This window comes from Physella acuta, unplaced genomic scaffold (assembly GCF_028476545.2).
Source record: "Physella acuta isolate Inbredline_101_S28 unplaced genomic scaffold, ASM2847654v3 ptg000890l, whole genome shotgun sequence".
Lineage (NCBI taxonomy): Eukaryota > Metazoa > Mollusca > Gastropoda > Physidae > Physella > Physella acuta.
The window spans coordinates 1,347,634-1,463,202 of record NW_026732407.1 but is presented as its reverse complement, the minus strand read 5'-3'; the positions used below and the strand labels follow the sequence as shown (position 1 = coordinate 1,463,202).

The following is a 115,569-nucleotide window of genomic DNA, read 5'->3' as shown; positions in this document are numbered from 1 at the left end:
TCCGTATCAACTTTTGAGCGATTTCCGATAACCGGAAGTGGTACTTTTCCTACTTTGAATTTTTCAAAAGCCTATAACTTGAGTACTATTTCAGATAGATAAATGAAATTTCACATGTAAGTAAAAGATCTAATTCTCTACCTTCTGTAAAATTTTGAGTAATTTCCGTTGACTGGAAGTAGTAATTTACGCTACTTCCGATTTCTCAAAAAACGAATGTAAATTTTAAAAGTACTAATAATATTGCGCACTATTATGCGCTTTTTTATTTGGCGTTCACTTGGTGTGCAATTAATTTGTCTACGAGATTTTATTCTATTTTAAAAACTTTAAGTATTTAAAATGGATTAAAAATCATGTCTATAGCCCGAGTTCCCATCCCCTGTTATTTTATATAAGAATATTCGAGAAAGTTTAGGGGAGATCACTCCCGGTTTATTTTATTTAAAGATTGGTTCAATTTTGTAAAATAAATTTTATTAAATTGTTAAAGTTTTTTTGTGTGTTTCTTATCTAGTCTAAGGTTAAGATTTGACCACCGTGGGTTTTACCACGGTTGCACTGACGGGACAGTTAATTAGATAAGCCTAGGGACATAGTATAGTTATCCCCCCCCCCCAGCAGGGATTACACTAAGGATAAATAAGTGGCTTTCTACTTGGAACCTGGAATTAATAACAATTAAAAAAGTCAAGTCGCTTATATATCAGTGTTTCTTCCAGACTTTTTTCTCCGGGGGGGGGGGGGGCACTTGAAATTTTCGGGGGTGGGGGGTGGGTGGTAAACTTTCTTCGGGCGGACGGACACTGTTAAAAGTATAAATTTTCTATATAAATTATATAAATTTCATTTCGTTCGGGGGAGGGGGGGGGGGGGGGGGAATTTTCGGGGGGGGGGGGGGCTTTCAACCCCTCCCCCCCCCCCCCCCCCCCACCGAAAAGATGCCTGGAAGAAACTCTGTTATATATGATTAAAAAAATAATACTACCAACTACTAACATAGCCGCTCTGGAACCGCGACGCCCATTAGAAATTTGTTTTTTCGCACATATCTTCCCAGGAATATCAAAGTTTCAGGTCACTCGGATAAACTGTGTCGAACAGCATCCGAATTTTATTTTTTATATACCGTATGTAGAGAAAAATCAAACACTACCGGGGCGCTGCGCTTGCGAAATTTAAAAAAATATTTTTTGCAGAAACCTCCCCTGGACCCTGGAGTGTACTCATCAACTCCCTAAAGTTTCATGGCGATTGAATGAACGGTGTCAAACAGCAATCGACTTTTAATTTTATAAACCATATGTAGAAAAGGATCGAATCGCGCCCTGCCGGGGCGTCTTGGCGCCAACCCTGCAAATTTGAAACAGGGTATTTTCAACAACTTTATAAAGTTTCATGGCGATCGGATTAATGGTGTAGTAATTCAGAAAAGACAGACAGACAGACAGACAGACAGACACACACACACATATATATTGCTTTATTATATATATATATATATATATATATATATATATATATATATATATATATATATATATATATATATATATATATATATATACAGGGGCGTAGCGAGGGGGGGGGGGCGGGGGTTGCGGACCGCACCGGGTGACACCATTTAGGGGGGTGACAACAAGGCAAAAAATAGCAAAATATATAAAGAAAAACTTGAGGGGGGGGGGGTGCAAATCGAAAGTTTGAGGGGGGGGGGTGCAAATCGAAAACTTGAAGGTTTGTCCCCGGGAAGGGTCGCAACGTCTCTGGGGGGGGGGGTGACACCATTACGTGCCGCACCGGGTGACACCCGACCTCGCTACGCCACTGTATATATATATATATATATATATATATATATATATATATATATATATATATATATATATACATATATATATATATACATATATATATATATATATATATATATATATATATATATATATTACAAAAATAATGCCAATTTACAAATTAAAGTCAAATTACGTGAGGTGTTTGCAAATACTTGAAAGAGACGATATTTCAATATTAATACAGAGTACTGACATCAGGAAAGTGAATAAATAGGAAACGTGCATGTTGTGGGTGTTTAATTAAAAGCACATGAACGAGAGCCACCTGTCTCTGTTGTTATGGATGAATAATGAATACTTGGTGTTTACTGATTTATGAGGAAGTAATGTTAACCCATCCAACCTCCATCAATAGGCCTGCTGGACTCTTGGATACAATTATACCATTTTGTTTTTAACACATTCCAGAGATGTTTTAAAGATCTAAAATAGTTCTACTTTCGTTTCGTTTGTTTTCAGAATATTGCTGTCGCCATTGAAAGATCAGCTCACGATAGAGTGATGGCATTCGTTGTTTCTAAGCTAGCAGAAGTCAACTGGACTCAGTTGGGCGTAGTTGTTGGCACTTTTCTAATCGCGATTCCAATCTCGGTCCCGTGGTTTTACGGGAACTTGTCAGCGTACATAGACTCGTATTACATCAGCAAACTCGGGCCAGACGGGCATAGTGTCGGATCACTATGGATGCTGGCTATTTACGGCTTCGGCATGAACTTAGCCGTCGTGTTTTCTGGGATGTTGGCTAAAAGAATCGGCCCATGGCTAACATCAGCGGTTGCCATGGTAGCGTACAACTTATCTTTATTCATGTCGTTTTTCACCATCCAGCACAGTTTCTGGCTGCTGCACGTGACGCTGGGTGTTCTCAGTGGACTAAGTACCGGAGCCTGCTACTCTATGATACTCTACTTCCCAGTGATTTGGGTACCAAAGAAAGTGGCACTTGTCAGTTCTATAGTTCTCGCCGCATTCGGCGGTGGCAGCATCATATTCAACCAAGTCATAACTTTATACATCAATCCGGAGAACGATGAACCGAACTTGAGTCTGGGACAGAGCCATTACTTTAATCAGGATTACATCATTGAGAGGGTGCCTTATGTTTTTTTAGTCATCGGGGGCTTGTCTTCAGCTTTCCACGTCATATCGTTGTTGTTGCTAAGAAACCCAGTCTCTCCCAACACAACAACAGCCAAACTAAAGGAAGCAAATCTGGACGAGAAGACGACATGTGAAGTAAATTTGAGCAACTACTCGTCTATATCACAGGACCAAAGCAAGCCAGACCAGCAGGGTAGTGATCTGCTTCAGGTAAAACAAGAACCTCACATATTTCCATGGAAGACTCTGAAATCTGTTAATTTTTACCTAATCACATTTTCCACAACTTTGATGATAGGTGCTTTTCTCACAGAAAGCAACTATTATAAACAGTTTGGATTTTTATACATACCAGACGACTACTTCCTTACAAACTTAGGTGTCGCTGTAAGCGTTGTTGTAACGGTGTGTCGCATCTGTGTGTTTAGTTACGTGCTAGAGAAGTTTAGCTACAACTCCGTGACCATCTTTGTCACTGCCTCTCAAGCTATTGTAGTGGTGTTCTGGTATTTTACTCCCACAATCGACAAGTGGTTGTACTTTTTTACCTACATTCTCATTCAATCGATTCAGAGTGGAACTCTGATATTATTTCCATTAATAACTCTTCGAGTTTTTGGTCCTGAAGATTATGTGGTCAACTTTGGTCTAGTCCTGCTCATGGGCAGCGTCATTCTGTTACTGACGCCATTCTTGATGCAGCTGATTCTCCTCAAGTTCGGCTGGTTCTGGGTCTTCTTTTCTATTTCCTTGACAAGCGTGGCAGCACTGGTCATGTGTATGTTTCTGCCACAAGATAAGGCACATGCTAAGTGGCATTCATAAGGTCACAGAAGCTTTTTACCAGTCTTTAGTTTTTGCTTTGGTGTCCCACTTTGACTACATATAATTCAATACTCCAGCTTATGATAAGCTCTTAATTTTTTTCCTCTTTTGGCGCTCCCTTTGGCACGCCACTGTCCAAGCATTAAACGTAGGATTTTCAATATTTACATTAAATAGACTTTTTCCACACAGAAGACATGTAAAGTACGAATTTTAAAAATAAAGCACAATAAAATTTGCAATGAAAATATGCACTCTCTAAAGGCGTCTCTGTTTGTGTTAAAATAGTTAATTTTACATTATTTAAGTACAATTTATATTTATCTAAAGTAAAGAAAAAAATTGTGCACTTAACTTCAGGATCACACTAAATTTATTATTAGGATATGTAGTAAATAATAATTAAAAGTTTCATATGACTCAACTTTATAAGTAGACCAGGGGTCTCCAAACTACGGCCCGCGGGCCGGATGCGGCCCGCGATGTCCTTTCATCCGGCCCACGGAAATCTTTTTGTCCACGGAAAAAAACGTTTGTTGATGATGGCTTAGGAACTTTGCCCAGAGAAATCAAAGACATGCCTGGAAGTAACTGGCCCCCGAACTGAAATTTGATATTTAATGCGGCCCTCTGACTGAAAAGTTTGGAGACCCCTGAAGGAGACCAATCAGCAGCAACAAAAGGACTACGTAGCTGTGAAAGTTTATTTCCATCTAGAATCTATCAATGAGGCTGTCTAGTCCAGGGAGGGTAAGGCCTGCTTCACCATCTTTGTCCACTCAGACTTGTCCACTCTCTTCTTTTTCCAAGCCTTGACTCCAAGCTGCCTTAGGTCTGTCTCCTTGTCATCAATCCCCCTCAGCATAATCCTGCCTTTTAGTCTTTTCCCTTTGGAGTTTGTGTTATAGAGTCTATATGGCTGGTAAGTAGGTCACCAACCAGTTCTATGGCTCATGCAGGTTTTATTGAGCCGTAGAACTGGTTGGTGACCTACTTACCAGCCCTATTGCTCTGTCGTTTTTCTAGATGACCTAACCATTGGTATCTGCCCTTATTTATTTTATTTCTGCCACTATTGTACTTGTAGTGTCTTGTACTTTTTATAGATCTCATGGTTGGTTGGAATTCTCCACCAATTCTTATCTTGAGTTTGTTCATATATTTTCCAGGTTTTGCTGGCATACATTGTTAAATTTTTCTCCGATGGGGGGAGGGGAGGGGGAGAGCTCAGATATTTGAATTGTTTTATTTTCTCTTAATTGTGATTTCTAATCGGTAATTGCGAGTGATTATTTTATCTGTCCTTCACTTAATATTAGATTATCATGTAGTAAGAGCTGTAAGGAGCAATTTCACCCCCCCCCCCCCAATCCCTTAGTGTTACAAAAGCATTTACTTTTGTACAATCGTATTCTAATGAAAACAGAACAAACCCTCGATTTTTTGGAAACCAACATGGAATGCACTAAAAAAAAAAATTGTTTATTTTAACATTTGATAAATTGCACATTTAAAAAAATACTTCTGTATGTTTTCACTGCACTTGATTATGGCCTCCATATATAACAGAGTTTGATATACATCAACATGTTCAGCCACCACACACACCAGGTAAATACCTTCAGGAGACAATTATGTTAATCTAGGAGCAAAATAACCAATGTTCACATCCTTGAAAATTAATCCTACACAACAACATATCAGTCCCAGAAATCCAGTTCTAAAAACATTGGTATTAAAAAAAAAACAATGAAACCAGTTTGAGGAAGTCACATGTTTTTAATCAGAATAAATCACACAATAAGAAAGGAAAACAGGATAGTTTATTTCCCTTTTGCCAGGACCTGTTTACCTCACCCACAAGAACATGTTTGCCCTAAAGTACTACACACCAAAACAAATTGTCACATTGAAGAAAAACTTTATCTTCAAATAAAGCGCAGTCAGTGTCTAAATAAGTACAGTAATCTATTTTACTGAATCATTTGTATACAAAATAAATAGTACTATAAACAATGCAACAGTCTTATGTGATGGAGTAAAATCTTAACAAATTGTTAATGTGAGTAGAAGATTGTACTGAAAAAACAATAAAATTATGCCAACTTTAATCTCAGCAAATCAAACTAACCTAAATCACATCAAGCAAGCATCAATCTGTGAAACATCAACAACCATTGTAGGATCAATCATGGGGTCACAGCAAATTTTGCAGCAAGAGATAGCTGATCTGCTGTTTTTCTGTGCAACTTCACAAGCAGGTAGCTTACTTGTATGATGAATTGAAACAAGGTGCATACAATAAAAATCTACAGCTCCATGTTTCAATAAATAACAGAATTATATGGACCTATTAGTAAAATATGGCTGTCTGCCTTCAATATGTTATTTATATGCTAGCTACTAGCATAGACACTCAATAAACAATTTAGAACTCTCAACTGCACCATTAGCAAGAACCAAATTTACTGAATTAAATTCATTAATATTCATAAGTCATAATTTGTTTTAACAAGAAAAAATTTAAAAATGCAAATGCAACAATAAAATAGTTGAATAAAAAAAGTGTATGAATACAATTAGAACAAAAAAGGAAGTACAAGTAGACACGCCCATTGAAACTTGTAAAGCATTGTTTATTTGCACTACTTTAAACAATCAGCTGCATACAGACTTGGGCAGACTTATCACAGGATTATTTTAGGTTTTATGTACAAAAAGTTAGATTTGACACATTTCTTCGTTAATATATATCATTTTATTTGGTTAGAATTCTGTAAAATTTTAGCATTTTTACAAAAAATATAAATTCAGTTCTCCAATTTTGTTGGAAAACAGAAAATGTCAGGATGTATATTTATTATTAAAAATATTGATAACCTGCACAAAATAATTAAAATAGAAACCTTAATGAGGATAAAATCACATGAACACCAGGCATACTTCTATAATTTGACACAATTCTATTGATTCCTATGTTGTAGCCAAATATATGACCATGACCATATTTAGTATTTATAGACTGATATATTTTTATAGTTATATTTTAGGTTTTAAAGGCTATGTTATTAACAAAACTGGACAAAGCCAGTATTCCTAAGGTGAGTGATAAAACAACTGTACAGATGAGAAACTGAAGAGTAGTCTCCAGCAGTTTAAAACTGGATGAGGCCAGTATTACCATGTGAGTGTTAAAAAAAAATGTCTATGAGAGGAACTGAGGTAAAACAAGCAGCAGAATGTGAACAAATGAAAGACTTGTATATGATACAGGGGGAGGGGGGTCACTTCCTGAGGCTGGGGGTCAGGCCCCTACAGCTGATCTTTGTGCCAGATCCAACGTTTGCAGGCATGGTCAAAGCTGTGAGATAACCATTGGCTTTCCAGAAGATTGTACCGCGCCATGCTTAAGTACAGAGGTTTGCCTCGCCTGAAAGAAAATATTGTCATAAAGTGTTAACATAGAAAGTACACAAGTTTCATTTTGTCTGAACAAAACATTTCTTTAGATAAGATGTAATAAAAAAAGGATCTAACTACTATCTATACTGCAATAGAAAACAACTAAAAGATATTGGTGGAGACAAAAACTATGAATTTTTTTAAAGCCAATGTTGGGTTGACAAATGTATTAATGAGAAAAAAAGAACTAAAAATTTAGGTAGGAGCGATCTTACTGTAGATGTGAGTAATCTTACTTTAGATGCTTACTTTTGATGGGAGTATTCTACTTTAGGTGAGATAATCATTAGATGAGAGTGATCTTACTTAAGATGAAAGTAAGCTTACTTGAGGTGATATAATCTTACTTAAGATGAAAGTAATCTTACTTGAGGTGAGATAATCTTACTTAAGATGAAAGTAATCTTAGTTTGGGTGAGATAATCTTACTTAAGATGAAAGTAATCTTACTTAAGGTCTCTGTCCTCCTCTCCGTGTTCATCCAGGTAGACAGAGCCCCACAGTGTGGCCCTGGCTCCTCTGATGACAACAACCAGACTGGAGTTGACCAACAAGTACATGCTTGTACCAGCACCACACTGGACTGAATGCTGGACAAAACAAGTTCTAATTAGGCCATATGCAGTAACTAAATTTATGATAATTTAGGTTTGCCAATCAATCAAAATAGATATTATTTGGTTTGAGCATTACCATGAAGTAAGATGGTAAAGATCGTTAAAAAAATTTAAGACTTAACTCTTCTAAGTGAAATTTCAGTTTAAAGGATAGAAACCTATGGTCAACTCAAAGTAAATAATTCAAGTTATCTAGACTTATAAAACAACTTCTTACTACACTCAGAAGTTATGCTGACCATACAAAACAACTTCTTACTACCCTCAGAAGTTATGCTGACATATAAAACAACTTCTTACTACCCTCAGAAGTAATGCTGACATATAGCTAATGCTGACTTACTGCAACACTCTCGTAAACACTTTCTGTGACACAGCATCCTTCCCTAAAACACAAAAATTGTCCACAAACAAGACAGATGGCTGGATCCTTAGGGACTTGGTTGCATTCATTGCACTTGGCAGTCCTGAACATCTGAAAGATCTGGTAGTAGCTCTCAGGCAGCTTGATCAGGCCAGGCTTTTGCCAGTTGGGATTTATTTGGAAAAGTGTCTGGTTGGTAGAAAAAACAATGAGAGCCTAAACTTTTAAAAGTTTTTTTTTTTTAAATGTCTGGTTGAAATTAAATTTTAACAAAGAAAAAATGAATTAAACAACCAAAGATTTTGGTAAAAACAATAACCAAATTTTATAGATAAAAAAACAATAAAATCTGTAATAAAAAGTATCAAACCAATGGTCCACCTCAGAATACACCAAAAATATAATTAACAGATATGCTCAGATTTTTAAAAAATTTTTATGCCAAATTTGTTTTCTAAATCACCTCCCCAAAAAATAATTTTGAAAACCGATCATGAATGATGGAGGATATTTTTGTCATTTTTTCAGTCGATCAATCAATCAGATGACATTTTATTGAATATAACACTTAAGGGTATTACAGTAATTTAACTGTATGAAAAAAGGCAGAAACTAGAAAATATAAAGATAGAGATACCTTAGCCTCTTGTGGCGCAGCATTTATAAAGTCAGTCACATGAACACACCAGGCCCTGATCAATGCATGTGGTTCTTCCACCACCCACCTCAAGCAGGCTAGGCTCGAGGCTGTGCCAGATACACCATCTACTGGACCATCTGCCTGGTTGTACAGTTGTAAGTAGGTGGACAGTTGTTGAAACTCACTTTGTCCAGGCTATGAAAATAAACAAAATATTAGCATTACTGCAATGAATATGGAGCATAATAGTTTATTGAAATAAAATTGACCTGTGATGACAAAGGAAGCCTAATTTGTTACCTGAGGTAAGTGTAATTTCCTACCTGAGCTGGTGTAATTTCCTACCATAGTTGAAGTAATTTCCTATCTGAGCTGAAGTAATTTCCTACCTGAGCTTAAGTAAATTCTTACCTGAGCTGGTATAAACTTCTACCTAAGCTGGTATAATTTCCTACCTGAGCTGGTGTAATTTCCTACCTGAGCTGGTATAGTTTCCTACCTGAGCTTAAGTAAATTCCTACCTGAGCTGGTGTACTTTCCAACCATTGTTGAAGTAATTTCCTACCTGAGCTGAAGTAATTTTCTACCTGAGCTTAAGTAAATTCCTACCTGAGCTGGTGTAATTTCAATACTAAAAATATGACTTTTAAGGAGGGCTGAGATGCGCATGAAAGGTAAACAGTATTCTTCAACCATCTGCTGGACGCTCTGTGGTGACCAGACATTCTGACATATCTGAGGACGTTACACAAAATACTTCAGTCTGTTTATTCAAAATAATAATTGACCGATGGATTACTCCATTCAAAAATACAATAAATACACTGACATTTTTACTTAAAATTAATTATTTCTTATCGCAAGTGGTGTTTTGTTTGCATTTAGAATGAAAGTAAACAAGAATAATAAAGATGTTCTATTGCAAGCACAGCAGTCTAAAAATGACTTTATCTAACAATAGTACTATTACAATATTAGTGCATAGGTGAACATGGCAATGTGGAAAAAGTGTTTAACAGAGGAGTGTCATGAAATAACAGCTGGCAGCGTGTAGCAGTTGTCATGTAAGAACTTACAGCAGGCAGCATATGAGAGTTGTCAATCTCCTCATACAGAGTACTGCGAGACAGTCCACTGATCACATGACCTAGGAGTCCCTCAATGGTGGCAGTCTGGCTCTGGGTTAAATAATTAAACTTTTTATCATGAGCTGTAAGTTTTAACATTTTAAAAAAATCATGAGCTGTAACAGTTTTAACATTTAAGAAAAAATACTGACTGGTTTTTTAAATATTAACCATTTTAAAATCTATTTCTTGAGGCATAACTTTCACATTTATTAATAATTTTTTTGTGTAAGTTAAAATACTTGCAAGCTCCTGATGTATTAAAGATAAGAAACTAAAAGCTTTCCAACTGAAATCTTAACAAGTGTAAGACTTTTATAAGCTCATCCAGGACAGGATTATGGAGAGAGGGGCTCACTCACAGGTAGTTAAAACCTGGCTTACAATACACACCTGTCTCCCCTTCCTATGCCATGCATCTCGTTCATCACTGGAAAACTTGCAGCTGACAAAAGCCAAAGCTTGTATAAAGACCAGGTTGTACAGCATCTGTATCACAAAGTCTAGGTGTTCTGTGGAGAAATGTGGGACATGTATGGACTGTTGATCAACTTTTATCAACACCAGTCTACATACACAATCAATGTTTTGAATAGAAATCTAAAATATCTGAATACAATGGCATGCGTTTGTCACACATTGCTAGTATGTTTAGCATTACCATACTTGTTTCTATGCTCACTGTTACAAAAATAGATTTAAAATAATAATATAAGCAATATAAAATCCCTTTTGTTGTTACATTTAACATTTTCCTTCTAGATTTTTTTTGAAAATTTTCTTTTTCCTTGGGGATAATTATAGATTGGAAAAAAGGGGCTGAATAAGGGTGTAAGAAAGGTATTTCTGTGGTTTTTTTTGCAGAATTATATCAAGAGAATAAAAGAAAAGGCTTACGTTTAGACCTCATCAAGAATTTTCTAATTTTAAAAACTTACCAGACTCTATGGCAAAAGATAATGTAAGCACAAATTGTATGAGGAGGCTGAGAGGATCTTTCAGTAGAACAGGGACTTGTCTCTCATACACTGACACACTACTGAAGGCAGAAACACAACAAAATTAAAACAAAACTGATAAAAGAAATGCAGAAATTTACACAGCACTGATAAAATAAATATGAAAATTCAACACTGATATAATTAACACAGAACAAAAAGGAAATTAGACACAGTAGTCTGAAATAAACAGAGATAGAAAATTGTATATTAAAATTTAGTTTTCAAAAATTCTATTGTAGCTCATGATTTCAAAGTTTTAAAAATTGGCAATACAATGGTATGACTACTTATGTAGTGTAGACATTCTATTTGACAAATTGACAATAATATGAGTCAAAAACTCAGTAAACATTTGAAATTGGAAAACACAAAAGCAAAATATTATAGAATCAACATTGAGGACTTAAGGATCAAGTAGGCTCATGAGCTACATTTAGTCGAATCTTTTTAGAGATGGCTCCTGGAAATTTCAGCTTAATTCTCTTCTCCTCCACCTTTACAATGTATCAGAAGTCTTCCCCCCCCCCCCTTCACAATGCAACAACTTACCTGGAGGTCTGGTCCCACAGGTTCCTGCCAGTTATGTGGGCCCACAGGTCTGGGTATGGGGAGCTGGAAACTAGAATCTTGCTGTGGAGACTCAGGACATGGATGAGAGGCACTGGGGGAAAATACAACGGCTACAATTACAAGGGCAATAACTACAAGGGCTACAATTACAAGGGCTACAGCTACTACAAGGGCTACAATTACAAGGGCAATAACTACAAGGGCTACATTAATTACACTGACATGGGACGTTAAAAGTCAGAACATTTGTTTGATGGACAGACACATAGCATAAAAAGTAAATGCAATATTTTACTGGATCAGTACACTTGATTATTAGACTATTACACTTAGTGATACAATATTTGACTCTATAATGACTAATTGTGGCCAGCACTATTTTAAAGCGCTGATGTTTACTTACAGAAACTGTTTTGTTTTTTGGCTGCACTAGTGGACTGAGATTCTAACAGGCTACCTCCTTTCTGTAAGAGTTCCATTTCTAGATTTACCCTGCCATCAAACACAATACACAAGTCAAATCAACATGAAAAAAAACTTCTACAAACTCCTTTTTAAATTAATATCTTAAAACTGATGCCACTGTTTACAGTATTTATAGATCTACATGCTTTCATTTTGTTAAAAATCTCTACTCTGTTCTAACCAGCTAGGTTCACTTTTAATTAAACAAAACGTTGTCTCTTTAAATGTAAAGACATGTATGAAGAATGGAAAAACCTGGCAACTGAAGAGATAAAAAGCAATAAAGTCTCAGTGTTGCGTGTAGAAGAGAATGACAGGTAGCTGGGGTAAGTTATTTTGGTGAGATCCTCCATCACAGTTCCCATAGCACGGGTCAGGGTTGGGTGTTCCTGGAACATAAACATTATAAAAACTTATAAAAACTTATAAAAACAAGTAAAGCAGCTGATTTATTACATACATGATTTAGCTTGACTAAAGTGAAGTAGGTCTAACCTGGCCTATCCGTCTGTTGACCATCATTTCAGCTATATCAAGCACCATTTGCTTGTAGTCTCTAGACACTGGCTTCACTAACATGGTGCGGCTTTCTTCTGGCACCATTGGGATCACAGAGTTGGACAGCTGGCGACACAGGGGGCACCAGTACTCTCGCTTGTTCACTGCCAGAATCTCTGAGTGGTTTTGTGTCTGCAGTAGTAAAACATAATGATACTAATCAAATACTGGTTGTGTTGCAGTATAAAAATGGTAACTACAATACAACAATCATAACTTTGTTAAAGAGGAAGGAAGTTTTAATACAGTAAAGAGTAAGCTGCAACAAATTTTCAAGTAAGGTTGTTATATTACGTCAATAAAGTCAAATGCTTGACTTACCCGTAGAGAATCAAGGTATGACTTATGACAGTCAAGGTGGAGATAATGTCCGCACGTCTGGGCAACCACGCCCCCTTCCCAGCCAATGTTGACAGACAGCTCACAAGACTTCTGGGAAAATTTATTTCCGTCATTTAAATATTCATGGGGTGTTCAGTCAAAATACAAGCTTTTACAGACATGCTACATGGGAAGGTATAAAATAAAGCTTACCTCTTCAAAGTTTTTCTGTAGGATCTCAAGCTTTTTCTTGATAACTTTTCCACAGGAGGATTTACGGAACTTCTGAACATACGAGTCAGAGATATTCAAAGAATTTTCCTGATTATTCTGTTGGCGATGACCAAGAACTGAAACAAATGCACTAGTTATCAAAATACTTGACAATGGTTTGCCAATATTTTTTTAACACAAGGTAACAAACTAACACAAGCCAGAAAGTGATCTGATGTGTAAAATAACATGAGACTTGCAAGAGAGAAGTTGTTACTTTGTTCTGACACAAAGCTACACAGAGTGAACTACACTAGTGTGCTGAAACAAAGCTAGACAGAATGAACTACACAAGTGTTCTGATACAAAGCTATACAGAATGAACTACACACTTGTGTGACACAGAATGAAGTACACACTTGTGTGACACAGAATGAAGTACACACTTGTGTGACACAGAATGAAGTACACATTTGTGTGACACAGAATGAAGTACACACTTGTGTGACACAGAATGCACTACACACTTGTGTGACAGGATAAAGTACACACCACTAGAGGCCTGCAGGAAGACAACCAGTCCAATGGGTCTGTCACCAGTTGAAGGGGTGGACTGGCTACAGATGACGCAGTCGTATTGCTTGGCTTCACTCAAATCTTTCTCTTGTTCTAAGTTTGCTGAGGATGGACTGGACTCACTTCTCTCTATCAACACGCAAGAAACACCAATATCAATAGACGGCACCCAGATGACAACTTAACCAGTGCATTATTCTAGGTAAATTGGTTGGAAACTATACTAGTAAATGATATATAAAATTTTAAAATAAAAAAAAAAAAACTGTTGCTCTTTAACCTGATTCTTCCTCCATGGCTTGCTCCATAAAAGCTTTTTGTTTTGATGCAAACTCTGCCATTAGCTTTTGTTGTCTATTCCAAGCCTTTCTTCTCCTGTCACAAAAAAAGTACTCACAGATAGTAGCTGTCATTTTAAAAAAATGTAACTGTGTCATTAAAAACTATGAATGTAAGTTTAGTGATACTAGAACACATCCATACTTGCTATCTTTTTCAGTCTCGGATGGTCCAGCCTTGACCTTTGTCATATTGAGAGAGCGGCAAGTATCGTCAATGACTCTGGAAGCATTAGTGCTGGCTGTATATAGATGGTCCAGGAAGCGCTCTATGTACACCTGCCCATCACCCCCTTCTACAACACTTGAGGATACAGATGGGGACTGGGTTTTTGGCTTGTAGCTGGTGGGAAAAACAAATCATTTAATGTTTAAAAAATTTCAAAATGTAATTCTAAGTCCAAAATTGTTATATCATCTAGTTTGGACTGACTCACAGAGTACTCTTGTTACATCACTTGGCTGATCCATTCATCAGCATGAGATTTGTATCTTATTTAACCAATCATACAAACTAGAGTAGATAAATAATTGTTTTAAAATAATGTTTAAATGTGGCAATTTACCTGGCTGCCCCACCCATCTTGGTGTGAAGTTTAATCAACACAGAGATCAGACTTTCTTTAATGGTTATCCTCTTGGTGATGAACTGAGCTGTGGCCACGCCCCTACTCTCATATCTTTTCACTAGTGGTTTGGGGGGGTTGGGTGGTGGGTGGGGTATTGCTATCCCTAGAGCAAACTCAGACTCTGGCCCTGACCCCAGTCCTGTAGCAACGGATGGTAGAGAGACCATCGCAAGGGATGGAATCTGTCCTAACTGGGCGGAGGTCACAGGGCCACTGGATGCTGGGGATAAATTTCTTTGTTACAAGACACAAAATTTTAAAAAAAAAGTTAATTTTATCAAAGAAGTAACACAACATTTGAATAGCCCAGTGCACTTAAAACAACATGATAAGATGATTGGGCCGGGAGAAAACAAGGTACATTTTTAGCTTGTTTATCATAATATTTTATAATGACACATTTCATAAACGTTGTATGTATAACTAGAATTTTGAGGAAAATTTGTTTTAAATCCAGAATTTCCTGGAAAATTTGTTTTAAATCTAGAATTTCCTGGAAATTTTGTTTTAAATCTAGAATTTCCTGGAAAATTTTAAATCTAGAATTCTCAGGAATTTTTTTTTTTTACATCTAGAATTCTTAGGGGAAATTATTTTAAATCTAGTTCTCAGGTAAATTTGTTTTAAATCTAAAATTCTCAGGTGAAATTTGTTTTAAATCTAAAATTCTCAGGTGAAATTATTTTAAATCTAGTTCTCAGGTAAATTTGTTTTAAATCTAAAATTTTAAATCTAGAATTCTCAGGAATTTTTTTTTTTTACATCTAGAATTCTCAGGTGAAATTTGTTTTAAATCTAAAATTCTCAGGTGAAATTATTTTAAATCTAGTTCTCAGGTAAATTTGTTTTAAATCTAAAATTCTCAGGTGAAATTATTTTAAATCTAGTTCTCAGGTAAATTTGTTTTAAATCTAAAATTCTCAGGTGAAATTATTTTAAATCTAGTTCTCAGGTAAATTTGTTTTAAATCTAAAATTCTCAGGTGAAATTATTTTAAATCTAGTTCTCAGGTAAATTTGTTTTAAATCTAAAATTCTCAGGTGAAATTATTTTAAATCTAGTTCTCAGGTAAATTTGTTTTAAATCTAAAATTCTCAGGTGAAATTATTTTAAATCTAGTTCTCAGGTAAATTTATTTTAAATCTAGAATTCTCAGGTGAAATTATTATAATCTAGTTCTCAGGTTAAAAAAATACAAACAAGCAAAGTACCAGAAATAGCTGAGGGCTGGAGCTGGAACATTTCTTCCAGCGTGGATGTGTCCATGTCATCATCTGCTGAGCCACTGGCTCGAACCTCTTCTTCTGTCACTGGAACTGGCACAATGACCTCACTGATGATGTCACAAGCATTGGCCTTGATATCTGAGGTCCCATACCACCTGTCTAACTGTCCATCCTGGACGTGTAAGGAGAGGCCAGGGACCTGTTGTACACACACAGGTGTATTAGAGTCAATCACTAAACATATACGTATACAAGTCAGAGGTATAAATCTTAAAATAATGAAAACAAGAAGCCAAAATTAGCCATGTTAAAATAAAGTACCCTGTTAGGAAAGGTTTTGGGAGCGTAGTGTAAGCACATCTCTAGCAAGTGGGTGCTGTGAAACAATATGGCTTCAGGCAGGTTCTTGTCTCGACTCAGAGCCTGTCAATAAAACAACATAACTGAAACATATCCTTTCAAATATGAATTAAGGGGATAACATTTTAAATTACATTTTTGATGAGCTCATTCAGAGTTAGTTAAACACTAGATTAAAACAGTGTGGTCCAGGCTACCTTGTGTAGAACTGTGAACAAGAAAGCATGCATTGCTTTACAGTTGAGCAGTCTATAAATGCCTGTGTACTCGTGGTGAATATTGGCGTCCATCTTGAAAGGTGGCCATGGAGTTGTCTTTTTCTTGTAGTTTTTATGTGTACGTAAGCTGGGAGGAACAAAATATGTGTCAGACTGAGAGAAAATCTGAGTTAAAAACACTGTATTCATAACCAAAGTAATATTTACTAATCAGCATTTAGAGAAAGAAAATCTTTGAGTTAAAAACACAGTATTCATAACCAAAGCAACATTTACTTATCAGCATTTAGGGAAAGAAAATCTTTGAACGATATGAAACCACAAGAAAAGCAACATTTACTATTCAGTGTAACGATCCATCGCTGACTGCATGTCCCTCCTGTATATTGCTCTCTGTGATACATGAACTGGATCAAAATCTTTTTCCCAAACTTCAGCTGGAGTGATATCAAGGAAACAACATACATGAGGTTATGGCTGATGGAAAATTGACATTCAGTTGCATTCACTCATCAAAACAGCCATGATAATGCTCCATAAACTAACCTTTAGGAACATAAGTTCCCTGCTGGAGGCCTCCGCCTGCTTCAAAGTTGGGTGCTTTATAATCTGCAAGCTGGAATAGATAACAGTGTTTTTAATGTACTCACCCAACTCAAGGAAATGTAGAAACACCTTTTCATTCAGTCAAAAAAATCACAATTAATCAATTAGATATAGATCTATATATACATTCATATTTCTTGTTAAGTTTTTTTTTTTAAATGATCAGGAAATACAGCTCTTACAAGACTACTAAAAAAACTGAGTTTTTTAATCTGTGTACCTTTTGCAGTGTTGGCTCAAAGAGTTCTTTAGCAAGCCCATTCACCCCTGTCTTTTCTGGCATCAAGTCCATTAGATTACTGTGTTGTCTGTCATTCATACACAACAGAGAGGCCATTTCTTTCCTTATCAGTTCTTCATCGCTGATACCTGTGTAGCATTTTATACACACTATAAATCTAATCAGCTTACAAATTTGGCTCTCTCATTCTCAACTAATTCATGCTTATTGCTTCATTCATAAACTTTTTTTTTTAAAATATTGGATTTTATGTAAAAACTGGTTGAAACATAGCAGCATATTCTAAGTAGCTGCAATAATTAGCATAAAATTGTATTAATTGCTAAAAAGATACGTTAGAAAAGCATCCAGACCTAGATATGTATGCATTCCCATAAGAGCAGAGAGTAGACTTAGTGCTCCTTCCACCATGGCCAACTCCTGATCTGGTTCCAAAGATATTCCTAAATGGATGGGGTCTGGAGAGTAGGACAGCCAGTTCAAGATGTGAAACCTGTTGGAATTACACACAAGAGATGTCAAACTTACACATATAGGCTATAGCAGTTGAATAAAAATTAACAAGTAAAAAAGCAAAAATTTAAATGGATGCAGATTTTACAAGTAAAAAAATATATTATTCCACAAAAATCAGACTGCCTAATATCTGTTATTTAATAAAAGCACAAAAGTTTTTCAAAAACCATCAATAAATACCTTTCTAGTACTGTGAAGATAAAACAATCAGGATCCAATTTTGTAGCACATAACTGAAAAGAGAGATGATGTATTTTGCTCACCAAAATTTTGACAAACACAAACAATTTACAAAATGTACAACCTTGGCCTAAAATTTTAAAATTGTTTGAAAAAATAAATGTAAAAAAATATAATAAATCACCACTATTTCTATTACATAGAAAATGTTTGTTTTTATTAGGTGGTGGGACTAGTGATCTCAGACCAAATATCCCAGACATGATATCTCAGGACAAATGATATGGAAAAAAATGTGTCAGATAACAATTTTTATATACTTTTTTTTACATTTTAGTATTAAGAAAATCTCATGACTAAAAAACATGCCACCAGTTAATACACAGAATAGGTGTGTATCATGCAATACTATAAGTACTTTATACAGATATCATCAATTAAATTTTGTAAATTAATTTTGATCTAAGAATTAAGTTAAAGTTCATGCCACATTGTACTGTAATAAGTGCTTAACATGTTTCAAATTTGAAGCACAATTAGTTAAACCAAGTGAAATTTGTTTCACAAGTTTCCAACCATGACAAAGCAGGACAGAGTAATCAATTGAACTAAAAGCTTGTAAAAAGGCACACAATGTGAGAAAACATGTAAAACCTTAACATAAAATAATTTAAAAAGTAGTACCTGTAGAAGATACAGATCTGCATCTGCCATGGAGTAACAAAAATGGCATTGTATGTAGGTCATAGCTTGACCCTTGATCTGTATACCATTCCTCACCCACATTCCAGTATATATTTGGGCTAAGCAAACCTATAAAATATATGGTATATATATATATTAATCTAAACAGAATCTAAACTAACCGTACTACGAATAAGAAACATTTTTTTTTAAAAGCTGAAATTAAAATAGCTAGACATTATGAGGCTAAAAATAACCATAGTTTAGTTATCAAAATATATTTCCGCCAAAGTTTAACTAAGAAATGTATTTTCCACTGAGCAGAGTTGTGAGTCTAGAATAAGTGTGAACGAACCTGAACTTGTAAAGTGTGCATCATAACTTTCTTTAACAGTGAGTCACTTGGGAGAATGGACTGCAAGTCACAATTGTGATATTTGACAGCTGTCATAATGAAAGTTGCCAGATATCTGTGCAGTGGAAGGTGGAATGTCAGCTGATAAGGATTGGGCTGAAAAATAAATTTATTTTAATTAGAAAATAAACAGTAGGTGAGAATAGGACTAAAAAATAAATGTATCTCCATTAGACTATGGCATGACAGTAAGGATTAGGCTGAAAATAAATGTATCCACAATGAGAGAATGAAGGTTTGGATTGGGCATACACACTCAATCCCCAGTAAGTGTTAATAAACTGCTTTATCTTGTTTCAGTTACTGTTAGCATTGCTGAGCTAAAATACATACTTTATAAATAAAGGAACTTTAGTTAGTACTTTATCTAGTTTGTGAAAAGATGTCACAAAGTGAAAATAATCAACCTATAGTGGGCAAACATCATGGTTAACCATTGCAAATCTCTGCACCCATGTGTGTGAATGGACTTAAAGTGGATTAATGTGAAAAGATTTTGAAAGTTCACAATGAAACAAGCTGCAATGGAATCTTATTCTCACACTTGTTTGTATTGTAACTAACATTCTATCTAAAAAAGAAATTTGACAAAATAAAAATTACAGTTTGGACTCAAACAATTTCATAAGAAATCCATATGATACTCTAGTTTACCTTCATTGTATCTTTAAAATTGATAGCATCAAACCAGTCTTCCAGAGCAACTGATGCAGATTTGATCATGTCCAAAACAAAATCTTTTGTTTCCTAAACACAGGAAATAGAAAAAAATTGATTATACAGTGTTAAAGAAAATAATAAATTAGAAGCTATATGAACAAAATGTGACATCGACTTTAATATCAAGCAACTTTCTGGTCTGACTGAGGCTGTAATAGCAAGCAACTTACTAGTCTAACTGAGGCTGTAATAGCAAGCAACTTTCTAGTACTAGTCTGACTGAGGCTGTAATAGGAAGCAACTTTCTAGTACTAGTCTGACTGAGGCTGTAATAGCAAGCAACTTACTGGTGTTTGACAGGGGCTGTAATAGCAAGCAACTTACTGGTGTCTGACAGGGGCTGTAATAGCAAGCAACTTACTGGTGTTTGACAGTGCATAAGAAGAGACCACATTGGTGAGGCTGAGATCTCAAGCTCTGCAGAAAAAGCTGCATAATATGTGTCAGGCTCAAACTCAACATGTTGACTTAACTCACGGGTGTTCAAGTTCATTCCTGGATAAAACAGGACAAGTTTTAGTATGCTAGAAATGTGAATGAAGCTTAATATGACCTAAAATATCTGACTAGAAATTACCTTGCATATCATTTAGAAGATCTAGCCAAAGCTCAACTAGCTGTGGATCACCAAGAAACTTGTGGGCAATCCTGCGGTGTGAGAGCACATTGATCAGGTCACTTACTACTGGCCAGTAGCAGTGGTCTTTCATGATTTCATGCTCACAGTTGACCACACAATGAAATCTTGACTTCAGGTCAGGATCTAGACAAAAAAAATTATATGTTGATAGAAAAACAATTTATTTAATTTTAAGGGAAATTAAAGACCACCTAATTAAATAACTCAATATCAAGGGCACTGACAACCCATCTAGTCTATCATGTTGTGTTAAGTGAGAACTGACCTTCAAGGGCACTGACAACCCATCTACTCTATCATGTTGTGTTAAGTGAGAACTGACCTTCAAGGGCACTGACAACCTACCTACTCTATCATGTTGTGTTAAGTGAGAACTGACCTTCAAGGGCACTGACAACCCATCTACTCTATCATGTTGTGTTAAGTGAGAACTGACCTTCAAGGGCACTGACAACCTACCTACTTTATCATGTTGTGTTAAGTGAGAACTGACCTTCTAGGGCACTGACCCCCATCTACTCTATCATGTTGTGTTTAGTGAGAACTGACCTTCTAGGACACTGACCCCCATCTACTCTATCATGTTGTGTTGAGAACTGACTTTCAAGGGCACGGACAACCCATCTAGTCTATCATGTTGTGTTAATTAAGTGAGAACTGACCTTCAAGGGCACTGACCACCCACCTACTCTATCGTGTTGTGTTAATTAAGTGAGAACTGACCTTCAAGGGCACTGACCACCCATCTACTCTATCATGTTGTGTTAAGTGAGAACTGACCTTCAAGGGCACTGACCACCCATCTACTCTATCATGTTGTGTTAAGTGAGAACTGACCTTCAAGGGCACTGACCACCCACCTACTCTATCGTGTTGTGTTAATTAAGTGAGAACTGACCTTCAAGGGCACTGACCACCCATCTACTCTATCATGTTGTGTTAAGTGAGAACTGACCTTCAAGGGCACTGACCACCCATCTACTCTATCATGTTGTGTTAAGTGAGAACTGACCTTCAAGGGCACTGACAACCTACCTACTCTATCATGTTGTGTTAAGTGAGAACTGACCTTCAAGGGCACTGACCACCCATCTACTCGTTGTGTTAATTAAGTGAGAACTGACCTTCAAGGACACTGACCACCCATCTACTCTATAATGTGTTAATTAAGTGAGAACTGACCTTCAAGGGCACTGACCACCCATCTACTCTATCGTGTTGTGTTAATTAAGTGAGAACTGACCTTCAAGGGCACTGACCACCCATCTACTCTATCATGTTGTGTTAATTAAGTGAGAACTGACCTTCAAGGGCACTGACCACCCGTATACCCTGTATCATGTTGGCAAGGGAGAGAATGATGGTGAGAAGAAGGTTATGGTTTTCAGTGAGGTACACAGCCAGCTGCTCATTGCTGAAGAGCTGAACACTGATGTGAACTATCCTGTTGGCCACTGTGGACCTGTCAGTAGCCTCACTCAGCACCACAGATATGCGGGAGTAATGCTTCACAAACGCCTTGGCAAAAGATTCCTGCATCACATGAAATGGTTTGGTTATGTTAGTCAATACATATCACAATCTGCTTGATTTTATAAAATAGGACTTCAACAATTTTTGTCATTTTTATAACATGGAATGGGAAGACTTTGCATAGCGGTAGAGTGTTAGAATGCTAACCCGAAAGCCTTGAGTTCAGATCCCAGGCTCGAGTCTGTAAGATGTCCCTGAGTTCATCCAACTTGGATCCGTACATGACTTACATTAGGGAAACAAAGGCAACTGGGCATAGTGCTGACCACACTATCCCCTTGTATGCACAGGTCATTGAAACAGATGAACTCTACTTCATCTACCCCATGTGTCAAAGACACAAACAGGAAAAGATCATGTATCATGGGATGTCGTGGCCAGGCTGTAGAGCATGATTACTGAACTAAAAGCCCCCAGTTTGGATCCTAAACTCAAGTTAACAGAACGTTCCTGAGTCCACCCAGCTTTGATGGGTATTTTGATTTATGTTAGGTAAAGGGGAATGGACACTATCCCCTTACATGCAGTGGTCACAAAGACAGGTAAACTCTACTTCATCTGCCCGACAGGCCAAGTCTGAAAGGGTAACTTTACTAACGGCACTTATAACATCATATGTTACAATATTATTTATAGTCAAACATGATGTGCCAAAGTGTAAAACTGCATGAGGGTAGGAAAATGCTACTCTAAATACTGTACTCTAAAGTTGTCTGCCCTAGCGGTGTACAGAAGCTGAACAGAAATGTAATCTCACCTTGTACAAGTCATCAGGTAACAGACCAAGTAAAAAGGTAACTAATCGCTGGGGAAATTCAAACCTCATCACCCAAAACACCAGTTCTTCAATGATTGTGGTGTACTCTAACTTCTGAGACATGCCTGGCTTTGCTGAGGAATCATTGCAATTGTACAATATTTCAGCTACTCTACTTAAAACTGTTTATTGTGTTCAGGGGTATTTTAGCATAGTAAATGATATTTCTATTAAAGTTCATTATAACTAGTGAATTAAAGTAGACTAAGGTAAATTCTTATTGAAAAAACTTTAAAAAACTTACATTTGTATCTATCAAAGTTGACTGGGTATCGCAAGTTAGCAAGATGTTTTTTAAATACTGCATAGTTTAGGTTCCTGCTGTCTGTAGGTGGATCAACTTGGACTGAACAAAAATATAAATGAAAACAATATTTTAGACATCCAAACAATTATTGAGAGTATTTCTGAAAGATATTTGTACAAATTAAACAGATGTATTTTATTTTTTATCAATACAAAAATACTACAAGATTTAGAAAAAAAATAATGTGATATGTTGACAAAGAAAAAGAAAACTGTACCTGTAGATTTTAAATAATGCTCTTCGTTTGTTAATGCCTGTGCCATAACTTGCCTCATGGCTGCCCCCATGTCACTCAATGATTGCATAAAACTCAGAAAGTGATCCAGATCCATTATGTTGAGTTGAAAGGAACTTTTACCTGTACTATCTGTAACAAACAATATGCTTAATTTTAACTAGCTGAATGTGAAACTATTTAAAACTACACGAATTAGATATGAATTTATCTGTGATAATTTTATGTCCTTATTTAATGTTTCACATTCAGCTAGTTAAAATCTTGGAATATAATTATTTAAAACTACATGAATTAGATATGAATTTATCTGTGATAATTTTATGTCCTTATTTAATATTATATTCCATGATTTATTGCTTTAAAAATGGTTTTGTCAAGACTAGAATTTGTCAAGACTAGATTTTGTCAAGACTAGAATTTGTCAAGACTAGATTTTGTCAAGACTAGATTTTGTCAAGACTAGATTTTGTCAAGACTAGATTTTGTCAAGACTAGATTTTGTCAAGACTAGATTTTGTCAAGACTAGATTTTAGACATTTTTATACACAAATTTTAAAAGGTCAGAATTTTACTCACGAGTAACAATTTAATTTGGGTGTCTAAATATTCAAAGTAAATTGTACAAGTAGGCAGCCCTGATATAAATCAACAGATTTGAACTGATGAACTGTTCTCTCAAATGATACAACAAAGCATACCCTGAGAGTTGAACTGTTCTCTTAAATGATACAACAAACAAAGCATACCCTGAGAGTTGAACTGTTCTCGCAAATGATATAGTAATCTCAAAAAGAGTTGTGGCACCATTTCTCTAGCCACTGCCATTAGCTCTGTTGGAGCCTCCGGGTCAGATTTGCTGTCTCTATGCTCACCATGACGTGGACAAAACCTACAGTTTAAATCAAAAGAGATATTTTTATACATTTTTTACAGAAACAAAATGTGACTGAGCTTAAAATGATGAGAATCAAAGTTGTTTGTTTATTGTGATCAACATAACACTATAAAAATGATACCAATAATTCATAGAAGGATACATTTTTAAAATAATTTTAAACTATAATATTTTGGCTCTTGAAAAATATACCTTTAAAAATCAAACTACTTTATGACCCAACAGCCATGATAGTTAGTATTTAGGAAAGGTAATTATTAGTGCTATGCAACTTCTTTACCTTAATCAAAATAAAACTATTATTAATAGATAATTAGATTTACTGAGATCCAACTCAAGTAATAATCTGCCATTTCAACTGATTTCTGTATCCTAGAAAACTGTTATTTTTTTTAAACCACTTGAAAGGAACGAATAAACCAATGGTCAGGAGTTAAGATGTGTTACAGTTATTTGAAAATTGGGTTTAAAAAATGTCAAAAGTTAACTTAAATTACTAACAATTTTTTTTCTTCAAGGCAAATAAAATACTAATTTTTGTCATGGATTGACAAATATTTCATTTGACAATATAATACTCTTTTAACATAATCTTTTTGGCTTTTAACTGAGAAGAAATTTTAAGTCTTAAAAAAAATCAATTTGTTTTATTAGATATGCTTAGATCTGTATAAAGAGTTTGAATTTTTTACTTAAAATGTGTGCCATTCAAAAAGATTTTTCTGTATTAAAACAACCCTCACACACTGATTCCACATTAAAGTTGGAGACATTGGATAAAAACAAATATTTTTGCTTACCTGTAAATAACTGATAATGAGAACAGAAACAATTTTTTTTTAAAGTATATCCACAAAAATGAAGTTTTTATGACTATAATTAATAAATGGAGTAATACAATGAACTTCTCAAATAAACACCTAAATAATAAAATGTTCAGCAGAAGTAACTGACAATGTTTAATAACAAACATTTGGGAATCTGCGCTAAATACCATGCAGTGGGGCTTTACTCTTACTGTTCAAGATTTTAAAATACAACCTTAAAAAACATAGAGGATATACAACCAAACAATGTGATGATAATAGTTACCAAATATTGTTCACAGTAAAGATAATATTAACCTACCCTTCAGGCCTCATAACACTAGCATCTCCACAATCACAAGCACCCCCCGCTTGGCTACGAAACATATTGTAGTCGTGACCCTCGTGGTTGCCAGCATGGAAGCAATCAGAACAGATGGACATGCAAGGTGAAATACCACAAGTGCGGCAGCGGTATGCTACAAAATTTGCAGTCCACACAAGGCCACACATAACAGAGCTGTCATATTCTCTGACTGAAAAAAACAAAAAACTGTAGTATGAGATGAGAGTGTCAGAATATTTATGAAAGATGTGGCTTCTTGTCTATATAATAAATATACACTTTACTCAATCAGATTTTATAAAATAATTAGAATAAGCACAGCTGGTGTAGTGACTTTATAATACATGTATTCATAGAGTCTACAGTCCCATTAAACGAAAAATACTTTTTAGAGAAAACATATTTTTACCTGTGTCCGCCACCTTCCACAAAATTTAGTCCACCGACACCCCCGAAAATTTCAAGAACCCCCCCCCCCCCCCGATCGCATTTGTAGCTCATACAAACTAAAGTTAGAGTCTACTTCTATAATATAGACCTGTTTCTTACTTTTGACCGATAAATTTTACTCACGCAGACAGTGTTCTTTTCAGGCTTTTTTTCTGGGGGTGGGGCACTTGAATTTTTGCAGGGGCCAATAAATTTTGACGGGTCGGGGGAGGACGACACTGGTAAATGTATAAATCTTCTCTATAACTAAATTAGGCATTCTACCTTCGGGGAAGGGGGGGGGGGGGGGAATAAAGGGGCTTTGCCCCTACCAGAAGAGAAACTCTTCACGCAAAACTTATTATAACATTAGACACATAATTTAGGCCGTAATGTCAGTATTTTTATTATGGAGTATCGATGACGTCATTTCTTTAAGGGGGGGGGGGGGCGGCTTAAACGTTCTTTGGAGGGGGGGGGGGCCTAACCGAATAATTGCATGAAAGAAACTCTGCAAGCAAACCACTTTTAAGATTAGACAAAATTGGCTTTTTAATCTAATGTTTACTCGAGAATCAATGACATCATTGTGTGCACTGTCCGGCTTGAGACTATTTTCTACTATTATCCATGTGACGTCACGTTTTGTTTTTCGAATTACTATGCATGTTTTTATTCTGCTTATGTTTTCTCTATAGCGTTCTTGACAGATAGATAGATTAAAGTTTGATAGATACACAGACAGACATCGAAGCTATTATTATAGATCTTCGAAGCAAGTTTTTCAAAACTAATTTAAGTTTTTTAAGTAGACCTAGATCTACTAAATATTTTTTAAATGGCCACATTTTTATGAAAAAGCTAAAACCAGACCTACATCTAGAACTAGATCTAGTCTTTTTCTGTGAACATTACATACATACATTTACATTAGCCATTAGCAAAGTAATAAATCATGTTTGCCTCAAATAAATCAGTGATATACTATACATTTCATCCTGGATTTATAATAACAATAAGGATGCATCTATTCAGACCCGGGTCCCAACAGCCACGGCCGCTATTGGAACCCGGGTCCTAATAGCCTCTGCCGCTATTGGGACCAGCCAATAGAATTGTTAAGATTTAGTTATACAAAAATTCTTTTAAGATGCAGTATATATCTTTTCTGTTGTGATTTTTATCCCTTGTAATTCTAAATGATATACTGAGATCTTGCTTTAAATAACCGATATCATTACTGACAAATGTTATGATGAGCGGGTGTTGTTAGGTCTATAACTATAATATAATTATGGCCTATGGTATGAACTTCTATGGCCGAGCAAATGTTGAGCGTGCATGTAAAAATGTGTTTTATTTATTTTTTCTTCTGTTAAACATAATTTGATTTCATAAGTCTATCCCTCCAAATATATATATATATATATATATATATATATATATATATATATATATATATATATATATATATATATATATATATATATATATATATATATATATATATATAAAATTGTATAAGATAGCTCATAGAGGCTGCAGACTACAGCTCCTGGACCCGTTTTCTTGAACACGAATATCTCGCATGCGTTGTAGTACGCTTTAATAGAAGCAATATGTAACATTTGAACTCAGAATGACCCCAAATCCATTTTTCCCTCTTGCTGGGTTGGGAGGGGGGGGGGGGCGGGGGGAGACTACGACGATGACAAATCTCGACAAGCTCATATATCTATGGTCTTGCTATGACATATGCTATAAGCCATAAGCCTACACTGTTCACATCTAACTAAACCAAAGTGAACTCACAGTGACCCTGGCTACACCGTGTCGGTATTTTTATTGTGCTGACCAGAAAACGCGAGCAGTCGATCTATGGATATTTTTTATAATTGGTGTGTTTAAAACCTAAATCTTGAAAAGAAAATCAATTGAAAAAAAGACACCTATGCAAACAACTCAATCGAATGTTAAACTTCGATAAATACACTTTTGATAGGTTCCGATCCCGCAACTGATCAAGGTACTGCGTTCTCCACTCGACCACAACGACTTCCAATAATTACTCAGTATTTAATGATTATCTATAGGCCTATACAGCTAAATATAGGGTATTTAGAAATAGCAACACAAGAACTAACGCTAGATAATCCGCATAACTAATTAGAATAAAAGACAACAAAATATTGGGACCCGGATCCGAATAGCCACTTCCTAACAATAAAGTTTAGTTTAAAACGAACTAAAAACTCCAAAGTTAGTGCCTAATGGATTAATAATTTAATATGGATGTCTATTATTCAGTGGTCATGTTTAAATTGATAATTGCGTAAATTCTAGATTTAGTGAGAAAAACTACTAATTACAATTAGAGATTTAAAATAACATTGCCTTTTTTCCCAAATTCTTCAAAAGTTAGTCCTCCTGCGATAAACCATTTGCATGAATCCAAACTTTCAAAGTCATCTATTGGTTTGTGAGGATCAAGAATGTAATCTAAATGATCGATGAGTGGTTTTAAATTGTTTGCTTTTGAGCTCTCTTCTTTTAAATACACAGCCACAGTACGTTTATCTCTCTTCATTAAACCTCCTATGTTGGATCCCGAGTTGGTATTAAATACACTAGCTGATCCAAGTCTGGTTTGAGAGTGAGATTTTTTGGCAGATGAAGAATTATCTGGTGATTTCCCAGGAGATGCCATTTTTAGTAGGCTTTCTCTAGGGAAGTCAAACTTAAATTATTAGATGTATGTTTTTTAAACTGCTACATTTTTATGTCTACACGATGAATACTCAATTTATGCTACTTTGATAGTGTCTAATTTACTATCTATCATTCACACAGTCTATTTTGTTTGCTGTCAATAACAAGCCTTTATAACACCGGAAGTTATAGATTCTTCAGTAAAAAAGATGTAAACACTGAGCGCGCGAGCGCTTGAGATAACTACACCGCGGTTGTATAACTAGCCTACTCATAGTGTCTATTTGTAGTCATTAAGATATCTAAGATCTCGATAGTTAAAATAATGTAATGTATGAATACTGTTCTAAAATTATGAGTGGATCAAGTTTTACCATGAAGAATAAAGTTTAAAGTATTGTGGTAATATCTAGACTTTACAATACTCTAGATCTAGACCATGGAAGAAACTTTTCGAAACATCATAACGCAAATCCAAAAGAACCTCGAGTGTTCCATTTGGTAAAACGTTTTTTTTTTTTTGTTGTCTGTTCTTAACAAATTAACAAATGGTCTAAATTCTAGATAGATCTAGATCTATTTACAGATTCTAGATTTAGATCGACAATTCAGGTTTAGAAGACACACTATACACGTACTAGTACTACTAGATATAGGCTACTAGTACTAGGAATACAATTATTACATAAGGCGATGACTTCACACTTTGGGGGGGGGGGGGGGGTCTGTAATTTTGTGAAGGTGTGTGATGAGGGTGGGGTTCAGATTGTGTGACACCATTACACTTCTGCATTATAAAAACTGCAATTTTGAGGGGGTTGTAGGCTGAGGTGTGATGTCATTTTAGGGGGTGGGTCTGGTTTTTTTGTGAAGATGTGTGATGGAAGGGGGTGAGGGGTAAAATCATCAAAAAAAGTGTGGCATTGTTTAAGGATGACCACTAATTCGCATTTAGTAGTGCCCACCCCCTCCAAATAATTCAATCATTAATTAGGCATAGAAGATCTATAAACTTGTGTAAAGAGAAAAGAGGGTCTGGATTTTTAAAGGGGGGGGGGAGGTGTAAAAACCTAGATAGGACTTAAATCTTGCCATTTATATTTTGCATAATCCCTGGTTGTAAATTTAAATGAAAATGAAATAGGGCCTAGGCCTATATTTACGCCTAGTTCTAAGTTATAATATTAACTTAAGAATAGAATATTATTAGGCCTAGGTATAGCTTACTTGTACTAGTAGATCTAGTACCACTTAGGCCTATTGCTAGTAAAATCTAATAAGGCCTACTAATATAAATATATAGTGAATTGTATAGGCTATTCTATACAAATGTCTAATATTTCTAAAACTTTATTTTGTAGCCTTGAACTTCTCTCATGTCCTGTCTCAACAAAATGTGATCACCAGTTTTGCAGGTAATAGATCTACTTATATTTTTAAACAATATATCTCATCTGCTAAGTGCGTATGGTTTTACTCTTTGAAAAATCCTAAAATTGTGATTAAGATGATGTTTACAGTTGTTTTATAGTTATACAATAATATATTATCTAAAAAAAAGCAATCTTTTCATTAGATTTTGTATCACCAAGTTTCTTCTAAACAAGCGATCAGTACCATGCCCATTATGCAAGGCCCCTGTAACCAAAAGGTATAAAATAATTTTGCACTAATATTTGCTTTTAAGTTTTAAAAAATAAGTTTTAAAATGTCCCAAGTTTTCCACATTGGTAGCTAGTATTGTGCAAACTTCATGTTAGCTGTTAAGCTAAAAAACTTTTTGAAAGAACTTCATATTTTCACTATATATTGTAAATATTTTAAAAGATTAAACTGATTTTTGTATTTTTAGAAATCTGTATAAACATTTATTCTCCTCAGAGGACTTCAAGAAAGAACTGACTTAAACAATATCATTACTAATGTAAAGGAGCTCATTATTGCTTTTGAGACTGACACTGGAGAAAAATGTATGTTTATACATGTTTTGATTTTGTGGGGAAAAATATAACTATATATCAGTAGGTTTTAATAAAGATGTTACATTTTAATTTGATTTATAAAGCCATTGTTTCAGATACAGTAACTAAAAAAAGTTGCCTTGATGACGCTTCAGGCACAATTAATAGCAGTAAGAAATCAAAAAGAAATAGCAGAGATCTTACAGTAAGTCTGCTTAGTGAAGTTCTTACTATTTAATTATAAATTAAGTTAATTATCTTGTTTTGTGTCTTGTAAATGTAGTCTTGTTCCGCATTGTAAAAGTAAAGTGTGAGTGCTTAAGTGACCTCCCTTGGCTTATTTACATGCTGGGATCAACCTGACTTCTATTATGATATATAGATGATTCTTTTCTACATTCTGCAATTCCTATTTTTTTTTAAAATAATAGATAAATGATTAAGGATGGAGATAGTAAAAGAACTTCTTGAGACTTTTCAAACAATATTGTGACATTTTATTTTGGTGGGGGGAGAACAAGAGCATAAGTTGTGAGATAGAGCTTACTGTCCTGTTTTAACTAATATAGATGAACATTGAATAGTTCCATTGTATTTGATTTATGGCTCAAGCAGTGAAGTACACATATTTGTTGCCCTTGATCCATTGTATTTTGCATATAATTTGCTTTAATATTGTAAATTAAGTCTCTTTTGTTAATAATCAATTAGGTGTCATTAGTTTTTCACAGTTCTATAGATATGTTAGTTTTAGTTGTTGCATTTTTTTACAACTAAACTAAAATCTGTATTTCCATTCTCAGCCAGTGAGCAATTTAAGGAATACATCCAAGCTACCCAGACGTTCATCTGATGTTCATGGTATTTTATGGCTTAAGTTAACTCATTAACCATATATGGAACACTTTTTTTATGGTAGAAATGTAACTTACTGTAAAACACTGTATTATTTTAATGCACTATGTGTAGCAAAAAGCTACCTTAATATTTCCTCAAATCATGTTTTCTAACACATTTTTCTAGTTACTGATGCATCACATCTTCTATCTCCTGGAAAAGCCAGTCCCAGGGTAAATAAACAACAGCCAAAGCGAAATACCAGACGTTCATTAGCAAAGACTTTAATACTGAAGGAAAGTGTAAGTAAAATTGTTCTTTATATTACATTAGTGTCTGTGAATCTAATATAAATCTAAATCAGTCAATAACTTTAAAATTTTTGACAGGAAGAAGATAGTCTACTGTCACAACCTGTCCAGCAAAATGATGGTTCTAAAAACAAACCTAACACATCAGAATTACCAAAGGATGATCAGATCAGTATGGTGGCAGAGAAGATTACACCAGATAAAGATGTGGCTCCAACCACGAGAGGTGGTGCTGACCCAGGTCACTCTAAAGCTAACTCAGCCACCAGTCAGCTGTTACATTGTCTAGAGATCAATTCATTGGGAGGTGCTAGTTTCTCCCCAGTTAATAGAAGGGAAAATGTACTTAATACAGAAGACAAATTCAAAACAAAGCTACCTCGACAGCTTACAGAAAGCACTTTGCTTGATGTTAACAAAGAAATCTCCAACTTATTTACTGACTTAACAGAATCAAATAACTCTGAGGGCTCTGCACTAACATCTAGATATCCACAGAGAAATGTGACAAGTATAAAGGAAACTAGCACAATCCCAGCCCCTGGAGTACTAGAGGAGCCAGAGGATTACCAGGGCCCCACCCCTCCTGGCTCCCCACCCTCCAGCCTCTCCTCCACCCAACAGCTGAGTAAACCAAAGCCTGCAGTCTCCAGGACCTACACAAGGAGCATGCAACATGTCTTCCAAGCTGAGAAAGGTGTCAGGAACTGGCTGGCAACTTTACCAGAGACAAACTTAGATCTAACACATCGCAGCAGACAGGTGACAAACTTAGATCAAACAAGTTGCAACAAACTGTTGACAAATGTAGACAGAACATGTGGCAATAGGTTGATAACAACAAAAGACAAAATCAATGCTAAAAAGTTGTCCTTTACCAAGCAGAAAATGGCACAAAGTCCACAATCTGCTGATGCCTGTAAAACTCCTGTCAGTTCACCTCACCATACAAAAGCTGACCAGGAAGTGAAATCCTGTCCAGCTGAAGTAACACTGAGACCAAAAAGGAAAAGTATTTTCAAAGCTCGTGGGGAGAAAGATGTTTCTACTACTGAACAAGGAATAAAGGAGGTGAATTTTAATGTGGATCCCTACACTTTTGTAGGGGGCCAAACTCCAACAAGACCTGCAAGTGGTCAGCTGAATAAAAGCTCTAAATACCAGAGCAGATCAAGGACTAAGGACAAAAAGACTCCCTTGGATATAGTTGGCCACTCTAAAGATAAAAAAGTACCAGCTTTAGAAAGTCATGAGGCTGAGACTTCAGCAGCAGAGGAGAAAATATTAAAAACAGAGATGATGAGGGGAGGAAACAAGACAGAAAACAATGAAGAAATCAAATCCCTGTGTGGGGATTTAATGGAAGAAGAAAGCTCTTGTCACATTCAGTTACAGGAGCATTGCCAGGCTATAGAAAACACTGAGGCATCAAACATTACTGGCCTTGCTGCTGAAGAAAACTTAGACACATCTAATGTTGCTCCCCCAGTAAAAAGCAGAAGGAAGGTGAAGAAAAGGTCAAGCTGTCCAGATGAATTATCCCAAAGGTCAAGTGAACAGATGACGAAGCTGGTGGAGAAAATCCATGAGGCAGAGAAACATGAGCTGATGTTTGATGTCCAGCAGGCCTCAGAGATGGCTGACCAACAATCAAATTGTCTGGTACCAAAGATCACTGGGGAGATAGACGCTGCTAGAGAGAGGAAAGCAGGAACTAATCTTGTAATAGACAGCTGTTTGACTGTGAAAAAGTCTATTTCACAACCAACTGCCATCTCTACTGTACCTGCTACACAGGAAATATCATGTGATGAGCCCACCAATAGTTGTGCTGACACCATCCAAGATGATCAGATCAACTCTCTGTCAAAGGCAAGCGTACAAGTTAAAAATCACAGAGAACATGCGTGTTCCAGTTTAGATTTATCACCTTCCATTTTTCCACCTTCTGTTATGGAGACATTGAGCAAAGAGAAGTCACTCTGTATTCATAGTGAAGCCTCTCAGACAAACAATAGCAAAGTGCAGTTAACTCTGAAGTCAAAGATCACTTCAGTGGAAGACCAGTCAAGTGTGGTGGATCAGTCAGTCAGCCCAACAGATATCCTGGCCACTGATACATGTGTACACAGTCAAGTCACCATCTGCAGTAGTGATACTGTCATACTTGAGACCCTTGATGTAGCTCAGGATTCTGTGCACACTGAGCCATGTCCAAAATATTTATCTAGTTCTTCAAAAAGTCAACAGGTCATAGCTGAAACACAGTTAAAATGTAGTGAAGCTATTTTATCACCAGAGAAGTGTGATACCCAGTCACCACACCATCCTAGGCAGCCTGCACCTAATCTTGAATACATTGAGTCCACTTCTTCATTATTGAACAAAAAAACATTTGTAAAAGTTGAGGATTCCCCATCTGAGTCATCTCTGAGTGTTTCTATCCTTCAGCAGCTTGATAAACACTGTGCCAATCCTGTGTTGGACCCTACACAATCAGCAACACCAGAGCTGTGTAAAAATCTTGGCTCTAGCCCAGTCAAAGTGATTGAAGAATCAGATCCAAGCACACTGTGTACAAGAAAGGCAGTTGATCCACACATCAGTCCAGCAACACTGAAGCGCAAGTCTGTATCTAATGTAAGCCAGACTGTCTCCTCTAAAGAGTCTGTCAGATATGACTTGTCAGACAGCGAGGATGAGGACAGTGTTCTCATTGTGCGCAGGTCAAAGCGGAAATGTTTCTCCCTAGACAGCACCCCACTAAAACCAATCAGCTTCGGTCCAGTGGGTGAGGACGTGGAGATGCTGGGGGAGACTGAAGTCATGAGCATGTTGGAGTCTTGCACTGAGCTGTTTACTGGTGACCAGCCTGCAGGTCACTGCTTGCAGGCAGACACTGGTCCGTCAGTGCTGGTCTCTCAATACAAACATTTGGTGCTGGTAAACAATACTGAAAAATCTCAGTGTATTTCCGAAGATGCAGTGGTATTAGGTGGAAACTGTATTGGGGATGAAGCCATTACTTCTGGGAGTTCTTCTCACCCTGAAGCAGATCCACATCCTGTGAAAGAAAGTTCAGAGAAGGCACCTTGTGAGTATAAAGAGGACAGTGCAGAGAAAAGAGTGAAGACAAAACGTGGGTTGGCATCAAAGAAATGTTCCATAGAGGGAGGTCTGGTCACTAGATCACCTGGTTCTAGAGAGGGAGGTCTGGTCACTAGATCACCTGGTTCTAGAGAGGGAGGTCTGGTCACTAGATCACCTGGTTCTAGAGAGATAGTTCCATCAACAGTTGAGGGTGTTGTGGAAATAAATGTGAGTCAAAGAATAGCAAAAGATGACTCACCCAAACGTAGCATCCACCATATAAATCTGTTGAACTCAGAACAGAGCAACAAGGCTTCTATAGGACAACACCCAGACACTGACCAGTCTATTGGTTGCAAGGAAAGAACCCAATCCAAATCACCCTCTAATAAAGGTTTTGCACATGGAATTGTCGCACAGATATCTCCCAAGAATAGCGACATTGCACAGATATCAAACGAGAATAACGATGTTGTACAGATATCATCCAAGAATAGTGATGTCGCACTTGAAATTGCATACACATCACCAAGGAATAAAGATATTGCTCAAAAATCACCAGGGAATAGAGATGAACTTGAAATAGTTGAACAAAAGTGGCCAAGGAACAGAGATGTTCCTCAAGAGAATGTTACGCAAAATGTACATAGAAAGAAGAAGTTCAATGATATTGATGCGAGGGATGAAATTTCAGAAGATGAAATAGAAATGCGGGATGAAATTCCAGATTCTGATGTAATCCCTTTAACAAGTTCTCCCCTTAACAGAAACCTTGAGGATGGATTGGAAGAAAACCTAAATGAGGTAAGCCTAATGAATACATATACTTGAGATGTTTAATCATGGGATAGTTAAAAAATGTTTATTTCATACTCGATGTTTAGCAAAGAACATTTAACTTTCAAACATTATGTATCTTGTAAAGCAACACATGTAAAATTTAAAGCAGCTATAGGGTAGTTTAATGGCTATTTATATACGTTTATCATAATGAATATTTTTTCTTCACAGTCTATCATTGACAATCCAAGTGATGAAGAGAATGACGAGGATGAGGATGACTGTGGTAGAATTAGAAGGAAAATTAGGAAACGTCAACTTTCAAGTGACAGTGAAGATCATGAAAAAGATTGTAAGTTGTCTAAAACACTTTACTAAGTTTTTATTTTGTTATTGATTCTTGAAACCAACTTGATTTATGCATATTATGCATGCAAAGATTGGGTAAAAGCAGCCTGCCATCTTACACTCAAAGTTTATCAGTTGACTATATTGAACTTTTTCAGTGCTTTGCCCAAGCAATAACACTTCATCTAGTGCTTCCCAAAGTGAAATACTCACTACTCAAGTAAGAAGAAATTTAAGTTTTGTTTGTTTGATGTTATCAAGTAGGCACTAATTTATCCCATTATCATAGGATAGCATATTTTCATCACTATTGTAAGAAATATATTTTTTACAAGACATGGGATTTTAATTTTTTTTAATCCTTGCTAGAGAGCCATAGATAGTTGTTTTAGAATATAATGTCACTTTTCTCAAAAGATATCAAATCTTTTCAGCAACAAGAGGCTTTGGAAGGTGATCTTCAGAAATTAAATGAAGAAATTGCCAAGTACGAAGCTCAGTTAGGCAGTTATATAGAAAAGAGCCACATCACTAAAACTACTACAAAAGTTGAAGGTCTGGGTGTGTTTATTGAAATTATTGCTAAACCGATTTGATGTTGTTAATGCTATAACTAATAAAGAAGCCAATCTAGTTTTAATAAATCAACTGAACTCATTTTTAATTATTATTTTTTTTTAAATTAGCCATTGGAGCTTTAAAAAGCGTTTTAAAATAAATTGAACTTGAAAGAAGTTTTTTCATGTCACTAAATTTCATTAATCTTTTAATTCATACATATGATGACATGACAGTTGAAGACAGTTGTCCCACACTACTCATGTCACTAACCTTTCCATTCACACAGATGACGTCATGACAGTTGAAGACAGTTGTCCCACACTACTCGTGTCACTAACCTTTCCATTCACACATAAAATGTCATGACAGTTGAAGACAGTTGTCCCACACTACTCATGTCACTAACCTTTCCATTCACACAGATGACGTCATGACAGTTGAAGACAGTTGTCCCACACTACTCATGTCACTAACCTTTCCATTCACACATAAAATGTCATGACAGTTGAAGACAGTTGTCCCACACTACTCATGTCACTAACCTTTCCATTCACACAGATGACGTCATGACAGTTGAAGACAGTTGTCCCACACTACTCATGTTACTAACCTTTCCATTCACACTGATGACATCATGACAGTTGAAGACAGTTGTCCCACACTACTCATGTCACTAACCTTTCCATTCACACAGATGACGTCATGACAGTTGAAGACAGTTGTCCCACACTACTCATGTCACTAACCTTTCCATTCACACAGATGACATCATGACAGTTGAAGACAGTTGTCCCACACTACTCATGTCACTAACCTTTCCATTCACACAGATGATGTCATGACAGTTGAAGACGAGTTGTCCCACACTACTCATGTCACTAACCTTTCCATTCACACAGATGACGTCATGACAGTTGAAGACAGTTGTCCCACACTACTCATGTCACTAACCTTTTCATTCACACAAATGATGTCATGACAGTTGAAGACAGTTGTCCCACACTACTCATGTCACTAACCTTTCCATTCACACAGATGACGTCATGACAGTTGAAGACAGTTGTCCCACACTACTTAGCAGTGATGACAGTAATGATTTGTTTATCAGCCCTATTAAATCTCCAATACAAAATAAAAACTCCAGAGCTAACAGAAAAACAATGCCCAAGTCAAGATATGGTGAATCAAAACTGAAGCAGTTTCAGTCCCCTGGAGGGAGTATACGCGCCAAGAAACACATAGAGTTCCTTCCCTCTAGTGGCCAACACTCTGACAAGAAAACTGAAAAAATGTCCAAAAAAGAACCTTCGCAGCCCATTTCTCATTGTCCTGAGGACAAGACCAAATCTAAAGAGCCTGTTGAAGTTTTCCAGCTGTCGCCTCTTGAAGACCAAGCAAGACCAGCAAGCCCAGTAATTCTCTCACAGAAAAGCAAACAAGCTCAGCAGTCCCTGACTAGAAAAACGGAGCACACAGTCTCACCTCGACATCATGTAGCCAAGAAGATTTGTCTTGTGGCATCTGGACTTGGAAAAGATGACAATGTAAGTAGGATACCTACAGTAGGATATGAGTAAGCGTTGTTCTCTTCCTAAATATTAGTAAAAGTATACAATAGTTAATAAAGTGACCCACGCTTTTCCTTATAGTTATTTAAATAGTGTATTATTAAATATTTAAGGAAAATCATTTATTTTCTACTTTTTGGTGCCTTATTACTTAAAAGCTTGTTATCAAAACAATTTTATGAATTTCTTTTATTTTCATGTCTTTTTACTTTCTCGTATACCGAGTATAGAGGAAGTATTGTAATCGTGCACAAAAATCGCATGAAATTTTGAGTTTTCATTATTTTACACCTCAGTACTTCATCATATACGGAGTATAGGGGACTTATTTTAATCGGGCAAAAATAATAAATGCAGTTATCAAAATTTTGGTGTTCTATGCGTAATCGAGTTGGAAAAACTGGGCTTTGCAATTCTGTGTGAGTAAATTTGTCTGTGAACACGATAACTTGAGTACCATTACAGCTAGGTTGATGAAATTTCATATACAAGTATTATATCAAATTTGTAGTTCTGTATCAACTTTTCAGCGATTTCCAATAACCGGAAGTGGGACTTACTCTACTTTTAGTTTTTCAAAAGCCTATAACTTGAGTACTGTTTCAGATAGATAAACAAAATTTCATGTATAAGTAAAAGATCTAATTCTATGCCTTCTTTCAAATTTTGAGTAATTTCTGTTGACCAGAAGTAGTAATTTACGCTATTTCTGATTTCTCAAAAAACTGCTTATGAATGTATAAAGTACTAATAATATTCTGCACTATTATACACAGATTGTTTGGCGTTCACTTGGTTCGCAATTCTTTTTTCTACGAGATTATATTCTATTTAAAAAGTTTTAAGTAATCAAAAATTGATTAAAAATCATGTCTATATCCCAGGTTGCCATCCCCCGTAGTGTTATATAAGAATATTCGAGAAAGTTTAGGGGAGATAACTCCCGGTCTATTTATTTTAGATTTTACTTTTCTAGATGCGTTGCTGTTCCAAGCTAATGAGCCTCATCGGGGGGGGGGGGGGGGGGGGGGTCAGTTTCTAACTCTGGACTTTTGTAATTTGCAATCATATCCTCTGACCATCACGTCCACTAAATTTAAACCTCTGCTTATTTTTAAAAAGAAAATGAATTTAAAAAAAAAAATTTGTATAATTGTTTTTGCAGATGTTATTGGCGAAGTTCATAGAAAAATTTGGAGTAAAATTCACCCCAAAGTTCACTAAAGAAGTATCTTATGTCATCATGAAAACAGGTAAAACTTGAAACTTGCTCTCTGTACTTGAAATCTGCTGTTGTTGTGAACTTTGGCTGCTACAAAACACTTCTTGTGTGACCTTGGATATACAAGTAATTAGTTCTTAATTAATTAAGCTTATCATTCCATTCACTTTTCTGATAAATTTTGTAACAGTTGAAGGATATGACAGAGTTTGTGATAGGACTCTCAAGTTTTTTCAAGGAGTCGCCCATAAATGTTGGATCTTATCATTACACTGGGTGGCCAGCTGTTTACAAACTGGACGGCTGTTACCTGAGGTAAGTTGTTTTATAGTGGCCAGTTGTTTACAAACTGGACGGCTGTTACCTGAGGTAAGTTGTTTTATAGTGGCCAGTTATTTGACAGCTGTTACCTGAGGTAAGTTGTTTTATGGTAGCCAGCTGTTTACAAACTGGACGGCTGTTACCTGAGGTAAGTTGCTTTATGGTGGCCAGTTGTTTACAAACAAGACAGATCTTAGGTGAGGTTTAATTATGGCTAGCTGTTCAAGACTAACTTCTATTGAGGTAAATTGTTTTATGCTGGCCAGTTGTTTAAAAACTGGGTGGCTGTTGTTTTATAAGTGTCAGACGCCCTCATATTTTAATTAAGAAGTAAAACTTTAATACCTCATGCATTCAAATGTTTATAGGTTGGGTTTGAAATAGAAGGAGATACATCTGGGGGAGAAACTGCAAATGGTGCTAGACGCTCAAGGCTAACTAAGGATCCTTTGTTTCGTGATTTTTGCTTTGCCTGTGTAGGAGAATGTGAGGAGATGCCTAAAGGTGTGTACTACACAAGATGTTTTAACTGATAAGGTTTACCAGTAACATTTCAAGTGTCATTATGGCAACCATTCATTCATTAAAAAAAGTATTTTTTCACTGTCATTATTTAGTGTGTTTTTAGTGGCTGTCTACGGAGGTCTTATGTATTATTTCTATAATTAAAATAAAGCCTGAATGATAGATTTAAGTTTTTGATTTTGCTTAACCTTGGAGACTGATGGCAACAGAATACCAAAAATCTAATGTACAAACTATTTTACAGAGAGTTTGTTTGATGTGCTGCTTGCTTGTGGAGCCTCAACTGTTGAAGACCCAATAGCTCTTCTTTCTCAGAAGGAGAAATACAAGTTTATTGTTAGATGTTCTGATTCTAACAATCCACCATCCCCTGTGGAATTGGATATATTCAACGGTAACTATCTTTTTTGTGAGAGGTTCATGTTCAAACAATCCACCATCTCCGGTGGGATTTAAACATATTCATCACTTGATTTTTGCTTACACTATGAAGTAAGGAGTTCAGGTTTAAAGTAGCCAAATCATTCCCAACCCACATGGAATGTCTGTGTCCCTGGCTCTATGCAGAACATGTCCACATACGAAATACAACTGTCCTTCTCCTTACTTGTGTATGGTAAACACTATATTCTGAGTTGTTTTTAACCCCTTGTAGTATTGATCAACCTTGTCAAAATGTATTCTCGATTATTTAATAAGTTTTTAAAATGAAACATTTTTCAGGATTCTATAAACACATGAAACTGTTAACTGTGATGAGGGAGTGGGTTTTAGACAGCCTAGGATCCTACACACTGGTACCATTGGAGGAGTATCTCCTGAATACTGGTGACAAAATCCAAGTGCCATTTTAGTACTCCACTATTAGTTCAGTAATTAAAATAACTATGAACTGTAGGCTCAGGAGCAAAATAATTTAGGCATATCTGTTAGGATATGATTAATTATTTGTAATTTAAGTCTGAGGTGTACTTTTTAAAATCATATCTTTGGCATTATATGATTATGATTGCCTCACTGGGCCATATCACTATCTTGATGATGCATTTTCAAAGCCTCAAGTTACAATTGTATATTCAGTAGCTTAAAGTTAAAGTTTACAATGTGATGTTGTAACTGATTATTTTTGCTGTGCATTATGGCTTATTTCATGTAACAGGTCCATTTTAATACCCAGTAATTTGTTTACATGCTATAGTAGAATCATATTTTATTGTCTTGTGTATTACAAGTTTTAAAATTTCACTTTGCAGTAGATTCGTCATCTGTTGGATCATATTATATTTGTTCATTTATTTTATCCAAAGTTGTACATTTAAATCTATTTAAAGATGTAAAATATTAATATACATGTAACTTAATATTTTCTGTTGATGAAATAAAGTGCAAGGAGTTATTTTACTTGTCTGTGTATTTCCTTTAACTTTTCACAATTTGAGGTTTGTTGTTATGGAGTTGTATAGTAGCATTAAAGTAAGCAAATCAAAACTACAGCTAATTCTTTTATGTGAAATTCTTTAATGAAGCCCGGAAGTGTTTAAGCTTAGCAAAGAGGCTGCTAGATTTGTACAGAAGATAAAATGCTATATGTAAGCAAGTACATAACTTTGGTCTTGTGTGTAGAAAAAGCTTATTTCTAGACAATGATTACAAAAGGCTACAAATAAAAGTCAGCATCCATGAGCGAAAGAAAAAAAAAGACTTTTAATCAAATTACAAATTCAGGAAGTTAACAGTTAAAATATTTTGTTTCAAAATTATGCTCTTGTACAGAGTGCACTGGGTTAAGTCCAGCTTAGAAGTAATTTTCATTCTTACAGATAGATGAAGCATTTTAAAAAAGGAATTAAGACTTAGAAGTTTAAATAAATACACAGCACATTATTTCGATAGAAAATAAATACACAGTATTTAATAAGCTTTTTTTATTATGAGGATCTTTTTTTCTTCCAGAATTGATAAGAAGCATACTGAACTATTGGTACATTCATATTTAGCACTAGACAAATGGTTTAGCTTAGTTGCTCAAATTTTTTTCTTTAAATTCTTAAATGTACAAATTCTGATGGTAGACATTGTATACTCAAACTTTTAAATGTTTTCAACATAGGGTGTATATTTTCTAGCCACTGTGAGGAAAGCAAAGAATGAGTGATGAAGTGGAGTTGCCAGGTCTAGGAAAGAAGGGGCACCAGGGTTGTGCTTCAAATTGTCTTGGTGTGGAATATGACTAACAGGTGGAACAAGAGTGTGACTGGCTGTCCCTCGACAGATGTTAAGCAAGGGTTGTACGTGTGTTGATAGACTGGCAAATTGTTGTTAAGCCTGAACAATGTGGAGCACACACCTGAGCCTAGCATCCTGACCTGGGGTTATAAATGGTTGTTCTCACCCCAGGATGTGGGTGGTTTAATAAATAACATTCTAATTGCAACTCATTTTGACAACCAATGTTTAAAACCAGCTAAAAAACATAACCCCATGAGTTGTCACATACTGTAGCTTGGCTAAAACATGGTGTTGGAAAACTCAACTCAGAGATGATCAAAGACAAATGGATAAGTGAACAAGTTGGTCATACTTATCACTGGAGTGCTTTTACAATGACAATGCCCGGTCATTTAATTAGAAACATACTTTGATACATCAGATAGTGCACTGAGCAGAATCTTCTTGAAGATATTTTCTTCAACATCATGCTTTAGCCGACATAAAACTGTTAGAGCAATAACATTCTCTGTACAAAATATGAAAGGTGCAAGCAAGAACAATTTTATACAATGTCTGTTTGGTCTTCCTGATAGTGTTCGGTTAACCATTAATTTCCTCATCATACACACAATTTTCATCAAATGTTTGTTTGGTAAAAATATTACTAGATTACTTGGCATATAATTCCAATGTGGGCAGAAAAAAAGAGTTTTTACAAGCTATCGAGAAAGTGGACAACATTGCCATAGTGGATCTTGAAAAAACTGGCAACAGACCGAGCCTATTAAATATAAATAACTGCGACAATGAGTGAAATGATGAGGAAGCTCTTGTATCAATGTTGTCGATAAAGGCAATAGGAGGCTCAGTAGCCAGCAAGTTCGGCAAACGTGGAATCCAGCTCGTCCGAAATTGACTTGTACCTCTCTTTCTCTGCCAGGAGCTCGTCTGAGACAAGAAAAACATTTGTCATTACACAAGTTCATGTTGTCTTTAAAAACAAGTGAAAATAGTAGATTGGCGTGGTGGAATTTATGGAAGGCTTAAAATAATTTTTTATTTTATCCAATTAAATCTTTGTTACATTTAAATAATGATGGCTATTTTTCTTAAAACAGTTCCTTTTGTAAAAAGCTAAAAGTCCACCTGTCATGAACACTAGAGATTTTCCAAGTCAGTGATGCATTGATCCATTTCCAGTCTCAACTGGGCATTCTGATCACGGGATTGTTCTAGTTCGTCTGGAAACACAGCAAACCATGCCCAAAACATGCATTAGGTCAATATGCAACACACAGTGTTAATGTTAGATCATTACCTAACTAAATTCATTTTCTTTGGAAATGTAATGCACTAAGTATCAGTCTTTAACAATCATTGCAGAAAAATATTAGTCAAAACTAAATCCTAATATTACTATATTAGTTATTTTATTAATTAAAACAAATTTATGAGTTGTAAATAGTATGAGTTAAGAGTTAATTTTTATCAATTGTATAAGGTTAATAAAGGAACTTAGGGATTCCCATCACAATGCATTAGGAAAAAGCTGAGGTTCCCAACTATTTCTTTGTATTTTTTCAGAATTCTATAACCCCCTCTACCAAAGCTCAACTACTAAACTGTTTATTCACTCTGAACACCCACATAAAACAGTTGAGAACCATTGCTGAAGGTTAGAATAAAGTGCAGTTTTTCAAGTAGGAAAATATTTGTTTCCAATGAAATAATAAAAACAGTATTTTTAAACTTGTTTTAAAATTTAAAGTGCTAGCTGTAGAGAAAGATTTTCCACTGATTTTATTAGGAAATGGCAACTAAGTACCTTCTACTCTTTCTAATGATTTTTGTAGTGAAGTTGCCTCTCTTTCTAAATGTTCTGCTCTTGATTCTGCCTGTATATTGGATGGAACACATGCATTGTAAAAATTAGACAGGATGAAAAAAGCCATGCTGATAGCAATCCATATTATTGGTGAAAGGGTTCGAGTGCTAGCAAACAGTTTACATAGGATTTAAATGCAACAAAACAAATTACTTCAGTAAAATGTTCTCCTGCAAGCTGAAGTGTATGTAAAATCTGGTGCTAACCCTCAAGAAATATTAAATGTCAGTCAGGTGAGATGAAATAAATTTTATCAGAGCAAAGCGACATTTTGTGGCTTCCTATACAGGTGTAGCAAGAAATGTAATTCCTCAAAAAAAAAAAAAAAAGATATTGTTGCCTTTTAGGATGTTATGGCACCAAGTGGCAGAATTTTTTAGCATTTGCCTCAATATTTTTTAATTTCAAAATTTCAGTACCTGAAACAGCTTTGTAAAAGGTTTTGCCACTATTGTGCTGGTGAGTTATTTAGCTATTTTGACAGGTGTGAATTGAATAAATGCATGAAGGTGATTGTAGTTTTAAAAAAAAATAGTAAACACTAGATGTGAAGTAATTAATTGTCAAATGATTTTAGGTGAAGGATTTGTTGTGAAAAATAAATGCTATGTGAGCAGAAAAGGAGAAATCCCAATCATGCAAAAATTCATGTTCATTCTAGCGGCAGAAACATCTTGTGACACTAACACAATACAGTCAAACTTGAGGAGGAAACAAATGTAAAAAAAAGATATTAAAATCTTTTTCTTCTCATTTCCACAACAGATGTGGCATTGGTAACAACTGAAAAACAATGAAAAGTACCAAACAAGATAGCTGGAACCAGGGGTGTTAAGATTAGAGGTGGTAGTACAAGCTTCCTGCTGAGTTTAGCTTAGAGCTGACAAAAAAAATCCCTTCAGCATAAGAAAGTCATGCACATGCTCAGAGCAAGGTGACAGGCTGGCAAGCTGTTAGGGTCAATGTGTCTACCTTCCAATCTGTCCACCTCTTTTTGCAGTTTGGATACTGTGCGCTCAGCTTCAGTGGCACGGTTCTCAGCCTGAATTTTATTAAGAGGACAAGGGTCAAGAAAAATGAAGTTTTCAACTTAAGACCCAAGAAATTGGTTGTTTTTTTTTTAGATTTCTCAGTTGTCAGTGTTGCTGATATCTATAATTTAACTAACAATTCTGGCAAAAATTAAAAGGTCATTTTTAGACCTAATTTAACAGAAATCAACCTGGTAATGTGATAAATGTAATGTTAAATATTAACTGAAATAACTATATATAAAACTCAAATAATTAAATTTAAGTAATATTTTAAATTCTTAAATACAATTTGCTAACAAGAAACAAAAAGCTGCATGGTTAAGTAAATCCATACGTCAAGACAATGCATTAGTTTAGTTTCCAAATTTAAATATATATATTTGTCAACAAATAGCAGATGAACATTAAACCTGAACAAAAATGCATTGACATGAAAAAAAAGGCTCAAGTTATAAAACAACAAACATGCAGTGACTCACATCCTTCAGCCTCTGTGTCAGGTCTCGGATTGTCTCCTCGTAGCTATCCTCTCTCTGGGAGGCCTGTGGGTGGATAAGTTAACATTATCATATATGTACATCACTTTTGGCATGGCTGCTGGTGAGACAATATGTTTTAAACTGTAGAGTGAGATTATAAAATTGTAAATGATATGAGGTCTGCAGCTGAGCATCAATCATGTCAACAGATGCTAAGGATGTTATGGCAGAAGCTTTAAATTAAATACAAAGACTGAAATAAATGTCACATTTTAAGCAGCATCATAAAGGCAATTAGTTCAAGTCAATGCAAAAAAGAGATGACTTTTAATAAAGCATGTCTTTTCCGTGACAAAAAAAAAGTATAGCAGAGTGGACCTGCATATTTAAACCTGTGGTGATAGTTTAAAAGTTGATGTTTGAGCCAACCTAAAATGTTTTCTTTTTTTTTAGAAAAACTTGAATTTAGCAAAGTTTAAATTTCCTCTTTCCATAGACAAAAAAGTTGTGGACTTAGAGCTTAGGAAATATGTGAAGATCACAATAGCCAAGAGTTTAAAAAGATTAATCATTAGAGGACAGTGTTAATGTACAGACACACAGGCAACAGGATTTATTTTTTAACTAAATAAGAGATACCATGTTTCAACTTTTATACTACTAGAGTCCCACTGATACTAGTTGTCACAGAACTAATCCTAACTAACAGAGCTAGTCCACATCAAAGTTAACTACACAACTAAAACAAAGAGCAGGTTTACTCTGCATGGCTGATGCTGAAAAAAATTGTACATACTACTGTATCACTCATTGTCATGCTTATTATTCATGGCAGGGGTTAATGACATTTTTAAGTAGTCAATTCAATGGTCTACTTTTAAGCTCAAATGTTTGCAATGTTAAAGAACTGAAATCAAATCTAAGTTTCTACATCTGAATCAAAGCAAATCAACTCAAGGATAAGCCAGAACTTGAGAAAAAAAGAAAAATGTGGAGGTCCAGATGAATGTTTCACTTCTTGTGATTACATGCAGAGATTTTTAGATATCACACTAGGGTTAGTTGATGAGTGGCTCTTCACATATTTCAGGTTATAAATTTATTGTTCATCCTTCTGAGGGCCCAAAATATTTTAACCATTTAAATTTACACTTTTTTAATAAAGTGATCCAAGCTAAGAGCCTCATTATGTATGGCCTAACTAGAATGGAAAGAGGAAGTTTAATGTTAGTTAGGATGGATGAAAAATAACGTTTCTGCTCAATTTAGTTGCTTTCATCAACTATTTCTATCCATGACACTCATTCAGAGTGTTTTTTTTTTGGCTCAGACTTTCCCATCTCTTTTGAAAAAATTGATGTTGAAGCAAAAGTTGATGCTGCACATCAACATAGATTAAACTAATGCACATTTCACGAAGCTGACGTGGTTTCTCACTGACTGAAGAAAAGACCTCATATCATCATTTGCAGAAAACAAAAGAACAAAACAAGAAAAAAAAAGCTAAATATGAAAATGTAACAAAATTAAAAAAAAAAAAACCAGCATTGCATTGGTTTAATCCTGCCAACTCTTGCATTTGATACTGAGAATTGTTTTCTCAATAAGGGAAACTTGATCCTACCATGCTTCGAAGCAACCATACTTTACTCTCAATGGGTTCTATTGTGCTACCTCAATTAATAGGTTTAATGCTATGGAATTAAATTATTATGATTCTTCAAAAACAAGAGGCTCTGGATCTTCGGCCGGGATCTAATTTTCTAGATGTTTGGAACTTGTCAGGCTCAAAGTGAACATTTTGTGATACACTGTTACAGAAATCCTTCATGAGAGTGAAAACTCGTTACGGCTAAAGTGGTAAGAATCATTTTTGTGTGAGAAGCTTGACATGTTCCTTGACACCTCAACTTGAAATATCCTTCGGTTTTTTTGGCAAATTTCATGTTATGGGTGGAAGGTATATATTTTGGGCTCTCTGGAGTTGTGGCATGCATGGACACGCTTTTATTAAACAAAACTGTGTAGCCTTGTTTGTTTAAATTCAAATAAATAGAATAACGGCACGAATTGACGGACACCATGCAGGTTTCCAGGAGGGAGCGAGCTTAAATTCTGCAATTCTACCTCTTGTTCACTGATTTCCAAAGATTTCATATTGTTGCCCACAACCTTCAACTCTTCTTCCAATTCAAGGATCTTCCTGCAAGAACAGAGCAAGTTAAATTATACAACGAATGCTGGCAGAAAAAAACCGCAGGCCTGGCCCTTGGTGAGGCCCCGGCTTACCTGATCATTTTGGATGGACAGGGTTTTGATATTGTTACCCACTACATGTAGCTCCTCATCAAGCTCCCAAATTTTGCTGGAAAGGGAAGAAGAAAACAAAAAAGCTACCATGTTTACTTGGATGGCTGTTTGTGCATTCCCCAGCCTGATCAGCCTTGATCCATGCCTTACATCCACTTACAACAGCTTCAAAAATCTATTATCGTTTGGTCAAGAAAAGAACTTCCACAAGTAACCAGTTTTGTAAAACCAATTGAAACGTGCTCCATAGAATTTTTTACGGATCTTTCACCAAAGTCTTTAAGCTGCTTTGTAAGGTGGATGTACTGAGTTAGAGCAAACGTGACCAAATAACCAATCAAGCTGACAGGTACTGGCTTTGTACAAGATTAATCTGAATTACAATAGGCAGAGAGGGCTCACAAGTCAACATCATCATGCGAACAACCACCAAAGTAGAGAACAGCAAAGAATTGGCCACACGGTGGGGGCTGCAACCCAACTCTGTCCAACCAAAATTTTACTGAGTGGGCCAGGGCAGTCTGCAGTTTTTTTCAATTTCATTTCACAGTGAAGCTTGATACATTTGGCTATGTCCAGCAATCGCCGACTGACAACTCCTTGATGCTAACTGGCTTTATTAGGGTATCTCCCAGCGGGAAATATCAATTAAACAAAAATATAAATTTCAAAATAAATTGTAAATGAATTTTTCAGTTCTAAATCCAGGTAGCATTTAATTGTTGTCAGTCTAAAACTTGACCTAGTTTGCTTTCACATTCCACAAGCTTAAAGTGACACTTATTAAGTTTGCCTGATATTGCATTAAATTTAAAATCTAAGTCTTGTGAAAATGTTGCAGAGCAAGATGGTCAGGGTTATTAAAATATTAGTCCAAAATAGGATGCTGCGATGATTGGAGGTACTTTCAAAAACATCTTACCTTCTCCTCACATCGCTCTAATGATCTAAGGTTATTGGTTAGCGCATGTACTTCATCCTCTAGGGCTTTCACTTTCCTGCAAAATTCAACAGCAATCACAACATGCGGTTAATCTACATGCTGGTTAGATATCTACTTTATCAATAGCTCATTCATTTCCACTTGAATGCATTAATTTGAAGACTGGCGTTGAACTTGGAATGGAAGTGCATGATAGCAAGTAAAAAATATCAAGGGTAAAGATTTAGTTAAATAATTCATCTAATTTAGTTCACAAGTGGAAATAAGTGTCATCTACGTTGCCCAGACAACCATATAATTAAGCTAATGTATCAGATTAAGGAAAAATCCATTTTCAATATATTATATTGTATTGACTATCTTTACAACTTCTTGATTATTTAAGTCCTTCAGTAAACCACATTACCACCAGTGACATTCAGATAATCACCAAAATAAAAAGCTAGGATTACCACTTCTAATCATATATTGTAAGCTGTGTGTTAAAGAAAAATTTCTAATATTGTTTGTTGAGAGTATACGGACTCAAATTTACTAGTTTTTAGTGTTAGGTTCATTCCTTTTTTAAAAGAAAGAACTAAGTGTGCTTTTTTTTAATTAGTAGAAACTACTTTTCTAATAAATATGAAAGTTAACATTTGATGTTAATTTTGTGTTACTCAAGCACACAGGTGTAGTGATTTAAAGTTTGTTTAAAGTTACTTATTAAAGCTAAATAAAATAACCCCATTAGATGAGTTAAGTTCAAACCATGCATACTATGTTAAAATAGCTATTACTTTTTGTACTCCATGCTCATATTTTTCTCACAACACTATGGGTTCAAACACTATCCTGGTTTGTCTTTAGGCTCCACAAAACAAAGTAGTCTGTTTTTTTTTTCAAGTTGGTGTCTTAACAGATACATAATGTATAAGAAAACGTATAACAGGATTAAGCATACCTCTCCGCCTTTTCAGCTCGTTCTTCAGCTTTTTCTAATTCAGTTTCTAAGACCACCAATTTGCGAGCAGCCTATAGCACAGTTTGAGAAGACATGCAACACTCAAACATTGGAATGATTCCATTTAGTAATTGACATTGTAGGCGTGGAGTCAGCCCTTGCTTTACAGTTAGCACATTTGTGAAAAATTAAATGACAGTAACTCCAAGCAAGAGCTGCTAGCCTCAAAACATTTGTCTCCAGCAAGGTATTTGGGATTGCTAATTAACATTGATAAGAAACATTCCCAAACAAAACATGCTTGAAACATCATATAGACATAGTGATGAATACTTTTAAGGAAGTTATCCAAATATTAAAGCATTTTTATGCCATTGAATAGAATTTTTGAAAAAAATGTATTCAATCACTAAATCTTTAAGTACTTTGTGGAGTGATTAAAAATGAGGTTTGTAGTAGTTAATTTTCTTCAGATAAGCTGGTGTGTATTATAAATGATTTTTACTACAACCACATTAAATCACTCCACTAAGCTGTCATGAAAACATAGTATTAGTGGCCAGTGCCACTACTTACGCCTCAGCAGCCTCCAAACGAGCCTCAGCTCTCTCAAGATCCACCTCTGTGATTGCCAGCTTACGAGCAGCCTGTAAGGACACACCAAACACCATAAACCCCAATATTCTCTAGCTTAACTCCACAGCTGTGTCCCAGGGAGCAACTCATTTGTATGTCAAGTCATGAGTGTATTGAATGTAATGCCCAAATTAATTACCATCTAAGTCTTCTAGCTTTGAGCAAACCACTTCACACCTCATCTATATAAACTTTAAAGAACTCACAACTTTTCACTAAAAAGTCTTGAATTAAAACAGAAATCCATAACTTGTAAAGTTTCCATAATTAATAACATGTCAAAGTATATAATTTATATTAGTACCTGCATTTGTTTTAAGGGAAAAAAAAACTTTCAATGAAAGCATGCTACTGTTTCTAAGTGAGAATTTTAATTAAAATATTTTCAATTTTAAAAGGAGCAGGCAAAAATTTAGTCAGGAAGTTACATTTTAAGAAAACAACCTCATTATGCAAATTTTTGTTATGACAGGTTGTGCTTTTCATTATCTAAAAATCATGCTCAATTTGTTCCAATTTATCATTAATGTATTTATGAGGATCTAAATTTAGATCTAAATGTGGTAACTGGGCATCACACCATGCAATCATGCCATTTTTAAAGTGTTTCATGCTCTAATCAATTGCTGCTTGAAGGCTGCATTACACAGAGGTGCATCTGAGGTTAATTCAAACTTTTAAAGGCATTATTCACACAAAGAATAAATGTTAAATAGTGTCAAAATACAATTAAACTCTTTTCATTACTTTTAAAAATTGCCAAATGGACTGACTTTTAAAATAAACTTTTGATTTTACAGTAATGAAAAGAATTTTTTGTGAATTGTTAAAACATTTTATCAAAACAATTGATAGAAGAGAAATAGTGGCAAATTTGGTCTGAAAAGGTTGGTAGCAAAAGGGAAATAGTATCCTCCACAACCTGGAAATATTACTTATGAAGAATTAGCATATAACTATAAGTGCTGTTCACACACATTCAAAAACAGGCTGAACACCTTAAAACAGAATGCACTAAAAATCAATCTGTACTACAAAAGTTTGATGGACTATTCGTAGTCTTGCTTTCCTTATATGGTGAGGGAAACAACATGACTGAAATAGGGAGACAATCTCAAACTTCTCAACCTAAAACTATCAAAACGTTAAAAAAGTCTTCTGGATAAAAGGCAGCAGAAATACATTTCCAATGGGAGGTAACTAGGAACAGAGCTGGTTACAGGCTGCCCGATAGGTCACCTCATCATATTTGCGATCTGCATCTTCAGCTATCCACTTGGTTTCTTCCAATTGCTTTTCCAGGAACTCAAGCTTTTCTTCATCTCCTTGACTTCTGTTTTCCAACACTTTTCGCCCTCTAAACAAAACAAGTAAGCAAGTGATGACTCACAGTTCTTATAATCGCTGCGTTTAGCTGCCGTTGGTAATGCTTGCTGCCAGCCGCGGGGCTATAATGCGCTTTATGACTCGCTCACTTAAGAAAAGCTGCTGCTTGGAAAGTTCTCAGCTGATTTACTGTTCGCGGGAGCGTCAAGCTTATTTCAAAAGTACGCCAAGAGGGAAAGAATTTAAGAAGTAGAAAACTAGAGAGACTATAGGTAAGAGTGCCACATTAAACAGAAGCATCTGTTGAGTGAAAAAAATGTATAAAAAGACAAAGCAAACCAAAAAAAGCAGTTTGGTAATGTGTTAAAATACAATGCAGGTTATAGTGGTTATATCTGCTGCAGAGTTTCAACAAGCTAGACTCATCAACTGACATTAATCAACAGCAGCTTCAAACATGCCAGCCAAATCATGGCAAGCAGTCACCTCATCATATTTTCTCTCAGCATCCTCAGCAATGTATTTGGCTTCTTTAAGCTGAGCTTCAAGACCATCCAATCTCTCATCATCAGCCAAACTGCGGCTTTCCAAGACCTTGCGCCCTCTGGCAATATTTGGAAGTTAAAAAATGTTAGTATTAGAAACACAGCACTATCACACCAGAGACATTTCATTCAAATGTGATGCAGCTCTTCCCTTTATACCTGTAACAAAAGAAAATATATTAGTAATCAAGCACTTTACAATTTGAGTTCACAAATCTGTGGGTGCGTATAGGGCATCTGTATTCTTTTTCAGGGCAATGCAATAGTTTCTGCACCAAGACGAGTGAACTGTATTGCAATGAGCTGTGAACATCCATTCAGGGCTAATGGATGGCTTACCTCATCATATCTGGCTTCAGCTTCACTGGCTACCTGTCTTGCTTGCCTGAGATGGATTTCTGCCTCTTCCAGTCTTTCATCCCCAGCGCATAATTTGTTTTCTACGGTTCGTCGCTGCCTGAGTTCATGGATAAGTAAAGCATGCAAACACAAGGGAAAACACATGCATAGGAAATATGAAGATGCTGATAAGAGAAAGCATCTACTCCCAAAAAAAGCTGTCTGTAGATTTTTAGGCGCCTCATTGTAAACTGGGAAAAGATTTATAATGCTATTTCGTGTATTAAACAAAAAATAAAATAATAGGTTGAGGTTAATTTTCATTTTTATCATGAAATATACAGGCCTATTTATTAAAATATGCCTAGATTTGTTAATGACACATTGTTAATGCATGATTAAACATTCGTGCAAAAATTCTAATTCTTTTTAACTCTTTTAATTTATATTGATGTTCTTTAGGATTTACCTTCATACATGGGCAATGGACTTGTAATGGGTATGTTTTCTTTAAAATGTTTTGAATTCACCTTCATACATGGGCAATAGACTTTTCAATTAATGGGTATGTGTTTTCTTTAGAATGTTTTGAATTCAACACAAAATGCAATATATTTTTTATATGGCTATTTTTTTGGTAATTTATGAGAGTGAGCCATTATAATCTACCACATTTCTCATGTTAATTTAATTAGCTTTAAATTATATAACTGCTAATTGACAATAAACACAGTTTATTCCCACCTTTCGCTCTCATCTGCTGCTTTTGAAGCCTCTTCTAACTTTTCTGTGGCACTCTGAAGGCGTTCTTCTGATCTTTCTAAGTCCTCCTCCAGGAGCTGGATACGTCTGTTCAATCCAGCAGCATCACTTTCAAGCTGAAAAATACACACTTTATATATTTTTTCTGTTGTGGTCATGACATAGGAGTATTCCTTCACTTATTTACATTCAAAACAAAGCATGAATAACAGAAACAGATTTCACACATTAGAAATAAAATGTGTTAATATTTTAAATGCTGCTAGTAATTAAAGAAAAAAACCATTTACATTATAGCTTTGTCAATAAAACAATAACCTTTAAACCTAATTACAATTAATAAGACTGGTAAAATATAAAAGATAAATATACAAAAATTACTTTTTTGTAAATTGATGATATGGTTTAACGATGCAAATACAATTTATAATTAATGTCAATATAATTTACTTTGGTAAAACAACATAGAAAAATATATAATCTCTTATGCAAAAGTTATTTATAATTAGTTTATACTGTATTTTAAATGTATTGTTTTTAACAGCAAGTTAATTTTTTTTGGCCATTCACATTTTTGTAATAACATGATTTTAATAAAAAATTAATAGATATTTTTTTTATTATTACAAAAAATGTAGTACTTAAGTAGAGAGAATAACAATGCAATTCATATTTATCTATGCTCAATTGATATTGTCATATGTTTACACACAATGCAACAGGTAATCAGGCCTCGTTTTAGTACAAGAGTAGTCTTTCTCATAATTAAATTTTTATACCAATTGCTAATAAACTTAATATATCTCAGTAGCCATCAAAATTTGTTTCAATCTTTAGAAACAATTTTAATTAAAATCAGTCATAAGTAAGATATAAAACAAGAAGATTAATATGAATACCTGTTTTTCTCAAATCTCCTAAGTGATATTTATATTTAGTTAAGTAGTTACGATAATTATCTAGGCAAAATTGTTGAAAATGTTAAGATTTACATTTGTAGAGCATTAATTGGTGTTTTTAAATCCTTTACTAGAGAAAGAAAATTGACATACACTGGTGTGAATCATTCTAATCAATAGCTGGAGCATCTCTGTTTAGGTAATGGTTTAAATTATTGTTTTATCCCAGCCTAATACAACTGACATTAGCTTTAAGTGGTTCTTTTGGGTTTTTTTAATAATGTTAATAATGTCGGCAATTACAAAAGCTCCTATTGTTTAAAATAATAAGCATCAGTAGGCCATGTATTTTACATTAAAAAATAAATTAAGTAGCTAACTAAAGTAACTTTTATACATTTGGAAAAAAATACTAAAACTGTTGGGCTAAAACTATTTGTTTTATTATGTTGATTTAGACTAGGTATGATATAAAAGCCTAATTAAATTCCTATATAAATTTGTTTACTTTTTCTGTATTTTATTTAGGCCTAATAATATAATAGGCCAAGTTTAAGTTTAATCCCTTTTCATAAGTAAGAAATAATTATCAATAGGCATAGGCCTGGCAATGATACCCTGGAAGAGAGCAAGCCTTGCCCTCTACAATGTTTGACCCTACAAAATTAAATATGCTAATAAATTTACTTACACTTACAGCTAGGAAGTTCAATAAATAGGTACACTACTACAGAACTAAGCTTGTAATTATTTATTGATTAGACCTACAGGAAGATATTTAATTTTAGCAGCCTCTTACATTTGTATTAGTTAGAAGATCTAGATTCCTAATAACAGAAAAGAATGTCACTAATTAGTTTATATATGCCGATAAATAATATAGAATAGATATAAAAACCTTTAAAATAACAAGCTTTTAAGTGCACTGAAAATAAAACTAATTTGCTTTCTTTATTAAAAGCTTTGGTTGATTATTACATCTCTTACATATTATAGCAACGAAAGCTTTTATTAAAAAAGGAAATTAGTTGTATTTTCTTATTTCAAGTGAATTTAAATGCTTGTTAAAACGGCTTTTAACTTTTTACATCCATTTTATTATTCAAAAGGATGTTGACAATACATAGACTATGACTACAAAAATTTGCATTAAAACCTGACCAGTAGCTTGTGCTCTCTAAAAGACAGTTATCTGCCCCTACTTTTTTGTAGTAAACAACCTGGGAATAAAATCAACCAAACGACTGACTAACTGATTGCTTGTATTTAAGTAATCTTCTCATCTTCTGTTTTATTATTGGATATAGGCCTAGGCCTAGTAATTTTTTAATTAAATTTTAACAATTCAAAGTCTCATTAGATTAAAATAGGATATTCTTGCATTGTCATAGAAGAAGAAGACAGTTTGTACAAAATCACTACGTTTGAAGGAGGGTTAAAATTAAGTAATAAGTAACTACATTTGCCACATCCCACAAACAGGGTAAAAAGTAGGGTCTTTTTTTATTAATCTCAAACTGTTTTTTGTGATAATTAATTTAATAGGCTACCAATTAAATTTATTTTTTTAAAGAATGATCCTACCTAATCACACTTTTTTGAGAACTTGCAATTTGTTTAAGGTTGTGAATGTTAACCCAAGTAGATTTTACTGGTTTACAAAGATCTACATTTTTCTATCTAGTCTAGATCTATTAAATTCTATTAAATTTCTATTCTATAGGGGCCTATCTAGAATCTACCTCTAGATTATTAAATGTTATAGGACTAGATATAGATCTTTAGATCTAAAATCTAGACCTACAATAAATTTAAATTGTTTGAAATAGGCCTAGGCCCTAGGCCTAATATAATTTAATATTATCTAGATCTAGAGACTGAGTTCTGAGTCTAGATTCTAAGTAGGCAATTTGTAATATTACTAGATCCAGAGATCTAGCCAATTAACTATTAATTAATCCTATTATTTAGTTGTTTTTTATTTAGGGGTGGGGGGGGGGAGGTGGTGCTAAGATAAATGTTCTAGCCAATTGATTTGAATTAGATCTAATATTAGGGTTGTCGGTATCGGCCGAGATCGCGGTAAAAACATGACCCGAAATCGCCCATTACTTTCTGATACCGGGCGCACGAGATTTGGTTTTGCATACTAATAAGTTTTTAATTTATGGTAATTAATTAAGTTTAAAAGGTCATTTCCTAATGTTAAATGAAAAGTAGAATGGTTTTCCCATTGTTTTGATGGCTTAGCGATCTGATCGCACGCTGTCTCTGCTTTGGTCTTCCCCCTGCATGAAGGCTAGTTTCAAATACGTTGGAATCACGATTTTTTAAAAGATTATTCTAGGTGAGAGTAGATTACTGATCAGACATATCTTAAGTATGTGGAAATGAAATTTGTTTTTGGATATTTTGACTCCGACATTAGTTATACTGCTCCGAACGAAGTCACTGTATGTAGGTCACGCTGCCACCATTGTTATATTTTTTCATCCCGATCTTCCGGCCTTTAAGTTTGATCAACTAATAACAGCATTCTTATGGCATGTGCAAACAAATCTCCTAATTTTTTTATTTCAAAATATATTTACATACCCATCTTCAATTTTTTCAGCTCTAGTTCTAGTTTTGCAGAATATGTTTTTCCTAAAAATCCAATTTTGTCAGACTAGACTGACAAGAGTCAGACCTAGATCTAGGTTACCTGTCTGTTGCTATACACTGACATTGTGCTAACTGTAATTTTAAGTATTCAAGTTCTACTTACCCTTAGATATAGTTATATGCTGAAAATCAGAATCCATACACAATTCACACATAAAAACATTGATCTAATAACTTCAAATTTTATTACAAAATGGCTTTTATATGGACTCTACTTCACCTGCCCAAAATAACAAGGCAGTTATAGACACATTACAGTGTTCAAGTCATTCACTTTAGATTTCTGACTATGGAGTTCTTTCATTCACTGTATTTATATAAAATATTGCTTTAGAAACATTTTCATATTTGCGCAGCAGTTTTATAACAAAATGGCTTAAAGATGGACTCTACTTCACCTGCCCAAAATAATGAGGCAATTATATGCACATAACAGTGTTCAAGTCATTTACTTTAGATTTCTAACTTTGTAGTTCTTTCATTTGCTGTATTTATATAAAATATGGCTTTAGAAACATTTTCATATTTGCGCAGCAGTTTTATAACAAAATGGCTTAAAGATGGACTCTACTTCACCTGCCCAAAATAATGAGGCAATTATATTCACATAACAGTGTTCAAGTCATTTACTTTAGATTTCTAACTTTGTAGTTCTTTCATTTGCTGTATTTATATAAAATATGGCTTTAGAAACATTTTCATATTTGCGCAGCACACAGTTTTTTTGGGGTTATGGGAGGAAGCCAACACAAAAATATAAGTTCTGTATTATTTTTATTCATTTCAATAGCATTTACAAGTTCTATATATCATTCTAGTTAAACTCTGCAAATATGAACAAAATACAACTGCAAGTAAAATAACTATGCTCAATTTATTCAGGTATACCATCACTTGTCACAATTGGCCAATGCAAAAGCAAGGGGATTCCACCCCTCACAAAAAAATTCGCTAAAAAAAAACTATTTGAGCTAGACAGAAAATCTTTTTTGTTTTGTTTTCATTTTGTTGAGCTCTACAAGAATATGTAATTTTTATTTTTATATGATGATTAGTGTTTTTTTACCAAAATCCCTACTAATATTAAGCTTTTTTAAGTAAAGCAAATGGTTTAATTCTGTAGGCTACAAATAACTTATTATAAGTGAAACATTCCATAGTAAAAAATCATATAGATCTAGATTATACTAACATTTGTATATTGTAGATCTAATATTTTGTCATGAGGAAGTGAAGAAAACCTCACTGTCCTTCGTCATTGATTTCCCTACCATTACCAACAGAAAATAGATCTCGTCACTGTGTAAAAACCTAAAAATGCAATACAGACCTGACTTATATGTTCATCTTTACGATGGCATTCTTTTTTAAGCTCTTCACAAACAGTTCTGAGCTCATCGTTCTCACTTTTAAATACAGCCATTTTGGTTTTAAGATTATTCATGGCGCTATTCGTTGCAGTTTGCAAAGCCATTTTGTCGACTTAGAAATGTAGTATACTATACGGAACACACAGTAGTACAGTACAAGCCGGCTTTCTTGAGCCGAATAACAAATACTTCCGAGATAGAAAATAAAACAATTAACTGTCGCAGCGAGACGTCTTCGAGACACTACAGATCCAGCTATAGTATTTAATGATTGAAAAATAACAACTGAGTTAAGTATTAACAGAATCCACTCCTAAAAAGCTCCTAGAACCAATTGTGAGTCACCGCGAATTTGTACGCCCATTTGTTAATGTGACAATTCTAAAAATGAGTCACGTGACGACTTGTCTCTTCCGTCCTAGCTTTATATAATACCTGGCTGTTCTAAATAGGAATAACCTCCCGAGTAAAGTTATGTTGCCTTATATGGAATAAATAGCGGCAACTGTGTGAATGAAAATGAAAGTACAGAGAGAAGCCGAATTCAAACCGATAGGCCTGGTTACTAGTTTGCTAACAGATTAAATGATTCGTTTGCGTTTAACTTCATTTAAATTTAAAGAGGTTTTATATATATATATATATATATATATATATATATATATATATATATATATATATATATATATATATATGTGTGTGTGTGTGTGTGTGCCATATATTTATATAGCCTATAAATAATCTTTGCCAAACCCCCATTCATCTCGCTTGGATGTTGGTCAACCTAAACTCCTACACTGTTTATTTGGGAGTATAAAATTAGATGTTAACAGTAAAGAATAATTAGTATTCTTTTTATTTACACGTTATTAGCCTAATAGATTAGCAAATTGCATTTATTGTTATTAAATAAAGAACTGATCATGTGATCAGGATGCGTGTGGTATCATTCTTTTAACAGTCTTTGTAAGAACGGTCGGGTGAATATTTTACTTGACACACTCTTATGTTGATTATCAAAATGTGTATAACAGTCATACAAACAAGGTGCTGAAGTCAGTTAAGGGGGCTTCACTCTATCTGATATTAGAATATATCTACTTCCGGGACTAAAATGTTTCATGTTTTTTATTGTACAATACCATTTCCAAAGCTTTTATTCTGGTACTTGAGCTAGATCGATCTAGACCTACTTCAAACAACGCCGTAAAAAGAACTATTCCCTTCAAGTTTTTACTAGAAGTTGGTTTGTTTTCAAGATTTTACCTTTTAATTTAAAAAAAAATGCAAACGGTTATCTTTTTTTTTACCTTTAAATCATAAAATTGTTAATGTTAAACAAACAGAGCTTCTTTCAGGCAGAAAAAATGTCTGAAAGAAACACTTCCGTCAAAGTGAAAGTCTGGGTATCTATTATAGTATGTATAGTATATCTATGCCTTGTATGTCCATCTTAATACATTTAAAATATTTAATAATTATAGACATAAAAATATTTGGCCTAGCGTGCCCATACAATTTCAATTAGAATTTATGTAAGCTCTTGCAAAGTTTCTATTGTGCTTTCGTTGTTGCTATTTCCAAACAAAACAGTGCCATTTTTTTTTAATGGAAGGGGCTAAAATTAAACAACAGTCCTTAAGGTCAAAGGTAACACGGAGTTGGGGAGGGGGTGGGAGGAGAACACTTGGATGCAACAGATCTTGCCGCACCGGCTAATGACTCACTCGCTGCCTGAAAATGCCAGGGGTGGAGATTAGCGCGAGCTGTAAGCACAAGAGATCACGTGACCGAGCCGCGAGGAAGAAACTTCTAAAAACAAGAAACTGTTTGTCTACGGCGTAATGGCGTTTTATGATTTTTAACAACGCAGTTGTTATGCGTTTCCTGGCTTTAGAATAAACTCTTAAAGAAAGCAAAACAACTATTCCTTTCACAAGGCGACCCAGCAGGATGAATCTAAACAGGCGTGTTCCCGTGTAGATGTGACGGCTCACGGCAAAATAACAGGCGGTACCTAGACCTCCCAAGTCCGACTGTCCAGTATTTAGACCTTCCATTCTGGACTCTATACCTCCCGAACTGGACTAACCAGTATCTAGACCTCCCGAGCTGAACTAACCAGTATCTAGACCTCCCGAACTGGACTGTCCAGTATCTAGACCTCCCGAGCTGGACTGTCCAGTATCTAGACCTCCCGAGCTGGACTGTCCAGTATCTAGACCTCCCGAGCTGGACTGTCCAGTATCTAGACCTCCCGAGCTGGACTCTCCAGTATCTAGACCTCCCGAGCTGGACTCTCCAGTATCTAGACCTCCCGAGCTGGACTGTCCAGTATCTAGACCTCCCGAGCTGGACTCTCCAGTATCTAGACCTCCCGAGCTGGACTGTCCAGTATCTAGACCTCCCGAGCTGGACTCTCCAGTATCTAGACCTCCCGAGCTGGACTGTCCAGTATCTAGACCTCCCGAGCTGGACTCTCCAGTATCTAGACCTCCTAATCTGGACTGTCCAGTACCTAGACCTCCCTATCTGAATCTAGAACTAAACCAATGGTTCAACGATGTCTCAACCTCAACAGTGTACGAGCCTGCATTCAATTTGTCGTAATGTACAAGGTCGTCATATGTTAACATATGTGCTGTACGTGTGAAAAGAGGTCAGCCTGTGTTATTGAACATTTCTTCTGCTAGTGTTATACCGCTAGAGGTGTTATGTCGTACTTCATATGGTTATATGTGTGGCCATATGTATCGTGTTACATCATGTAATACCACCATATAGGCCCTACACTAGATCTTCCAAGTAACGGATGCATTTTTTTCCTTCCATATCAGTTTCCTGTCAATCTAAACCTGTTTTAAAACTTTCTAAACGACATTATCTGTCTGCAATCTGAATGGCATTATCTACTATCTGAATGTCATCTATCTACTCTCTGAATGCCATTATCTATCTATTCTCTGAATGTCATGTATTGTGAGAACGATCTGTTCCGCTCTTCGTACACAAATCTCTGTAACCCTCCAACTACGTATGAGTTGATTACGTCATAGAACCCCCTAGTCGGCGCCACCTCCATGTTTCAGCAGCTCAAGGTCTGAAGGATTAGGCTAGGCCTACCGGTAGTTTCAAATAAACTTGGAGTTAGGTAGGGGCAGGTATGGGGAGAAATGCACTGTGTCGTGTGTGCACAACGTGTTGCGACTAGCCAGTCTACCGTGTGCTGGGAATGGCTGGGCTCTGGAACTGTGCCGTGTGGCTTACTCGTGGTGTGTGTTGCGTGTCAACTTTTGACCGACGTCACTTGGTTGTTGATATTTGCAAGTTATTATTAGAAACAATAATGTTGCTATTTGCAAGTTATCATTTGGCCCATTATGTTGCCATTTGCAAGTTATTACTAGAAACAATAATGTTGCTATTTGCAAGTTATCATTTGACCGATAATGTTGCCAGTTGCACGTTATTATTAGAAACAATAATGTTGCTATTTGCAAGTTATCATCAAACACAGTAATGTTCATATGGCTAGTCATATTACGACGCCACTAAGATAGCCGATGTTGGTTTTAATCTGATACGACTGTTTGTTAAATGATTGGTTAGCGTGTACACAGACAACACTAGCTGTTGAATGTCTACATGTATCCTACAATAAATACCATTCAACTGGCTTGAGTTGACCTCGTTCATTTGATATGAACATTTGTAGATCAATAAGGTTCAACTAATCTTGAATCGAACGCCGATTAGATTAAATAGGGAGAATATTCTCGATATAACTTAAGGTAAGATAAAAAAAACAGGAACATAAGAACAAGATGAGAATTCTGACGTCACGGGCTAGGAGCCTCCAGAGGGAGCCAAGTGAAGACAGGTAAGACGAGGGGAGGGGGGGGAGCGGCTGGAGAAGGGAGCCAAAAAAATGTTCATCACCAGCCAGCTCACGTTGAGAAAATGTCTTTTTGTTTATCAGGTACACACACAGGTAAACCCGGTCGGTGCCAGCCCAGGGCATGGAGATAATTAGGTGTGGGGGCGGGGGGTGGGGGCTTGTGAGCACGGTTAGGCAGACTGTACTTTCCAGCAGTCTGGCAAGCTCCGTAAAACAACACGTGCATCAGTCAACACCGAAGTCTAAACACCCCTGAACTCCATGTATTAGGGTTAAACCATATGTATCTGCACCAAATCCCATGTATCTGCACCAAACCCCATGTATCTGCACCAAACCCCATGTATCAGCACTGAAACCCCGGGTCTAATGCAGGATGTGTTGGCACGTCTAAAACTATCAGAGTTATCTACCCACCCTTTGAGAGACCTGGAAGATGTTCTGTAGCTCTGTGCCTATGATGGCGAATTTGATCATGGTGTTAGAGTTTATGCCCAACTGTGTACATGGAATGAAAATGCCACCAGCAGGCCCCGCCCTGCTCTGTCTGGGAGGGCGCCGAGGCCTGAGGGATTCAACTTTAGCCGAGTCGTCCCCAGCATCAAGTTCCAAATCAGAAAACAACGGATCTGTACTGTTTATAATCCTCTCGTATTCTACGGTGCTACCAGTGTCTGCCTGGGTGGGGTTCCCCCCCTCGGGCTCGGGTCTCCGGCTCGAATGTTTTTTATGTTTCTTTTCGCTTTTATCACTTTTATCACTTTTATGTTTGCTTGAACTTTTTGATTTTTTTGAAGTTTTGATTGCACTTGAATTATCACAGTCTGTAGCTTCACTGCCATCCCCACTTTTTTCTCTATCTTTTGTAGACGAAGATTTGTCACGCTTGGTTTTCTTTTTCTTTTTTTCTGTGCCCCGGTTTTTTGATGACGCAGACACTGAGTCGAGATCAGCTGATCCCTGTGACAAGTCCTGTGACAGATTTGTACTAGCCGCGGATAACTGTGAATCTTGTGATAAACTAACACTGTCTGCATCTTCTGGTTCTAAGAACTCGCGATCGCCCATAACCAACCGCACACTTTATAAAAATTTCCACTTTTCCTCTCCAAAGAATCACTATGTAAATAGTCCACACAATCCACAAAGTTTACAAACTTTTCAACACGTGGAAATTTTTAAGTCAATGAAAGGGAGGCTACAATCACAACAACCGGAAGATAAATATAGAACTCGTTGCATCGGGGCGCACGCCAACTACTGGCAAAGCCGAGTTTTCCCGACGAACGGGCTTGTGGCGCAGATTCCTCGCGTTGCATTCCAAATAGGGCAGTGATGACGTCACCACACTTTTGCCTAGCTCATCATTTGTTTCGTTGTATTGGTATTTATTTTACACCCAATAAACGTGAGCACATTAACAAAATTAAAATTATGTAGCAATTAAAGTAACCCTCATTGTGATAAAATATATTGCCCATGTTACTTAAGCATTTCTAATTAAAATTACAAAATTCCTCCACCTTGACCCCAATGTTATTGAAGCACTAAAAGTAGTGCGGGCTTTTCCCTTGAATCTAAGACACGCCCCTATACTCGGCTATAGACTATAGTGTGTTACAGAACTTTCGAAGCCGGCGAAATTTAGATCTATGTTTCGTGTTTAGGTCTAGGGTTGATATAGAGTCTATATATTATGATAAAAGCGTCATTTTCAGTTAATTCATCTCCGAATTTAAGATTTGAGGTTGATAATCTGAGCAAAACGTTCTGCTAGATCATCATGACACTGCTGTTTCTACATGTTTAACTTTTTAGTATAATACGTTTTAAAATTGAAGTGAAATATCAGCAGAGACCGATATTTAAAAGGACATACCGTTTAGCCTACGCACATTATATTTAGCTTGCTATATTTATACAGAATCTGTTTTTCATGTAGATTTAGATCTACCTCTTTAAATGGGTATGCTTGTGTTTTAAGATTTTAAAAAAGTCACATAATATGTTGTCACTGTATACTAATGTTATGTCCACCTGAAGCGCATTTTTCAAAAGATCTGATGTTTAATTTAAAGCTGAATAATTTCTAAGGGATTGTGGTCCCTATCCTAGACGGACGCGTGTCTGGCAAGACTTGACCTGTTTTACTTCTACGGATATTGCACTCGGTAGCTCAATATTTACCAGCTCATTCAAGCGTGTCGGTAGTTATTTCGTCTGCTATAAAAACTTGACGATTAACCTGTTAACATTCCAGAAGACGCAAGGATAGGAAGTAAACGACTAGTGTGGGGCCTTGTGTATGAAGGGAGGGCGGGGGAACCGGATATATTCATTAGCTACTGAACAAGTTTGACGTCCTGTTTATCCTATAATTTAAGGCAGATTTATAAACCCTGCCGGCATTTTAAGGGCATCATTTTTCATTTACTTTCTTGAGCGCGTGCCGATTGTCGTTTGAATTGTAAGAGAACGTTGAATTAGTATACGTCATACATAATGACATAAGAAACATCACGTCATACATTATGACATTACGAAACATTATAACTTGAACCCAAATTTTTTTATCACAGACAATAGTTAAAGCAATATATTTGCAGACGCCTCACACTTTTTAGCCATTCACAAGAGCAATTAGCAGACGAACGAAAACATTGTATGCCAACATCATAAGCGTCGCCAGATGGCGCTTTAAGACAATTAGCATCTTTAGCTAGCCGGACATGTGTTAGTCTTCCATTAACTAACTTATAATTAAGACAAGCTGATAATCCACAGCGTAAAGCAGACGATAGAGGCAGCCGTGAGTCACACTGTACAGACGTAAAGCAGACGCCATTTCTGGCCGTTGATACCTGATGATACACACCACGTGATACATGCTAAATCTGGACTAACCTGGGCAACGTTTTTCTCAGAAGCTTCCAATTTGGTGTTGGCTTCTGTCAAAGCCTCGTTGGCTGTGTCGAAGTCGTTTTGCAGGTTGGAGAATTTCTTCTGGAGATTGTTGAAGTCTTCTTCCAACTGGGGACAGAAAAGGTCGGGTTTATGTCAACATTTTGCTCACAGCAGACTAAAAACTACCCAAAAATGATGAGCTTAAAATAGACTATACATAATCCACCACCCTAAATGATGCGTTTAAAGTAGACTATACTTAATCCACTACCCAAAGTAGTGATTTAGAAAATATTGTGTATATGTGATTTACCCCCCCCCCCCCCCACCAGACTTTGTGGATCGTACAATTAATAGATTCATGAGCTCAAAAATAAATTACTGATTTAGAGAGGTAATTATAATGAGCTAATTTTTAGGTAATTGGATGTAAATATACTATGTACGATTGGTTTAAGAAGTAGGCCTTGCTAAGCGTGTCCACGATTTGTGTGTGTATCTTGCTTAGAAAATGTTAAGCTTTGTTTATGTTTATAACCCAATTTCCGAAGTTGAACGCAGACATTCATTAGCTCCACCTTTGTTGGTATCAATAAATACTGCAGCGTACGGCCTAGCTAGCTGCACACATTGCACGGCTGTGTTGGCGTGTCACTGCTCACACATCCAGCCCACTACACACCCGTCTGTCACTCAGTGCGAACACAGAAGGTTTAGGCCTATCGTGATCAAGCAGGGGTTTTCTTTCTTCCTCTTCTCTGATTTTATCTTACTAGCATTTATACTCTATACGAGTGAAGCTATGCTTTATAAGAATACATTTAACACAGATTAACTGCATAATTAATCTACTTAAACCGAGTAGATTTAAGTTATTCGGTGTCATACTATTTTTACTACTGATGAAGCTTGCCAGATGGATCAGCTATTCAAAGATTAATATAGCGTATAGAAATTGTATAGCCTGCTTGATACCACAGCATAAAGACCTTGTAAGCTACATGCTAATGAAACAGTTCATGCTTTGTTAGCGTTGTAATGGAGGTACAAGGACAGCCAACGTGTGACGTCACCAACAAGGCGTTGAACGTGCAAACACCTTAATTTGATTTGCCAAATAAGCAGAATAATTGTTGGTACAGAATACAGGCGAGGTATCTGGTCATCTGGTCATTATTCCAGAGCCCAAGGCACTGCTAGGCAGGCTAAAGATGAATAAAATATTACAATGTTTATTTTCAAATTACACCGACACCTCCCTCTTGTATGCAAATATTTTATTATATTGTTAAGTTAATTACTTTTTATTTCTTAAGTACTATTAGAAAAATACTTTTGAGCATCCCGGTTGATTAATTAACATGTTAATTAGTTTTAAAATTTCTCATAGTGGATTGCATAACGGTTTTCACTCGTTTTGAAAATTAATCTAGGTTTTAAAAAAATCATACTCTGCACAGTTCAAGAGCTTCATAGGCATTAATTAATCTTTGATAGTCTTTGGAGTCTTTAAAATATTTCTTTGCTATCTTTGAAACTAATTATTTTGCTTACATCTAGCTCATTTGGTTTTTTAATTTTTTTTATATTGATACTTACCTAGATAATGAAAAGAAACATATTTTAGTAATGACACGGAAATGACGTAATAAAGCCCAAAAAGAGTGCTAAAAATAGAGTAAAAATGGAGTTACCTTGTTTTTCGTCTCTTCGACGTCGCGGAGCTTCTGTTCCATCTGTTCTGCCCTATCCATGGCATTTTCTTTCTCCATTTTCATGGCCAACATCTTCTTCTTGATGGCATCCATGGCTGGTGTTGGGGTTTAGCTGCTTAGTTAGAAAGTAGGAATGAAAAATCTGTTGCTCTTACTGCAACGGCTGAAGTCGATGTAGTCTGGAGGAGCTGCCCTGCCGAACGAAGAGACAGAAGGACGAGAGATGAGAGGGAACGGCCAGAAGACTAAATGATGAACACACTCTCAAGCTCACACTCACAACACGGCAAGGCTGGCGTGCACTTACTTAACGAAAAACAGTGGGGATGGGGTTCCAGATGGGGTCTTTGGTTCCAGAAGACGGTAAAAATACCTGGCGAACAGGGGGTAGGTGGAATGCCGGAACAGCCTATCACGAGCAAGGCACGAGGCTGTGGGTGTTGGACGTGCACGCACGCGCGAAGATGCTGATACAGTTACCACCTTGTTTGGCATGAGCCGTTCTTTGGGTTTCTAGAAGCCGGGTCTACCATTTTACCTGATGGGGGAGGAAGCTTACATGATGAACAGCGTGGTACCGTAGGCTTCACTCGTTTATAACCTACAAACTGACCCTGCTTCACCGATAGAATAAGATGAACTGGTTTTGAAAAAAAAAACGAAAGTATATTTTTTCCAGTTCATTAAATTTCATAAGCTATAAAGCTGGTAAAATTTTCAGAAAAAAAAGCTTGAACAGCTAAAATTAAGTTTTACGAGGTAATTAATCTAAAACTACAATTGCTACCCAAATCTCCCCTACCCCCAACCCCCCTCCCCACAATACAAACAGCTCACTCTGGCAGTAAATGACCCCTGACCCCAGGTAAATCAACCCTCACCAGTACATGTGGACGTAAGTCATCTAACGTGAGTCAAAAATGTTCTCTAAATCTAACTCACCCCCTCCTTATCGAAATGTAAGTCATTTAAATTTTAACGCCCCTAATTAAACCCCCACACTCAAACAAGCCACGCCCCTATTTAAATTAACGGCCATCATATACCTGTACAGTTACAATTTGTGGATAAAACAACATGTCGCCATAGTAACACACGACTAAGACTCATACTTTCTAACTATTAATACAATAGCCGACACAAACAGTCATAGCCTATCACCACACGGTAGTTAATGGTCAACATCAAGGGCTCAGTTAATGTCCAGAGCCTAACATTTATGCCTGAAATATTGAAGACGGTCATACGAACCCCTGGGGAAAAACAATTGTACATTTGATTTGCTGTTGGCGGTTAGGGCGGTGATTCAAATTGTGATGGGGAGATTGGTCTTATAGGGATCTCTAGAAGAGCGTTTGTTGTACGGCATATAACATGGGCTTGTTATAGGGGCATTTTACAAACATGGACTTGTTATAAGGGCATTTAGCAAGAACTAAACATTGGATTGTTATAGATGCATTTCGCATGCACATAATATGGGCTTGCTGTAGGAGCATTTGGTTTGCACAAAACATGGGCTTGTTATGGGGGCGTTTGACATGCACAAAACATGTGCTTGTTGAGATACACAAAACATGGGCTTGTTATAGGTGCGTTACACAGGTATTCGTCAGGTAGAAATTAAGGAAACAATACCGGCGCATATGGGAACATTACAAATGCACAGAGCCACAATACAAAGGCATATTACAGGGGCACATTACAAAGGCATATTACGGGGGCACATTACAAAGGCATAATACGGGGGCATATTGCAAGTCTCACTATGGGGGCACAATAAAAAGGCATAATACGAGGGCACGTTACAAAGGCAAAAAAATGGCACGTCTCTTGAGAAATACAGCCCATTACAAAGGCACAATACATTACAGTACACGAAATGTGTACAACTGGCAACACTTAACTGACCAGGTGCCACCTGTGTTCAACAACACCTGCGCCACCTAGATGTTGCCACTTCCGGATCACGGTCTGGAAATATTTTGTATGGGTGGAGCTGTGAGCTTAAACCAATGGTTGCAACATCACATTGGGAGCTTAAATATGCTACATCTAAACAATAGTGTGAACTTTGTCCAGTATTTCAAGATTAAAACTCAAATTGTGATCCCATTTAATTGTGATCCCATTTAATTGTGATCCCATTTAATTGTGATCCCATTTAACTGTGATCCCATGATTGTTTACCGTCAAACTTTCGCCTCATCATTTTAAAACCCTAATCAAAACAAACTATGGTCTTTCATATCTTGCCAACAACAAAGGCCGCAAGCCATTCAGATGTGCGTATCGAAACCGCCAATAGCACTTCAGCTCTATGTATCGATACCGACACCAGCATATGACCCGTATATCATAATCATAGCACCACTACTTCGGTGGTATCGATATGTAGAGATCCAAACACAGGCGGCTAAGTAATAGTTTTGGGGGAGGGAACTCTAAATTACTGACGCAAGGGGGGGGGGGGGGGGGGGTAACAAAGAATTTAAAATAGGGGAGGCAACTGAATTATTTTTAAAATGTCTGCGTTTATGTTTTTAAATTTTAATACCCATTAATTCAAACGGAGCATACTTTGTTAACGACATAAATAGATGTCTATAAACTAAAACCAAACGAAGCTAATTTTTGTAATAATAAAAATATTAAGTAGCGTGTAATTTATCTGTAGAAACTGGCTATAGCCTTCCAATTTAGCAAAATACCTGGCTAAATGAAGACAAATGTTTTTGCCAGCCGGTACGCATGTGTAGTACACCTGCCTGGCACATAGCACTGGTACGCGTACACAACGCTGGTACGTACACAATGCTTGTACACACCTAGCCAACAAATAAGTTCCAGATATTGCATGTTAATTACAAAAACGGTTGGTTAGTTGGTTGGTTGGTTGGTTTGTTGGTAATTGGTTACAAATATGTCTACAAATAGATTTCTCAGTGACCACACTGATGTTGACCATACTATTTTATTTATTGTGTACCACATTATTTGTGTACCACATTATTTGTGTACCACATTATTTATTGTGAACCCCATTATTTAATGTGTTCAAATTGTTTATTGTGTACACCACTATTTACTGTTTTCACATTATTTATCGTGCAGTCCATTATTTATTGCGTACCCGATTATTTATTGTGTTCACTTTAATTATTGTGTACCTCATTAATTACTGTGTACCCCATTATTTATTGTGTACCCGTTATTTATTGTGTACCCCATTATTTACTGTGTACCCCACTATTTATTGTGTACCAATTATTTATTGTGTACCCGTTATTTATTGTGTACCCCATTATTTATTGCGTACCCCACTATTTCTCTATATATCGATGAGTCCAATATTTCCCATACCTTCCAACAGCCTATACCAGATGTTATGAAATCAATGCTCATAGCGCAGATTGCTACATCTATATCGATCTTGTCTTGATCATCAACCTATGTCATCGATCACTGATGTGGGGTGAGTCAAGAAGAGTATGAATAAGCGTATGATACAGCACATCAACATACATGGAGTGGTCGAAAACAACATAATAATATATAAACAATAATTCTTCAAATTTGATCATGTCCTTTTTTACTTTCTCGTATATACGTAGTATAGAGAAAGTATTGTAATCGTGCAAAAAAAAAATCGAGATTTTTACAAATCTCGACGTTTTACACCTCACTGATACGGAAAAACATAATTTTGCAATCTTGTCCGTATGTCTGTGTGTGTGTGTGTCTGTGTGTGTGTCTGTGTGTCCGTGTGTAAACACGATAACTTGAGTACCGTTACAGCTAGGTTGATGAAATTTCATATATAAGTATTATATCAAAATCGTAGATCCGTATCAACTTTTGAGCGATTTCCGACAACCGGAAGTGGTACTCTTTCTACTTTGAATTTTTCAAAAGCCTATAACTTGAGTACTATTTCAGATAGATAAATGAAATTTCACATGTAAGTAAAAGATCTAATTTTCTACCTTCTGTTAAATTTTGAGTAATTTCCGTTGACCGGAAGTAGTAATTTACGCTACTTCCGATTTCTCAAAAAACTAATGTAAATTTATTAAGTACTAATACTATTGCGCACTATTATACACACCTTTATTAGGCGTTCGCTTGGTGCGCAATTGTTTTTTACTGAGATTCTATTCTATTTTTAAAACTTTAAGTATTTAAAATGGATTTAAAATCATAACTATATCCCCAGTTACCATCCCCTGTTGTTTTATATAAGAATATTCGAGAAAGTTTAGGGGAGATCACTACCGGTTTATTTTTTTCATTTTTATTTTATTGATGTTGTCCGATAGCCCTTGGAAAGTTCCTATCATTGTTCAGTTGGTTGTGTGGCGTAAACAAAAATTAAAAAAAATATTATTAGTTTCTTTAATATTAGACATACCACTTCTATTATATATTAATTGAAAAATTATGAACAAATAGCTAGGAATAATTATAAAAGTATGTGTTGTTTGACTTAATAAGTAGGTAAGTGTTATATAGGGTTGGAAGTTATATGTGGTGGCGAGGGGGTGGAATATGGTTGGGGAGTGGACATGGTGTGGGTTATGTGGCTTACTGCAGCTGATGTTAAAAACAATTAGCTACGTTTGTCTGTCTGTAACTCCAAATACACTAACTATGCGATCAACTGGTTTTCAAAAGTACCATGGAATCAAGAGTACTGAATTTAGATGAAATCAGTGGCGTAGTGAGGTCGGGTGTCACCCGGTGCGGCACTTAATGGTGTCATCCCCCCAGAGGCGTAGTGACCCTTCCCGGGGACAAACTTTCAAATTCTCGATTTGCACCCCCCCCTTCAAACTTTCGATTTGCCCCCCCCCCCCTCAAACTTTCGATATGCACCCCCCCCCCTCAAGTTTTTTTTGCCTTGGTGTCACCCCCTAAATGGTGTCACCCGGTGCGGTCCGCACCCCCCACCCCCCTACGCCTCTGGATGAAATATTAGTTAATTTTATCATTCCATGTTGTTGCCATGAAATATCCTTACGAACTGACATTAGAAACTGAAAAACTAACACAATATTTATGGCTTTTAAACATTTTTTTCCCCGTAGTCCGGTAGGTGTTGCATCTAAAATATAGCTTATAAACAACATTAGAGAATGGTCCACAGTCTTAAGCATAAGTGTTAACCTAGACCACTATATGATGTGTAAAAAAGCCAATATCAACTTAGGTCTAGATCAACATGTCAAACATCCACTGGTCAGCGGCGGCTTGTTGTCCTACACCAGTCAAGCGTGAACAGCTGTCTATTATCTACATCACGGGGGTTCAACAACAGAACCAGTTGGTGCTTGCTTAAGTGTGACGCCACCCGTTGTGCCTATTTAGCCCTCCAGTCAAGCAGAACGCCAGTGACTGACCAGGTTGCAGAGATTAGGTACAGGTAGTCAGGAGTGACCCCGGGCACGCGTGTTTTGACGACATACCTGTCACGTGATGGCTGGACGGTCACAAGTCTCACCTGTAGGTAGCCCCGGGCGGGACGTGATGGTGTCACGGATACAGGAGATTCATGCCGTCTAGACCAGGGGCTCACAGATACAGGAGATTCTTGCCGTCTAGACCAGGGGTTCACGGATACAAGAGATTCTTGCCGTCTAGACCAGGGGTTCACAGATACAAGAGATTCTTGCCGTCTAGACCAGGGGTTCACAGATACAGTAGATTCAACCGTCTAGACCAGGGGTTCACAGATACAAGAGATTCTTGCCGTCTAGACCAGGGGTTCACAGATACAGGAGATTCAACCGTCTAGACCAGGGGTTCACAGATACAGGTTCATGACGTCTAGACCAGGGGTTCACAGATACAGGAGATTCATGCCGCCTAGACCAGGGGTTCCCACATACAGGAGATTCAACCGTCTGGACCAGGGGTTCTCAGATACAGGAGATTCAAACGTCTAGAGCAGGGGTTCACAGATACAGGAGATTCTTGCCGTCTAGACCAGGGGTTCACAGATACAGGAGATTAAACCGTCTGGACCAGGGGTTCACAGATACAGGAGATTCAACCGTCTAGACCAGGGGTTCACAGATACAGGAGATTCAACCGTCTGGACCAGGGGATCACAGATACAGGAGATTCTTGCCGTCTAGACCAGGGGTTCACAGATACAGGAGATTAAACCGTCTGGACCAGGGGTTCACAGATACAGGAGATTCTTGCCGTCTAGACCAGGAGTTCCCAGATACAGGAGATTCAACCGTCTAGACCAGGGGTTCACAGATACAGGAGATTCAACCGTTGTGACCTACTTAGGTCGAGTCAGGCTCCATTTTTATTTTGACATTGTATAATACCTTATATGGAGTGATGGTGCAACTACCGGGGTTTTTCCACTGTCTTATTAAGGGTGTCTAGGTCCCAGAAATTTTCCATTAAGATCTGATTGATTGATTCTGATCAGATGACCATCCCAACCAATGGCTACATGAGTTGTGGATAACCTCCCCTGTTGCATAAGTCTTTAACTGCACCGCACACTCGCAACACGTGGCAGTCTACCTTGATCAAACGGTCCATTAAGACCAGGCCGTCCATTTTGTCCGGCAATAGATTCTGACCATTTGAACGTGAAAGAACTTAAGACCTGTGTGTGCTATGCTTTCTTAAGTTGATTTAGTCTTCTAGTATAATATTACTTGTCGCCAAGTGATTCTAGAAGCTATAGCAGTGTTGTGTGGCCTGAGGCTATTTTTATACCGTGTTGAAATCTGTGATAGTGTTTTTTCTTACGCTTTGTAAGTTGGGTTTTGATATTTTATAAATTAAATATTTTATCTAGTTTAACCTTGTGTTCTGCCACAACTGTGTTCGCTTATTAAAGGTTGTATGCAGATTGGATGAGTTATTAACTTCAATAGTATCACTAGTTTTCCCTAGACATCGAGATCGAGCCCTAGTGTGTTGTTGGGTTAGTGTTCATCCATTTAGGCTTTTAGTCATTTGCATATTACCCCGAAAAAAGAATCCGGGGACGTTCACCATCTATCTGGCTGATAGATAGGTAAACGTTACAAAGTGGGGGCTCGCCGAGATTTATTCTGTCGTTCCAGTTGTTGGTTATATCAGTTAAACACTAAGTTTAGTTTGATTTAGTTGTTTTTCTATCCAGTAGCGCCGTGTTCTTGCAACGCGCGCAAGGCTAGAGGTATCTAGGTCAATAGCCAGACGTGTCACGATAGGAGGTCAAGTACACGGCCCAACGCTCCGTGTTAAGTTAGAGAATCTAGGCTTGTATTGATTTTGAAAGTTAGTGTTATGGAGTCTTTTTTGGCTAATCCCACTTTTGAGGAGGTAGAAAAGTTGAGTAGAAAAGTTTTGATTAGTGTTGTTAAGGAATTGAAATTGGATTATTCTGTTACGCAGAAGTCAGAGGTGTTGAGAGATAAAATTGTTGTTCATTTTATTAATGAAGGGGTATTTGATGAAAGTTTGTTAGCTGGTGTGTTACTCCGCGAGGAGAAACCTCTAGAGAAGGTAGAATTAGAAGCTAGAATTGCTTTAGAGAAGGAGAAAGTTGCTTTAGAGAAGGAGAAAGTTGCTTTAGAGAAAGCTTTAAAAGAACAGGAATTAGAGGCTAAAATTGCTTTAGACAAGAGGAGGTTGGAATTAGAGTTTGGTCAAGTTAGTGATGTCACTTCTCTGGTTGATCCAAAAAAGTTGTCGGTGGGGCAAGTGATTGCCAAATTTGGGAAATTAGTTCCTAAATTTGATGAAACAGATTTGGTCGTTTTCTTTAACTCATTTGAGAGTTTAGCGAAGACATGTGAATGGCCCGAAACTTCCATTACTGCTTTATTGAGCTCGGTCCTTACTGGGAAAGCTGCAAAAACATACCAGGCACTCTCTCACGACGTTCAAAATAACTATAGTTTGGTCAAGACTGCCATTTTGAAGGCCTACGAACTGACGCCCGAGGCCTATCGGACAAAATTCCGAACACTCCGCAAGTTACCCACTCAATCATATGTGGAATTTCTCTTTGAAAAGGAGAAAATATTCTCAAGGTGGCTACACTCTGAGGAAGTTTCTGAGTTTGAGAAGCTCAGGTCACTTATCCTAAGGGAAGAATTCCTAACGTCCCTGCCTGAAGAGATACGACTACACATACTGGATAACAAGATAATTGACATCCAGAAGGCTGCTGAGTCGGCTGACACATATATGTTGGTGCATAAGAAACCACCAGTGTCAGGAAACCGCCTCAACCCCGTGCTTCCCCTTTTTGGCAGCAATCCTCCTGTTGGCCAACACGTGAAGGCATTACAGTCCAGAGAGAAACCAAGATCAACTCTCAACCGTCGAGCAGTATGCCAGTTCTGCAAAAGACCTGGTCATCTTGTCAAGGACTGTTACAAACGTCGTCAATATAACAGAGAGGTGGTGCGTACTTCTGCGCACTATGCTCTATCCCCTCAAGCAGCCAGTTCAACTATGAACTCTAGAATTCTAAAGGACTCTAACCCTAAGTGTCCGCAAGAAGGTAGTCAAGTCTCCACACATTATGTGCAGTCACATTTTGACTGTTCACGCCACCATCCAGTTTCTTCCGAGTCTACCGATCTCGAGGGATCGAGAAAAGTTGACTTTTCATCTTTCATTGCCGAAGCCATCATTAGCAAACCAGGTGATCCGTTGTCTCAGAAGAATATCACCGTCCTAAGAGACACAGGAGCGTCACAATCACTTCTTTTGAAAAGTTCAATGGACATTACACCAGAGACGAACACCGGAAATATTTCCATTATCCAGGGAGTGGGGACAAAATCTACTGTCGTCCCTCTACACAAGTTTGCCCTGAAACATCATCTCGTCGAAGGTGAAGTCATTTTAGGTGTGATAGATAGTATTCCTGTCCCAGGAGTACACCTACTTTTAGGGAATGACCTTGCGGGAAGCAAAGTATACCCCTGTACGATTTCAGACCCTTTGTCAACAGTTCCAGATAATGATAATGAACTGTATCCTGCATGTGCGGTGACAAGAAGCCAGACCAAACAATTGGCTGACACAACGTCTGAACCACACCTACCATCATCGTCAAGAAATTCGACTCCCAAGCTGGAGTCTATGCTTCCAGAGAACACAAGTCTGGGCTTACCCCTGAGAATATCTCAGGAAGACATCATTAAAGCTCAACAAGTCGACGCGGAACTCAAAGCAATGGTCGAAAAATCTCTATCATCTGACGATGGAGAATATTTCTCCGAGAACGGCCTCTTCTTTCGTCGCTCTATACCAGTGAATGCCTCACCAGCCGAACCATGGTTGGGTAAAAACCAGCTGTGGGTCCCTCCACCTTATCGGCATGAAATACTTAAGCTGGCACATGACCATCCAATGTCAGCGCACCCAGGAGTCACTAAAACGACGGCGAAGATCAAAGAACTGTTCTTTTGGCCCAAAATGAGAAATGATGTGTCGCGTTACTGCAAAAGTTGCACGAACTGTCAGTTGGCCGGAAAGCCAAACCAGAAAATTCCTAAGGCCTCTTTGAGTCCGATTCCTGTGTTAGAAGAACCCTTTTCTAAAATCGTCATGGACTGTGTAGGTCCCTTGCCTAAAACCAAGGCGGGCAACGAGTACCTGCTTACCTTTATGTGTTCAAGTACCCGTTTTCCCGAGGCGATTCCCTTACGGAACATTAAGGCAAAGACTGTAGTCAGAGCCATGACCCGGTTCTTCACTACCTTTGGATTACCTAGAATCGTGCAAACAGATCAAGGCAGCAACTTCACCAGTCACCATTTTCAGGAAGCGCTAGCCAAGCTAGGCGTTACCCACATCACCAGCTCAGCCTACCACCCTCAGTCTCAAGGCGTACTTGAGAGGTTCCACCAAACCCTCAAAACCATGCTAAGAACATTCGCTAATAGTAACACCCAATGGGATGAGTCTGTTCCTTGGATTATTTTCGCCGCGAGGGACTGTGTCCAGGACTCTTTAGGTTACTCTCCTTTTCAACTTGTGTTTGGACATTCTGTCCGAGGTCCCCTGAAGCTGATCCACGAACGTTGGACAGGTACCAGCGATCATCCTGTGGAAAACTTTGACGATTTTCACGTTCGACTGAAAGCCGTGTACGAAATGGCTCACAAGAACTTAAGAAAGGCCCAAGTGAGAATGAAAGGACTGTATGATAAGAGTTCTCGTAAACGAACATTCAATCCAGGCGACAAAGTTCTTGTGTTGGTGCCTAATCTGAACAATGCGTTATCCTTGAGATATTGTGGACCCTTTACTGTGCATTCAAAATTAAGTGATTTGAACTATGTTGTCAATACGCCCGACAGAAGAAAGAAACAGACAGTGTATCATGTTAACTCACTGAAAAAGTATTATGATAATTGTAACAATTTTCATTCCACAGCTAAAATTACTTTACCTGTATGTTCAAATGTTTCTGATGATGTGATACATGATAAATTGAAACCCCCAAAATTGGTAAATTCTTCCTTTTTAGATAATTTGAATGTCCACCTTATGCATTTGTCCACAGAGGAAAGCCATAGATTGTCTCAGTTATTCAAGACATTTCCCTCTATCTTTGGGGATGTCCCCAAAGAAGCGAAAGTTCCACCTCATGATGTAGACGTAGGTGACGCAAAACCCATCAAACAACACCCCTATAGAGTTAACCCGGAAAAAGCTGCTTTGATAAAAGATGAAATTGATTATATGCTCAAGAATGATATCATTGAGCCCAGTTTCAGCAACTGGAGTTCCCCATGTCTCCTAGTCCCGAAAGACGGTGGATCTTTCAGGTTTGTGACCGACTTTAGGAAGGTAAATGCGCTCACCAAAGCTGATTCCTATCCTTTACCTCGAATAGAAGACGTTATTGATAAAGTTGGTCAGGCTAAGATAATTTCCAAAATTGATTTACTTTCAGGATACTGGCAAATCCCCTTATCTGACCGTGCAAAAGAAATATCTGCTTTTGTAACCCCTAATGGTTTTTATAGATACAAACGTATGCCCTTTGGTATGCGAAATGCTGGTCAAACTTTCCAGAGGGTCATTAACTCTGTCATTGCTGACATAGACCAATGTGAGGCCTACATAGATGATATAGTTGTATTTTCTAATACTTTTGAAGAACATATTGTTCAGTTGACTAACCTTTTTAGAAAATTGTCTGAAGTTAATTTTACTGTAAACTTGCATAAAAGTGATTTCTGTAAAGGTTCAATTACCTATTTGGGTTATCAAGTGGGAACGAACCAAGTTCGGCCCATTGAAGCTAAAGTTGATGCTATTGTAAGGTTACCTCCTCCCAAAAATTGTAAAGAAATCAAAAAGTTCCTCGGGATGGCTGGTTACTATAGGCGGTTCTGTCAAAACTTTTCAGCTATTGCTGAACCTCTTACTGCATTATTGAAAAAGGGTGTCGAGTTTGAATGGTCAAATAAATGTCAAGAAGCTTTTTTAACCATTAAGTCATTTTTATCTAATGCTCCTGTTATGGCTGCACCAGATTTCAGCAAGCCCTTTAAACTTGCCCTTGATGCTAGCAACTTAGCCATTGGCTCAGTCCTATTTCAAGAAGACAACATGGGAATTGACCATCCCATTGCCTTTTTTTCCAGGAAGTTAAATGAGAACCAAAAGAATTACTCTACTATTGAAAAAGAAGCTTTAGCTTTGGTTTTGTCCTTACAACATTTTGAAGTCTATGTCTCTTCTTCAACCAATCCAGTCAGAGTGTTTTCTGACCATGATCCCCTGAAATTTACCTCTAAGTTAGGACAGACGAATCAAAGAATATTGAGATGGTGTTTATATTTCCAAAATTTTAATCTGGAAATTTCACACATTAAGGGTAGTGATAATGTTGTGGCTGATTGTTTGTCAAGGATGTAAAATCTTATTGCACACATTGATCATGTGACATGTTTTGTGGTTCATTAAGACCATACACAAGTGTTGTGTTTTCACATGAAAATGAGTGGTATGAGTTTTGAATTTTTCAAGATTCCAATCCTGTTGAATATTTTGTTTATTTTCAGGTAAACCTTAATTAAAGGTGGTTTTTGATTTTATGTAATCTTTTATGATATTATGTCTCATATGACTCAGTTGATATTGTAGCTAGTCATAGAAATAAAGGTCTTACCCTGGCGGGTTTACCACTTTTAATATCCACATGGAAATATTGTAATACCCTTTTCTGAGGGATTTTGATGTATAATTACTTTTTGAAGGGTTACTTCCCTTTTACCAATTGTAAAAGTTTGAGTTACTTCCCTTTTATGTTCAGGGATATTTTCATCTGGTATTAAGATTTTGATTGCCTACATTTGTAAAACTTTTTTTGTATTTTCATTGCCAGATTGGTTCCTTATGTATGTTTTTGTGGAACCTATCTGTCACTTCCAAAAAGGGAGGGGATGTGACCTACTTAGGTCGAGTCAGGCTCCATTTTTATTTTGACATTGTATAATACCTTATATGGAGTGATGGTGCAACTACCGGGGTTTTTCCACTGTCTTATTAAGGGTGTCTAGGTCCCAGAAATTTTCCATTAAGATCTGATTGATTGATTCTGATCAGATGACCATCCCAACCAATGGCTACATGAGTTGTGGATAACCTCCCCTGTTGCATAAGTCTTTAACTGCACCGCACACTCGCAACACGTGGCAGTCTACCTTGATCAAACGGTCCATTAAGACCAGGCCGTCCATTTTGTCCGGCAATAGATTCTGACCATTTGAACGTGAGAGAACTTAAGACCTGTGTGTGCTATGCTTTCTTAAGTTGATTTAGTCTTCTAGTATAATATTACTTGTCGCCAAGTGATTCTAGAAGCTATAGCAGTGTTGTGTGGCCTGAGGCTATTTTTATACCGTGTTGAAATCTGTGATAGTGTTTTTTCTTACGCTTTGTAAGTTGGGTTTTGATATTTTATAAATTAAATATTTTATCTAGTTTAACCTTGTGTTCTGCCACAACTGTGTTCGCTTATTAAAGGTTGTATGCAGATTGGATGAGTTATTAACTTCAATAGTATCACTAGTTTTCCCTAGACATCGAGATCGAGCCCTAGTGTGTTGTTGGGTTAGTGTTCATCCATTTAGGCTTTTAGTCATTTGCATATTACCCCGAAAAAAGAATCCGGGGACGTTCACCATCTATCTGGCTGATAGATAGGTAAACGTTACACCGTCTAGACCAGGGGTTCACAGATACAGGTTCATGACGTCTAGACCAGGGGTTCACAGATACAGGAGATTCAACCGTCTAGACCAGGGGTTCACAGATACAGGTTCATGACGTCTAGACCAGGGGTTCACAGATACAGGAGATTCTTGCCGTCTAGACCAGGGGTTCACAGATACAGGAGATTCAACCGTCTAGACCAGGGGTTCACAGATACAGGTTCATGACGTCTAGACCAGGGGTTCACAGATACAGGAGATTCTTGCCGTCTAGACCAGGGGTTCACATATATTTCTCATATATTTCTGGACAACACTCACACCAATGTCCATTCCTGTGATCATGAAGCCCTTACACCTGGCCAACCACCTCTTACACCTGTGGCCATACAACCCATCCAACCATGGCCAACCATGACGTGTGTTCAGGACGCCTACCCAGTCATCTCTGACAGATACCAGACAATAAATTACAATGTAATCTAGCAGTCTTGTCTATGTAGACCTAATATTAAAATACAGCAAAGTAAATTTCTGCAACACTGATGTGTTTTGATGGTAGTTTCTATTTCTGTTACCATTGTAAAGTGACCATTGTAAAGTGACAACTAAACGATGAGTGACCCTTAAATGATGAACCCTACCAACTGACCTCTACTTGACGTCCAAAAAGAAAACAAATTAGACCGACTGGTTGAGATGGGGGACTGGTGGCCTGGTGTTTGAAACATTCCATGACCACCTTCACTCGACTTGCTATGATAAACGATGGCCAGAGAAATACATCTACAGAAATATCTGGGAAATTTGGATGTTTGTGTCACCCTTGAACCGTATCACCTCTGACCTTTGTCACCTCTGACATTTGTTCCATGTTTCCAGCACCTGGCTATCCTTGATGGATCAGGTGTCTTTTCGTTAAACCGTGTTTTTCGTTATACCGTGTTTTTTGTTTCGTTTCTTTTCGTTATAGCGTGTTTTTTGTTTCGTTTCTTTTCGTTATAGCGTGTTTTTCGTTTCGTGTCTTTTCGTTATAGCGTGTTTTTCGTTTCGAGTCTTTTCGTTATACCGTGTTTTTCGTTTCGTGTCTTTACGTTATACCGTGTTTTTCGTTTCGTGTCTTTTGGTTATACCGTGTTTTTCGTTTCGTGTCTTTTCGTTATACCGTGTTTTTCGTTTCGTGTCTTTTCGTTATAGGCCCCTACCGTGATTTTCGTTTCGTGTCTTTTCGTTATTCCGCGTTTTTCGTTTCGTGTCTTTTCGTTATACCGTGTTTTTCGTTTCGTGTCTTTTCGTTATACCGTGTTTTTTGTTTCGTGTCTGTTTGTTATACCGTGTTATTAGTCTGATGTAATTTAGTTGAGTACTATATATAAAACTTCTGAGGGTTTAAAATTTGAAACAGTAATGTTACGTAGCCTAATATCACATGTTTAATGTGTATACTTCTTGGCTTAATTCTCCTAGCCTAGCTGTTCGTTAAACTTTCTATATGCTTTGATGTTTTAGGTATTATGATAACAGAATATTTAATGTTGATTGTAGACAGTTATTAGTATAAGTTATCGTAACAACACATTATAATGAATAAAAAGATGATGGATCTCGTTGAATTTGATAATTACAATAAAATATGTAGTCCTATGCATATCTAAATTTAACTTTATTAAGAGAGTGATTATTTCCTCTACTGTAGTTTACTTGTCTTAATATTCCATTTGCCTTTGCGTCAAATTATTTTTTTACAAGGATTACGAAACAAGAGGTGTTGTGTTTCTTGTTTTTGGCTGTGTTGTGTGTATATTTTGTGTTCTATTTTGTTTTGTGTGATTCATTGTTTTAGGTCTATATTGTGTTTTTTCTTTATTTTCTTAAAATATACTTTTTGAATGTTTTTTACACCGTAGCAAGTGTGTTGATATATATATATATATATATATATATATATATATATATATATATATATATATATATATATATATATATATATATATATATATATATCTCCTTTTGTTGACTCGTCGCTCCCCTAACCCGTAAACCTGCATACGCCTGTCTCGTAAATATTTTAAAATCCCAACAGTAAAGAAAACTTTAAGGGCAGATACCTGATGAACTATTTTCGTCTAATATTTAAATAGTAGCAATAGTATCCGCCATTTTCAATTCAATTATATTTATTCACGGGATATTTGGAGAGTTATTTTTTCTAAGACATTTACTAGGTACCCGGATCTCCAGATGGATGTGAACGTTTTTAGCCTACCCCAAAATGTCATGTGATATCTAAACCAATGGAAATCTCCATAACGTCAACAACAACATTTTTCATGCAGAGATTATCACGTGGGTCATGTCTCAGTTACTGCTGGCCTGTCCTTTAAAATTGTAAAAAGTCGACTGTAAGGTAATATGCTACGTGTAAACATGTATAGTTTACTTTAGTATGTCCACATCCTTAATTAAATATGTGTAAATAGTTCTCTAAAATGTGCACCCCGGCCTATATGTTTTTGCGGATGAATCTGATGATTCCACCACACTCCTTGATGGAACTATTTTCTGGCGACTTTTTACCCTTGAGATCTTCCCCTCAACCTTACCCCCCCCCCCTACATCCACCTATAGCACGGTAATGATGTATTGTTACATCCAGGTGTAACAATACCTGCCCGCTGTTGGCGTAGGTATCTCTAATTACAGCAGGCAGTACACACAGCCTGTACTTCATCAACAGCCGACAGAGGTGAGCTCACAACAGCTGAACAGCAGCATACAACTATACAACAATACAACATCACCGTTATATAACAGCAGCATACAACTATACAACAATACAACATCACCGTTATATAACAGCAGCATACAACTATACAACAATACAACATCACCGTTATATAACAGCTAGAGTAACAATACAACAACTCAAGAGCAATGCTAGGATCAGTGACACATTCAGTTGAGGGCTGATTGGGCTGCAGCCTAGGGCCCTTTACTATAGGGCTTCCCGCAGCCTAGGGCCCGGTACTATAGGGGTCCTAGCAGCATATGACCTCGTACTATAGGTGCTACAGAGTTTCAATAAGATATACATAGTGATGTAGCAGTCACAGGGGCCTGCGATATTTTAAAATCAGGGGTCTCGCTCTATAAGAACCGCACAACTCAGTAATACACCTACACTTATAAACACCACAACACGAATACTAGTATTACACCAACAATACAACAACGATACACCAAGTATACACCAGCAGTATACAAACTTAAACACCAACAATACACCAAACACTCATGAACATTATATCATCATTATACTAACACCACACCAACACCACTCCAACAGCACACCAACACTAAGCCAACACCGCTCCAACACATAACCAACACCACTCCAACACACACACACACACCAATTAAACACCACACCAATACCACACCAACACCACACCAACACCACACCAACACCACACCAACACCACACCAACACCACACCAACACCACACTAACACCACACCAACACCACACAAACACCAAACACTCATGAACATTATATCATCATTATACTAACACCACACCAACACCACTCCAACAGCACACCAACACTAAGCCAACACCGCTCCAACACATAACCAACACCACTCCAACACACACACCAATTAAACACCACACCAACACCACACCAACACCACACCAACACCACACCAACACCACACCAACACCACACCAACACCACACTAACACCACACCAACACCACACACCAACACCACACCAACACACACCAACACACACCAACAGCACACCAACACATAACCAACACCACACCAACACACACACACCAATTAAACACCACACCAACACCACACCAACACCACACCAACACCAACACACACACACACCAATTAAACACCACACCAACACCACAACAATACCAACACCACACCAACACCACACCAACACTACACCAACACACACACCAACACACACACACACACCAACACACACACACCACACCAACACCACACCAACACCACATCAACACCAACACACACACCATACCACACCAACACACACACACCAACACACATACACCAACACACCACACCAACACCACACCAACACCACACCAATGCCACATCAACACCACAACAACACCACAACAACACCACACCAACACCACACCAACATCACACACCAACACACACCAACACACACCAACACCACACCAACACACACCAACACACACCAACACCACACACACACACCACACCAACGCTACAACAACCCCACGAGTACAGCAACTTGTTACCTGTGCCCGGTGTTTTAAAAAAAAATGGACGACTGGATTTAACAGTACAGTTCCAGACCTAGGCAAAGTTGGACTAAAAATAAATTGTTTTCGTTTTTAGCCCGCATTCTTTTATGGCAGGCGCCAGGTACTGGGGGTGGGGGGACTGGGGGTGGGGGGACGGGGTGCGTGGGTAGAAGATGGACCAGATCTCCATGGTGAGCAACTTTCATCAAGAAAACTAATCACGGTCTTACGCCTAATTAAAGGTATTGTGTATACTTGATCAAATGTTTACAAATTGCTGACTTATCACATCACTACATCTGACTAGTCAACCATCTCTACCATTTGACAAGTCAACCATCTTTACCAGCCACCATCACAAGGCGGTGAGTCATATATTTCCAGAACACTATCCAGCAGACGATTGCAAAAACTTGGTTACTGTCCAACCGTCACGCATGAGCACACACAAGCTTGTCTCTTAATGGTCCAAGTTTATGGGGTAAAAAAAGAACTTTAAATTCCAGAAGAGTTAAAACAAAAGCGCCGGCTAAAAATGTTGACGGCCACTTTAAAAATCTTCCAAAACGTGTTTATACCCCGTTCGCTTACGCCAGCTAAGCTATTCCCGTAATTTTTTTTCTTTAGACAGGTGTAAACTCCAGGTACACGTTCAGCTCAAAATGGTAGGTCGTTGATTTTTATAGCGCCCGTCTTCGTTAGGCTGGCTCTTGATGTCTGGACAGAATGCACCTTTCATACCTCATTTATTTATCTTCCAGAACAATTTCACAGCCAGGTTAAAACACAGTCACACATGCACACACACACACACAAACAAACAAACACACACACACACACACCACAGTGCGTTAGTCGTTCTTATCGGCCGACTGATACCACAAATACCAGATTTACAACCTCAACAGCCCACCTACACCTAACAGCCCAGTACCCCCCCCCCCCCCCCAATAAGCCCTTTACCACTCCCAGGTCAGCAGACAACATACAGCACAAAATCTTAGTAGCCCACAACCATCAACCATCATAGAAGCTCAAAACACAACCACCCAACACCCCCCACCCTGTAAAACATTAATCACGGTAAAGGAGAATGGGAATGGAAAGGCCAGTGTCAATGTAAGAAAGAATTGCCGTGTTTCGCACCAAAGTGTTGGTGACGGTGTGCAAACTTCAGACACAAGTCGCTAGATGTACGGCCCAAATGGTGCGTCACGTTGTTTGCCTATACTCACCTGCTATCTAGGGCACACACACTGGACACCTTGGTGCCCTAACACTTCTCACCTTCTGCCTTCTTGGTGCCCCAACACTTCTCACCTTCTGCCTTTTTGGTGCCCCAACACTTCTCACCTCCTGTCTTTTTTGTGCTCTCAAACCCCTTCTCTCTACTATCTTGGTGCCCTCAAACACATTTTCTCTGCCTTCATGGTGCCCTTAAACACGTTTTCTCTACTATCTTGGTGCCCTAACACTTCTCACCTTCTTTATTTTGGTGCCCTAACGCTTCTCACCTTCTGCCTTTTTGGTGCCCCAACACTTCTCACCTTCTTCATCTTGGTGCCCTTAAACACCTTTTCTCTGCCTTCTTGTCGTTCATATAAAATTTCTTTCTATTCGTCACTTTGTATACGCCATTTTGATGACCTTACGTCTAGCCTCACGTCATAATACCATCACACCCTGTTGACCCGGCCATAATACCCTCACACCCTGTTGACCCGGCCATAATACCCTCACACCCTGTTGACCCGGCCATAATACCCTCACACCCTGTTGACCCGGCCATAATACCCTCACACCCTGATAACTCACGAGATAATACCCTCCCATATCAACTACTAAACACCATTTTGTTTCTGTTGAGTAATTCTATTTCCCTTGTAGTAACAGTTGCAGCAGTAAAAAAATTTCCTGACTCGGCGGTATCAGTTCTCCCCCTTGCTCCCTCCCCTCCAGGTAACCGAAATCTTGAAACCAGCAGACGTCACCTACACGTACCACACCAACCTTACCACCGACATACACCACCACCACAGATACACACGCCAACCTACCAAAAAAAAAAACCTATCACCAAACCATTTATCTAGGGAAAGTCATTTTATTCATTCACCCACAGAAATATTGGTCGTGTTCGCTTATCTCTCGATTTCACTGTAAGCTCCGGGTTGGCTACATTTAGCTCAGGGAGCTTGATGAGACATACAGGCAGGCAAACAAAGAGTTAAGCTGCCGTCTTGTCGACGCTGTATCTGAGTGACGTGTTAGCAGTTAGATAATCTAAACTTCGTCTATTTTTAAAATTATTCCATGAAGTAGTTCAAAAATAAGTTAAAACACCTGACAGTTACGTAATTTTCGTAATTAGCATTTATCATTAGCCCAAGTGTTTTAAGCTATGTTAATCATGGCACGAAAAACACCAAAATTAGCCTCCATTTTTAAGAAGTTTAAAAAAAAAAAGCTCCACATTGTTTTGTCATTGTCAACTGGGATATCCAGCCGGCAAATGCCGGCTAATGGTTTTCTTGACACCTACGTCCAAGTCTCTTACCTCGGTAAATAACTCGGAGGACCGGTAAGGACACGCGAGTAATCAGAAGGGGGTGGGGGGGGGGGGGGGGGGAGGGGGGGTAGTCTTCAGCTCTGTTTGACAGTAAAAAAAAAACAGGGAAAAAAGCGCTCTACACCTGTGTGGAAAGTGTCTATTGGTCTAAATAAATATGAAACCTAAACCATTAGTTGGCTCTGTGTACAATTTTCAGAAACGACGTCTGGTAGGATGTGAAACGGGTTTTGATTGGCTAGCCCAGAGAGTGCCTAGCTGTGCAACACGCATCTTCATTAGTCAGCATCTGTTGATTTAATCACCGGCATCGTTGGATTAACTCCAGAAATTTTAGAAATTATAAAAAAAATCGGATGATATTACACGTTGTGTACCAGAAATCTGTTGATTTTGTACGTTAATTATTTAAAATACTTGATGTTTCATAATTCATCACTAATGGAATCTTCTAACAGAGGGGTGTTTTGTTTCTGGAAGCAAATTATTAACTAAAATAACGTGCTAATGTTTTCTTTAATCATATCCCTAATCCAAACGCTTAGCTAGGTCCTCTAAAGCCCTAATCTTATTTCTGAGTCTAACACTGAACCCGATGTTACAATACTACTGACATCCCCATTTTTGGAAGAGTCCACTTTCAGACAGAGGCGTAGCTAGGGGAGCACGGGTGGGGCGGCTGTCCCGACCGCTGACCTAAAAGGGGCGCCAAACAGGGTTGGATAAAAAAAAAGCTCATGTGAGCTGCATTACTGCATTATGCACAGTCATAGTTCAAGGAAATAGACTATACTCTCCTAGTTGATTTAACTTTTGTCTGAGGGGCGCTTTTCGCCAAAGAAAATAACTATATTATAATACCAGGAAGAGGGCGGAAATTTTATAGTTCGCCCCGGGCGCCAAAATGGGTCGCTACGCCTCCGCTTTCAGACGACCGAAAAAAAACGAGGTCAAACTAACCCGTTCCGTCCCGTCCCCACAGGTTTTGTCAAACTAACCCGTCACGTCCCCACAGGTTTTGTCAAACTAACCCGTCCCCACAGGTTTTGTCAAACTAAACCGTCCCGTCCCCACAGGTTTTGTCAAACTAACCCGTCCCGTCCCCACAGGTTTTGTCAAACTAACCGTCCCGTCCCCACAGGTTTTGTCAAACTAACCCGTCCCCACAGGTTTTGTCAAACTAAACCGTCCCGTCCCCACAGGTTTTGTCAAACTAACCCGTCCCGTCCCCAGAGGTTTTGTCAAACTAACCCGTCCCGTCCCCACAGGTTTTGTCAAACTAACCCGTCCCGTCCCCACAGGTTTTGTCAAACTAACCCGTCCCGTCCCCACAGGTTTTGTCAAACTAAACCGTCCCGTCCCCACAGGTTTTGTCAAACTAACCCGTCCCGTCTCCACAGGTTTTGTCAAACTAACCCGTCCCCACAGGTTTTGTCAAACTAACCCGTCCCGTCCCCACAGGTTTTGTCAAACTAACCCGTCCCGTCCCCACAGGTTTTGTCAAACTAAACCGTCCCGTCCCCACAGGTTTTGTCAAACTAACCCGTCCCCACAGGTTTTGTCAAACTAACCCGTCCCCACAGGTTTTGTCAAACTAACCCGTCCCGTCCCCAAAGGTTTTGTCAAACTAACCCGTCCCGTCCCCACGGGTTTTGTCAAACTAACCCGTCCCGTCCCCACAGGTTTTGTCAAACTAACCCGTCCCGTCCCCACAGGTTTTGTCAAACTAACCCGTCCCGTCCCCACAGGTTTTGTCAAACTAACCCGTCCCGTCCCCACAGGTTTTGTCAAACTAACCCGTCCCGTCCCCACAGGTTTTGTCAAACTAACCCGTCCCCACAGGTTTTGTCAAACTAACCCGTCCCGTCCCCACAGGTTTTGTCAAACTAACCCGTCCCCACAGGTTTTGTCAAACTAACCCGTCCCGTCCCCACAGGTTTTGTCAAACTAACCCGTCCCCACAGGTTTTGTCAAACTAATCCGTCCCGTCCCCACAGGTTTTGTCAAACTAACCCGTCCCGTCCCCACAGGTTTTGTCAAACTAACCCGTCCCCACAGGTTTTGTCAAACTAACCCGTCCCGTCCCCACAGGTTTTGTCAAACTAACCCGTCCCCACAGGTTTTGTCAAACTAACCCGTCCCCACAGGTTTTGTCAAACTAACCCGTCCCGTCCCCACAGGTTTTGTCAAACTAACCCGTCCCCACAGGTTTTGTCAAACTAACCCGTCCCCACAGGTTTTGTCAAACTAACCCGTCCCGTCCCCACAGGTTTTGTCAAACTAACCCGTCCCCACAGGTTTTGTCAAACTAACCCGTCCCCACAGGTTTTGTCAAACTAACCCGTCCCGTCCCCACAGGTTTTGTCAAACTAACCCGTCCCCACAGGTTTTGTCAAACTAACCCGTCCCCACAGGTTTTGTCAAACTAACCCGTCCCGTCCCCACAGGTTTTGTCAAACTAACCCGTCCCCACAGGTTTTGTCAAACTAACCCATCTACTCCTCACTGATTTAATATCTCTTGATATAATTCCACAGCGGAACTGAGCTGTTGAAAGACGAACTATGGAGTCAACGAACCGTGTTCACAGATAGGATCTAACCCGTTTCAGTAACCCGTGTCGTCGGGTAGGACTTGAAGGACTAGAACTTGAAGGGAAGGACTAGGACTTGAAGGGCTAGGACTTGAAGGGCTAGGACTTGAAGGACTAGGACTTGAAGGGCTAGGACATGAAGGACTAGGACATGAAGGACTAGGACATGAAGGACTAGGACTTGAAGGGCTAGGACTTGACTAGGACTTGAAGGACTAGGACTTGAAGGACTAGGACTTGAAGGACTAGGACATGAAGGACTAGGACATGAAGGACTAGGACTTGAAGGACTAGGACTTGAAGGACTAGGACTTGAAGGACTAGGACTTGAAGGACTAGGACTTGAAGGACTAGGACATGAAGGACTAGGACATGAAGGACTAGGACTTGAAGGACTAGGACTTGAAGGACTAGGACTTGAAGGACTAGGACTTGAAGGACTAGGACTTGAAGGACTAGGACTTGAAGGACTAGGCCTTGAAGGACTAGGACTTGAAGGACTAGGACTTGAAGGACTAGGACTTGAAGGACTAGGACTTGAAGGACTAGGACGAAACGATGGACTAGAACTTGAAGGCGACAGGGACTTGAAGGGAAGAAATAGGACTGGTTGGGAAAGACTTGGACTTACACATGACGTATATAAACTTAATTTTGTGCTAATGGACCACTATGTGAATCAATGGGCCATCTGAAAATAACGGGCCTTTCTGTGAATAAATTGGGCCTTTCTGTGAATAAATTGGGCCATTCTGTGAATACATTGGGCCATTCTGTGAATAAATTGGGCCATTCTGCTAACATAGCCCACCCAGTGAATAGAGCCAGCCCATTAGTGATAGATCTGTGACATGGCCTGTGATGGGCGGTGTCATTAAGTGAGCTATTGTAACTTTTCTATACAGCACTGTTAGCATTGTGTCTGTGGAGGTTCCTCCCCCGGGGTAGGGAGGATGTGAAGATAATGTCTACCCCTCCCCGGGGCTAACTACGCCCACTTTGTCCGAGTTACGCCAGTTCCGGTAACATAGGAAACCTGGCTTAGGCCGTGTTGTTCAACGGGTGACCCTGAGAAAGGTCAAGTGTCAGAGGTGAGCGAGCTGTTGGACGGAGCCTAAATCTACAAACATCAGAGGAAAAGAATGTTCGACTCAGGTGTAGGCAGAGCGGGGAGGGGAGGGATGGAGGATTGTGGGAAAACAGATTTAGGAAACGTATAGATAAGGACTAAGCAATAGGATGTGTGTACTGGGGCATCGTGTAGTAGGGTGTGTAGAGAAATGGGGGCACCGTGTAGCTGGGTGTGTAGAGAAATGGGGGCACCGTGTAGTATGGTGTGTAGAGAAATGGGGGCACCGTGTAGCTGGGTGTGTAGAGAAATGGGGGCACCGTGTAGCTGGGTGTGTAGAGAAATTGGGGCACCGTGTAGTATGGTGTGTAGAGAAATGGGGGCACCGTGTAGCTGGGTGTGTAGAGAAATGGGGGCACCGTGTAGCTGGGTGTGTAGAGAAATGGGGGCAGCGTGTAGTAGAGTGTGTAGAGAAATGGGGGCACCGTGTAGTATGGTGTGTAGAGAAATGGGGGCACCGTGTATCTGGGTGTGTAGAGAAATTGGGGCAGCGTGTAGTAGGGTGTGTAGAGAAATGGGGGGCACTGTGTAGCTGGGTGTGTAGTGAAATGGGGGCACCGTGTAGTTGTATGTGATGTAGCCAAAACGCAACATAACATGTTTGTGACTTGTACACATGCTTCCAACACACCAATCGTCACTTTCTGTTTACGCGTGTACTAACAGCGCCACCATGACGAAACAACAATGAAATGCATGGCCGCACACACAACTGATATATTGACAAGCTTGTCCTGTTGCATGTCTTGTGTAGGCTGAGTTTTATACTGCTGGTTTACTGGATGCTGGTCTGATATGAACTGATGTGGAATAAGCAACGGCTGGAACCACAACAATTCCAGTCTTACGGTCAGCTGGTACAGCTACATGAGCCAGGGGTCAAATATTGTTTTAGGTCAAATATTGTTTTAAACGTCACATATGGGTCAGCTATCTGGGTCAGACTAAAGTCAATTTGATGAGGAGGGACGGGGGGGGGGGGGGGGGGGGTTAGGTGATCAAACATCAGTCCGTTCATCTCATACATTATACGTGATGGTATCAGATAGGACATCAATACATATGTAAATTTAGGTCTTTATAAGATCAAAGATTGGAGGTCTAGCAGGTAGGTCTTTACAAGATCAAAGATATAAGGAGATGGGCCGGGGAAGGTGGATGCTCACACGTATAAAGGGAGGTAAAGCAGGTCTTGTGTTGGTTAGAGAGAAGGGAGGTAAGAGGAGAAGTTTATAAAAAGTGCTGAGTACAGCAGAAAAATTGACTAGCTGAGACTGTAAGGCTACAGTAAGGCTAGTGCCGTAACATTTTAAAAAGTATAGAATACACGTCTTGGTAATACCAATGGTATGTAATGGTGACAACAATTTGTGTTAGGTGACCATGGTATTTGTGGGGACCGTAATATGTAGCGGTAACCATGGTATGTAGCGGTAACCATGGTATGTAATGGTGACCATGGTATGTAATGGTGAACATGGTATGTAATGGTGAACATGGTATGTAGCGGTAACCATGGTATGTAGCGGTAACCATGGTATGTAATGGTGAACATGGTATGTAGCGGTGAGGTGACCATAGTATGTAATGGTCACCATGGTATGCAGTGGAGACTAGGGTATGTAATGGTGACCATGGTATGTAGCGGTGAAATGTAGCGGTGACCATGGTATGTGAATTAAATGGTATGATGTTACAAAACAAGAATGACTTAAACGTGTGACTTTACGCTAATTAAGCCTTGATTAACGATCCCAAAAGTTTTATTTTACAGGGATGAGACGGCGGTAGAGATAAAAATTTAATTTAAAAGGATACGATTGTGTGATTGTAGGAAAAAAAGTCACAGGAAAAAAAAACACAGGAAAAAAAAACACAGAAAAAAAGTCACAGGAAAAAAAGTCACAGGAAAAAAAGTCACAGGAAAAAAAGTCACAAATATATATTTGCTTGATATTTGGTAATACTTTTATGTATTAAATATTTAGAGAGTGCAAATTAACTTAGGATTAATTAAATTTAATGTAATGTGTGTAGGCTGTATACGCATAGTAATTTTTATAATTCATCTAAAAATATTTAGTAAGAAGTATGTAGATTGTAATTATTTTAAACTTAAGATTAGTAGCATTTAATAGAATGCTCCAATGTCCACGGTTTTCATCGTGTTTTTTTTTAAATACCAACATTAAATTACCGTGAAATGGCAAGTTCATCTGACTTGCTGTCCTCAACTCATGGCAACAATAGTTATGTTTAGTTCAACCGCCTTTACCGCCCACATTTATCACGCTCATTACATAACAAAACTTAGGATCAAACAGAAAGCCGACAAGGTTCAAAGGCTGTCATTGACGCATAACGTCAACAACACAAAATATGTTCGGACAATGCCTACTGAGGTGAGGCCGACCAGAGAATAGCCTACGGCAAAATTTGCTTTAATTTCTTTTATAAACTTTTCTACCGCGTATTTAACTAAATACAAGCAAAAGTTGAGATTGTTGTGTAAATTATCTTAGAGTATTTTTTACTTACAATTGTTATAAACCATAATGCTTTTAACGTCTATAAATAATTTATGCTATCAAAAATACAACCCACAATAATAAACATACAAAATGTTACAATTCCTAACAAATAAATCAAAATATTTCTAAAAAGATTTTTGTGACTTTTTTTCTGTGACTTTATTTCTGTGACTTTTTTTCCGATAAAATTTTTCCACTGTGACTTTTTTTCTGTGACTTTTTTTCCTAGCAAAAACTGTGACTTTTTTTCTGTGTTTTTTTTTTTCCTGTGACTTTTTTTCCGTTTACCGATTGTGTAGGGAGATATTCACAATCTCAGGGTTTGACTCACTTCAACAACAATGTTGCTCTTAGTGCCCCCTCCTCCCCCCCCCCCCCACACGATATCCTTAGCCCACTTAGACATAAGATGGGAGTGGTCTGATACACACTGGTATGTACACACGACACACCTCATATAAGATGGGAATGGTAGTTTACACACCTATGTGTACACACGAGTCCACATCGCTTAAGTTGAGAGTGGCCTGCTACACACTTGTGTGTATACACGAGCACACCTGATACAGTCGTGTAAAAGCTTAAAAATCTGTTATAAAGTCCTGATATATTTATTTAGGTCAGTTACAAGACAGCAAGTTTGGGCTTATTTAATTAGGTCAGATTTTCACCATGTTTTCATCCCGTTTACTTTGTAGTTATCCTACAAATTAGAGTTTTCTCAAATTGGGTGGGATTTGTGAATCAACCGGTTGGTTAAGGGTGTAGAGCCACTAAGTGTGAATTCAAGAAGCTGTTTAAGGCTATGAAGTGTGAATTAATGAGGAAGTATGGTGCCTTGAGGTTTGAATTCATTAAGCCGTGTGAGACCATGAAATGAATTCACAAGGAAGTATATTATGTGGCCATGAAGTAAAGTATATTGTGTGTCCATAAAGTGAAGTATATTGTGTGTCCATGAAGTGAAATATATTGTGTGGCCATGAAGTAAAGTATATTGTGTGGCCATGAAGTGAAGTATATTATGTGGCCATGAAGTGAAGTATATTATGTGGCCATGAAGTGAAGTATATTATGTGGCCATGAAGTGAAGTATATTATGTGGCCATGAAGTAAAGTATATTGTGTGTCCATAAAGTGAAGTATATTGTGTGGCCATGAAGTGAAGTATATTGCGTGGCCGTGAAGTATAGTATATTGTGTGTCCATAAAGTGAAGTATATTGTGTGGCCATGAAGTGAAGTATATTGTGTGGCCATGAAGCGAAGTATATTGTGTAGCCATGAAGTAAAGTATATTGTCTGACAATGAAGTGAAGTATATTGTGTGTCCATGAAGTGAAGTATATTGTGTGTCCATGAAGTGAAGTATATTGCGTGGCCGTGAAGTATATTGTGTGGCCATGAAGTGAAGTATATTGTGTGTCCGTGAAGTTAAGTATATTGTGTAGCCATGAAGTAAAGTATATTGTTTGGCAATGAAGTGAAGTATATTGTGTGGCCATGAAGTGAAGTATATTGTGTGGCCATGAAGTTAAGTATATTGCGTGGCCATGAAGTAAAGTATATTGTGTGTCCATAAAGTGAAGTATATTGTGTGGCCATGAAGTGAAGTATATTGTGTGGCCATGTACTATAGTATATGGTGTGTCCATGAAGTGAAGTATATTGTGTGACCATGAAGTCAAGTATATTGTGTGTCCATAAAGTGAAGTATATTGTGTGGCCATGAAGTGAAGTATATTGCGTGGCCGTGAAGTATATTGTGTGGCCATGAAGTGAAGTATATTGTGTGGCCATGAAGTGAAGTATATTGTGTGGCAATGAAGTGAAGTATATTGTGTGTCCATGAAGTAAAGTATATTGTGTGGCCATGAAGTAAAGTATGCTATTAGGCCGTAAAGTGTACATCCATGTTTGAAGCCAAGTAATATGAAGCACGTTTGCAACTCTGAAGTGAGGCAAAAAAGTGAGGTGTGAGGCGTAAAGAGTGAGGTGTGAAGCAAAAAGAGTGAAGTGCGAGACATCACTAGTGAAGTGTGAGGTGTGATGTGTGAAGAGTGAGCAAGCCGTGACCCCACCAGCAGGCAAGAGGTCACCTGATCATATTTCAGCTGCGCGAGTTGTCCAACGTTGAAATAATACAGGGGGGGGGGGGAAGAGGGACGAAGGGGCGAGGGCTAGTAGAAAGATTCAAGAAACTTATAAACAACTTGTACTATCTGTATATCAGTCGGTGCTGCCCAGGCGCGTGGGTGTCTGTGTAGATGTCAGTAGTGTGTAGATGTCAGTAGTGTGTAGATGTCAGTAGTGTGTAGATGTCAGTAGTGTGTTGATGTCAGAAATGTGTTGGTCTCATTAGTATGATGCTATCAGTAGTATACAGTGGTATATACTAAGTCTATAATAGATGTCAAGGTGCACATGTGTCAGTAGTAAAAAGTTGTAAGTTATGTTTAAGTCTTGTGTTACAAAAAAGTGAAGTCAAGCAGTGAGATATTCACTGAATGATGGCAGAATGTTTTTTTTTGAGTTTCCTGGTTTTAAAAATATGCAAAAACCTGTTACACCGAACTATTTGAGCAACTATTTATAGATTTCAATGGTGGGAAGGGAGGCAAGGGAAATAACCGGTGAAAGGGGAAGGGCAAGTTTGATACTGAGGAAATCTGGCTTGACTGTGTGCTGGGAGTCTTGTACAAGTGCGTACGTGGTACACAGTGTGTGTAGGTGGGGAGAATAGAGTGTTAGTAGCGTACAGAGAGTGTACATATCTCAAGTTGGTATGCGAGTAATGTTGGAGGGAATTTACTGTTTTTATACAAAGTATTCATATATCAAGTATATATTATACACCATTAGTGTAAATTAGTATACGTTGGTACACATGCACATGTGATAAACACATAGATGTACACATACACAACTAATAAAACATGCATGACTGATGCACAGATTCGTGACTGATATACACATACACAACTGATGTACAAACACGTCATACGTTCACATACAAGACATGTATTTGTACACACGTTATGTACACATCAAAAGAGCAGACCTAAGCTAAGACATGTAACAGCACCCCCCCCCCCCCCTACGTTTAGTTTTCTCTGCCAGGAGTGAGTACTGCTGGAGCCCCATTTTTCACGTGCGAGAGACAGATCTAAAGGAACCGTGAGTCTTGATACTCTCACCTGTAGGCCACTTCACCCCCACCCCGCCCCAACCAAGTACACCAACACACACACACATACACGCACACACACACACACATCCGTCAACGCCGGTTTGTGCAAGATAGTGGGGAGAAAAACAACCTCTAGAGCTAATAAAGAGGGTAATCTGGGATTAGTTCACCCCCACCCCCCACCCACATTACCCCCACCCACATACCCTACCCACATACCCCCACCCACATACCCTACCCACATACCCCCACCCACATACCCCCACCCACATACCCCCACCCACAAAACCCCTCCCACCCCATGTTCACAATGTGGAGTACATACTAATAGGTTGTTTACTACACTGTAATACGTTGGTCGGTCTATGTAGGCGTGGGGCATTCAGCTTTAACGTTTTAGTTCACATACAGGTTGGGTGTCCCACATAGAGAGTCATACATGTGGGGTAACACACAGGTGTAGAGTCGCATACAGGTACAGAGTCATACACAGGTGGAGAGACATATACAGGCGAAAAGACAGATATGTAGAATAACATACATAGGTGGTGAAGTATACACAAGTAGAGAGTCGTACACAGAGTCTTTCACGGGTAGAGAGTCATATACATAGAGTAAAACAGACATAGAGTCTCGTACAAGTAGAGATGACGTCACATATGCAAGGGAAATTACATTCAAATAGAAAGTTAGTGTCATATCCAGGTAAGGAGTCACTTTAGAGTCATAAACAGGTTGGGAGTCACATAAGGTAAAGAGTCACATACTTGTAGAGAGTCAGAACCAGGTAATGAGTCACACATGGATGGAGAGACCTACACACGCGCTGAGAGTCACCTAGTTAGAAACATAATGAACGACAATTGTGCATATCTAAACCATTCTAACAATAATAGGTAACAAACATAATGGATTACAATTGTGTATATGTAAACAATTCTAACAATAATAGCTAACAAACATAATGAATGACAATTGTGCATATCTAAACAATTCGTACAATAATAGGTAAAAACATAATGGGTTACAAATGTGCATATGTAAACAATCCTAACAATAATAGCTAACAAACATAATGAATGACAATTGTGCATATCTAAACAATTCTTACAATAATATGTAACAAACATACATGGTAAGTATGAACCACTTCACGTTTGTGCGATATTTTTTTTGTTAAGCTCAGCCTGATAGTTTCACCACTTTTTAACGAAAGACAGTTAAGTGTACGGATTAAATGTTTCATTCATCTTGTTATAGATTAGTTAACCCCTGGTTGAAATCAAGTCATTCTTTTATAAATGTAATTTTTTTACATAATGACATCTAAAATAACATACCTAATAATGTTTACTGTATAAAATTAAACCAATTATATTTTAAAAAATAAAAATGATAATTCCATTAATAATTGATTTATTACGATTATAGTATACGACGTCAACAAAAAAAAACGACACACACACACACAGTGTTATAACGTCACCATCAATGAGGTGTAATGACGTCACCACCAATGAGGTGCGATGACGTCACCAGCGAAATAACCATGTAAGAAAGCAGCTGACCGAGCAGTCACCAACAGATGAAGACGCCATCTGTGAGCGTCCCTGCTGCACCAGCAACTACATCTCCTTATAAGGCAATGTGTGCATTCACATCCTGCCCTCCCCTCCTAACGAATCTTAAACAAATATGATAATAGAGGCAGTGTTTTAGCTGGATGTACTTAGGGTGATCACCAGTTCACGGTAAGCCCACGGTAAGCCCACGGTAAGCCTATGTCCTACCCTCAAGTAATGGCTCTCCTACCTACTTCACAATGTGCTTAACTGTGTTTGCTCTCGCAAGTTTTTGACGTCCCCCACCCGCCACACTTAGACTTTCAGCAAACCACACATATCCCAGCAGTCGGTTTTGTTACAATAGACAATTTTATACTGGTGTAAAACTTGGTGAGCTCTTATTGCTGCTGTCGTGTTGTTGTCTGATAGTTGGTGGAGGATGGAGGGACTGGTCGGGGTGGGCAGGGGACCTGGGGTGTGGTCATTGGTCCAATTAATTATTTTAGAATTAATTAAAAAACCACAACAGAAATCAAGCACGAAAGTATTATTTTATACAGTGTATTGTATACATCTTTACCAACCTTATGCTACATAGCTTTACATTTTTATAAATCTTTCTTTACCACACCTTGATACATCCTTACCACACCTTGATACATCTTTACCACACCTTCATACATTTTTACCACACCTTGATACATCATTACCACACCTTTATACATGTTTACCACACTTGTATGCTCCACACATATTTACCAACAAAGCGAGTTTTGGTAGAAAAGACCTTTATAATCTGTGAACTTAACTTGATGTAGGGGCCATCACTGCTGCCAACTTATCTCTGTTTATTTTTAATTATTCAAATTTTCCACTCAATTATTTTCTGGCTCAGGGGCTCGAGTCGACCCAGCTCTGACGGTATTTGATGTTATGGAAAGTGAAGGATGCCTGGCACACTGCTGATCACACTATCATTAGTTGACGGTATAGAAACAGGTGAGCTCTACTTCATCTGCTCCATGGACAACAAGGTTCGAAAGAGTAACTTTAGTACCTAATTATGTACCATGGATACCATTGTGCTAATCCAGACATAACATCTGGCAAGTGTCGGTTTGACTGATATCATGGATAGTATCCATATAATGGATAATCTGACTGGTATCGATATAATGGATAACATGGCTGGTATCGATATAATGGATAGCCTCGTATTGACCTGGCTCTAACCCAAACTAAGATGTCTTATAGCCAATATACACTCAATCCTGGATAATCCTACCTGATATTAACCCAATTGTTAATGCCTTCCTTTATATTGACTACCATCTGTGTGATTATCAAATAGTGGAGTTCAAAATCATCATGTATAAGATATTGATAATGACATTTATACGACCAGATCAGCTTCTAGCATATTGATAATGACTTTTAGACGTCCAAATATGCTCCTAGCATATTGATAATGACTTTTAGACGTCCAAATATGCTCCTACCATATTGATTGTGACTTTTAGACGGCCAAATTTGCTGCCAGCATATTGATAATGACTTTTAGACGGCCAAATTTGCTGCCAGCATATTGATAATGACTTTTGGACGGCCCAGTTTGCTGAAGGTGCACTAGGTTCAGCAGAAACAATGCAATCAGCTTAGGTAATCAGAGGGCGGAGCAGTCCCGGGGAGGGAGGCATGTGATGAGGGTCTCATTAGATCCAGACCAACTGATGGACCTATCTCGCTCTACCGTGGCGATACCCGGATGAACCAACCATTACAGCGGTGAGTAAAGTCTCTTTCATCTTAAAAACTTTTAATTAATCATTAACGTAATTGGAGATTTGATTCAAATTTTTAAGTTTCTCGCATGGAGTATTCCTAAACATGAAATGCGGTACAGTTCTTAAATAACGAAACAAATTGTCTTTCGTGACGTCCGTTTTCTGAAGCTGACCAATAGCGGCTCGTCTGTCAGACAGCTGACCAATCAAAACATTCAGCTCAACGACATTATTGTTCTGGCCATGGCGTCTCACTGAGCCACGTGACCTAACACAGAGGTCCATTTAGTCACGTGATCTCACACAGAGTCCATTTAGTTAAGAAACTGCGTCACTGCCCCCCTGTACAAACAACATCTATTTGGCATCCATTCAGTCCAAAGAATTTAACATTTTCTTCCCGGGCTGGTTTTTTTCTTCTTTGACAATAGAACTTTCGTTGATGAAGTGGACTTAGTTAGAATTTTAAACTCCCCCCCATCCGCGTTCAAGTCTCATTTATACACCCACATCTCCTCCCCCACCCACACACCGTGAAAATCCCTGAAAATAATTGTAGAGTAATTACACTCCCCCCCCCCCCAGCTACAAGTAATGAAAGGTTAATCTAATGGTTCAAAGATCAAGGTCATTTGACAATCATGCAAATTAACATTTTCCTCCAAGCAAGCTTAAAATGACCACTGAGATGGTCTTTGACTAAAACTGACTAATGACTAAAACTGACTAATAGCTACATTGATTACTGCATCACAACAAAGTTATTTAGTAACTTAAACCAATCACTTGCGATCTAGTATTAGAATACATTTTACTTGACCGAAAAAAAAAAAAAAACTTTATTTGACTCGCTAGTTGAGGAGATGGTGTTCATGTAGTCAAATTGGGCAATTAACTATAATTATACGGCTGTTTAGCACGATATAAATTATAAAACATAAAATTTGACGAGCAAAAATAGTCACGTGGGCTACCTCAAAGGCGTAGCTAGGGGGGGGGGGGGGAGCGGGGGGGGGGGGGGGACACATGGGCGGGGGGGGGGGGGGGGACATATGTCCCCGGGCGCCGACCTTAGGGGGGGCGCCAAATTGAAAGTTTGAGGGGGGGGGGTGCAAATGAAAAGTTCGAGGGGGGGGGGGGTAGCAAATCTCTGGGCTACCTACACATGACGTCACATACCTGCCCCTGTCAAAGACAGCCGCAGGTTTCCTGGAAAATTCCCGAATCGGAGAGTCCATCAGGGAAACCCTGTCAACACAATATCGGTGCGGCGTCCGTGCTTCTTGCGTTGTTTTCAAGATTTTTTTTGTTGGTTTTCTGTTTTAAAGTCAACACTGGGGGGGGGGGGGGGGAGTGGAAAGAGAATGCCGTAACACGTTTTAAGGGTTGTCACACGGGCCACTGGGGGGAAGGGGGTAGAATTAGGGTCCCGGTACAGGCACAACTAGAGGGCTATATATTATTTACCTATACATATAAATACACATATATATATATATTAATATATATTAATATATATATATTAATATATATATATATATATATATATATATATATATATATATATATATATATATATATATATGTGTGTGTGTGTGTGTGTGTGTATATAATTGTTACATCAACTTAAATATTTAAGTTCATCATTTTAGTGGTGTAAAACACTTTGAGTATAAGTGGGGAGGGGGGGGGGTGTAACAAGTTTACCAAGTAAACGGCCCGGAAGGTGGAGTACTACACCACAGCTAGATGGCTATTTAATCATTCATTACAGGAGACAGTTATAAGCCATCATAACTGCAGCCATACTCCCATGGCATCCAATAAACCAATGACTGACTTAAGTTTAAAATCTATAAACTGCATTTCTAATTTTAAACATGAACGTTGATAGGGCACAATAAGAAAACATTCTAGATCTGATATTATGTGAGCTGGTATGTTTCTTCTCGGTGATCATAAAAAATCTGGCACATTTGTCCTGTTTTGTCTTTTGTTCTTATGCCGGTTAGGTCTGCAATTCTTGGCATCAGTTCCCTATGGCGTGTGCCTTGTTTTTTTTGTACAACATCTCACAGCACACACACCAAGTCTGTTAATTCACTTACCACTTCGCTAATTAGTGTATTACATTGCTTTAGTTAATCCCTGATTAGCTGTTGATCTGCATACGTGAACTTCATGGGGTACTTAATTTAGTCGCCAAGGTCATATCAGTGTTTCAAGGTTAGGCAGCAGATTTGAAGGTCATTTGGGGGTAGTCAGCTAGAGAAGAATTTAACATTTTATGGGGATTATAAACACAACTATATGAACACACGATTTAAACACATGATTTAAACACAAAGTTTAAACACAGCTTGTCGAGCTAGTGATAAGCACCCTAAAATTTTCTAAATAATACGCCGTCTACAATAATTTTTGTGTAACAACCTTACCATTCAAAGGGAAACAATTCAATTATTTAAACAGATTCGACAGTACACTCAGTTGTGTACCTTGTTCAGTTGACTGACATCGTCCATCTCAATCTTGTTATAATGAATTTTTTAACTATCACTACCTTACAGAGTTTCTTCCAGGCATCTCTCCCCCACCCCGAAGAAAGTCTACCGCTCCCCGAACGAAATGGAATTTATATAGGAAATATATACTTTTGAGGGTGTCCGCCCCCCCCCCCCGAAAATTTCAAGTGCACCACGGAGAAAAAAGGTCTGGAAGAAACACTGCTACCTTAACCTACGGCTCTCCAGTGCTAAAGACACTTGGTGTATAACATTATTTAATATTATCATATTTTGGCCAATTTACCACAATTTATTAAGTCCCAGTCGGTTATAACACCAAGTTTCTTTTTTAATTAGTAATTGAATTGAATTTAAATAATACTTAAAACATACCTTAAAATATTTGGGTGAACTTTTGCTACCGTCGATCATAAATGTTTTTTTAAACAAATCTTCCCCCCCCCCCTCCCCCCTACACATCTCGCTACATGCCCTGTTTAAAAACTGTCTTTAAATCTCTTTATAACCCTTCCGTCTTCCTGATGGTAAAAGTATTAATTTTCTACATAAACTACTATAACATATTCCGGGAAGGACATAATTTATTTCCGGCCAGTAATTAATAAAGCTGTTAAAATCTGGACACTAAAAAATATGGGGGGGGGGGGGAGGGAGGCGCTGAAAGACTTTCTTATTTTTTGTTCTAGTGTGTCGGAAAAATGTACTTAATTTTTCGACGTAAAATTGTATTAATGAAAGGCGGCCACATCTGAAGAATCTTATCAGCCCTTGTTTGCCTGCTCCATCATTAGGCCAGCTAATTAATGTCCTTATCTTCGAACGTTGGCCTTTATAAGTTCTCAGGTCTTAACATCGATCCAAAGATGACGAAGGAGATTTTACAGTAAAAAACAAACAGGCAAACAAATTCAAACTAAATACACATGACATTTGATTTCACACCCAATATTGAGATTTTACTTCAAATATTAGGACATTCTTCAGATGCTGGTTTTAAAGTAATGTGTAGCTGCGATACAATTCCCGCCATTTGGCACTCTCGTTTAACGTGAGTTAGCGAGACTTCAAAAGTCTAGAACACGGTGGTTGAGTCTTTAAAGATAATTTATGGTTCACTGAATGCAGTTACACCACAAGGAGATTGGTGACACAATATTATGACAGAGACTGGTGACATGAATTGATGACAGAGACTGGTGACATGATGTCATGAACAGTGTGGTGACACGATGTCATGGTGGAGACTGGTGACAAGATGTCATGGTAGAGACTGGTGAGACGATGTGATGACAGATACTGGTGACATGATGTCATGGTAGAGACTGGTGACACAATGTCATGGTGGAGACTGGTGACACAATGTAATGGTGGATACTGGTGACACAATGTCATGGTGGAGACTGGTGACACAATGTAATGGTGGAGACTGGTGACACAATGTAATGGTGGATACTGGTGACACAATGTCATGGTGACACGATGACAGAGACTGGTGACACGATGCTATGACGCAAGCATGAAACTGACGCAAGCAAGCCGTTAATGTCAGTGTAAAGATGGATAAAAGATTAGACACGGCACTCTATACAACCAGGTTGGATATTGACCACTGGCCGCCACAAGCGTCTTCATGTAATGATATCGCATCGAGAGAACGTGATATTGAATTGTAGCGGAACTCGTTAATTAGACGCTACTTAATTAATTAGATAACAAAACAAACACTTTGTTGTTTAAACTAGCCACCGGAATCATTCTGGAATCCCCCTCCCCCCCCCCCCCCACCATAGCATCATCTTCACCATCTTGACAGGAATGCCCCCCCCCCCATCTCTTCCCGCCACCAACATACGACTCGCACAAGGCAGACGGGAGTGGACGATGTTGACCACAGTGAGTAGAGCTGAGAATCTTACAACAAACTGGCCAATCGTTTCCGTCGTTTAAAAAACACCACAGGACTAGATCTAGTGTTGTGTAGCCATTTTGTTTTGTTTTATTTGTGGTTACCTGCGTTCATATCTTGCGTGAGTATTTAGCTGATTAGGGATTTCCTTTTGTTAGAAATGTAGCTATTAATACACAGTGACGTAATAAAGTAATTATGACAATTAATTGAACATTGGTTGATAGAAATGTATAAAAAATTTTGATTGAGCGTTGACTGAGCGGGGGCGGGGTGCCGGCCGCACCGGTTGACCCCATCTAAGGGGGTGACACCAAATGGAAATATAATTTTAAAGGGAAAGTCTGTTTTTGCAGTTGGCTTGATAGCTTATTAAAGATATTATTACGAGCAGGGTACACCATCCTGGGTGGGGGTGACACCAAGTTGCTTATAGTTTTACTATATCGTACAAATAGCTGTTCTCGAAGGGGGACGACGCCCTCGGTTACCGCACAGGGTGTCATCCCACCTAGTGACGCCATTGGGCCTTTAGTGAAGGTAAAAAAAATTGCACTAATTGACCGCGCGTGCAATCCGCAGGATCAAACGAACGATGGATGAGATGTATGGTCAGTTCAATTGCCATATCTTGCTGACAATCGCAATATTGATATATAATTGTAATCATCACCATATTGCCAGATAATGTTAACTATGACTATGTTGCCAGATAACGCTTAAACGACTATGTTGTCAGATAATGTTAACTATAACTATGTTGCCAGATAACGCTTAAACGACTATGTTGCCAGATAATGCTGTTTGACTATGTTGCCAGATAATGCTAAGTGTGACTATATTGCCAGATAATGCTAAGTGTGACTATGTTGCCAGATAATGCTGTGTGACTATGTTGCCAGATAATGCTAAGAGTGACTATGTTGCCAGATAATGCTGTGTGACTATGTTGCCAGATAATGCTAGTGAACGAAAGCCACTATACAGACACTGGTTGTTGTGTGGAACACGAGACCAGCGCCTCAGTACCGGAAGTGAAGTACCTGAACAGGAGTCTGGTGGCGACACCTTTCGCTGGTGGCATCGTCACACCGGAAGTGTATGAGTTCTACAAGGAAATCTTCACGTGGGTAAAAGTTGTTGGTAGGTGAATGTATGGGTCTTTTGATCTATGGATGGTAGGTTAATGTATGGGTCTTCTGATCTATGGTTGGTAGGTGAATGTATGGGTCTTTTGATCTATGGATGGTAGGTTAATGTATGGGTCTTCTGATCTATGGTTGGTAGGTGAAAGTATAGGTCTTTTGATCTGTGGTTGGTATGGTGAATGTATGGGTCTTTTGTCCAATGTCAGTGGTTTTAATGTCAGTGATATTTTAAGGCCCGTGATTTCTGTGTTATTATCGTTTTTGTCACAAGCTTACTTACAATTATTTCTATTGACCGATCCACTGGGAGTACCATCTTAATCCTTACTGTTACATACGAATATACAAGAAAGTTTAGGGGAGACCTCGCTCTATCTGTATTCACATACTAGACCCCCCCCCCCCCCCCCACACACACACACATAAGAAGCAATACAAATGGCAACAGTAACCACGCCATGTCACTGACTTTTACTTGTTCCAGGACAGCCGCTGTCAGTGATCTTTCTCGTGCTCAGCGCCGCCATTTTCCTGAGCAAGAGCATGCGCAACCCCAGCACTTCCTTTCTCGTGGCCTGGAACCTGAGCGAGGCTTACAACGTCACCATGCTAACGGTCTTTCAGGTAACTAGAAGCATCACCACGGCAACGGATTTCAGGTAAACTAGCAGCGTCACCATGACAACGGATTTCAGGTAAACTAACAACGTTACTATGGCACCGGTAGTCCAGATTAACGGTCTATCAGGTAAACTAAATGGGTCACCATTTTCATGTTCACTCAATCTAAGGCAAACTAATACAACTACGGCATTATCGTGAACTCTGATTCGTGTAACTATATTTTATATACACTTACATCCGCAAGGATAAAGATCTTTCATGTTAATTTTCTTACGGCCTGTCCCATCGAGAGTTTCTTTCAGGCATCTCTTCGGGGAGTGCCCCCCCTCTCGATGTAATAACGTTAATATAGAAAACGAGCCGACCCGCAGCGTATCATACGCCGCTATTTAGTTGTTTTATTTTCTACTTTTCAGTAATTCATAATTTGTGAATTTGACAGTACCAAATGCTGCCACTGAAAATATTTGCTTTAAAACACTAACCCCCCCCCCCCAACCTTTCCCCTAACTCCGACCCTACACCCCCCCCCCCCCCCCCCCCGTGAAAGCATCCTCCTCTTAGTTATTTCTTAGTTACCTCCTGTAAGTTTAAATCGAACTAAATTATCTGACCCTAATAGAAACCCGGCTCTACGGCTCTACGATTTGTAAACATTTAGCTTTGTAAACATTTGGCGTGACCACAACTCACCAGACAATGTGGGGGTGGGGTGGGGGTGGTAGTGATAGTGATAGAGAGAAAGAGAGGGGACTTCACGGAGGCGCTTGCAGCTTGTTTTCTAACGGCTCCCAGAAGAGAATTATATATATAGATAGATATATACTTTTACCATTGTCCGCCTCCACCCCCCCCCCCCGGGGAGATACAAATAATTTACATGATGAGCTATAAAAATTAAACTGTGCAACTTTTCCACCGGCCAATGTGCAGGTGTGCAGCTTCGGCAACATGTGCGCCACAAGTGTGGTCTATGCCTACTTCAAGCTGTGGTCAACCACATACCTGGGTGTGGCGTGTAGACGGTCACTCTACAGCCTCAACTGTCTACTGGCCGTACAGAGGTTTTTGGTTGTGGCATTTCCAGTCAAGTAAGTCATGTGGTCAGTCATGTAAGTCATCAGTCATGTGAGTCATCAGTCATGTGAGTCATCAGTCATGTGAGTCATCAGTCATGTGGTCAGTCATGTGAGTCGTGTTGGTCAGTGATGTAAGTCGTGGTGGTCAGTCAAGAAAGTCATGTGGTCAGTCTAATACGTCAAAAGTAAGCAAACACATTCAAATAAATCACAAAAACAATTTAGTCACGTCCATTGTTTTTTCAGGTCGGTCAAGTCATATAAATGTTACGGCAAACAAATAAAAACATTTTAGCTCATACAAGCCCACACATCTTTAGCTCCGTCACGTTTGGTTATTATCTCCAACCAATAATCCAGCCATTTCTGAAATCATGTAGATTATGGAAATCATCTTGAATTATATGAATCTCTATCAGACTTTTGAAGCATTAGGACTAACACATCAATGCCATACTATCAGTGATGATATTTCAGACAGTTATTCATAAAACAGTGCTCGGCGCATCCGTACTACCGTTTTCTTGACTTGTAGTTCCGGGGAAAATAAATATTACTAATTTTAGATGATTCTGACGTCACAAGCCCCTTGAAACTTTTCTCTGCTCCAGGTCCAAGAACCTGTGCCTGATAGCCAGCCCCCTGCCTGTGTGCATCACGGCTGTGGTCATCTCTCTACTGGTCCACGGTTACCTGCCCGTCAAGTACGGCGTGGCCAGTCAGAACGGGACCTACACCATCGTCCAGACCAGTCTGTCATTAGAACACACCCACATTTTTAATGCTATAGCTTCAGCTTCTATGTAAGTTGATCTAAGCATCGTTTATAAGTGTCTTGTCTATGTCTGCAGGTATTCATGTGCTAGCTTCAAGATAAGTCAATTTGCTCATGGTGCCTCCATTGGACGTGTGTATTGGGGGGGGGGGGAGATTTTGTATGACTATAACATATGTATGACGCAACGAAATCATGGCCAGAGTTACTATCAGGCATTTGTTCGGGGGGGGGGTCGACAAGGGAAGGGAGAATCGACAGGGGAAGAGGGAATCAACAGAAAAGAGAGTCAGTAATATCCTACATCATTATTTATCGTTTGCCCGTTGTTTTTTTTTAAAAGGAATGAAAGACAATCCACACCCAGCAATCGATGCTGAAAACCATAACAAATGTGTTTTGTTGCCATCTGTTCGCTGAAGACTTCCTTTTATCCCCAGGTACGTCCTGGTCTACCTGCCCCTGACCGTTGGCGCCCTGGCAAACATCGGCATGGTGGTGTCCCTCAAGCGTCACATGAAGCTGACCCAGATGGTGTTCCCCAACCGTCAGGACAGACGGGGGCGGGAGATGCAGGCCAACGCCGTTGTTCTGACCTCGACCTTCCTGTTTTTCATCTTCTCCCTGCCCTCCAACATCAACCACCTCGTCTCTTTCCACCTCGACACGTATGGCGTCAAGAAGAAGGAGCATTATCTCTTTCAAACGTAGGCCGTTACACTTCTTGCTACTTTCAAACGTAGGCCGTTACACTTCTTGGTACTTTCAAACGTAGGCCGTTACACTTCTTGGTACTTTCAGTCGTAGGCCGTTACACTTCTTGGTACTTTCAGTCGTAGGCCGTTACACTTCTTGGTACTTTCAGTCGTAGGCCGTTACACTTCTTGGTACTTTCAGTCGTAGGCCGTTACACTTCTTGGTACTTTCAGTCGTAGGCCGTTACACTTCTTGCTACTTTCAAACGTAGGCCGTTACACTTCTTGCTACTTTCAAACGTAGGCCGTTACACTTCTTGGTACTTTCAAACGTAGGCCGTTACACTTCTTGGTACTTTCAGTCGTAGGCCGTTACACTTCTTGGTACTTTCAGTCGTAGGCCGTTACACTTCTTGGTACTTTCAGTCGTAGGCCGTTACACTTCTTGGTACTTTCAGTCGTAGGCCGTTACACTTCTTGGTACTTTCAGTCGTAGGCCGTTACACTTCTTGCTACTTTCAAACGTAGGCCGTTACACTTCTTGGTACTTTCAGTCGTAGGCCGTTACACTTCTTGCTACTTTCAAACGTAGGCCGTTACACTTCTTGCTACTTTCAAACGTAGGCCGTTACACTTCTTGCTACTTTCAAACGTAGGCCGTTACACTTCTTGGTACTTTCAGTCGTAGGCCGTTACACTTCTTGCTACTTTCAAACGTAGGCCGTTACACTTCTTGGTACTTTCAAACGTAGGCCGTTACACTTCTTGGTACTTTCAGTCGTAGGCCGTTACACTTCTTGGTACTTTCAAACGTAGGCCGTTACACTTCTTGGTACTTTCAAACGTAGGCCGTTACACTTGTTGATTTTTTTTCTCAAACGTAGGTCATTACATTTATTGATATTGTTTACAGCTTAGGTCCAAACATTTCTTGATACTTTCAAACGTTGACTGTTCAATCATTGACCGTTACATTTCTAGATTCTTTCAAACGTAGGCCGTTGCGTTAACCATTATAATTTTTAAGATTTAGCGCTTTCTGTGTTTGCCAGATTTTTTTGTTTGTCCAGATTAAAATACGATTACCAGAACATTACCATTAAACTTTTTTTTTAGTATTTTCATATTTTGCTGTCAAAACAGTTTTATAAAAAAAAACGTATTAGTTAATTAAACAAATTATCGATTTAATTTAAACATAAATGATCACATATTAGTAAACACAACCATGAAGTGATTCGCTAAACGTACGTCGTCTGTTCCAGGCTGGACGGAGCTTTTGTCGTCTGTCAGGTGCTTAGTGACGTCGTCATCTTCTTGTCTTACGTCTGCGCCAGCACCTCGTTCAGGAGGCGGCTCATCCACATCATTGGTCAACTCACGTGTAACAGGTGAGTCACGTGCAACAGGTGAGTCACCTGCAACAGGTGAGTGAGTCACGTGCAACAGGTGAGTGAGTCACGTGCAACAGGTGAGTCACGTGCAACAGGTGAGTCACGTGCAACAGGTGAGTCACGTGCAACAGGTGAGTCACGTGCAACAGGTAACTCGCCCGAAACAGGTAACACACAGGTAATTCCAATATACCATAATCCCAGGTATCAAAGAGTTTGAATTAACTCTGTGATATGTGTGTATTCCAGCTGCATCAAGACGACCAAAAGTTTGGAAGATTTTTCCAAGACGTCAACATCGGAGCTCTCCGTGACGTCAGAGCTGACCAGCGACCAAACGACCACCAGAAACACCGCCATTTTCCGTCGCATCCGCCAGTATTTGTGTGTTCCTAATGACGTCACAACACACTGAATCAAAATCTCAAAAACATTTTTACGTGTATTTACAAATATTAAAATAGCATACGAAACGTTCATAAATCTCCAAGTAGTTGATTTAACCAAGAGAATGTAGTGGAATAAATTCGCATTTGATTGTAATGTTTTTGAGTTTTAAATATTGTGTATAGATGCACTTCTGATGTTCCAAATGAAATGTAAAACCTAGCAGACTTTAAAACTCCTGCACACTAGGGAGGAAATTATTTTCCCATCAATGTCAGAGATCGCTGACTATTTTGTGACGTCATTTATCACCCCTCCTCCACCCCTTCATCCAATAGTTTAAAACCCCTACATTACCAGCACGTCAGTAGCTGGACACTAATTGACCACACGCGGTCTAAAAAATCGTTAGAACAAAAAAATCGATTGGCTAACTAACAAGGTGGCTAGTTTTTAATAACCTCGGCAACGCAACAAGTTTTTAGCAGTTTCCTGTGTAATCCATCCACACTTGCGTGACGACAGGCAGGCTTCGATTTTTGTGATTTGAAATCTATTCTCACGGTGAAGCTCAAACTAGGCGCCCGATTATCGATCGCTGATCGAAAAATGAAATCGGTGGTGTAAACTGTTGTTAGATTTTTAAAAAGAGTATTTTTTATAAAATCCTGATGAAACATTGGACATATTTTATGAATACAAAGGGACACATGTTTACAGAAGAATTATTTCCATTCCTAGCTTTATGGCTTATATACTTAAACGGATCTAACAGTTTAAGGAGATGGGTGGTAAAATATCCTGCCAACGCCTTTGCGCGCTCAAACACGCAATTATATATTGATGTGCATGATGTGTAGGCCTGATTTGGCAGTTGCCAGTATATTTCCTTCTTTATTACGAAATAAAATCGTTAATCAATAAATTAACTTGAACACACCAATATTACAAGATTTTTATTTTTCTCAAAATAATATTTGGTTAGTGTCCCCTCTCAAAATCCCCAAATGATGTCAGTAGCGTAGCGAGGGGGGTGGGGGGGGGGACGGACGGACGTGGGGACACATGTCCCCGGGCGCCGACCTTAGGGGGCGCCAAAATGGGTCGGAAAAATAAATTGAAAGGTTGAGGGGGGTGCAAATCAAAAGTTTGAGGGGGGGATGCAAATCGAAATCTTGAGGGGGGGGGGGTGTGCAAATCGAAATCTTGAAGGGGAGGGGTGCAAATCGAAAAGTTTGTCCCCAGGCGCCGTGAAGGGTCTGGATGGTGTGTGATTTTAATCTTTCCCTATTCTACAGATCTACTAGCTAACAAATCTGACTTTCCATTACTGGGACCTCTAAAGGTTGTCCGTAGGCCACTAATGTTTTATCTGTTAATCAGATGTCTGTTTTTTGTGACACACATTGCGGTACATGTCTAACTCTGGCTTCAGTTAAAGACATTACAAGAAAACAAGTGTTGAGTTCTGCACGCTCACAACTTGCATGGTCGAGTCGTTAAAAACCGTTTAGCGCCACAGGGGAGACAAATACGATTCAGATTTTCCCTATTGTCATATATATTGTGTGGCTCGAAACAGACCAAGGGAGACAAAAACATTTTCCATCTGCTGTCTTCTTGCAAGGGAGACAAAAACAATTTCCATTTACTTGCAAGGGAGACAAAAACATTTTCCATCTGCTGTCTTATTGAAAGGGAGACAAAAACAATTTCCATTCGCAATCTGCTTGTTGGGTGGTTCGATAAAAACTGAACGTGATAAGGCAGAAAGACGAGGTACGTTTGGTGTCTTTAAATCATCAACAAATTTAGACCCTGGTAAACTTAGGTTTTTACAATATCGGTGGTTCTCAAAACATTTATTTAATGGTTGAATAGTCAGGTATTCTTCACTTTACCCTGAGTAGAAGTCACTTCCTATAAATCGGGTGTTGAATTTCAATGATTCATTAAAAAGACACGTTAATAATTATTTCTTTACTTCTGAGTATAGTCTCCACGCACTTAATCAGAGACATCATACATTATAGCAAGCAGAAAGACACACAACTAGCGCTTCTTAGCATCGACCAACAGAAAGCGTTCGACAGAGTAGATCATACATGGTTAATAAAAACAATAGATGCTTACAACCTAGGACACTATTTTAAAACATGGATAAAAATAATATATAACAATGCACATAGTCATTTATTAATAAACAACAGTGTTACAAGCGCTTTTCACATACAGAAATCAGTTAGACAAGGTTGTCCTTTATCTCCCCTACTATACATCCTAAGCTTAGAACCCCTACTAGAAAACATTAGACAGGACAACTCGATTAAAGGACTGTACATTCCAAACACGGTAGGCAAGAAAATACTTGCATACGCAGACGACACTACTTTCTTAGTACAAACAGAAAAAGCAATACAGACTGTAATAGAAAAATTCAACAACTTTGGGAAAGGGAGCGGGGGAAAAATAAACGCAGAAAAATCAAAAGTAATGGGTATAGGTAAATGGAAAGGTAAAGATAACTATCACATAGACATAACAATAACTGACAAACTCAAAATTTATGGAATAACCTATACTAGCGATCCCACAATAAACGACGAAGAAACTTGGACCACACTGAAAAATAAAATAAATCACAATCTGGAAAAATACCAATACTGCAATACAACCATTTTTGCCAGAGCTGCATTAGTAAACAGATATATCATTCCAAAAATAATTTTCGTAGCGACGAACTCTACAATACCCAACTCATTTATTAAAAAAACAAACAAGCACATTAGAGAGTTCATTTTCAAAAATACGATTAGAAACATTAGCCACAAAACCTTAATACAAAATAAATTAAATGGAGGTATAGGGCTACACGACATTCAAACTAAAATAAACACCTTCCGATTAAAACACCTGGATAGAATAAGGATAGAACCACATTATCATCCATTAGCACAATACTACATTGGGTTAAACATAAAGAGCATTTTAAAATTAAACATCATAACACCACACTATGGGGGAAATGACACAGGCAGCTTTTATAAAGAAACGCTAGCAACATTCCAAGGAAACAAAAGCATTATTGGGGAAGACACAAAAAAAATATACGACATCCTAATCAAACAACAAGCGACACCCTTATACACGAGAATTAGTTGGGCCAGGGAACACAATATAATAGACATTAAAGATATATTTAGAAACCTACATAATAAACGCATTACACCAAAAGAAAGGGAAGTAGCATACAGACTGATTTTTAATACAACTCCAGTTTCACGAAATACAAAGTCAAATCAAAATGTTATAATAACATGTCAAACGTGTAAACAAAATATACAAGAAACTGAGAAACACATTTATTTAGATTGTATATTAGTACAGAAAGCAAAGCAAACACTTGCGAAAATATTAAACACCACCAATCAAACAGCCACAACAAATAAAGCAATTACACTTAATTCAATTAACACGACTAGACAAAGAACAGAAGACGAAAACAGACTAGTAGCAACGGCTATTTATAGATAGACTATATGGCAAGTTAGGAATAAAGTCAGATATTTTTTCACAAAATACACGGACATCGAGTTAAAAGAAATATTTCAAGCAAAGCTAAGACATAGACTGGGAACTCTCACTTAACTGAGAAAACAAGTTAATTAAAAAGTCTAGTGACAATTTTAGCGCAATTTCCTTATGTTATCTAAAAATAGCTCTGTCGTAGCGTAAATCAAGAGCAGGGTTAGTAAAACCATTGGTTAGTTATTAAAACGTTTTTTATTTTAAAAAAATTTCAGTATTTTACATGTTTTATTTACAATAGAGTTACATGACTAAAAACCATTGCGCGCCTAGCTACTGAACGTGATGACGAAGCCATAGAACGTGATGGTGCAGCTATTGAACGTGATGACGCGTGTGGTGTGGTTGGAAAAAATGCCTACTAATTCGGTCCAAATTTTAATTAATTCAAAAAAATTGTTGTGACCGAACGAAAGGATATTTTTGAAAACTTTCTTCGGCAATATTGTTCTAAATTATGGCAGGAATCGATTGGTACATGTTTCAAGTCGCTAAGTGGTCTGGTTGCCGAGATATGGGCTAAAAACTGCTTTTTTTCGAGTTTTTTTGGCTTTTCCGGGAAATCCATGAAAGAAACCCGGAATTTTTATAGCCTATGTTCATCCTCGTAACTTTCTTAACATAATTGCTTTTGGAACTAGTCATCGATATTGCTTCGTTGAGGAGGAGATACGACTTAAAGCTGCGGACACACATCCATCCATTCATTCATTCATACATTCATACATCCAGAAATGACGGGTTAATAAACGCAATTCTCCAGAATGGAAATTGCGCTAAAAAAAGAAATATACAGGAAAGAAATAAATAAAGTATTAATTTTAATTTAGACAGTCTCAAGCCAAACATCACTCGATCAGCCCCCAAGTAAATTAACATTATAACAGTCTTCTGTTTCCCGGGTTTTAAAATGCACAACCTGAATGGTAGAAAGAGATACCCACCTCAAGCCCCCCCCCCCCCAACACACACACACTCCCCCCCCCCCCCCCCCCCCCACTCAACCGGACTGGCGGACATTTCAAGGTAGCGTGCCCTCATTGCCAAGGGTTAATTTTATGTCATGGAAAGTTTTGGAATGATAGATCAGTATGTGATTACAGAGACACTTCTCCCACAGTCGTTTCTATTTCTGTCCATGGGTGGCTACAGTGTGAACTTTTGACTCCGCAGCACACTAAACTAAGCAGTGAAGAGAAACCTAGTTTGCACACCTTATTTTAATCTAGTTCTTATGCCATTTTATTTTTTCCCTTTGATTATTATATATGCAATTGATGTTCATTTTTCATGTCTTTGATGCTGTGTAAAATCTATCAAATATATTATTATTACTGATTTAAATGTTTAAAACAATTGAATTAATAAAAATAAAAATTACCCCCTCCTCTCTCCCCCTCTATCCACTTTACCCTCAGACATGATAACCCCACAATCCCTTTAACTGTTCCAACGACCCCACCACCCACCGCAACATCAATATCCAGAACTTATTTAAAGTTCTAAATCTTGTCTCTTTCCCCTCATCTTTCACACTGCAACCTTTTGAAAACTCAATGCGACCACTACAACACCCTTTCAACTAGTCAACTTAAGTTGTTTCCCTACATAGAAAATGCTTCACTGT

The 115,569-nt window shown here is 38.0% G+C and overlaps 4 protein-coding genes across 20 annotated transcripts; 2 read left to right on the top strand and 2 right to left on the bottom strand.

The window, feature by feature from the left end:
• The first annotated feature begins 2,357 nt into the window (after positions 1-2,357).
• LOC131952774 (uncharacterized) lies at positions 2,358-3,782 on the top strand. Its single transcript, XM_059315598.1, has one exon. It carries the CDS (start codon positions 2,358-2,360, stop codon positions 3,780-3,782), a length of 1,425 nt encoding a protein of 474 aa, XP_059171581.1.
• A 1,746-nt stretch (positions 3,783-5,528) lies between these two features.
• LOC131952753 (E3 ubiquitin-protein ligase ubr3) lies at positions 5,529-28,724 on the bottom strand. 2 transcript variants are annotated; one of them, XM_059315577.1, is made up of 39 exons: positions 28,236-28,724; positions 25,389-25,602; positions 24,112-24,254; positions 23,344-23,493; positions 23,064-23,165; positions 22,760-22,893; positions 21,793-22,002; positions 21,482-21,500; positions 20,407-20,592; positions 20,191-20,324; positions 19,764-19,856; positions 19,050-19,205; positions 18,695-18,823; positions 18,011-18,063; positions 17,668-17,807; positions 17,294-17,442; positions 17,014-17,083; positions 16,808-16,904; positions 16,447-16,594; positions 16,211-16,312; positions 15,875-16,088; positions 14,601-14,883; positions 14,180-14,377; positions 13,977-14,071; positions 13,673-13,825; positions 13,121-13,257; positions 12,908-13,018; positions 12,524-12,718; positions 12,284-12,417; positions 11,967-12,055; positions 11,543-11,654; positions 10,931-11,031; positions 10,386-10,504; positions 9,942-10,043; positions 9,475-9,600; positions 8,863-9,060; positions 8,205-8,414; positions 7,695-7,834; positions 5,529-7,212 (listed from the first exon to the last, which is right to left on the bottom strand). In XM_059315577.1, the coding sequence occupies exons 1-39, from the start codon at positions 28,546-28,548 to the stop codon at positions 7,095-7,097; spliced, it is 5,577 nt and encodes a 1,858-aa protein (XP_059171560.1). In that variant the 5' UTR covers positions 28,549-28,724; the 3' UTR covers positions 5,529-7,094. The 2 variants fall into 2 exon arrangements, with proteins under 2 accessions (XP_059171560.1, XP_059171559.1); XM_059315576.1 differs by lacking the exon at positions 21,482-21,500 and having other exon boundaries at positions 21,774-22,002.
• A 13,035-nt stretch (positions 28,725-41,759) lies between these two features.
• LOC131952782 (tropomyosin-2) lies at positions 41,760-67,255 on the bottom strand. 14 transcript variants are annotated; one of them, XM_059315614.1, is made up of 10 exons: positions 66,917-67,255; positions 65,223-65,348; positions 53,470-53,603; positions 52,726-52,843; positions 49,880-49,950; positions 48,916-48,991; positions 45,684-45,746; positions 45,143-45,212; positions 43,432-43,526; positions 41,760-43,233 (listed from the first exon to the last, which is right to left on the bottom strand). In XM_059315614.1, exons 1-9 carry the CDS (start codon positions 67,028-67,030, stop codon positions 43,444-43,446), a joined length of 855 nt encoding a protein of 284 aa, XP_059171597.1. In that variant the 5' UTR covers positions 67,031-67,255; the 3' UTR covers positions 41,760-43,233; positions 43,432-43,443. The 14 variants fall into 14 exon arrangements, with proteins under 14 accessions (XP_059171597.1, XP_059171602.1, XP_059171598.1 ...); XM_059315619.1 differs by lacking the exons at positions 45,143-45,212; positions 48,916-48,991; positions 49,880-49,950; positions 52,726-52,843 and adding exons at positions 44,111-44,180; positions 47,811-47,886; positions 50,456-50,526; positions 51,755-51,872 and having other exon boundaries at positions 66,917-67,254; XM_059315615.1 differs by lacking the exons at positions 45,143-45,212; positions 49,880-49,950; positions 52,726-52,843 and adding exons at positions 44,111-44,180; positions 50,456-50,526; positions 52,328-52,445 and having other exon boundaries at positions 66,917-67,251.
• A 32,418-nt stretch (positions 67,256-99,673) lies between these two features.
• LOC131952812 (uncharacterized) lies at positions 99,674-110,478 on the top strand. 3 transcript variants are annotated; one of them, XM_059315671.1, is made up of 8 exons: positions 99,674-99,819; positions 105,209-105,395; positions 105,885-106,024; positions 106,958-107,115; positions 107,715-107,906; positions 108,319-108,585; positions 109,839-109,964; positions 110,217-110,478. In XM_059315671.1, exons 2-8 carry the CDS (start codon positions 105,212-105,214, stop codon positions 110,380-110,382), a joined length of 1,233 nt encoding a protein of 410 aa, XP_059171654.1. In that variant the 5' UTR covers positions 99,674-99,819; positions 105,209-105,211; the 3' UTR covers positions 110,383-110,478. The 3 variants fall into 3 exon arrangements, with proteins under 3 accessions (XP_059171654.1, XP_059171653.1, XP_059171655.1); XM_059315670.1 differs by lacking the exon at positions 99,674-99,819 and adding an exon at positions 104,222-104,239; XM_059315672.1 differs by lacking the exon at positions 99,674-99,819 and adding an exon at positions 104,299-104,373.
• The last annotated feature ends 5,091 nt before the right edge of the window (positions 110,479-115,569 follow it).

Bases quoted from the DNA above. Each gene is read 5' to 3' on its own strand.
- LOC131952774 (XM_059315598.1), top strand. From the start codon at position 2,358: ATGGCATTCGTTGTTTCTAAGCTAGCAGAAGTCAACTGGACTCAGTTG.
- LOC131952753 (XM_059315576.1), bottom strand. From the start codon at position 28,548: ATGGCATCTCCTGGGAAATCACCAGATAATTCTTCATCTGCCAAAAAA. The intron at 13,019-13,120 runs GTAAGCTTTATT...AAATTTTCCCAG, and splicing joins TACAGAAAAACTTTGAAGAG to AAGTCTTGTGAGCTGTCTGT. The intron at 12,056-12,283 runs GTTTTTCCATTC...GTTTGATGGCAG, and splicing joins TTTATCTCTTCAGTTGCCAG to GGTAAATCTAGAAATGGAAC.
- LOC131952782 (XM_059315614.1), bottom strand. From the start codon at position 67,030: ATGGATGCCATCAAGAAGAAGATGTTGGCCATGAAAATGGAGAAAGAA. The intron at 65,349-66,916 runs GTAACTCCATTT...TTCTGTCCCCAG, and splicing joins TCGAAGAGACGAAAAACAAG to TTGGAAGAAGACTTCAACAA. The intron at 52,844-53,469 runs GTGGGAATAAAC...CCATGAACTCAG, and splicing joins GCAGCAGATGAGAGCGAAAG to GCAGCGACGAACCGTAGAAA.
- LOC131952812 (XM_059315670.1), top strand. The intron at 106,025-106,957 runs GTAACTAGAAGC...GCCAATGTGCAG, and splicing joins CCATGCTAACGGTCTTTCAG to GTGTGCAGCTTCGGCAACAT. The intron at 108,586-109,838 runs GTAGGCCGTTAC...CGTCTGTTCCAG, and splicing joins GAGCATTATCTCTTTCAAAC to GCTGGACGGAGCTTTTGTCG.